The sequence below is a fragment of the Lissotriton helveticus genome, chromosome 5_1, assembly GCF_964261635.1.
Source record: "Lissotriton helveticus chromosome 5_1, aLisHel1.1, whole genome shotgun sequence".
Taxonomy (NCBI): Eukaryota; Metazoa; Chordata; class Amphibia; order Caudata; family Salamandridae; genus Lissotriton; species Lissotriton helveticus.
Genome location: NC_136065.1, coordinates 1528605660 through 1528749838, shown reverse-complemented (window position 1 = coordinate 1528749838; position 144179 = coordinate 1528605660).

The window sequence follows — 144179 nt, the reverse complement described above, 5'->3', positions numbered from 1 at the left end:
CATTCCGAACTACCAAGCCATGTCTTTCCCAGACCGGAATCAAGCGTCCAAGGACCGGTTTCTGGCTATCAGCCTTCATCAGCCTGGATAGCTTGACTCCAGTGGTGTGGAGAGCCTGGGACTCACGTCTGAGCATACCCAGCCCACTCGGGGTGAAAATTGCAAAAAACACAGTTGATGGACAGAATGTAGAAAAATGTCATACACTCACCCCAGTACAAGGATCTGGGCCTAAATCCATCGTTTTTTTGCACTCCACACCACCCTGGGTTAGACACTGGCTATATGCAAATCAGCTCTGACCCTGTACCTCATGGGAACAGTCCATTCCGAACTACCAAGCCATGTGTTTCCCAGACCGGAATCAAGCGTCCAAGGACCGGTTTCTGGCTATCGCACAATACGTAAGCTCAAGTGTCTGTCCCCTTTAAAAACGCCAGCCCAGCCGGAGTTACGAACTTCCGGGGGCAGAGTCAGCACTAGACGAGTTTGCAAGCACACGCGGGTAATGGCGGAGTTTCGTTACATTAACAACTGAATCCCGGTAAGGCGATCATGCGTATTATTTACTAACACGATACGTTTTAAATACAGCTCTGTGTCCTGAGGGCCCCCCCGATGCAAGCGAGTACTTCCCGGCCACAAGGTATGACAACGCGCTGCGTTTTTAAATAACCCGCCTACCTTTCTTCGGAGGTTTGTTTACGCGTGCACCCAGAAAAGCCAGCGCGTAACAGTAAATACTTACCCCCGCTTAGTGTGCGTTTTACAGTCCCCTTCAATGATAGTCTCCATAACTATGTCTATAGCGTTAAACTCTACCCTGGTACGTAGTACCCCCCTTCCCAGTATTGATATTCTGGAATGAATGAATAATAATTATTATTCTACCCAATGCATTAGCCTAAAATAGGATGTTTGCAACGAGTGTGTTTTTCTCTTGTCCTCTCGCTATTTCTTTTCAGAAACCGGAGGAGTCAATATCCTTGAAAATTTCACAGGTTATTAACATAATACAGCACAAAAGGTGTGAGTAATACGTACAATTTTCGTTCAATTTTTGTTTTGTTGTGAGTCCTGACGAATGCTCTATAGACCCCTGTGGGCCGACAGAGCAGAAACATGTCGACGTTTGTGTAATAAGTGTTTCTAACTACTTTGATCTAGTAACTCGATCAATTGAGTAGTACCAGATTATTTTTAACAATCTGAAAATCACATTAATAAATAAAATCAATCAAGGTGATTTTTCAGTTTTTAAACCTTCTTTCCTTTTTTTGAGATTCTAATTTGACACACTCCTTTTTTCTTTCTCTGGACACTGCACAAACAGGCCAGAGGTGCCTCGGGTTGAGGCTGGCAACATCACTAACTTGGAGTAACCAATGATAACGGCCAACTACCCATATGCGGGGCGGACGAATCAAATATACCGCACCTACCACATTTGCATTGGGTTCTTGAGGTTACTCTAAACTTATATAACCCATGGCCTGAGTGTTACAAGTGTCTGTTTCCTCTTTGATAAATAACCTATATGCAAATCAGCTCTGACCATGTACCTCATAGGAACAGTCCATTCCGAACTACCAAGCCATGTCTTTCCCAGACCGGAGTCAAGCGTCCAAGGACCGGTTTCTGGCTATCAGCCTTCATCAGCCTGGATAGCTTGACTCCAGTGGTGTGGAGAGCCTGGGACTCACGTCTGAGCATACCCAGCCCACTCGGGGTGAAAATTGCAAAAAACACAGTTGATGGACAGAATGTAGAAAAATGTCATACACTCACCCCAGTACAAGGATCTGGGCCTAAATCCATCGTTTTTTTGCACTCCACACCACCCTGGGTTAGACACTGGCTATATGCAAATCAGCTCTGACCCTGTACCTCATGGGAACAGTCCATTCCGAACTACCAAGCCATGTGTTTCCCAGACCGGAATCAAGCGTCCAAGGACCGGTTTCTGGCTATCAGCCTTCATCAGCCTGGATAGCTTGACTCCAGTGGTGCGGAGAACCTGGGACTCACGTCTGAGCATACCCAGCCCACTCGGGGTGAAAATTGCAAAAAACACAGTTGATGGACAGAATGTAGAACAATGTCATACACTCACCCCAGTACAAGGATCTGGGCCTAAATCCATCGTTTTTTTGCACTCCACACCACCCTGGGTTAGACACTGGCTATATGCAAATCAGCTCTGACCCTGTACCTCATGGGAACAGTCCATTCCGAACTACCAAGCCATGTGTTTCCCAGACCGGAATCAAGCGTCCAAGGACCGGTTACTGGCTATCAGCCTTCATCAGCCTGGATAGCGTGACTACAGTGGTGTGGAGAGCCTGGGACTCACGTCTGAGCATACCCAGCCCACTCGGGGTGAAAATTGCAAAAAACACCGTTGATGGACAGAATGTAGAACAATGTCATACACTCACCCCAGTACAAGGATCTGGGCCTAAATCCATCGTTTTTTTGCACTCCACACCACCCTGGGTTAGGCATTGGCTATATGCAAATCAGCTCTGACCCTGTAAATCATGGGAACAGTCCATTCCGAACTACCAAGCCATGTCTTTCTCAGACCGGAATCAAGCGTCCAAGGACCGGTTTCTGGCTATCAGCCTTCATCAGCCTGGATAGCTTGACTCCAGTGGTGTGGAGAGCCTGGGACTCACGTCTGAACATACCCAGCCCACTCGGGGTGAAAATTGCAAAAAACACAGTTAATGGACAGAATGTAGAACAATGTCATACACTCACCCCAGTACAAGGATCTGGGCCTAAATCCATCTTTTTTTGCACTCCACACCACCCTGGGTTAGACACTGGCTATATGCAAATCAGCTCTGACCCTGTACCTCATGGGAACAGTCCATTCCGAGCTACCAAGCCCTGTCTTTCCCAGACCGGAATCAATCGTCCAAGGACCGGTTTCTGGCTATCAGCCTTCATCAGCCTGGATAGCTTGACTCCAGTGGTGTGGAGAGCCTGGGACTCACGTCTGAGCATACCCAGCCCACTTGGGGTGAAAATTGCAAAAAACACAGTTGATGGACAGAATGTAGAACAATGTCATACACTCACCCCAGTACAAGGATCTGGTCCTAAATCCATCGTTTTTTTGCACTCCACACCACCCTGGGTTAGACACTGGCTATATGCAAATCAGCTCTGACCATGTACCTCATGGGAACAGTCCATTCCGAACTCTTGTAAGTCCAAATTCAGCCTTTCAGTGGTCTGCCCTGATTGGTCAGAGTTAAGTGTTTTAGCCAGGCTGCTGGGAGGGCAGTTATCTGTTCTATAGGAATGCCAGGCCAGGAGGTGGCGTCGTAAACTACGCTCTTCAAAGGCAAGAGGGAAGGCCTGGGTTTTAGTCCACTATGACAGTCGTGACCCATAGTCAGGACTAGGCTTAAGACAGGTATTTGCAGATGGTACGGGGATGGTCCATGGAAATGAGATATCCCAGGGGGTGTGTTTAGCCAGCTCTTACCTCCTTGCTGGAAAATCAGTCATTATGGATTTGGAAGGATGATGCACCCTGGGACAAACTAATGCCACACTCCACAGGATGTGGTCATAACTATGAGGAGTTGCCCTGCTCTCATTGGTCAGCAGTGACCTGGTGCCTGACCCAGAGAATATTGAATAAGTATCTGAGAGGGGCAGAGCCCTCCAGATCTGCTGCTTGAAACTGAATGAAGCAAGAAGTGCCCTGCTGAAGATTTTGCTGTGTGCAAGGAACTCTAAGGCCTGACCTATGAAGACTGCACCATGTGATACTACAGCCCTGTGGATTACCTTGCTGCCAAAAGACTCAAGAGTGGAAACTCCCTGCAAGCTACAGGTTAACAGAGCTCACCTGAACAGCCCCGCAAAGAATTCAAAGCCTGGAGTACCAGTGGATTTGTAAGGGTTTTGTTCATGTGGATTGCGGAATTGAAGTTTCACACTTTCAAGGACCCTCTTGGAGATTCCAGAACCTTGGATTGCGTGTTGGATACTTTGGGACCCGCAAGCAGAACGCCAGGAAGGTGTTCTAACTGGACCCCGCTTGCTGAAGAAGGCGGGCCACTACAGTGGTGAGAATTCTTCAGAACAATTTATAAAGGCGTGTCCCTGACAGAGAAAACAAAATGACTTAAGGGGCACTGTTGGTTTCTAAGCACTAGAAAGTGACTAATCTTTAAAAATTCATATCTCTGGTTCCCTACAGTGGATTATTTTCGTTTTGGTGTCATTTAAAAGTAAAAAATATTACCTATTTTTATAAATTGGTGTTGGATTTTTATTTTGTGTTGTGTCTTAATTATTTACTGAAATGGTGTTTTTGAATGCTTTACATACCGGTCTTTGAAGTTAAGCCTGTCTGCTCGCAACCACGTTACCACGGGTTGAGCAAAGGAATCATTTTCTAAGACCTATGCTGAGTTCTATCATGTGTTAGTGGCCGTATTGCCAGTGGCAGACCTACATTTGCCCCAACCAATATCCCACTTTCCAACACATAATTACCCACCTTAAGTGCCCATAATGCCTCTGCCGTGTAGGTAAACACCCGAGCAGGGGTTCTGGCCCCTTGTCCCGGCCGGGCGTGGACGGGCGCCGACGGGCTTGCCTCTGGCGCACCTCCGGCGCTCCATCTGTGCGCCTGCTGCATGTGTGCGCTGCACGCTTGCATCCCTTGTCTTAAATAGGCATACAGCATCTTTTGCCTCAAGCACTAGTACGCGACCCAAGATGGCGTCTTGGGAGCGTGCAAGAAGCCCCTGTTCCCTCACCCAAGATGTCAGCCGGGGGCAAGGAGGCCAAGGATTCTCGCTAAAGCAGCGAGATGTATGTGCAATCAAATTTTAAATGCTAGTATGCGGAGCTAGCCAGGTGAAAGCAATTAATCAGCAGATTTATCACCATTTTAAAATGCGCAACAAAGCACAAACTAAATTTCCCCTTTAAGAAACAATGCCGGGAAAATGGTGAAGAGCGTGAAGGGACCTTCCCCCTCCAAACGCAATGGTCAGCAAGTGATTGTTCTCAGACTAGGTAGCTGCACGCTAGCAATCCCCGTCTTAAGTAGACCTGCAGCACCTATTGCCTCAAGGACTAGTACGCGACCCAAGATGGCGTCTTGGGAGCATGCAAGAAGCCCCTGTTCCCTCACCCAAGATATCAGCTGGGGGCGAGGAGGCCAAGGATTCTCGCTAAAGCAGCGAGATGTATGTGCAATCATATTTTAAATGTGAGTATGCGGAGCTAGCCAGGTGAAAGCAATTAATCAGCAGATTTATCACCGTTTTAAAATGCGCAACAAAGCACAAACTAAATTTCCCCTTTAAAAAACAATGCCGCGAAAATGGTGAAGAGCGTGAAGGGACCTTCCCCCTCCAAACGCAATGGTCAGCAAGTGATAGTTCTCAGACTATCACTTGCTGACCATATACATATACATATATTCCTGCCACGCTGGGGGCAAAGACGCTGCCCATTGAAGTGCCATTCGCTTCGAGATAGAATTTCTCTTCAAATTCAAAATAGTTCTCCTTTAGGGCAAGCATGGCGCACTGCAGAAGGAATTCTCTGGCGGTAGATTATTCCCAGGGAGTCTCCTTTAGCATGTTGTTGAGAATTTTCAAAATGGCGTCTTGGGGAAGGCTCGTGTAAAGACTTTTAATGTCTAGACCCACGAGAAGTTGTGTCCTGGGGTCAACACTTGTATCCTTGATCAGGGACAGTAGGTGTTTCGTGTCTCTGATGTAGGTGGAAGCCTTCTGGACCAGTGGGTTTAGGAAGAAGTCACAGTACCTAGACAGAGGTTTTAGAAGAGAGTTAATGCCAGAGACAATAGGATGTCCAGGTGGTGGTCTTGTATCTTTGTGGATTTTTGGCACTCTATTTGTATTTTGTATTTGTATTTGTATTGTGTATTTGTAAAGCGCAGCTATCGCTCCGAAAGGAGCATCCTGGCGATAGATAAACAGTATGCAAGAGTTATGATTAGGAAACTAGATAACAGCCATTACATAATCATCTGAGAGGGTGTATTAGAGTAAAGACTCTAATACAACCTGTTGTGTTCTCTCCACAGTCCAATAGGACAGATGACTGGGATCGACAAGGTGGTGGGAAATCCTTTTGTATTAATACAATTTTTCCTCGAAGAAGTCCGCAATCTGGTTGCAGAACTCTGAGGAATGGTGAGATTTCCGGCTGTAAGGCTCTTGGATGTATAAAGGCCTTGACAATGGAGAACACCGTTTTTTGTTTTTGCTTTGCTTTATTGATGGCGTTAATGTAAAAGTCCTTCTTAGCGATTTTGATGGCGTGAAGGTAGAGTTTCGTCTGCTGAATGTAGAGGCTTCTATCTGTAGGATCATAAGTTTTACGCCAGCTATGTTCTCTTTTTTTACATAATAGATGGGCTTTAGCTAGCTCTGGTGTGAACCACGGGGCGTTTAGCTTCCCACTTTTCCCCTTTCCCTGGGGACGTTTAGGTGGACCCCGAGCTTTAATCTCCTGTTGCATCCAAGTGTGGAAACATTTAGAGTCCTGTACTACATCTCCAGACATGTTAGGGATCTGTGCCTGAGCGATCGGATTGAGCTTAAAGTTCTCCTCTACTAGTGTCCAATTGACATGGTTCGCTGGATATTGACTAGATTTTACTGTGCAGAAGTAAGGGACTCTAGGGTTGTTCGTACCTAGGTAGTCTGCCTCCTGTTTTGAGATGTACTGGTTGTTCTCTGCTGATTCTACCATTGAGATGATGGTTGTCTGTAGGGTGTTTGTTGGATCATCTCTCACGCGTCTGTAGTTGCGTTCATCGCTGAGTAATCTGGGCATTCAGCAGTATAATCCTGTTTGCTCTGGATCACTAGCCATCCCCTTTGTACGCAGGCTTTATAGTTAATTGGGGTTTGTTTGTAGTCTTCATACCGCCTCACTTTCTTTCTGTGAGAGATATCTTTTACAGTTAGATGGAACCAGTTCCTTAGTCGACATAGCAGTGCTTGCACCAGAGACAGGACAAGAGGAAGCCCAGGGGTCAGACAAAGTGGGTTGTGGTCGCTGTCAATAGTGGAGATTATTTCCATGTCAATCATGCTTCTCCTGAGTCTTACATCTATTAGGATGTAGTCGATGGGGGAAGGGCAACTAACTCTATTAAATGTGTACGCCCCTACCGCATCAGACCTTGTTTTGTCATTGGCAGCCCTCTGCCCAAATTCCAAAGTAGGTGCGTTCAGCTGGAATGCAACCCGAGACCATATTTTGAGAGGGAATACACTTAAAGGTGGGACGCCCCACCTTGCATCATCTTCCTGTAGTCTCAACATGTCCTCCAGGCTAAGAGGCTCAAACCTACAGTTAAAGTCTCCCGCAACAACAAGATGTGAGCCGGCAGGGCAACTAGATAGTTCCTGCTCCAGGGATGACACAATAGATGAGGACACTCCCCCTCTTGTCCCCCTAACATATACATTAAACAGCTACAGAATTACACCACCTCTGTATCCACTAATAGTGACCCTCATTATGTCTGGCCTCTCACAACGGCGTTCCACGATTCTGCAAATCAGAGCAATACTGACCCAAATAATAAGGCCCCCCGAAGGGCACCCTTTCCCCATGGTTACAACTGGTGCCAAAAAATAAGTATAACCCGACTTGTAGAGAGGGGCTAAACATAAACTCCAGGTTTCCTGGAAAAGACAAATGTCTTGACCTTCTATTAGTTTATTCCAAGCGAGCAGTAACAAGATGAAGACTGGCTCACATAAAAGGGTTTCTTAGGTCTGGGACAATAAAGCAGGGGAGTTACTAGAAATATGTATATATGTAGCTGCCCTCTGACCCCTCTGCTTGTTGGCATGGTAGCTTCTATGATCAGTGGAACTCAACCTAATAAATAGTGGGTCAGGAAGATTTGGTTGCTATGTGCACGGAGGGGAGTTTGAGTTACTAGTAAAAGAGATAGGTTGCAACTTGTGGTGTGAAATGGGATCAGTTCTCAATCAATGGCTTCCAGTTAGGTCCCCCCTTCTGCTTGCAAATCTAATATGCTATCCTGTGCCCTAGCAGCAGTAAGTGTTGGGAAGCGTCTAAACAGGATAGTCGAAGAACCCAGAGGGCAGCTCCAGTATTTTAATGCCAAGAGATTTTCAGCCAGATCTGGCGTAGCCAGCGTAAGTTCGATGCAGTCCAGGGGTTGAGTATAGGCAGTCCATCTCTGTGCCCTGTCTATATCGCCCCGTATCAGTGATTGACAACCCCTGAAATGGCGAATCCAATGTATGGACTTGTTTTTAAGGGAGTCTTCATTTTTGTGGCTGCCAAGCAAAACAAGCTTGGGGACGTTAACCATGAAGATTGTTCGCGTTTGTACAGGGGAGAAGATAGATGGATTACTTGGTTGGCAAAATTCTTTGGGGCACAGGCATGAAATTACTGATATGTGTTTGGGTCTAATGTGTTTTGCACAAACTTGAAGGGGAGGTTGTTTTGGCTGATTTTTAAGTGCAGTAGCTTAAGAGAGACCCACCTGTCTACGATAGGGGGCCTTGCATGTCTGGTGGGCGGGTGCAGAGGGAGGAGAAAGTGGACCTTTATGTGTAGTAACTCCCTCTTTATGTCTATTTGTGAGTGTCGATTGCGAGTAGGTGTTAGGCGACAAACTAACTGCTAATTTATGCAATGTATTGTCCGGGGCTATTAGATTAACGGTGGCCACTAACTCTTCCATCCTCAGCTTCAGCGCACCTATTTCCATCCTAAGTGAATTAACAACCTGCATAGGGTCTAGAGGTAAAGAGACACAAGTTTCGGCTATCTCGGTGGAATGCTCTGCAAGATTTGGTGTTAGACAATGAGGTGCTAATTCCCCAAAGCAATCAGACGCATCAGCCAATGCTGTAAAACGATTGGAGCAGATGATAGCAGTAGGCTCGAGATGACCTGCGGCATCGTGGGCTGCTGCATTAGGATGCTGAGGGGAAATATCTACCTGCTGCCTTGCCTTACGATGGGTAACCTCGCTACTGCTTGGGGCGTATTTATGGAGGGGTTTCTGGAACATGGAAGGTATTGTGGCTGAGCGGAGAGGGCTGCTGCTCTTCGCAAGCAAGGGGTTGACAACACCAACAGACGCAGGCAACTCAGCTTCTAGTATCCTTTCGCATTCTGTGATTAGAGACTCAATTCTATCAATCACACAATTGTTGACAGCATTTTTAAGGGTTTTCCTCACCTTTTTCTCCTTGCCCGCCCCACCCGGAGTGCCATTTGTCCCCCATTCTTTCCATGGCTTTCCTTTTTCCCATTGTTACACCATCAACGTTTGCTTCAACACAGTTTTTCCTCTAAGTCGACTAAAACAAAAGCCAAGGGCAATGGCACAAACACAAGCTTTTCCCCAAAATAGCAAGTATTAAGCATCTTTAGTTTATGAGGATTTCTCACAGTGAAAAGAGGGTTATCACAACCCAACACAGTACCTTGTTCAGCAATAAGCAGCTCCTCTCTTTGGTCAAATAACAAATGAAAGGGGGGCGGCCCTGCCCTGCCTCTTTCTGGCGAGGACAGGCGCAGACTGGCCCGCCCTGGGCCTGGACTTGGCCCGGGCGTGGCCCGGGCATGCCTGCATGCGCCCCACGCTGCTGGAGTTCCAGAGTCCCTTTATGCGCCTCCCGGCGTGTTTGGCCGGTGTGCACGCCGCAGTGGCTGCTGGGGATGGTAGTTTCTGGTCCCCTCTCCCTAGAACAGGGAGACCAGCAGAGCACCCCAGATGACTCCAATGGCGGTGGCGGCAAGACGGCAAATGCAGGCAAGGTAATTAAGGGGTCCAGCGCTGCGGGAGTTCCAGAGTACCCTTATGCACCTCCCGGTGCTTCCTCTCGTGTTTGGCGGCGTGCGTGTCGCAGTGGCTGCTGGGGATGGTAGTTCCTGGTATCCTCTCCTTAGACCAGGGAGACCAGCAGAGCACCCCCGATGACTCCAATGGCGGTGGCAGCAAGATGGCAAATGCAGGCGAGGTAATTTGGCAGCTGTTATTAGTGTCGGTGTTGACAATTAAGTGCTGGTGCCGAGCACCGGAAACATCCAGCTCAAAATAAGCACTGATTTAAGATGAGCAGAAGCGCACCCAGGGCTTTAAGTGGGCCGGATCTTGCCGGTTCTCAGCACTGGCAGTTCTTAAAAAGAGGTGAGGAGACGTGTCCCTTTCAGGCTCTCAATGTTTTCCCTCAAAACCCCCCAAAAATAAAACCTTAACTCTGCAATAGTAGCACTGGTCACTGCTTTTGATGTAACTTAAAAGAGACTTGTTTTTCAGGTTTATATAGCGCAAACTTGGAGCGCTTCACATGAGCACCAGTTACATTACACTTGCACATATTCATTTTTTGATCACCGGACGTTGAGCCGACGTCAGGCTTGAACCTGCTTTCTCAGCTCGAAAGCCAACAGCTCTAGCCTTATGCCACATCCTCGCTCACAAAAGCTGAAACCTTTTCAGTATTATATACAACAAAAACATAGTTGGTTCCTATTTATCTTATGCATCTTACAACCATTGGCAAAACCATTAGTCCTGGCTTGTTGTTGGTGTAATGTCACTTGTATTATATATCTGGAGGCAATGACAATAGAAGCACAATACCAGTGGGGCAGCACACTTGCTAAGTACAGATATTTTTCTTAAGTGTTTTAAGCCATGCCCTTAATTACACTGGCCACACCCCAATGAGAGACTCAGTGTTTTTTTCATCCCACTTAAAGCCCTGAGCACACCTCACAAGCTGTGTGTATTGTTAGGCAGTTTGCATGCATGGATTCTAGTCCCTTCCCTGCTCTCGCGACTGTCTGGCCGGGGCAAGGGAGACGGGTGTAGATGCCTGACTCAGAAACCCAATACTTCTCGTGGGAAGGGGCCTGAAAGGGTGGCGTCACATCTGCTGTCACAATAAACTTCAGGGCCATTTTGTTCTTCCCCTCTTTGGTGATCATCGCGGCGACGGGAAAAGACTCCACACCACACTTTAAAGAAAGGAGGCTGTTGCAAATTTGAAAGTGTTGGAGCTTGTATGCCCTTTCTGACCTCAGCCCTTCACTTGTAGGGGTGGGGTGGGGGATATAAAGCTCTAGAATTGGGACTGAGTGCCTAAGGGAGATTGAAAGAGAAAGAAACATATGGCCATAGTGGGTTTTGAGGGTTAGGGAAGCAAAATGGGAAAAAAGATTTTGATGAGACATATGGACTAAGTTAGGTGATAGGTTTCAGGTAAGATATATTTAGGAATTAATTAGCATTTGAAAAACCTTAGAAATTCACTGAAACAAACACAGGTTTCAGGGATAGATGGGCATTTCCCTCGTACAAAACCAGAGAAATTTGGTCGTTATAGTTAGTTAAGCTAACCAAAAGTCACGCCCCCGCAATGCACTGCTGAAGACATCACATGTTACATTGCTCATAACAAGGTCAGTGACATCACTGATGACATCACAGATGACATCTCAAATGACATCACTCAAGACATCACTGATGACATCATCCATTTTATGCACCTCCTCACACTCTAATATAACCTTTGATACACCCTCTCTAAAATAGAGACTATCATTTTTGAAACCATAGACACATCAATACCAGTTACTACATACCCATTCACTGATACATAGATCTACAGTCACATCTACTCTTTCACCCATACAGTCACTCATACATGCAGTCATTCATCAATACAGCACTATCATATACACTGAAACAGCTATACAGACATTCACACACTGTCACTCACCCCTAGAGGTACTCAAACACCTTCTCAGTCACCCAAAGAATCAATCATACAGTTACTAACACTTACTTACTTTCTTATACAATCACTGACACAAGCACACACTCATTCATACAGCCACTGTCACAATCACTCACTCTCACATATGGTCATTTATATAGTCAAACACTCAAATATACTGCCTTTCAGATATGTAGTTACTCACACATGTACCACTGAGGCATCTAGACACTCACTGACACACCTATACACACACTCACCCACCAATACTGCCCTTCGGAGTAGCACTCTTGAACCCATACACTCAGTGAATCAGCCACTTACACATCTATGCACATCTATGCATGGAGTCACACACCCTCTGCCTACCCATACAGACACTCAAACACTCATACAGACTCATACATACTCAGACAAGAAATCAAAAATCCAAATAGACACTCATGTAGCTACTCAGCAACCCATGTTACCGCTTACACAACAACTGACAGACTGATACAAACATTCACACAGTTTATTCACTAACTGATGCATTCACTAAAAGACGTTAATCACTCACTTATACGGTCAGTCATGCACCTACTAATCAGATCACTTACTCATATTCATACTTTTAACACGCATTTGCATGCATGCTTGTATGGATAATGTTCCATGAAATAACTTTGCTTACATTTACACATGTACACATCTTTTGAACAGCCTGTACGAAAGCTAAAGTTCACTGTGCAAAATGTTGTTGTTTGCTATTGTTCACTCTGCAACAGCTTTGTCAGGATAGAATCTATAATGACTGTCGACTGGGACTTCGGCATGGCAACTTGGGTGAAGTTTATTATATAAGCAACATCATTCCTTTGTGAAGTTAGAGGAACATGTTGCTGACAATGTTGAGGGCACCCATGCCGGATTTCCAGCCCATCCGAATCCTGTTTACCTACTTAGAAGGATGGTGCCCAGCTGTACACCAAGAAGGGCTTCCAGATGAAACATATCCACAGGTAACTGGGGAGTTAGACCACCCCACAGGGATTCTGGCAGCTTCACCCACCCCAGGCACAGTAGGATATGGAGTGTTCACTATTTAGGAGCACAAATATAATTGAACTTAAAGGAAATTATATAGTCTATGTAACAACACAATGGTTGAATTGTTATTTTTCTTTTCCATTCTTGTGCCTTTGTTTTCTTATATTGATTATTGTAGCGCACATTTCTTACACAAGACTCTTACTACTTCAATAAATATTTGAAATGTCGATTCCAGTATTCCTTGTGTCTCCTTTGGGTATGCATGAGTTACCAAATGAAAGGGGTTTAGATCAGTTTCCATGATTTCCTTGGGAAGTCAAGGCTGTCATGTTGTGAGCTTGCGCATATTACTGGTTAGGGGTACAGATGTTGCACTCAGCAGCGGTTTCTTTATTTGAGCGTGAGGTTACCACCCTCCTGTTTGTTTTGTTGTCCCAAATGGTTTCGCCTACTTTGGATTCACATTTTTTTCTAGCTGCAGAGCACCATCACCCAGGCAAAGTTACAAGTAACTGAAGGTGGAGGGGGGCGAGGGGAGCCTCTGAGTTTGCCTAATGACTGACAGCTGCTAGGCCTCCTTGAGCTGAAGTGTCAATGTTGGGTTGGACCAGGTGCCTTTCACTGACCAGCCCGACATGAGCACCAGAACCCTCACCTACCTCTACAATATAGGAGCCCAGGGGATTGCTGCTACAGCCTGCATGTCTCCAAATGAGCATTGGCAGCGCCTGACTGAGCTAATCCTCACATTCTCTCTTTCAGTTTCCTAACATAAACAGCAAGGGACCTGCATCTAGATTGGCTCACGAGTCACGGGGTGGGACAGGGACTGGAGGAAGCTGAAGTAATGTCACAAATTCCATGCTCGTGGCACACCTGGAAGCAAAGCCACAACTCAGGATAGATGTTCGGTGCTGAGAGGGACCGGACAGTGAGTGTTTGAACTTTTTGTTAGTCTAAGATTAACCACTCGAGGGCACTGCCCGAAGCTAGGGTGCCGGCTTGTCTCATGCGTGAGCTGTATCCGAGGGACCAGCTGGCATCAGGCTGAGAATCTCCTAGAGTGGGGCATGAGCTATCCCTTATATAGGTTGAGAGCATGCTATCACAAGTGGTCAGCTGACCCTGCACACTCTTCCATGGGCAGGAACTGTGCCGTTAGTATGGTGCCAGCTTGCCACCTTGAGAGTCCAGCAGGCATCAGGCAGAGTCTCCCAGAGGAAGGAGTTGTCCCCTCTGTAGTGTGCAAGTATACCATATGGGAAACAACCTTTACAACGCAACTTTTACAACGCACTACCATTACAACGAAACTTTTACAAAGCAAAAACCATTACAACGTATGTATTTACAACGCATGTTTTTACAACGTAGGTTCCTTTACAACGCATACCATTACAACGTAAGTATTGGTAAGTATATAATTATATTTAAAATATATGTTTGGGTTTTTTAAGGGGTATGTTTAGGGTACAGGGTCAGTTTTGGGTTTTTGGGTAAAGGGATATTTTTAGGGTTCAGGGTCAGTTTTGGGTTTTTGGGTAAAGGGGTATTTTTAGGGTTCAGGGTCAGTTTTGGGTTTTTGGGTAAAGGGGTATTTTAAGGGTTCAGGGTCAGTTTTGGGTTTTTGGGTAAAGGGGTTATTTTTAGGGTTCAGGGTCAGTTTTGGGTTTTTGGGTAAATGGGTATTTTTAGGGTTCAGGGTCAGTTTTGGGTTTTTGGGCAAAGGGGTATTTTTAGGGTTCAGGGTCAGTTTTGGGTTTTTGGGTAAAGGGGTATTTTTAGGGTTCAGGGTCAGTTTTGGGTTTTTGGGCAAAGGGGTATTTTTAGGGTTCAGGGTCAGTTTTGGGTTTTTGGGTAAATGGGTATTTTTAGGGTTCAGGGTCAGTTTTGGGTTTTTGGGTAAAGGGGTATTTTAAGGGTTCAGGGTCAGTTTTGGGTTTTTGGGTAAAGGGGTATTTTTAGGGTTCAGGGTCAGTTTTGGGTTTTTGGGTAAATGGGTATTTTTAGGGTTCAGGGTCAGTTTTGGGTTTTTGGGTAAAGGGGTATTTTTAGGGTTCAGGGTCAGTTTTGGGTTTTTGGGTAAAGGGATATTTTTAGGGTTCAGGGTCAGTTTTGGGTTTTTGGGGTACAGGGGTACAGGGTAAAAATAAAGTAAAATTAAATTTAAATTAAATTAATTAAATGAAATGAAATGAAATGAAATTAAATTAAATTATATTAATTTCAATTAATTTACATTAAAAAAATTAATATATACTTACCAATACTTACGTTGTAATGGTATGCGTTGTAAAAGTACCTGCGTTGTAAAAACATGCATTGTAAATACATGCGTTGTAATGGTTTTTGCGTTGTAAAAATTTCGTTGTAAAGGTATGCGTTGTAAAAGTATGCGTTGTAACGTCATACATCCATACCATATACTTAATCGAAAGGGCATAGCTGTCATAGGACCAAGAGATTCTTAGGGACACAAGCTATGGCCTCTGTGAGGTGCAAGCATGTCTCCTCTAGCTGCTCCTTTGGGATTCCGAGCTGACATCAGACACAGACTCCCATGGGCCAGCTGCCCTGTCTCTGGCAGCTTCTGAGTGCATTCAGCTGCCCCATCATAATTATGGTCTATTAACCTATTGGTGCCTGCTGCTGATCAGTGTGCTGACCCACATGACCCTGGGTGCCTTCATCTGGACCTGTCTTTTGATTTATGATCAGAACTCTTGACTGAGTTAATGGAAACTGGGTGCAGGAGCTGAGATAAGCGGTCTACTCACTGCAGTCCAGCCCATTCCTAGCTTCATGCCTGCCTCTGCTCTGCTCCCCTCATCACTCATGGTGCCAGTGGTGCTCTGTGCTCTGAGGGGTTCAGGGAGTGACACCGCCTTTGTGCCCAGCCCTTTCTGAGCTCCACATTCCCCCATGTCTCCTTACGCGCAGTGCACCGCATCACTCATGGTACCACTATTACCATGTGCTGTGAGGTGCTCAGGGAGTGGCCCCACCTCTGTGCCTAGCATGTCCAGAGCTCCTCAAGCCCCCATGCCTATATCAGCTCTGTGCCCTGCATTCCTTGTGATGCTAGTGGTTCTCTGTGCTGTGAGGGGTTCAGGGAGTGACACCGCCTCTGTGCCCAGCCTGTTGCGAGCTCCAAATGCCTCCATGCCTGCCTCTGCGCAGAGTCCCTGCATCTCTCACAGTTCCAATGGTACCCTGTTTTGTGAGGGGGTCTGGGAGCTGTTCCTGGGCACCCTGTACGAGTGGTGCTAGGGGCTCTGCACCACCCTCACAGGGACCCCACCAGCAGTGCCAGGGGTTCATCAAAAGGCCAAGGGACATGGGGCATCTGGCCAGCATTAACCTTCTTCCCCTGAGGACAACAAACCTCACACAAGCACAAACCGAGGAAAGGTTTACACCTCAGTTTTGTGCAAACATGCTCTACTTAACACACACCATCTATTGAGAAAGAAAATGTATATTGTTGTTCTTATAGAACACAGCCATCTAACTATGCAATTACATTTAATACATACAGAAGCTCGCATTCCTAAATGTACATGATACTTTTTCTGAACAGCAAGGAAGGAGTTAAATAGCACTTAGGTGCATGCGTGCTTCATATTAAGGCTGGGCGGAGTTCGCGGAGTAATGCACAACTCCTCGGAGTGGCAAAAATACTCTGCCGCGTTATGCGGTGCTCCGCAAGCAGCGGAGTTCCATAGAAAAATTCTGTTTGTGGTTATTGCACAGTGCGAATGTTTGTACGCACTGTGCAATCATCGCAAACGGCACCTTGCACAGTGCAAGCGGTCCCTTCTTTCCCTATTCTGCCTCTCAAGTAGATTTTTACTCGAGCGACAGCTTTCTCAACGCGAACAAGCAGTTTTTCACCGCGAGCGGTCTCAAGCATACGCTACCACTCGCAATGAGAAAACTGAAGACGCCGCGTTGAGAAATCTCACCGGGATGTTTATTTTCCATGCTCGAGCTCGCCAACTTGATGTTGACGACTGTGAACGAGGAAAAATCTCACCGGGAGGTTGATTTTCCTCAATCACGGTCGCCAACTTGACGTTGACGATTGCGAGCGAGGAAAAAACTCTGCTCCGCTATACGAAGCAGAGTTTTTTGGACCTTCGCGAGCTCCGCTTAATGCGGAGAGCGGGAAACTCTGCAAACTGCCCGAGCGGAGTGTAGCTCACTGCCCAGGGTTACTTCATATAGCACCCCAGTTCCAGTGCTTCATTTGTAAAACAATACATGGCAGGGCCCACGGCAGGGGCCACTGCAGCTTGCACCATCCATTGAACCTGTCGGTGCTGCCAATGTTCAGTACCAACACAACTCATAACTATCATTAACTAAGACGCATGCCAGTTGCCGGCTCAGCAAAATGTCAAAGGTGTCGTTATTTCAACAAAAGTGTTACAGCTGGGATTCTGGCAACCCATTCAGGGTGTTATTATGAAGGAGGGCCAAACTAGCCATATATACACCATACATGAATGGGCACTGTGACTTTCCATTTTATTTCCAATTATGGCAGAATAACATATTGTGGCATTGTCCCTTTATTATGGTAATGCACTGGTGCTGCTTGGAAGCATAAGGAACAAACATCATACAATATGGCAGCCTAACTGAGACAATATCAGTAACAGTATCAGGATGGCAGTCCTCTTTTGTTACCACTTAAGGAACCCTCTAATTAAAGCATGAATTGGGATGCTTTAAATCGATTTTGTAAAAAAGGCTTCTTGATTCTATACAAGCGTTGAGTAAGGACTAAACATGTTTTCCCCATGTTAATTTCCATAGGAACTTTAGACAAAGCTACAGCCCGAACTGCTGAATGGAATTACACTAAATTTGACAAAAAAGTAGGTCTTGGTCCAGAAAGCGTACTTAAAAGAAAAATGATGTAAATCCATTCTGTAGTTGCTGAGAAATTCAAAATATGAAAAAGTGTATATCTGAGCACCGAGGAGGATTCGCGAACCCTCCCGAGTACGAGCTTCATTCTGATTGTCTGCCAACACTCCAAACCTTTCAGTGTTGGCAGCCATCTTGTGACTCGGGTAACCGAGTCAGAAGAGAAAAGGAGAGAAAAAGGTCAAATACAAGAAAAGGGGGCAGGGTAGAAACACCCTGGACCCCTAGGCCTGCTCAGGGGGTCCCAAAGGGACTCCCAGGGCCAAACAAAGCATTTAAAAAATCTAAAAGTTGGCCGAATTTGTGATGGGTGCGTGTATCCGGCTGAAAAAACCCCCAAATGAAGCATTGGCTCCTGCGCTTTGTTTTAATGAGCCCCTGGGTGGGCCATGTCCTGGGGGCAATATGTAAATATATGCAGGGGCTGCCCAGGCCCCTGCAGCCCATGGACTGCACCCTCCCCAGGGCTTTCTTTAATTCTGTGCGGGGTACCCGTGGCCCCCCCAAAGCACAGGGGACTGCTACCTCCCGGGGGCTTTGTTTAATTGTGGGTGGGGGGCTACACACCCCCCCAAGGCCTGGGGATGACACCTCCCCAGGGCTATTGTAAAAATTAAGTGTGGAGGGGCTCCTGGTCCCCCACCACACTGCCCCAGGGACCACCACCTCCTTGGGGAATTCAATAAATGACATGGTCAATGACATCACTAATGACATTATTTGATGATTTCTCAAATTACATCAATGATGACTTTAGAACACGCTCTCTGGCCTAAGCAACAGATGACAAGAAAGAATTCACTTGTCACAGACACTACATGAGATATTGTACTCGAAAAAAACAAGGATAAAAACACCTCCATTACGGATTACAGATAACTTTTTATGGTGGAATGCAGGGAAAACACACTAGCTTTGCCCTGGCCATGCGCACAATTTTAGGCTAATTAATACTTTACACCATTATCCTATAAGGAATGGAGCCTGCACCCCCCTTCCTGTGCCAATTTTGACCCTGGGGGCCTCATCCCCCAGGGCCCAGCCATGTTTCTGTGGGTGCCATGGAGCCTTTCCAGGGCACCCAGTGTGCAATTGGACAGCAGGGAGAGCCTGAAGGCAATAGTGGCCCCAGCCGGCTGCCCCCTCTTCCAGGAGCCAGCACTGCTCTTGGACGCTGGGAGCTGCTACAAACGGAGCTCCATATGCGCAGAGGCAACGTTTTAATGCATGCATATTTGCCCCCCCCACTCTATTTTAATAAATTGCCCCAGAACAGCGGGGATGCCCTAAGGGCCCCACGCATGAATACTAAATGTTTTGCACTGGGGAGGTGGTGCTCTCTTGTGCTGCGGGGGTGGCACATAGCCCCCCCTCCCACATTTATTGATACACATTTTCCCAGGAAGGTAGTGGTTCCCAGGGCTTTCACAAGCTCTAAGATGGGGGACTCATGTGCCCCCCTCCTATTTTTATGGTATGCCATCAGGAACTGGCACACCCCGGGCGTTATTTAAAAGCAAGCGCGGGAGGCCATGCTTGTTCTTTTAATGTTTTTTCCCCTGAATATCGTGATCTAGCAGCAAATACTTTTTTGAAAAAATGCTTTCTTGGCCAGGTGGGGTGCCAGGGGACCCCAGGAGGAAGGTTTGGGGGTCAGGGTATTCCTACTCTTTTCCCCTTTTCATTTATTTTAATTTATTTTGGAGGGACTAGGCTGAGGTTCCAGCATGGCTGCCAACAAAAAGCACAATCTGCGGACAAAAAGCTAGCTTTCTGCAAAAATTGGTGTCATTCCATACAGCAGTTTGAGTGTAGTCATGTTTTTTTCTTGGCCCACGCTTAACGGACCACCCTGAAATTTCCATGCAGGTCAAGATTTACCGGTCCACTTTTTGGGAACATTTCTTGAAGATTCTTCAAACTCCGCCAAATATATAGGCAAGACAAAAAATGCTTTCCCTTTGGAAACCTGATCCTAACTAAAACTACCTACTGGTGACCGTCAGTAGGTTATATGTATGTATATACACACACTATTTGAGTCTGGGTTTTCCTCTATAATAAATAAACATCACTTATTTCTATCTTGACCCCTCCATGACCACTTAACACCCTACTTGCTCAGCCTTCAGCCCCTAACAGCAAAGTTTGACTGAAAGGGTCTATTGTTCGATAATGTTCAGTGGCCAGTACCCTGCAAGTGACCTACATCCACGGCACCCATCCTTTGGATGGGTACAAGGAAATAAGACAGTAGCATTCATCAAAAGTGCTTCACATCTGAAATACCCAATTTCTTTTGCATCTCTCAAAACCTTACAGACAAGCTTATACAGGTTCAAACATTGAGTTAGGTTGTTTTATTATTCCTCATTCCCAAAGCCAATAACACACTGTCAAACTCATTGGCTGATTTAATTTGTAATTTCAACAATGTGGCTATTTAAATATAATCAGCAATGTCATCAATGATGTCAATTAACATGTCCTTAGGGATGTGATATGTGAGGTCATAAGCAGTGCACGAGGAGGGTGCACAATACTGCAAATGGTGTAATTCAATGTTTTTCTTAACATTAGCTCATGTCTCAAACACCTATAATATCACTGTATCCTCTGCAGGACTGTTTTTTCTGTGCGGTGGCTGTGCAGTGCCTCGACAGCACTTGCTTTGCTGTGGGTGGCTGTGCAGCGCCTCAGCAGGACTAGTTTTACTGTGCAGCTCTTCTGCAAGACTTGCCTTGTTGTGGGGTGGCAGTGCAACGCCTCAGCAGGACTAGGTTAGTTGTATAGCGCCTCAGCAGGACTAGGTTAGTTGTATAGCACCTCGGAAGGACTACCTCTGCTTTAGGATAGCTGTGCAGCACCTTGGCAGGACTGGTTTGCTGAAGGATGGCAGTGCAGGGCCTCACCAGGATTGGTTTTGCTGTATAATGGCTGTGCAGCGCCCCACCAGGACTAGCTTCCAAGTGTGTCTAATTAGTGAGTGCCTCGGCTCCGAGCCCTGCACTCCCTGTAAGATTACTTCCATGTGTGAGAGGAGCCGGGCCTGGCAGAGGAGGCCTGAATAAAGCGAAGCCTCGTGCAAAAGGTTGGGCTTGTGATCTCACCTGAAGCTCATTCATTCTTCCAGACTTCACGTCGCCCCAAGATCACGACCTTGCAAACGAAGAGGCAACCATGGAAAGTTCAACAGCAGCTCCCTCTCCTTTCCACCTCATCTGTGAGCTGTGTTACTCCCCCCCACCCCCTCCTTTCGGGAGTGTCTTGTCACACTGAGCCCACGGAAGTGCTGCTTTCCACCAACAGCGCTGCAGAAAAGGTCTGTAAAATACACATTTATCAGGCTACTGTCTCAGTGGGAGGTTCTTCAGCCTTCAAAGCATCACACCTTACAACACATTTAGGATTTTCCTACATTTTGATTGGGTCTAACAGAACAGTCTCTTGGAAATAATTGCGGATTGGAGGCAGTGCCTACGATACAAAACAAGTACGCGCGCCTCGCGTGGCAGCAGGGGGGGTGGTGCGCAGGGCAGCAGGGGGAGGAGGGGGCAATTCTCGCGATTCCCTTGTGGGAGCAATAATTGGTACCATATGGCACCGCTCGCTCCCGCAAGTGCATTGCCACACGTGCACGCGTTGCCATTGAAGGCAATGGAACGCTTGCACGTTTTTGGCTGAAAAGCCGAAGCAATTCCAAAAGGTCTTTTTGCCTATGCAGCACATGCGCGCTGCGTAGGCGTGACGTAAACATCAGTTCCTGAAAAGGAATACAATCTAAACAGAAACAAGAATTGAGTGTTAGCGAGGTTTTACAAAAATAGCAAAGTAAATTGTTCCTAAGCTTGATATTGCAAGCCCAGGAATTCCAATTAAGTGATTCCAAATATACGAACCACAGAGATATATTTCGTAGATGTAGTCTAGAGCCTTTCCTCATTTTTCTTGTATCAGCTGGCTCATTAATAATTATTCGGTATTTCCAAATATATAGATGTTAGTTCGCGCAGCCAGTATGCTTGCTGTAATAATCAGAGAAGAGAACATATGCTTAATAATTTCGAGATGGTAACGCATTGTTTGCCAGCGATAACTGCTTAATAATTTCGAGATGGTAACGCATTGTTTGCTAGCGATGACTCAATATGCATGCTACCCGGGCCTGCTGTAATAATCAGAAAAGAGGTGCAAAAGGGGGTGGTAATGGACGGAGCATCTGAACCAATCAAACACTCACACCCAGTCAAAAGATCTGGGTTTAATCCATCAACGTTCTTTAGCCCACTCTGCCACCCCAGTTCAGACATGGCTATATGCAAATCAGTCTGACCCTGTGCCTCAGAAAAGAGAAAATAATTACGAGATGGTAACGCATTGTTTGCTAGCCATAACTGCTTAATAATTTTGAGACGGTAAAAATTACTCGATATGCATGCTACCCGGGCCCATTAATGTGACAAGTCACCTATTACGCTACATATGAGTGTCTTCTACTTTGACATACCTCCTATTCCCAAAACATAACCCAGTGTGACGGCTTCAAGATTAACATACCCTCAACTGCCTCATCAAAGTAGTGAGATGCGGTGTTAAAAAAGCCCTTTGCCCAGTTATAGCAATGTGGCAACTTAATTTCATCTCCCTCTCTTGCGCGGACATAATAAGTTCAATAGAAGTCCACGCAGAATAATAATTGTAAAACGAGCACTGCACCAAAAAAGGTTCCGCTTCCATAATATATTTATCTGGCATTAAAGTTTCAATCTTCCTCACCGGGACGCTCCACGTTTACCAAGCGAACACGCGTTGGTCAAACATATCCCAGACCTATAAATAGCTGGTGTTTAATTAGGCAAAACGACGCGAAGACTGACGTTGTAAGATTACGGCAGCGCATCTAAATCAGAGCCATAGAAATAGGACTACCCCGATTCCAAATGATCGGCACCATCTTTGAATAGAAAATACATATGGGGGATTCAATTCCTGGGGGGCAAGATGGCCGCTGACGGACCGTAGGGAGAAGTCGCACTCCCTCCTCTCCCTTCACCTCTTGGAGGAAAGTTGTGTTTGGTGTGGTGCATCGAAGATATTCAGTCCGGACGAATGGATCTAGTAGCAAAGAATTCGAGGGATGTAAAAAAACGGCTGAAAAGGCATGAAAAGGCATGATTCGAGTTTTTGAGACATTGCATACTCCCTCCTCTGCTATCGCAGGCATATCACTTGGTACACCCCGGCGTCCAGTCTCGGTGGAAGGGAGCTTGATCGGAATTTTCCGATTCCTGGAGGAGATCGCCTGCGTAAGTAGACGCTGTTGGTGTAAGCTGAGGAGCATAATGGCTCCGAAAATACAAAAAGTAAAAGATGGTAAAGATCAGAAGGAAGATAAAGAAAAGATTGTCATGAGTGATTTGGGAGCCCCGGCAGCCAACCTGAGGACGAAAGTACATTTGCGCAGGGTCAAGGAGCGGACCACGCTGAGAGATATTTCAAGAGATACGGAGGTTTCGAAATGTATGGACAGCGCTGGAAAACAGAAAGAAAAAGAAAAGAAAGAAAAACTGAAGGAGAAAACCGAACTTGGCAGGAAAAACACTGTAACTTTAAAGAGTTCTGAGCAGGCAGCTCTGAGACAGCCTACTGTGTTAGAGGCGTTCTCCCCGGCGATGGCGGCGAGCGTCAAGGCTAAGGCGAATACAGCTTCCTTTCCGGCTCCACCTCAGGCTCTGGACCCGGTTCAGGCTCCAGGGTCAGCGGATGACCAACAGTGGAGAGACGACGACAGCGTGGTTTATCCAGGGGGCGCAGCACAGGTTACAGGAGCCACCGAAGAACAGAGGACAGACGTGGGCATGGAGCAGATATCGATGCACATTACGGCAAATGCAGGAGCCGCAGAGGCAAGTAGAATGCTTACACTGCCTCAAGGTGAGATTCAGTGCCCTATTTCTGACATCGTAGATCTCCATATTTTGCAGGATATGCAGTTAGCACACCCACTGCAGCAATCGCCTATGGTTAATGGGGCACCGCAGACCTCAGTAATAGCAGTACCATCGGTGTTGACCGATAAGGTGGATGGTCAGACAAGGGCCGATGGGGTGAGTGTGAGCGAGATGACCCTAGCAGAGCAGAGTGACATTAATGTTCTGATTATTCCCCTGGTAGAGGATCAGGCTGCGGGGGGAGAAGCACCACCTTCAATAATTGAGACATTGCTTGATCTTGAACTTGAAACACAAATTGATGGCAGTATTCCAATCCCTGCCTCACCCAGTGATGACTGCTTCTACTCCCTCAATGAGGGCGAGGGGGAGGAAGAAGGTGAGGAGGGTTCTGAGACAGGCTCTGAATCGGGCTCAAGATCTACAGGAGTTGATAGTGATTTGCAAACGCCCGGATCAAACTCAGATACCTCAGAGGTAGAAGGGGATACAGTGCAAAAACCCTCTCCCCGCCGTAAAACAAAAAGTACTATGAATAAGAGGCGGGATAGATCGAAAGCCGCTATAAGCCCCCCTCAGCCAGAAGTGGTAAAAAGACTGGAGTGGGACTATTCGGCGACTTCGCAGTTATACCAAGAGGGGGCAGGGATAACTTTAGCACAGGACCGCTCACAGAGTCAAGGGCAGGCCTGGGGGTTCGACCTAATGTTCTCAACTTTAAAGCAGATGCAGGGTGAGGCCAGAGCTGAGAGCCGTAGAGCAAGGCAAGAAAGCAAGAAGATACAGGGGTCCTTACAGAAAATCAATAAGTTGTATGCAGAGCTAGCAGGAAGGGTTACAGAGGTGGAGGAGAGAACTGGCAACTTGGAGGATGAAGTTGGTAAATGGCAGGAGTTTAAGCAGGACCAAGAAAAAACGACAACAGATGTACTATGGAAACTCGAGGACTACGAGAACAGACAACGGAGGAACAATATTAGACTCTTGGGTGTGGCAGAGGGGAAGGAAGGGCAGGATGTGCGGGCATACGTAATTGAATTACTTAAGGGAGCACTACCAGAGATAACAGGCTGGAACTGGGAGGCTGAAGTACAGCGGGCACATAGATTCCCGTTTGTCCAAAATAAGGGCAACACGAGAGCTAAACCACGGGCAATCTTGATATATGTGGGAAATTATCTTTTGAGGGAAGAGATTATGGCAAAAGCAAAGCCTCAGGCCAAATGTCACTACAAAGATGTGGAATTCTTTGCAAGGCCTGACTTCTGCCACACAACAGTGGAAAGGAGATGGAGAATAAGGGAGCTGATCGCTCCATTTCAAAATATAGGATGTGAGGCATATTTAATGTTCCCCAGTCGCCTCAAAGTGGTTAGAAATGGCCAGTTTAAAGTTTTTTATTCTGAGATTAAGGCCAAAGAATATCTGGCATGGCTAAAAGAGAGTAGAGCACAGGCTGGTACGGTTGCCTTGGCAAGGCAAGGTAATGGTAAGTAGTTGTCCTGGAAGACTGGATTAATCTTTGGCTTTCAAAGGGGGGGGGGAGGAAAAGGAAGGGATGGGAATGGGAAATGTAAAAAGGATGGTAAAATGATGTATCAGCACTATTTTCAAAGAAAAAAAAAAGAAAATTGAACAGGGGTAGGGGGAGGAGTGGGGGTGGCAATTCCAGGGGTCACAGCTGTCACATATAGGTCCTACGGACCTATTTGCCAGTAGGAGGGAGGGCTCGCCAGGGGGGGCACCCAGAGGAGGGGGAAGGGCAATGGGCTAGGTAGGGGGCACAACACAAGTCACGACATTGGTGAAATACAAAGAAGGCAATGGCTGGGTAGGAGTAAGCAATCTTGGAGTATACAATTTCTGAACAAAATGTGTGGGTGGAAGTGGCTAGGTCAATCACCTGATGTATTTTAATGGGTACTCGGATAATGTCCTGGAATGTGCATGGCTTGAATGCTAGGCAGAAGAGACAGGAGGTCTCTATTTTGTTAAAGAATATGAGGGTTGATCTCCTACTCCTCCAGGAGACACATATTATGGAAACTGAAATATATCTTTTGGAACAGTTGGGTTTCTCAGTTTTAGCTTTTTCAAAACAAGGGTCTAGAAATAGAGGTGTGGCCATACTTTCAAGACAGAGAGATATTCCCACTAGGAAAAAATTGGAAGATGCATGGGGGAGGTGGGCTTTGGTTGAATGTTTAGTGAGTGGGGAATGGATAACCCTTGGCTCAGTTTATGGCTCCACGGGGGATGACCCGGAAATTTTTGAATTTTTGTATGTTGAGTTAGCTACCTGGGCCCCCCGTATTATCCTTGCAGGCGACTTTAATATTAATGGAGTCGGGGGGCTTGGGTTGGGGGTAGGATCTTGTATTTCTTACCAAGGGAGGAAAAGGAGGGTTTTCCAAGCGGTTCGTTCTCTGGCAAGAAATAATGCTTTAATAGATGCTTGGGACAGTTTAAAACCAGAAGAAAAGGGGTTTGCATATTATTCAGCGCCCCATAGGGTGAGTGTGCGACTCAATTATTTCTTGGTCTCTAGTACTTGCTTGTCTAAATCTCAGATTGAGAGACTACCGCGTTTATTATCTGACCATAACCCCCTAATTTTAAGTCTACCTCTGTCAGTAAATAATGGTGGGATGAGGGCATGGACCTTTCAGAGAAGTCTTTTGGAGGATGACAACTATATTCAACATATGACGCAGTGGATTTAGGGATTTCTTGCGATAAATAGGGATAGCGCAGCAGCAGGTATGGTCTGGGACAGCTTCAAGGCAGGGGTGTGGGGGGAGACCTTGAGTTATAATGCAAACAAACGTAAGCAAGAACAGGAGAGGAATTTGGCACTAAAAAGAGCGATACTTGAAGCAGAGGGGGAACTGAGTGAATGTACCATCGATGGTAGACCAGTTGAGCAGGCACTTATTAAATTAGCGAAGTTAAGAATGGATGCAGAAACGGATATTGCAACTAGGGCGGCGAAAATATATATGGCAAATAGACAAAAATGTCATGAGGTTAGTGAAACAGTGGGGCGAACTTTAGCGGCACTGGCAAGGCAAAAGGCCGCTGTAGGAGAGGTAAGGGAGATCAAAGACAGCTTAGGCAATTTAGTTACGGATACACAGGGGGTAAGGGATGTCTTTAGACAATTCTATACAGAGCTATATGACGAGCGGCAAGAAAAGGACCTAGGGGAGATAGTGGAGTATTTGCAGAATATTCCAATGATGCTTTTAGAAGACCAAGAACGGCAGAGATTGGACACCCCCTTAGACTCAGAGGAGATAAAGATTGCACTAATGAGTCTCCCACCCGGAAAGGCAGCGGGGCGAGATCAGATACTGCTAGAACTTTTCAAGATATTCTGGAACGTGCTGGGGAAGGATCTTGTAGATACAATACAACAAGCACAGGCTGGGCTGGGGCATCGGTGCCAGGCACTTGGTCCGGCGCAGACATTGTCATCATACTAAAAAAAGGGAAGCCACCTAATGATCCCGGGTCTTACAGGCCTATAACCCTGATGAATGCTGATACAAAGATATATTTAAAGGCACTTGCAATAAGATTCGTAAGTGTTATAGGGACACTAGTTACCGGTAATCAGCACGGCTTCATACCAGGGCGGGGAACTACTCACCACACTCGGAAGCTTATTACTTTATACGACACCATGGAAGTCACAGGGGACCCGATGGCGGCAATGCTTCTAGATGCTGAGAAAGCATTTGATCGGGTCTCCTGGGACTATTGATGGTGTGTTTTAACTGGGCAGGGTTTGGGGGGAACTTTGTTAAAGCAATAAGAGCACTCTACAGGGATCCGGTAGCAGGTGTTAGGGTAAACGCAGGTGTAACTCGGCCAGTCCAAATTAAGAGGGGAACAAGGCAGGGGTGCCCGTGCTCCCCCCTCCTGTTCGCTATGTATCTGGACACTTTGGTACGCAGGATGGCAATGAATGACAATATTGCCCCATTAATAACACATGGGGGGAGTGTAAGATACTGGCATATGCCGATGATGTGGCAGTTATTACACCAAACCCCACGGAGGCTATTGTACATGTGGAATTGGAGGCTAAAAATTTTGGCAGAGTGTCAGGTTACTCTTTAAATACCACTAAAACACAGATTGTAATGAATAAAAGTACAGTATGCCAGGATCAACGGGTGGTCCAGACAGGTACATATCTTGGTATTATAATTACTTCAGAGTTGGAAAAAGTAGTGGAATTAAATATAACACCTATTATAGCTAAAGTCAGAAGGGATTTGGATAGGCTTCATAATCTGCACCTATCGATAGTTGGCCGAACCAATATTATTAATATGCTGATCCTACCAAAATTTTAGTATATCTTCAGGGCAATCCCGCTGTTTTTTAATAATACCTGGTTTAAGACTATAGAAGTAATGATTAATAGATTCATATGGACCAAAGGTAAGACTAGGAGAGCATTAAGGTTCATGGCGCTCCCGAGAGAACGAGGGGGGTGGGCACTACCAGACTTAAAATTTTATTATTGGGCCGCTGCCTTACAATATATGGTGGGCCTGATAGGTGGAGCAGAGGCAGAAGGGGAGGATGAACTGGTAATACTGTCAATATATGGTTTGTTGTTGGGCGAAGAGGCTAAAAACGTGTTGCTTAGACATTCAGATTCAAGCTACTATAAGAGAACCCGCTTTAAGACAATTATGGCAGCATATAATATTTGGAAGGCATTTAGTAAGAGATATGGCTTAGGTAAAAATAATAGATATACAAGAATGTCCAATAACCCAGTTTTCCCTCAAGACATTTTCTCAGATACGGTTTTTAATATATGGGTGAGAAAGGGAATCACGAAGATTGGTGACCTTATGGGGCCCCAGGGCCTGTTGCCGTTTTCCGAGATCCAGGCAAAATACGGTGTAGATACAAGGCACTTTTTCAAGTACATGCAAGTTAGAAGCTTTTTAATAAATAAAACGGGGGGGTCCGCGGGATTTGATAAAAATGCTATAATGGAGGTGGTACAGGAGGGAGTAAGCTGCACTATTAAGAGGTTTTATTATGAGTTAACAGAAACAAGAGAGGACGATTTGGAAAAATGGGGTGGGAGCTGGGCAGAGAAGTTGGGGACAGAAAGAGAATGTTTTAAATTGTCATTAGAGTTGGGTCAGAATGTTCTTTGTTCCGCAGCCCTCCAGGCGCAGCAATATAAAACATTATATCGGCTATATTACACTCTGGCAAAAAATAGCGCAATGGGGGGGAGCAACGGGTATTAACTGCCCAAGATTTGGAAGCTTGCAGGCGGATATTATACATGTATTTGCAACTTGTCCCCACTTATCTCCCATACTGAAAGGGATTGAGGCATTTTTACAAAATTCGCTAGGAATACTTGTTAATCTGACAACCTCAATAATACTGTTAGGTGTGAATGCGGATGGAACCCAGAGGGAAGGGGTGTATTTTATCTTTGTCGCAATGGCCGTATTAAGATTATGCATTGCCTCAGCGTGGCTTGATTCATTACCACCAACATATCAACAGTGGTTAGCCAGGATACTCAGGATATATAACCTTGAAAAGGAAATCTATGCAAGAAAAGGGAAAAAGGGAAGGAAATTGGGACTAGAAATCTGGAAACCAATAACTAGGTGAAAGGATGAGAATAACAATACTTAATTCTTCTCCTGTCTGGCTTGGTAGTTTAAGGAGAAATAATGGAAACTTGAACTACATTAGGGGTAGCTAGAATGTATATCGAGATGTCTGATATACTGTTATGTTCTTTCTTTTGTTTTATCTTCTTTGTCTTCTTTTTTTTTTTCTCTTTCTGATTACTGATGCTCTTCTTTTCTTTATGATTGTAAATTTAACTTATGATGTGTTGTGCCCTTTACCCTCAATAGGGGGAGTTAATTTAAAAAATATCTGAATAAACAAACTTTAAAAAAAAAAGAAAATACATATGGGTGAAGCAACTTATTACAAGTTTTCCACACAAGTTAATTAAAGAACAAGCTTGGATAATCCCAAACAGAAAAATTAGTGCAGGAAGTTGGTGAGGTTATCCTAACATTTAATCATTCAATTGTGCTGATCTCTTTTAGTTGTGCGCTAAAACTAGTAGTGTACACTAATTACTGTAGGTCAAGTGCAAATACAAGTTCAAATCCTCATCGCTGACCACCAATGTTAGGAATGGGGGTCTCTAGTTGGCAGAGGTGGGTACCTTTGACCAAATAGGGACCCTCAATTCTAGTCAGGATAAAGGGGTACGCACTGATGATAACCGCTGCTCACCCCCTTGGTAGCTTGATACGAGCAGACAGGCTTTTTCCCCAAGGCAATGTGTAAAGAAGTTGCACCAACACCCACAATAATACTGTGACACACCACAGGGACACCACACAGTTATCAAAAGTAGATTCTTTATCTAGCAATTAGGCAAGACCAAAGATCAACAAGCAAGGCCAACATACATAATAAACTTCTGTTGCAAATGAAAAGAAAAGGGTTCTCTTGCAACCAAACAAAACAATGTCTAGTAGTGTTTTCTTAACTTATAGTTCACTTGTCTTGCAAAAAAAAAAGAACACAATCCCAGCAAGGGGGTGGGGGGAGGGGCTTAAATGATAAGGCAGTCTCTGTGTCCCGGTACTGCAGCGAGTATAGTAATGCTGCCTGTGACTTTTAAAACGAGACTCCCAACTTTGCTTAGGCCCCCACTACCCCCAACGATCAAACACCGCTGCCTGTCAAACTCCCAACAACCAGCGCCTCACCCAGTCCACCGGCAGTGCACTCGGCGAGCACTGCGGTAGACGTGAACTCCTGAGGCGGATCAGAGCCAGTTACCTGCGAGGCGTGTGCGGGGCAGTCCAGCGGCTCAATGGGGCGCTCCTTCTCGCTAGCACTTCCCGGCCTCCAGTGCTGATCTGTTTTTTTCGGTGGACGCAGCTCCTTCGAGGGTGGCGGATGAGCGTTGGGCCTTCACGAGCGCTGGGCCAATTCCAGCATGGCACTGCAGGTGAGCCACCGACCACGTGGCACTGCTTCCCTCGGCCGGGCCCAATCGTAGCGCAGCTCCTTAGTCGTGCCTCCTGCAGCGGGCCAATCACAGTGCGGCTCCTCAGTCAAGCCTCCAGCGGTGGGCCAATCACAGGACGGCCTCTCCGGTGACGCCAGCGGACCCGGGGCCGATGGCGGTAGGTTTCTCCGGCTGTTCTTTGTCCCGGGCAGCGGCGGTGGTTTGCAAACCTGGCGATTGGGGGCGCGGCAGTCCCCCTCACAGGGGATAGGTCGCAGTCAGGCCGCCCATGCTGTTATTAAGTCACTCTGGGGAATTACTAACGAGGGAGGCCCAGCAGTCCCACGTCCGGCGTCAGTTGCGTGCCGATGAGCACACCGATCCTCCCACACGGCAGGCAGTTAGTAATAAAGCGCAGATGGCGAATAAAATACATTTCTTACAGCGTCTTGGTTCTTCTTGGAACTTTTTTTAACCCTGTGTTCCAGGAACAGGAGGCCAGCTCTTCTCAGGCCCTTGGAGACTCTAAGTAGACACAGCACACAGCAAAGTCTTGGTTGCAAGCAGGTGGGGAAGCACAGCACACAGCAAAGTTCCCTTCTTCTCTCCTTTAGTTGAATCAGCAAAACAGCAGGTCAGCCCCAGAGAACACAGCAAGGGCAGTCTTCCTTAGTTTGTCCAGCTGTTCTTCTTCCGACAGAGGTTCCTCTTGAGTGTAGAAGTCTTATTATCAAGGGGTCTCTGTCCTACTTTTATACCCCTAAAGTCTTTGCTCTTCATGTGTTGGGGGTTCAGGACCCAGTTCAAACCAGTCCTGGGGGCAGTCTGCCAGTGCACAACTTCTTCCTTTGAGAAAGGGGGCCAGGGTTCCCAGACGCCCAGCGTGAGGTGGAGCCAGTCCTTTGTGGAGGCAGGCACAGCCCAACTCAGCTACAGGGATTTCCCCACCCACCTCTCTAAATGCAGATGGGCCTATTCAGCCTAGGGCTACACACGCAGACTACTGGAGCCAAGACACCTCACCAGCCCCTGTCCCTCCCCAAAGCCAGACAGTCAATCCACAACCAGGCAGAGGCACACAGGAAGGTTTAAACAGAAAAAAAGCAGCTTTCTAAAAGTGCCATTTCTAAACGCAGGATTTAAAAACCATCTTCACAAAAAGATGTGTTATTAAATTCTGAATTCAAGGGTACAAGACTCCAAGTCTCTATCTTGTTCCTATGGGAAGATAGGCTGGTATAATGGTACACAGCCTTCCCCATTCTGTCCTATGGGTAAGATGGCCTTTCAATAGTGAAAAAACTAAATTGGCTGTATTTCACTATTAGGACATGTTACATACATCAGTACATGTCCTACCTTTCACATACACTGCACCCTGCCCAGGGGGTACCTTTGGCCTACTATAGGGGTGTCCTATGTGCACAGGAAGAGAAGGGTAGGGCCTGGCAAGTGTGGGCACTTGCCAGGACAACATGGCAGTTCACAGACTGCGCACAGGCACTGCGGTGGCAGGCCTCAGATACAATTTTAGGGCTACTCATGTGGGTGGCACAATCTGTCCTGCAGGAACACTAGTAGCATTTGAATTACCAGCCCTGGCACACTCAGTGCACACTACTAGGTAAAGCAAATATGCCAATCATGGAGGATCAATGATGTTTAATAATTTATACAGGGAGCACTTGCCCCTGGCCACCGATTAGTAGTGGCCAAAGGGCCCAAAGTATCTAAACCAGCAAAAGTGAAATCCAGCATAGCATCAAAAACACAGGAGGCAGAGGCAAAAAGTTAGGGGTAACCATGCCAAGGATGGCAGGACTAACAGTGCTGATCTCTTTTAGTCATGCTTCCCACAAACTAATTATTTCAATATCCTGTCTGGTCAATCTCTTCCACCAATTTGCATGAAGATCCACCCAGAGCATCCACTTCTGGTTTGAACTTACAATGTTCCTTTACACATTTCTAACCTACTTTTCTCTCTTGGTCCGACGATCTCATCACATGCTCTAAATGGCTTCAAACTCAACTTTCACCAAGTGCCAAGTCACTTGGATTCACCCTGGACACCAACCTCACCTGAAAGAAGCAGACTGGCAAAATAAACAACAGCCCGCTATCAGTTCTCTCTTCTAAAGAAAATAAAACCATTTCTTCTTGAAAGCACTTTAAGAACTCATGTTCCGGTCCCTATACTGCAGCATCTGGATGGTGATAACAGCCTTGCTCCAGGGTCATGAGGCTCCATTTTCACTTCTCCTTCAGGGCATCCTACTAACTTAGGCACGTATCATTCAGAGTCTGACCCCCATTGGCTCCTCCAGCCTGCCTGAACCATCTTCAGAACCAGCTGCATCATGTGCAAAGCTGTCACCAACAACACAGATGCTAATCATGCGGACAAGTTCACTGTCTCCAGTGGCACACCCGCAGCCAGGACACCTTCAGAATGGAGCCTGAGAGGTGTTAACAAGCATTGGAAATGCAATAGGTCTCGCAGCATTAGAGTTAGTGCTTTTAGAATTGTTTATGGTTTTTTTTGTAAATCTTTAGCATTTTTGTTTCCTGTAGCCAATGCTAAAGAATTAAAAAAAAAAGCCATAAACATTTCTAAAAGCTCTAACTCAAATGCTCCGAGACCTATTGCACCGTGTGAGGGTGAGGGGTTGAGGGTGAGTGAGGGTGAGTGAGGGTGAGTGAGGGTGAGGGTGGGTGAGGGTGAGTGAGGGTGAGTGAGGGGTTGAGGGTGAGTGAGGGTGAGGGGTTGAGGGTGAGTGAGAGTGAGGGTGAGTGAGGGTGAGTGTGAGGGTGAGTGAGGGTGAGGGTGCTAGTAATTACAGGAAATTAGAACAGGAAATAGCGTAGATGGAAAGCGTTTAACAAAGTGAAAATTAGCACATGAGGTTCTGCAAACATCCTCATCGGGGTAGCACAGATCGGCAACTCTAAAAACACATTACTTGAACAGCGAATGAGACGTGAAATGTATTAGGTCACCTGCCTTATAAAGGATTTAAAGGTTAATAACTAATTAGAAATAATGGTCTCACTCCGAAGATCTATTAATAAACCTCTCAGCTCATTAAATACATTCTATACGCCGTCACAGCAGGCGTTTTTAAATATCCGATAAAGGGAAACCCTACTGAAAGGATTCGTGCTGTTGCAGGGAAAATTGGTTCCATTTGAAACCCCACACGTCACGGGGTTCAACTCACAGTGACAGAACTCCAATGCACCGCTCAGAGTGAGATGACATGCCCTGAATGTTAACTCCTCTTTACTTACACGCACCGCCGGCGGTGTAGATGTTAAAAAGTGGGCTGGGTGACGTACAGTAGGCCAATGCCACTGAAAATAAAGTCTGATCAGCTAGCGGCCAAGAAAGTCGCAAAGTCACATACATAATAAAGCATCTAGGTTTCATAAAAGGTTAATGCTCCCTAAAAGCACGTTTCTTCTTCGTGCTGAGGAAAACGAAAAAACCGAAAGAAGCGCTTAACTCTAGTATGCTTGCAACGTATCCTTTTGAATGAGCACCACTAGACATGCGCAGTATTTAACGCTTTCAGTGAGGTTCGCGGCACCATGCCAACAGCTGCACGGTGCCTCCCTTGCGGGTGGCGACATTACGCTGCCAGTGCAGGAGGCCCAGGACCAGTGACGTCAGCTGCGCGCACACACACACCGCACGTCGATGCAACCAAGACCGACGCGGCATTACAACACTGGCAGGTCCAGGCGGATCTCGGGAGCCCATCATGGGAACACAGAACAAGAATGAGCCCTCAGGAAAAGTTAAAAGGCTGCATGCGCTTGCTAAAGCCGACTGCCTAATTTAACCAGCATGCAAAGCAGAAAACACACGCTCATGAAAGTGTCTTGTTGTGACCCACACAGGACACGTTTGGAGCGACTTTGACGGTGTTCAGTAGCAAACGGCAATCGTTATAACACGTCAGCCCGCCTATGCCATAAGTAAAAGTAGCAGTGCCTCCGTGTAGAAGCATGAAACAAATCGTACTCACCTCACGGTAGAAGTAGGAGAAATGCGACACGGCGGGAAGGGGAGGGGGCGGAGCGGGTAAAATAACAAACAAGACGGAGGGAAGAGAGGGGAGGGGGGAGGAGAAATGCGACACGGCGGGAAGGGGAGGGGGCGGAGCGGGTAAAATAACAAACAAGACGGAGGGAAGAGAGGGGAGGGGGGAGGAGAAATGCGACACGGCGGGAAGGGGAGGGGGCGGAGCGGGTAAACCAAGACGGACGTGCACGCGCTTTTAAGCTCAATGCGCATGCGCATTGAGCTTAAAAGTCACGGGCACTGCAAGGAATCGCCACGATTCCTTGCAGTGGATAAAGAGTGGATAAGTCCCAATACTCTTGCTTGCTCGATGCGCATGCGCATCGACAGGCGAGACTTAAAAAGAAAAAACTACGGTGAAATCCTTTTCATTCAATGCACCTAGGATATGTAAAAAAAATCATGTATCCATCAGGGCCGCCTCAATGTTGCACCAATTTAGGATAGAGCTGAAGGCACAACTCTTTAAATACCAATAGATCACAATGCAGAAACAGGAGCTTCTGCTCCCAAATCCCAGCTACCTCTCCTATAACTAGAGAACTGCATGCTTGTATTTGATCCTGTACAGCACTTGGCTTCCTTTTGGTTAGACTTGTGCTAAACAAATACCACATGCATACATTTCTGATTAACACAAATATTACCAATTATTACCAATGAGTTGTGGGGGGTAAATGTGGTGAAATAGAGTTCCCCATTACATGAGCTATTGCCTCTGTGAATAAATGTAGTGAAAGGCGATCCTCAAATGATTAAAGCACCATTGACTGTCATTGGCCCGTGCAGTAAAGGCGCCATAGATACTTAATACATACAATGAATATTATTATTTACGTTTCAAAGTATCAGTCATGATGCCAAAAAGACCAACATTTGCATGACTAAACAACACGTGCCTCTAGGAAATAACTGATTCAGGAGTACATCTATTCAAGGTTGAATTTCGTGGAAAGGAAGGACTTTTATGTCTTGAGAAGAGTTTTCTATTTTCGTTCAGTTCTTTAGAATCCTTTCTATTTACTAGAACTTGGACAGAGAAAAGAGGAAATGCTCAATCCCGTGCTTTCAGGGTGGCTCGCTGTGCAGATAAGGTGTTCTCACTGTGAAAGTTTTACCCTAAACGGAACACGTCCTGAATGTACACAACTTTAGCGCCCTGAGTGGACTGCCAAGTCTTACACGGAAAGCTCATTGGAATTAGTTCTACTCCGTGACATCCTGAAGGATTTCCAGGGTGCAACAGAGGTCAGAACTTCTAGTAATGGGATTTCCTGCAGGAATTTCTTAGAAACTGGCAACACATTGGGCAAGTGCACATCTTACTAAGTGATGTTCTTCTGAATTTCCAGAATGCCTCGTGGGACAGATCGAAGGCTAGGGTCTCTAGCATAGTAACAAACGGCAGGAATTGCCAGGATTCATTTTCTATACACAACACCCAATTATCTGAGTTGTAGTCACAAAATACATGCGGTATCACGTATGCGGCGAGTGTTTTCACTATATTGCTAGAAAATTAAATACACACCTTAAATTAACACACCCAACCACAACAACTTGTTTGGTATACAGAGCTCAGTGCAGAAAAACGGTGTCGCATGCTCAAATATAAATTATTTTACCTACTGAAGTACGCACTGCGTGTAATCTTATTTTTATTACTGTAGTGCTTGAGGCTTTTTAAGCTATTTAAAGAAACTGTAGGAATAAACCCAAGTTCACACATGTATTACTACCAAGCAAAGTTCAAATTCGAGTTATCATTCTCAGTCCCATTCTCAGTGAATGCATTGATATCGCCTTTCTGACTGAAACATGGCTCAATCACCTCTCCACACCTAACCTTGACTTGCTCTTGCCGCCTGGTTATTCCATCCTCAGGAAAGACAGGCCTATCAAAATAGGAGGTGGCCTTGCCATTATTTACAAATCTGAGCTTCAACTTTCTCCTTCTAACCTTCAAGACCCGACCACCTATGAATACCTTAGCGCTGAATTCACGGTCCCGGGCTCACCTTCCATCTTTCTACATAATATCTATCACCCTCCTGGCGATCCTCTTCCCCTTTGTTGAAGAACTTTCCGATCTTCTTATACAGTCTTCTATCTCCAAATCGAGAAACATTTTCCTCGGGGATTTCAACCTCCACTTTACCAAAATCAATGACCCCTCGGTTACTCTCATCAACAACTTACTCGATATCAATGATTTTAAACAAGTCTGTGATTCCCCAACTCACTCCAAAGGAGCCACTCTTGACTTTATTATCACTAGCAGGGATCTGGCGTCTCTCTCCCACATTCACCCCATTGATTGGTCTGATCACCACCTCATCCTCTTCACAATCGATAATTTTGTGCCCACCCCTCCCTCCAACTTAACAAAACAAAAGAAGTTATCCAGAAACCTTCACAATATACCTCCTGGCGTCCTCAAGACAAAAATAAAAGACTTTCTACAGCTCTCTCCTCCATCTCAAAGTTCTTCCGATCTTACCGAACACTTCAATAACTCAATTAGGAAAGCACTTGATCTAATAGCCCCAGCTAAATTAAAACTGCAAAAAAATAAACCCTCCAGATCCTGGTTCAACATTGACCTTAATAAAGAAAGACGTGCGCTCAGACAGATTGAACGTACTTGGAGACAACAGCCCTCCCCTCAAATCTTATCCTCCTTAGAACAGCAAGGGCTAACTACAAAAATCATATCTTTAATGAGAAAGCTTCCTTCTTCCGTGCACAACTTGACCAGGCCAGAAACCGCCCCAGAGAACTATTTAACATCATCAAATCCCAGACGTCCTCAGCCCCCCCAATACACTGGCTACGGTCGAAAGATGAGAGGAAATTGCTAGCTACTTTTCGGATAAAATCACCAAAATTGAACAAACCTTCGCCCTCACACCCCCTATAATCTACCAAACTCTACTCTCGAACACCCCCTCCTTCCCAGCTTCCTCTCTCACAAATCTCACTGTTCCTGATCAACCCCCCCCTGTTGGCACCCCAATTGAACCCTACCATTCAGGTCCCCAACTTAAAAACAAGGCTTCATGGAATTACTTTAGCCCAATGTCTGAACCTGAGGTCCTCAACATCATCACCAAGCTCAAACCTCCCTCACATTCCAATGATCCCCTCCCGGCCCATTTGGTCAAAGAACTAAAAAACACCATCGCCCCTTATTGGACATCTATAATTAACTCCTCACTTGCTAATGCTTGTGTCCCTGCTTCCCTTCACTCAGGCCAAATTACCCCCATCATAAAAAACGTCATGGCCGATCCTAATGAGTTAAACAATCTACGTCCGATCTCCAACCTTCCTTTCTTATCTAAGGCCCTGGAAAAATGTGTCCTGCTTCAATTGAACAAACATATTGACTCTTTCAATCTCTTGGACGCTTTACAATCTGGCTTTAGAAAAGGCTGCAGCACGGAAACTGCAATGATCAACATCATTGACGACATCCATAGTTCCCTTGATAAGGGTCAATCTTCCCTTCTCATTCTTCTTGATCTTTCTGCTGCCTTTGATACCGTTAACCATGTAACTTTACTAAATACTCTCAAAGAACGATTTGGTTTGGGTGGTGACGTACTTAAGTGGTTCACCTCATACTTCCAACACAGAACCCAACAAATCAAAGTCGGTAATTGCCTTTCGGAACCACAGTCAATCACCTTGGGTGTCCCACAGGGCTCTATTCTCTCTCTTACTCTATTCAACCTTTTCCTGGAACCTCTTACTCTTATTCTTAAACAAACGGGACTCAGCTATCACCTCTATGCTGATGATACACAACTTTATTACAGAATCAAATCTCATGATGACATCTTACATCTAAATGACACTCTAACTAAGATACAATTATGGTTTCATTACAACCACCTTAAACTTAACCCAAAAAAACCTGAAATCATTGTTTTCTCTCCAAATAACAACCCGCTCCCTATCCAAAACTGGGTCTCTGACATTAATGCGCTTAACTGCTCTCTCACCATTGCAAACTCTGTTAAATCTCTCGGCATCAGCATCGACCAGAACCTCAGTCTCACCCCCACATAAAAAACTCAGCCAAAGGTGCTCTCTTCACACTGCACCATCTTAAAAAAATCAAACCCTTTGTTCCTGCTGATGACTTTAAGTCAGTTGCTCAAGCTTTGGTCCTGTCCAAAATTGATTACGGTAATGCCATGCTCATTGGAACTCCTAAAATCCACCTAGCCCCTCTTAAATCGATCCTTAACCATGCCGCCAGGTTAATCTCTGATTGCAAACACTTTGATCACATCTCCCCCATTCTCAAAACCCTAAAATGGCTTCCGATCGAAGGCAGATCTACCTACAAGACTGCTTGCATCACTCACAAAGCCCTCCACCAAAATACCCCTTCCTACCTCTCTGACAAACTCCACAAAGCAGGCTGCTCCAGAACTTTGAGGAGCACTAATGCACTTGTACTGGTCCCTCCTTTATGCAAAAAGAAATCAACAAAATCTCGCTCTTTCTCTGGTAATGCGCCGTCCATCTGGAATGCCCTTCCCAAAGATTTACGTTGCAATCCCTCCATCGACTGCTTCAAAAAAGAACTCAAGTTGCTCCTTCTAAACAAATACTGGGGCACTTAATGTACTATTTCATTGTTCTTTTCATGTGTCTCTCTCCCTCATGATCATTATCTACTCCCTTGCTCTTCCCTTGTTTCTCTTTCCCAGCGTGTCTCTGTAATTCATCTCTCTCCCGCTCCCCTCTTTCCGCTCTTACTCTAATAATTGATTCTCCCATCCATTTCCCCTTACCTTAATCTGCTATTTCTTTTCTACCTTTATTGTACCCTCCCCCAAATGTTTCCCAAAGATCCCTGCTAATTGATAAGTGTATCATTATTCTGTTTTAAACTCCTCTGTGTCCAATATGTTGTAAAGTGCTCTGATACTCTTGGGTCCAGCCAGCGCTATATAAAACCCTTTAAATAAATAAATAAATAAAATAAATATCATCGTAAAACAGCTAAAGTTACTAGCTCCTTGCATCACTTTACCCATGTTAAACTTGACTCAAAAGTGGTGTAATAAGGTTGATGATCTGTTTGTCAGACTGTTGTAACCTATCTGTTGTCACTGCTCTGAGGTAATTATGCATTTTACAGAGAAGCTGCTGTACACTACACACTCTGGGCCATAATATCAAGCTTGGACGACAAAAATTATTGCCACTTTATCGGCAGGGAAGTGTCGCTAAAGTGCCGATAATGAGTTTGATAATATGCTCTATGGAATTCCAATCGAAGCTCATGTCAGATGTCCTTCTCATCTAACATTGTCCCTAATTGGAATTCCATACAGTATATTTTCAAACTCATTATCGTCACTTTCCTGCCGATAAAGTGGCGATAATTCTGTTGCCAAGGTTTGATAATATGGCCCTCTCCCCTTTCATAAATAAAAGTTACACTACAGTTTTACGAGTGCAGTGTACCTGGTACATTTTACTTGTTATAGTGCCGCGTTCAAGTGGTGTCTATATGGAAGGGCCTACTGCGTTACTGATGCCCGTTATGGAGACTTATTTCTAATGCATTGCTATGAATGCTTTGTAGATCTAGGCTGCTGTGCTTACCTTGTATAAAGAGTGCGGCCACCGGAGTTCATCACTCGACTTGAACTCTGCTTCTATACGTCAAAGTATTTTCAATAAGTTGCAGAGAATTCCATTGCTGTTGTTCGATAGGCCGTGGTTGCTTCTGAAGGATGTTTGCTGAAGGAAACAAAAGGACGTTTTGATTAGTCATTGTAAACTGAGTTGCGTAACTACTATCAAAATTGAATTTTAATGTGGGTTCTTAATATTCTGTAGTTAAGATTGTTGCAGCTCCAGCAAACAAAGGAAGATCAATAAGTTAATAAAGGCCTGGGATGGCCTCGTGACGCAGAAAAAAAAATACTATCATGGACGCACAATTAATAATAATAGAGGCCTAAGCACGTGGCGTAGTACAGAAATACGACACAGACATTTAGGCACGCACAATTTTTAAGATTAGAGGTGTATAGGACCTCGTGACTTATAAAGAAATATTTCAATTATGTAAGTACAATTTAAAACCATTGAGGGGTAGGAAAGCCATATGAAGGATAAAAAAATAGTATTATGCATATACAATTTACAGTGGAGGCTGATGTTGTGACGTCTTCTCTAACCTTTGTTTCTGTCGTCTTTTGTCGTATCTTGAAAGGTTGCGGTTTTGCTGAGTTTGGGGTGTTTTCGACAGTCTGTCTGTCATCGCACCAGAGGCAGGCAAAAGAGAGCATGCTCACGTCAGTGCCCGCATTATATGGGAACCGCGGGGCTGACCAAACCAAGCCCAGGGCCGTCATTGGTAGAGTTTTCGCGGTCTATAAGAATGATTGCCCTGGGAGACATCACATTGGCTAATGTATTGATTTCCAGGCTAAATGATAGCAAGCATGCTTGGTGGTGGGATGTGGGTAGTGTGGGCAGGCGTGCATCACGAATGTGCAAGTATGAGTGTGTGCACCAACAATTAACAACCGAGAGAGATCGGGCGGTGTTATAATGTACGCAGAGGCAGGCCCAGAATCGGATCTGCAATGAGTCAGCACTTCTAATCATTCTTCTTAGCGCGCCCTGAGCTCTGATTTGTCACTGAGAGGGTGATCGCACCATAGTTTGTACTGCTTATCATACTCAGTGTGTACCCGCACATACGGTCCGAATATGCTTTGACGTTACGCATCGCATTAAAGCTTCGGTGTGACGTCATGTACGGCGTTCTGTACCCAAAAGGGGGCAATGTTTCTACTTGGTTTAAAACATGTATGAATTTAATGTAGATACTAAGGCTAGACATTTGGGATAACTATGATTTTTTTAAAATACTTTTAATAATCCTATATTACTTTTAAAAAGAATTACACAAATCGCGGTAGAAGATCATGTGTGACTTTAAAAGTAGAGATTTGATTGGTTCGTAACTTTTCCTATTACGAGTGTTGAAAGTTCCGTCCCATTATAATTATTCGACTTTGACTTTCTAAGAAGAAGCATTTGTTGCATGAATCTTCTCAATTAGAAGGAAGATCACCATAGTAAGAGCAATGGAGTCATCTTCCAGCAGTTCTTCAGAGGGAGATTTCATTCCTGAAGAAGCTCCAAAGAAGAGGAAAGAAGCTCTAATTTGGAAGTTTTTAACTTTTCCAGAAGGTCAAAAAAAGGTTAATGCTGCAAAAGTAACCTGTAAAATTTGCCAAACAACACTTTCAAGGGGTGATCCATGTAAAAAATACTCCTTTGGCACAGCAAATATGGTGCGACACGTGAAGAACTTGCACCCCAAAAACTTTGCTCGAGCTGAAAGACGGAGGTTGCATGAGAACCCACCTGCTGCTACACCAAGCACATCATCTGCGGCAGTATTTTCAGCAAGCAGTCCACACCCACATATTGATTCTGACTTTGCTAAAGTTAAATTTCTTTGCATTTATTGCGATAAACTTTTGTGTTATGGGGAACAGTCTATCGACCTGATAAAACGCAGGATACAGGATCATTGCTGTCCTCGACATTAGTTGTTTTTTTTTTCATTCTTTTGTTCCGGTTGGAATTTGTTGAGAAAACACAAAAAAATACAAAACAAAAAAAACAGTTATTTTTAGAACTACCTTCACTGGTCAAAGAAAGAACTATATTTCTATGTTAGTGTGTAAAAGTTTGTCAGAATGAATGTGTAATTCATAAATGAATGAATGAATATATTACTAGTGTATGGAGAATGTGAAAGTGCAGAGCTATAAGGAAGTGCTACAGCATATATCTTTAAGGTGTTTACCTATAGTATACTGCAGTATGTGCGAAGCACTCGAATGTAACATATGTACATAAATATGTTAGAAGTCTATGCTTCAATTTGCGCTGCTGGTGAAACTGCCTGGGTGAATTTGTATGTGATAGGGGCGGATTTACAATCCCCTTGTGCCTCTTTTACACAGCCGTTGTGTCATTTTTGTGACACAGCAGTGGTGCAAAAGATGTGCCATGGTGTGTGCTATTAACAATGTGACACATTTGGAGGGTGCAATAAATTGTAAAGCCCTGCGCCAGAAGAGGCTTTCCTGTGCAGAAGGGGGTGCAGCAACGCCTCCTAAAAGTGACTGAGTGAAATGTATAACATTTCATTCAGTCACTTTTGAGCTTATGCTGCGTCAAAACCTTGCACATGTTTGAAGCAGGTGTAAGGATTGATACAGCTTTGTGAGCATAGGGCCCCAGAGCATTGCTGGAGTTGTGTTATACTTGCAACCGAAGTCAAGCAATAATTAATCCAAAAATTACTTTGCAATTTAGTTTTGTTATTATTTTATAATAAGAATATGAAATATAATCTAAAAAATTAAATACATATAAATATTTATATTAAAAATATAAGAAATTAGTGTAAACAGAAAGACATAATAATTAATACATTCATAACTTATCATTTACAAAACCTTTGAAATTCACTGAAAAAAACCATAAGTTTCACACACGTTATAGTTAGGAATTAGCATTTAAAAAACCATGCAAATTCATTGAAAAAAACCCTAGTTTTCACACGTTATAGTTAGCTGAACATTTCTCTCATACAAAACCTTTGAAATTCCTCCGTTATAGTTAGCTCAGCTAACTATAACTTGCTCGCCCGCAATGCACTGCTGATGACGTCACATATAACATCACTCATGACATGGTCAGTGACATCACTCATGACATCAATGATGCCATCTCAAATGACATCACTGATGACATCACTGATGATATCATCCTTGTGAAAGAATGGCAGAACTCTTTTTGGCGTAATAAAACCTTTGATACACACCTTCAGAAATAGAAAGTAAAAAATAAAAATGGAGATACCAATACCACTTACCAACAACCTATTCAGTAATTCCGCCATCTACATACCCATGCACTCATTCACCAACAGTTCTATATATAGTCACTTATACATGTACTCACTCATCATATGTACTCATATACTTATAAATACTGTTACAAACCAACACTCTTTCATACAGTTACTCACACTCATACTCACATATGCAAATAAACTATCAAACATCCATTTGTTTGCATATACAGCTATACACACACCACTACACTTACTTTTACAGAAACGTACACATACTTGCTCTCTTAAACAATCAGTGATAGAAACACATACTTATTTATACAGGAACTTTTTGAATTTGTCACTGTCATATATCCTTACTTATATACATCGATACTCACACATGTTTAAAACATATGTACTTAGTCATAAAGACACTATTAAGGCAGTCATTCACTCACTAGCACACCCATACACACATTCATCCACCCGTGCAGTCCTGCACACATGCTGTCTTCAAAACACATACAAACAGTGAGTCAGTCATTCATGCATCTGTGCCCTAAGTAATACCCGCCACCAAACCATACAGACACTCATTCTGATACTCAAAAAACCAACTAATAACCCATAATGACACTCGTGTAGCTACTCACCAACCCATGCAGCCACTTATACACAAAGTGAGACACTGATACAGATATTTACATATTTAAACATTACTCGCTAATACATGTATTCACTAAGATATACTTAATAAGTCAGTTATAGAATGAAATTTACAAAGAAAACATCCATTTAGACACTTATTTACCCATTTATTCTTCCATCGACCTTTAGATATACATATATAAAAATATTTATTTTTCTGAAAGACACACATTCAGTGGATGATGTATTCAGTGATGTCATCAGTGATGTCATTTGAGATGTCATCAGTGATGTCACTCATGAGTGACATCACTAACCATGTCATGAGTGATGTTATATGTGACGTCATCAGCAGTGCATTGCGGGTGCGCAAGTTATAGTTAGCTGAGCTAACTATAACAGAGGAATTTCAAAGGTTTTGTATGACAGAAATGTTCAGCTAACTATAACGTGTGAAAACTAGGGTTTTTTCAATGAATTTGCATGGTTTTTTAAATGCTAATTCCTAACTATAACTTGTGTGAAACCTAAGGTTTTTTCAATGAATATATATATATATATATATATATATATATATAAACACCATATTCTATCGAAGTAGACTACGTCTCTCCATGTAGTCATGGACTGTCGGATGACAGCAGAGCCTCTGCTTCCTTGGGATGAGCGGTGGTCCAGGTTAAAGCCACTGAATCCAGAACTCTTTTTGGAAGGGTTTCCCTGCGTGTCACTGGCTGCACGCTAAACATCAAAACACAATCTTTTTCTATCGAAGTAGACAAGGGGACACAGCGGGGCTTCATGAAACCATTCATTCAGACTTCTGGCATGACGCGTTTTGGCGGTGGCCTTTCTCAAATGCCTCGGGTGCTTGGGGTTTCCTTTTTTTGTCTTTATATTCTGCCCCTCCTTCTAACGAAGCGTGGTGCACACCTGAACCACGTTTCATCAGAGAATACTCCAGCAGTTCAATGTTTAAAGACTGCAAATCCCATCATGCTGTTTGTTCGGGGCACGAATGAATGTCTCTTTCAGCTGGATTTTTATATCACTCAAAGTGAGAGGCTGATTTTGAACGTGTTTAGGTTGAAACCGTAGCACTGTGCTGGGAAATAAACAGTTTCTGAGCCCTCACTTCCAGCCACACTTTCCTGCTAGTAGCATTGTTACGTACCGGGTACTCCGACCACTGTCCACTCCCCTGAGGTGACGCAGCAAGGGGACTTCTGGAGGCGGATCGCAGTGGTTTTCCAAAGGCTGAGGGCGAGCTGGTAAAGATAACCCGGCTGATGCAAAGCACCGCCTAGCACACAAACTACACCTCTCATGAGTCTGTGCGGTGTGTGGTGCGCTCACAGGAAACAACGCGGTGAACCTCCCAACAGGCTATGTAAGCCGCAAAGGAAGGAGGAAACGCCGCAGATTATCCTGTTTGAAACCTGCTGTGCCTGCACGAAGTATTCCTGAAGTTTGCCATCCCCGGTGGGGTAAGGGTGTCACAGACAACACTATTCCGATTTCGTTGTTTTCCTACTTGAGTGGCTGTGGCCGCTTTCAAAGCAGTCCAGTTCCAAGCCTCTGTTACCAGATAGGGTGCAAAAATCTCTCCTTGTTGCAGACCGCTCAACAGATACGTGAGACATTTTGTTCTTCTAATATATCAGGTGGTATATAAACCTTCCCTATAAATCCTCAACTTCTATGATTTGCATGTTGCGACACCAGTGGACACGTGGTGTTACTTACTAACATTTACATTGGGACAATCGACCCAGGTTATGCCAAGAACAGTTATATATTACGTTACATGTTGTGTGTTTTCTTGTTCGTCTTCTAGCAGGGGGTACAGTGAGAGGTTGCTGACTAAGCCAATCCTTCCTCCCTTGCGAAGCTCAGACACACTACAGTATTGGTGGGTATAGGATTGGTAACCAAGAGTGTTTCTGTGTTAGAGGTATTAAGTAAAATGTTGTATAATCGTATGTTTCTATTTTCACAGTTCCTATGACTGAGTTATGAGAGAAAGCTAATTTTAAGCACTAGAAGATGCGATAGCCTAAGGAAGGTCTTTGATGATTACAATCATCCTTCTGAGAGTTATCCAAAATAAAGAGAGAGGGGTCCCACTCGCCAAATGGACAGGACACCAAGAAAATACACTTCTGTCAATAGCAAGATCCCTTTGGGCACCTTCTATTCAAAGCAAACAGGTACTTCTCAATAGTCATGCATGTAAAACTTTCACACTCATCATCAACCGCACAAAACCAAAAAGGTAATAAAAAAAGGGATTTTTATTTTGTTGTATGTAGTTCTCTTAAGATACACAATATATATATAAAATAAATGTTAAAAACACCACATCATTTATGGACATTTAATGTTCACAATTCAAATGGTTAAAAAGACTCAATCCCAAGAACTCAAGCAATTGTTGGAGACATAAAACTTAATCACAAATTGGCACACCCAAGTCTTACACATGTATAACCACAAGGGCAATATATGAGTTCATTATTCTCCTTCTTAATGACCCTTGGAGATGCTTGGGTGCACAATCAACACAAAGCAAAGTGACACGCCACCTTCTTCAGGCTTAAATGTTATAAATCAGTGTCTCCCAGACAATCTGTTACGAAAGAAAGGAGTACTGTTTCTTCCTCTGGTACGATTGTTAATCACTTCCAGATTACATCAACCCAATCTTTGGTGATGTGAGGTATTTGTCCTCCCTGAATTAACGTTCCTTATGGGTTGCTTAAAGGTCGGGTCAGGAATGTGCACGAGGTGTTAACCTTCGTTTATTTTCTCGAGTAACCGCTTTCACGCACCGCCGGTGGAGCTGTGGCATAACATATCCTTCAATTGGGAGGGATTTATAATTGGTATCAGATTCTACCTCCGCGGAAAAAAAGCACAGTCAGGACGTAAAAGTCTCCTAGCTTGCTCCAACTCCTTTCAGTATCAGATAGCGATTTTTTTTTTATATTACCTCTTTGGTTTTGTGCTGTTGATGACGAGTGTAAGAGTGTTACATGCATGACTATTGAGAAGAATCTATTTGCTTTGAATAGAAGGTGCCCAAAGGGATCTTGCTATTGACAGAAGTGTCTTCTTCTGAGAGTTATTGCAGAAGCTTGTTATTTAATTTTCCTTTACAGGTATGCAGGGTAGAGCAACTTAGTATGTTTCTTACGTAAAGTACTAACTATGTTTAGAGCAGTGTTTCTATAACAAGCCATTTTCTCCGTAGGTCTCCCTCCCCGCTGTTCCCTTCCTTTCCTTCCCCAAATTGACCCCCTTAATCTTCCGTGCTTTAATAGCAAGTTGGAATTGAGGATGTCAATAGGTGGACCCATTTGAGCAACAAACCGATCCTGAGAGGCCTCAGAGAAACGTGTGAAAGAATAATCTGCCTAATTTATAATATACCTCTCCCGTTCGGTTTGTTGTAAACATGGCCACCCTAGAGGATGTGATAGCTACGCTAATGACTTTACAACAGGAAGTTGCTGCTTCTAGGGTGGAGACCGCAGCGTTACAGACACCGTAGATAGGCTTCAGAGAAACCCCTTTGATGCCCAACCAGGACGAAGCATAGTATTGGGCCCATGGCACTATGCAAGCCCCTCACTTCCTACGCCTCTTACTGTGGAAGTCCCCACACCTATACCCTTGGCTGCCCTTGAACAATTTCATGGAGAAGCCTCCAAGGTGCAGGTGTTCATGACCCAGATACTGCTGCATTTTTCCTGTTTACCTAAAGCTTTTCCAACTAACCAGGCGAGGGTAGCCTTTATGATTTCATACCTAGGGGGATGCTGCTCAGTGGGCGGTACCCTATGTGCGCAGAGATGACCGCCTTTTGTATGATTGGGATGAGTTTAAAAAAGAATTCAAAATGGTGTTCGATCGTAAAGCAGCATCCTTTTCTGTTGACAGAGAATTATTGGAACTCAAGCAGGGTACAAAGGATTTGGTAGCGTACATTAATACATTCCAACAGTTAGTTGCAGAAACCCTGTGCCGGAAGAGAAAAAGGCTGCTTTGTTTTATTAAGGGTTGAAAGAAGAGATAAAGAACGTCTTAGCTCAAATTGACCCCCAACCATCTACCTGTACCGATCTTATCAATCTCATCTTAAGGTTGGATTACCCTATGGGTGAATGCAAGGGAGACAATAGGAGAGCCGAAAGACCATCCCCTCGGTTTGACAAAAATAGGAGTATAGGGGGATCTGAGAGAGATACAAGTAGGAAGAATGGCCTCTGCATGTATTGCGGTACAAAAGCCCATCTCGTTAGGGAATGCTTAGCTAAACCACAAAACAGGTTTCCAGAAAACACAAGGGGCTAGCACTGATGGTTCTCAGGGAAACAAACAAACTCAAAGTATCTAGGAGGGAGATCTTTGGGTGGTGTCCATATCCCTTCCATTAAACCTAAAGCAGGATTTTCCTCAGAACATTTTTTTCTTCCCATAAGTTTAAGGACCTAGAGGGGATGACAGAACATAGAAGCCATGCTTGATTCCGGAGCCACAGGTCTCTTTATGGACAGTTCTGTGGCTCAGAAACTGTGTTTGGTATTACATGCCAAGGAAAGTCCCGAAGAGGTATTGGCTGTCGATGGGAGATAATTGAGCACTGGTCCTATAAGGTTCCAAACAAATAGTTTGGAAATGTGTTGTGGGAAGGGACATAATGAATGGTTGAGTTTTAACATTATCCAGGCTCCGCAATATTGTATCATTCTGGGTCTTCCTTGGTTGATGGTATATAACCCCACAATCGATTGGAAAAACAAAGCGGTGGACTTTAACAGTTCATGGTGTACGGAGCATTGCTTTTCCAATGCGGTAAATCCAGTGGCCAGCCTAGTCACAATACACAGCATTGCACCAGCGGCGGAAACTGATGTTACCCTACCCCCTTGGTACCAAGACTACCAGGACGTGTTTTGTGAGAAACACGCAGACACATTGCCTCTTCATTACAACTGTCGGATCGACTTATTACCTGGAGCCGTGATACCATGTGGGAGATTGTATGCTTTGATTGAACCCGAAAATGCTCATCTGAGGATCTACCTAAATAAGTATTTAGAGAACGGGTTTATATGCCCCTCGAGGTCGCCTGCAGCCTCTCTGCTTTTCTTTATACCAAAGGCCAATTGAGAAAAAAGAGCCTGCATCGACTTTAGAGAGTTGAATAACACCACCATAAAAAACAGGTACCCATTACCTTTGACACCTGTTCTGCTTGAACAGGTCAAAACCGCCACCATCTACACAAGACTGGACTCAAAAGGGGCTTACCACATGGTACGCGTAAAGGAAGGCAATGAGTGGAAGACTGCCTTCCGTATGAGATACGGGCGGTATGAGTATACAGTGATGCCCTTTGGCCTCTGCAATGCCCCTGCAGCATTTCAGTACTTCGTGAATGAAGTGTTGCAGGAGTTTCTGGACAGGTTTGTGGTGGCATACATTGATGATATTTTAATCTACTCCTCCACACTACAAGAACACTTTACACATGTTCGCCAAGTGTTTGAGGCTCTTCGTTTGAACGGACTGTACTGTAAACTCAGTAAATGTGAGTTTCACGTACAAAAGGTAGAGTTCTTGGGAGTTGTGCTGTCCCCCACAGGCCAGGAAATGTCAGAGCAAAAGATACAGGCTGTTAAGGAATGGCCAAGACCTACCACAGTACGAGACATACAATCATTTTTTGGGTTTGCACATTTTTATCGCAGATTTATAAGTCACTTTTCAAACACAGTAGCTCCTATCACTAAATTGCTAAGGAAGAACGTACCCTTCCTTTGGTCGAAAGAAGCTAAGAGTTCCTTTCAGACTCTGAAACAAGCCTTTGTTACAGCCCCTATTTTAGCTCATTCTGGTCCAGAAAGCCCCTATGTGGTGGAGGCTGATGCATCCGAGGTAGCCATAGTAGGCATAATTTCACAAAGGAACAAAACCACGGGCCAATTTCACCTTATAGCCTACATGTCACAAAAAATGGAACAATGCGGAGCTACGGTACACCATAGCTGAAAAAGAGCTACTGGCCATTAAGGCCATTCAGTGATTGGAGACATCTATTAATGGGAGACAAACATGTAGTGACGGTGTATATGGAACACCGCAACCTCCAGTTTATGCGGTCCACCAGAATGTTATCTCCGAGACAACTAAGATGGATGCTTTTTTCTCAGAATTCCATTATGTTGTTACATATAGACCAGGAGGCGAAAACAATAAGGTTGATGCCTTGTCCGGGCAGAAACTATCCCCGAAAACCAGACAGAACAAAAACATTCTATTTTGAACCCGAAACAAGTAGTGGGGCTACTGCAAACAGATACCTTCCTTCAGGATGAAAGAATGGCTAAAGCAACATACCCAATGGACTCAGATCAACAGATTACCTATGAAAGGTACACAACTATTAGTGCCGAACAAGGCCTTACGCCAAGAAGTGTTTCAGTGGTGTCACAATGCTCATAGTGCAGGACATAACGGCATTGAGAAAACCCTGGACAGAATCTACAGGCAATTCTGGTGGCCTACCATGGTAAAAGATACAAAAGGCAAGTTACTTAGATGTGAAAAATGTGTACAAGCCAAAAATGACCATGGAAAACCCCAAGGTTTGTTGCAACCATTGCCTACTCCGTTGATTCCATGGGAAACCATTTCCTTAGACTTTATAGTGGGATTACCACAAGACAAGGGCTGTACGGCCATCCTAGTGGTTGTTGACAGTCTTACAAAGATGGGTCATTTTGTAGCTTGCCTAAAAAAAACTAGCTCAGGACAACTAGTTCAGTTACTACTGCAGCACGTGATAAGATTGCATGGTCTTCCAACTTATATCGTTTCTGATAGGGTCCCCAATTTAAAGCCCGATTTTGGAAGGCCTGGTGTACAGTGTTGTATATGAAGCCTTCAAAATCAACTAGCTTTCCCCCACAAACAGATGGACAGACCCAGAGGCTAAATCAGATGCTCAAGCAGTATCTAAGGTGTTACATTGTAGAGAACTCCGATGCATTGGTCGACTTGCTGTGTTTGGCTAAAATCTCTTACAACAGTGCCAAACATCAATCCACGCAAGTAGCTCCTTTTTATAGCAGTTACGGATTTCATCCCCGGTTCATACCCTTGATACATCCTGCAACCAAGCAAGAGGTACCAGAAGTACAAAACAGAATTACCCACATACAGCAAACCTTGAAGAAAACCCAATATAAAAACCTGAAAAATGCTAAAGTAGTCTATAAAACAAGGATTGACACACACCGTAGACCCAATCCTGATTACAAAGAGGGTGATATTGTATGGTTATCGAACAAAAACATTTGGTTCCGCAGATATAGTGTGTTTTATCCAAAATTCATCGCACCTTATAAGATAACGAAGGTAATCTCGCCTCTGGCTCTGCGACTAGCACTTCCGAATTCCATGAAAATACACCCAGTGTTCCATGTTTCACTTCTTAAACCCTCGTACAAACCCATGAAAAAAAGCCTTCACCTATATGGATAGATAATGAACCCAAGTATGAGGTTCGGGAAATCCTGGACTCCAAAATGAGTGGCTCACGACTCTGGTATCTCATGTCATGAAAAAGATACGGAGTAAGCATGGGCGTAAAATCCGTTCCGCTCGCGGATTTTGCGGATTTTTGGCGAATTCGCAATCCGCAAACTCTCGCGAATTTGCCGAAAATCCGTGAATTCGCACGCGGCGGATTTTTTGCTTGGTGATACAATATTGCGGCGCGCGGCGTGGTGCACGGCGTTCACTTTCCGTCATTCAGCGTTTGCCGAGTTGTTTTTCTCGATCATATTTTGCGAGTGCTGCGCCATTTTGGATCTTGCTGCGGGATCCCGCGGGAGTTTGGCGCCCACGAATACGTAATCGCGGCTTGCCACCTTGCAGAGCACGCCTCGCGAGAGTTCGCAATTGCGAACACGTAGTTGCGGCGGACAGGAACAATCTCACACTCGCGAAATAGAGGTTTTGCAATTCTGCACAAGAAATCCACCAGCAAACAGCATAAACCTTCAGAAAATGATGATTTTTATCAGAATCACTCCTCAGGTTGACATTTGCATGCCCTTTTTTTTGCAAGGAGTCCATTTTTGGGGTGGGGGAAGGAAGTGCCCCACAGTCTCCAACTTCCTGTTCCTGTCCAGCAGGCTCCTCCCAGTGCTTTCTTCATGTCCTGGTCACTTTCATTTGGACCTTGACCTGGAAGGATTACTTTTTGTGGGTGCTGCTGGATATTTGGATTTGAGGCCTTTTTGACTTTCTTTGGATCACTTTTGGATTAGAAATCAACTTTCACAAGTAAGTTTGTTTGGGGCATTACAGTTGCTGCAACTACAATTTTGGAACTTTTTCAGAACATTAAATAAAATATATTGTGGGTAGCCACAGTATCCAGTAGGACCAGGGTTGGTTATGGGTGCATGATACAACTGTTTTGTTGAATTTACACACCATTGAGGCCATGGATGGGCTGGGATTGTGCTGAATTTTGTGGTTTTTGTCGTTTTTTTGGGGCTGCTGGTGGGGCCCTTTGCCCAGGGGTGGTGGTGCATGGACTGAGTCTGCCTGTGGGGTCTCACTCTCTTTAACCCCTTCAGTGCTAATGACAAGGGTAACTCGTCATGGAGTTTCCATTGATTTCAATGGAAATTACATTGAGGGGCCAGAGGTGCCTTAGCAGCCAAGTGGTTAATGTAAACATCCTGGATGGCATTGGATTGTGGTGACTTTTGTGTGTTTTTCGTTTTATTTTGGGGTGTACTGTTGATGTGGACTGGCCATGTGGTTGGTGGTGGTGGCCATCTTGAGTGCTGGTACAGGCAACATGTGCTTGGGGTGCAAGGGGCCATTTTGAAGAGAGGCAGTGTCTGAGGCCTGCACTTATTTTGCCTACTTTTCATCCATTATGCCCAGGGGTGGTGAGTGTTGCATGGGCCTAGTCTTTCTGTGGGGTGTCTTCTTGAATTTAAACACCATTCAGGCCATGGATGGGCTGGGATTGTGCTGAATTTTGTGTTTTTTGTCGTTTTTTGGGGGCTGCTGGTGGGGCCCTTTGCCCAGGGGTGGTGAGTGTTGCATGGGCCTAGTCTTTCTGTGGGGTGTCTTCTTGAATTTAAACACCATTGAGGCCATGGATGGGCTGGGATTGTGCTGAATTTTGTGGTTTTTGTCGTTTTTTTGGGGCTGCTGGCTGGGCCCTTTGCCCAGGGGTGGTGGTGCATGGACTGAGTCTGCTTGTGGGGTCTCACTCTCTTTAATGTAAACATCCTGGATGGCATTGGATTGTGGTGATTTTTGTGTGTTTTTCGTTTTATTTTGGGGTGTACTGTTGATGTGGACTGGCCATGGGGTTGGTGGTGGTGGCCATTTTGAGTGCTGCTGGTACAGGCAACATGTGCTTGGGGTGCAAGGGGCCATTTTGAAGAGAGGCAGTGTCTGAGGCCTGCACCTATTTTGCCTACTTTTCATCCATTATGCCCAGGGGTGGTGAGTGTTGCATGGGCCTAGTCTTTATGTGGGGTGTCTTCTTGAATTTAAACACCATTCAGGCCATGGATGGGCTGGGATTGTGCTGAATTTTGTGTTTTTTGTCGTTTTTTTGGGGCTGCTGGCTGGGCCCTTTGCCCAGGGGTGGAGGTGCATGGACTGAGTCTGCTTGTGGGGTCTCACTCTCTTTAATGTAAACATCCTGGATGGCATTGGATTGTGGTGATTTTTGTGTGTTTTTCGTTTTATTTTGGGGTGTACTGTTGATGTGGACTGGCCATGTGGTTGGTGGTGGTGGCCATCTTGAGTGCTGCTGGTACAGGCAACATGTGCTTGGGGTGCAAGGGGCCATTTTGAAGAGAGGCAGTGTCTGAGGCCTGCACCTATTTTGCCTACTTTTCATCCATTATGCCCAGGGGTGGTGAGTGTTGCATGGGCCTAGTCTTTCTGTGGGGTGTCTTCTTGAATTTAAACACCATTCAGGCCATGGATGGGCTGGTATTGTGCTGAATTTTGTGTTTTTGTCGTTTTTTGGGGGCTACTGGTGGGGCCCTTTGCCCAGGGGTGGTGAGTGTTGCATGGGCCTAGTCTTTCTGTGGGGTGTCTTCTTGAATTTAAACACCATTGAGGCCATGGATGGGCTGGGATTGTGCTGAATTTTGTGGTTTTTGTCGGTTTTTTGGGGCGTATAACTGATGTTCCTCTGTCTTCCATTGCTTGTAGGTGCACAAGAAAACCACCAGTGCCAGGAAGAAGTCCTGCTGCGGTGTGTGCAGCACAACGCCACGTGTGGCCACAGACAACTCTGCAACTTGTGCAACTGCGGCCTGCTGTTCAGAGTGACATCTGAAGAAGATGGCCCCAAAAAAAGTTGCCCGTAGCTCCTCTAGCAAGAAAGTTGCCAGTAAGGAGCAGAAGAAGGAAGTGGCGCCACTTACCAAGGAGACTGGTGTGATGACGACCACCACATTTTTTGGGATAAAAAAAAGTACGCCTGCAGCAGCAGCGGGATCTTCTGGGTACCAAGCTGGGAGCAGCACCTCCGCTCCATTGGGCTCAGTGCCACCACCACCACGGCAACTTAGGTCCAAGCCCTTGAGTGCTTCAGAGGCAGCCAGTATAGTTCTTCAATCACCATCGACCAGTGATGTTGGCTCATCGCAAGAAAGCAGCAGCAATGTCCCTCAATCAACACAGGTTGTTGTAGCTCATCTGACGAGTGTTGAACAACCACAGCCGCAACAACAATCACATGTGCAAGTACAAGCCCAAGTACATGTGGAAGGAGAGGCGGCGCAAGGAGAGGAGCAAGCAGAGGTGCATGGAGGGGCACAACAAGTGGCCACAATAGTTGTTCCTCCAGAAGCGGGGGCACATCTGGAAATCGACAATCAAGCCGAGGTATCATTCGAGGAAGCCACTCCTCCTGATGATCATTCATTGTCGTCCACATCCCGAGCAAGGAAAAGATCAAGGGTGTTGGTGTCTACATCTTCTTCAAGCCCACCTCCTTCTGATGATATGGATCTTACTTGGGAACCAGCACCACTGCCGTCTGAGAGTGAGGTTGAGGAGGCACACCATGATCTGACAAAGGTAGCTAAGCGTAAAAGGAAGGTCATCGAAACTCTCAAAGTTATGGAGTGTGATGACGCTCAACAAGAAGTGGCGTATACTCCTGCTGCTGAAGACTCTCACGACGACGACGCAGTCATCATCACTAACGTCACTGAAGCCCCAGCGGGCATGCAGCAAACAGACATTTTGACCCTAGCCCGACAAGCTGCTGAGCGTGATGATGAAGTCGACGAGGAGGCAATGGGAACACCAGAATCATTGATGTTAACTAGTACACCACAACGTACCGCTTCCATATTTCTTACTCGCCAGAAGGGACCTCCATCCACCTCGACCTCAATTAGTGGTGGTGAAAGTGCACAACATAGTAAAGTTCAGCAATACACATCCTCCACTTCATCTGGCATTAGCAGCACGACCACCACCAGTATCGCCTCCTCCGGCCCCCACAGACATTTCAAGTCCGCAGTTTGGGACTTCTTTAGTGTTAGCACAAAAAGTGAAAACATAGCCATTTGTAGCATTTGTAAGCTTGCAGTTAGTCGTGGTAAGCTTGGTACCAACTATGGGACTGGAGGCCAGAGAGGTCATCTTAAGAGACAGCACACTGTCCAATGGTTGGCGCACCTAAAGCAGATCAAGGAAGCCCGAATTGCAAGTCGAGAAAACGTTGATGTTCCATCTGATGATGATGACGAGGAGGAAGACACTTCACTTACACCCAGTACCCCTGGGACCCACACTAAGAGTGTGGGACAGAGTGAGACAACAATGCGAAAAAGTTCATCAGCGAGCGTAACTGGGTCGAAGAAGTCATCATCATCATCCCGTAAAATGGTCCAGGGCAACATTAAAACAATGTTTTTTTCAGACACGCCATATGACCGCAACCACCCAATTGTGCGTCTGTATAACACTAAGCTGGCTAAAATGCTAGCGCTGAATCTTCTACCTTTTTCCTTTGTAGAAGGGGTTGGTTTTCTCGAATTAGTGGTAGCGCTCTGCCCTAAATGGAAGGTTCCTAGCCGGTACTATTTTGCCCGAGTTGCGGTTCCAGCACTACATGAAGATGTGCTGGACGTGATTGGGGCAGCTTTGCAGAAGAGTGCTGTTCACACTACACATCTCACAACAGACATGTGGACCAGTGGCGCAGGCACTGATTACATGTGCATCACTGCACACTGGGTCTCTTTTTCAGGGGTTAAAGCAAAGCTAAACGCAGGTGCTGACCTGGACCAAGTTTTTAAAGCTGCTCGGAAACATGCAACACTAGCCATGTTTGGCTTGGAGAAACGTCATACAGCAGAAAACATTTTGAATGAGTTCAACACAAAGGTCTTTCACTGGCTGTCTCCAAAAAAACGCGGCATTGGTTATGTTTCCACTGATAATGGCGCCAATGTAGTTAAGGCCATGGAACTGGGTGACTATTTCAGAGTGCCGTGTTTGGCGCACTGTATAAACCTGGTTGTTAAAAAATTCTTGGAGAAAGAAAGTCCAGCATGCCTGTTAGTGGTCACCTGTCGAAAAATGTGCAACCATTTCAGCCATTCTTTTAAGGCCCGGAAGCATCTGAGGAGCCCGCTACATGAACGTCGAATGCCAGTGAAAGCACTCATCCAGGAGGTGCCAACACGTTGGAACTCAACCTTCTACATGCTTGAGCGTCTGTATGAGCAGTTTGTTGTACTCAATCAGTATTTCTTAACAATGGGTACAGCTGTGAAGGAGGACCTGAGGTTAAATGCGGCGCAATGGGAGCTAGTTAAAAGCCTGACAGACATGCTTCGTCCTTTTGACGTCTTCACGCGTGCAGGCAGCAGGGAGGACTGTAATTTGGGAAAAGCTATCCCATTGTTGCGCATGCTGGAGCACAAACTGAAGGCGGTGTCTTCAAAGTTTCAAAACAATGAAGAAAAGAAAGAAGCTTTTGTTTTGGCGGAGAAATTATTAGAGCGCCTACTTGGCGATGAACGTCTTCAAAAGATCCACTCAGAACAGCATTACATTTGTGCTACTATTCTGCATCCACGCTACAAAAAGGCGCTGGCAGGCTGTGCATTATTTCCTTTTGGTGATGAAGATGTTAAAAAGTACAAACGTTGGATAGCCTGGTCAGCCATCAGGTTTGAAAAAGAACGGAAGGAAATTGAAGCAAAAGGCAGTACATCAGCATCAGCAGGCCATCGCCAGTCCAAAGACTCCACTTCTGCACCTGTGGCTGTGGCAGAAGTGACCTCTCAGCCGTTAAACACACTGGCAACCGCATCATCTGCACCAGACACAACAGAAATATCGGGTGATGAAGAGGACTGGCTAGCTGAGATTGGTTATGGTTCTCAAAAGGTTAGAGCAAAAATTCAGCAAAGTGGAGGAAATGTGGAGAACTTTGAGTCGAGGGTGCAGGACTATCTGAATGACTCAACAGAGGTCTATGTTAATGCTGACCCATTGGCGTATTGGCATGGGAAAAAAGAATTGTGGCCAGAGATCCCTCGCCTGGCTATACATTACTTGTCTTGCCCACTCGCAAGCGTGTCTTCTGAACGTGTTTTCAGTGCTGCTGGTGGCATTGTAACTTGCAAACGGACCCGCCTCTCGCCCAAAAATGTGGAGATATTGACAATGATCAAGATGAATGACCACCTCATACCACCAGATTTCAAAGTACCAGATCGCACGACGAGGAGGACAGCAACTTAGATGAGGGAATTTCTTCTGTGTTAGGTGACACTGACCTACTCCTGCCTGAATTCGCAGAGTATGAGGACGAACTCTTCTTCCCTGACACCGAGGCCTGAAAATGAGACAATGAATTCAGAAATTTTCTTTTTCGTACTTATTCACTTTTATTCCTGTGTTTCTGTTTTTCTTTGTTTTGCACAAGTTAATATAATTAAAACTTTAACCACATTTTTGTACTTTTGCTTTTTGGCAGTTTGGGGGTCTTCTACTTGTTTTCGCCTGGGTTGACCGCTCTGGGGCCATTGCTGGGAAGGTCTAATACCGGATAAAACTGCTTTTAACAACATCCATGATGGAAAAAGGTTTTGCATTTTCTGACATTTCGCTCAATGTAGTGTTTTTGGGGGCCTGTTTGGGGGCCTTCCAGGTGTTTGTGGGTGGGTTTCGGGGTCTGGGAGCACTACTGGGTATGGATAGTTTAGATAGCAAGAGGTTTGAAGGAAATCCATGGAGGCAGAGGGGAGTTAGGGCCTAGCTGCAGAGCGCGCGCTGAGTGATTTGGCAAATTTTCAGAAAAGTGACTAAGTCCACATTTTTGTACTTTTGCTTTTTGGCAGTTTGGGGGTCTTCTACTTGTTTTCGCCTGGGTTGACGGCTCTGGGGCCATTGCTGGGAAGGTCTAATACCTGATAAAACTGCTTTTAACAACATCCATGATGGAAAAAGGTTTTGCATTTTCTGACATTTCGCTCAATGTAGCGTTTTCGGGGGCCTGTTTGGGGGCCTTCCTGATGTTTTTGGGTGGGTTTCGGGGTCTGGGAGCACTACTGGGTATGGATAGTTTAGATAGCAAGAGGTTTGAAGGAAATCCATGGAGGCAGAGGGGAGTTAGGGCCTAGCTGCAGAGTGCGCGCTGAGTGATTTGGCAAATTTTCAGAAAAGTGACCAAGTCCACATTTTTGTACTTGTGCTTTTTGGCAGTTTGGGGGTCTTCTACTTGTTTTCGCCTGGGTTGACGGCTCTGGGGCCATTGCTGGGAAGGTCTAATACCGGATAAAACTGCTTTTAACAACATCCATGATGAAAAAGGTTTTGCATTTTCTGACAGTTCGCTCAATGTAGCGTTTTCGGGGGCCTGTTTGGGGGCCTTCCTGGTGTTTGTGGGTGGGTTTCGGGGTCTGGGAGCACTACTGGGTATGGATAGTTTAGATAGCAAGAGGTTTGAAGGAAATCCATGGAGGCAGAGGGGAGTTAGGGCCTAGCTGCAGAGCGCGCGCTGAATGATTTGGCAAATTTTCAGAAAAGTGACTAAGTCCACATTTTTGTACTTTTGCTTTTTGGCAGTTTGGGGGTCTTCTACTTGTTTTCGCCTGGGTTGACGGCTCTGGGGCCATTGCTGGGAAGGTCTAAAACCGGATAAAACTGCTTTTAACAACATCCATGATGAAAAAGGTTTTGGTACTTTTTGTAACTTAGGGTTCGTTAGGGTTAGCCCTAGCAGCAGGATTGCATGTGTTTCGGGGTGTTCTTGGTTTTTGCAACTGAGTTCTGGGGTTTTAGAGCACTCGTGGGAATGTGTAATTTTTGTTGCAAGCGACTTGAAGAAAATCCATGGTGGGAAAGGGGGGATCACTTACTCTGTGAGAGGCACTTAGTGTTGAAAATTTTTAGCTTAAACTTAAAGGAAGAAAATGACACAGACTTAAGTTTCAGGGAAACAAACTTACTGTTAAACCACCACCCACCAGATTCAAAAGCAGTAGCATGGTGGGAAAGGGGGGATTTAGCATAGTTAAAGAAAGCCTTTGCCACTATTCTTAACTTAGGGCTCGTTAGGCCGGGTTTCAGTCTGTGCAATGGGGAAAAAAGGATGGAGTCAGGCTTCACATTAGCGAGCCGCAATTCAGCATCCGCCATGCAGGCAGTGGACAGGGTGTCTTCTGGTCAACAACATTGCTGGACGAAGCGTCAGCTGGAATGGAGGAGTGGCGCTAATAAGAGGAATTGTTTGCTGCATGCAACTTACTTACCAAATTCAACAGGACAACTACAACAACATACAGATACAGTATCCATTGATTTCTTCTATGAGTGTGACTGCATTATTTTCTTGGATCTCTCTCTGCTTCTAAATTGATCCCTACAGCCATTCTATAGGTTTTACTTCGGCTCATTTTTAAACCTCATTTAATGTAAGAAGTGTTTCTCTGAGTGCAGAGATCGGCAAGTGAAAACGCTGCAGCCCTGTACTGTCGCATTCTAGTACTACTTACTTTTCAGTAACAATGCATGCAGTAGGGCATGCACTACTTCCTTTATGTCACTTAAAAGATTTATGGTTAGCCTTGTACCCAAAGATTTCTTTATCTTCAATTCTTGTTTGTCAATGCTGTGCTTTTTTTTTTTCTCTCAACAAAACCTACCCAAAAAGAAACCCTCATTCCCATCCATTTTCCAAACCCTAACCCTCCCCCCCCGGGCTGTGTGGTTTTGCTTGATGTGTGACTAAATGACATCAATAATTCCACACACTTGCTGGGGAGGATAAGGTCATAGCAACAGGCTGGTGAAGGAATCCGAGGATATATTCTAGACTTACTCAGCTAGCTTCAGTACTATTTCTTGTTGTAGTAGGTAGCCAATGTCAAAGAAATTCAACACAAGTACTAGTTATACTTTCTACTTTACCATTTGTTAGGCTCTGTGTGGCACTTTTCTAGTGTACTGTCACCTGCTATATTCTCTATCGTACCGTTGTAATGCTATAGTAAGGACAAACCAGGTTTCATTTTCTTTTTTTCCATATGCATGCAACTGCCACTGTGTCACACCACTAGTACCACCGCAATGAGGACATTTCATCCGCCCAGGATTGCCAACCTTAATCGCCATTTCCCGTGGAGCCAGCCCAGGGCCTAGCCCTACTGTCAAACACAAATTACAGGTAAGATAAGCGTTTGGTGCGAGGTAGTATAATGGAGTATTAGGAATAGACGAGAGATTGAGGGTAGTACTACTAAAGTCCTAGGACTCTTCAGGAAAACAAACTTACTGTTAAACCCCCACCCACCAGACTCAAAAGCAGTACAAAACAGGTATGGTCAGATATAGTTTCAAAAAGTATATTTTTGTAGCCCTAACAACATAATCTCCTGCAAGACCCTCCCTAACCCCAACGATTGTCCTTCAAAAGTCCCAAAAACAACCCAACTCCCAATTCCCACCCCCCAAAAGTCTCTAAAAAAGGGGCAAGGGACACTACACTACGGGAGGGTGCTGTTGACTTTAGCGGCCAGGGCATCATACTCCTTGCGGAGGGTGGCATGGTCGAAGCGGAGGCCCTCCACCAAGTTCTTATAGTTAAGGACCTCCTGCTCCAGGTAGGACACTCTGAGGCCTAAGCGGCGCTGGCGTGCCTTGCAACTCCTGTGGGGGGCAGCTGGTGTCTTTGCTGCTTGGCGGTGGCGGTTGGCTTTGGTAGCCCGGCTCCGTACCGCTGGAGCACTGCGCTGGCTGGCAGCCCGTGTGGGCACGGAGGAGGATGCAGCTGTCCCAGTGGATGTTGTTGTTGTTGTACTGGTTGACTGCGTGTCCTCCTCCTCCAGGGCCACCAGCCGCCGATATTCGGCGACAGTGGCATCCAGCCTCCGTTGCCGGGCCATTCGAGCCTGCTCCCTCCGTGATGGTCTATTTGATTTGGAAGGAGCAACTATATGAAGAAAGAAAGACATAGTCTGTAACCAATGCTCCTTAAGAAAAATAACACAAAGTGATTGAGCAGAAAGTTGTGTCACAGTACAAGTAGCAAATTGAAAGCACAGTACATAACTATTGAGGACAGTATCTATCTAACCTCCCACTTCTCCATCCTTGCTCTAACATTAGTGGGAGTTTAAGGAACAAATTCTACGAGCACTATGGACTTCCATTACAGTCGACTATGACAGTACACCAGTCTTATTCTTCATCTTCTCTCTTGTTTAGGAAAATTGGTACGCTATCTTATGCAAGCCGGCATAATGCCAGCGCAGTGAACTTGCACCGGAGAAAAACAGACGCACACCATGATGAGTGAGACAGACTTGCGTTACTGTACCGGTCCAGTACATGCAGGTGGTGAAGCTCTTACTTTTCTATTACGGGTGGCACTGAGAATACTCTGTTACTTACAAGGGCTACTGCTTAATTAATTTAGCTTTCACCCTACAGTGCAAATGAGTACTAGAAAAGGAAAATGAAGAAGCTAAATAATTTGATTAGCTATCACTTCACATGGGATGTATTTGATGACATATGGGATGACTTTAGGTGCTTTGCCTATTATTGAGTGAACAGTGATACACCCACACATGAATGATGTACTACTACTAAACTAAAGTTATTAAGAGAGGTAGGGAGTGTCCACCGTAATAACCGGATATATGCTGTGCTTGCAGTTGCAATACAAACTACTGCTACTATTCATGGTAGTATTTGGACAAAATTACAACTTCTTTTCCTTGCCTTTCCTACACTGGAACGGACGTGCGGGTGCGGTGTTACATGCTCTTCAAGGTAACACTTAGTTCATCCAGTGACCGTCTACTCTCTCTAGATACACATATGCTATCTAAGAGTCAGATAATACCATGATCCAGGCATCCATCCATTCAAAGTACATGCACACATACAGTTTCTGTTTCACCCACCCAGGCTGTTCTCCTTCCACCTGACCTATCCTTGCTTCATCATTCACCCAGCCATGCACCATACCATATTCTTTCCTTCCCAAGTTCCCAGCCACCTCGGGGACCAAGCAAACACATATCATTCTTCTTTGCCAGCCATCATTAAATTTCTCGTCCTTCCACACTTACTTACACCCTTCTTTCGCTTTTCGTTCATCCCATCCATCAAGTTCATCTCAGATCTTATTGGGATTCTTCTCGCCAAAAACTTCAGAGCTAAGTCGAAGTACATTTAGAGGCTACTACCTGGTTGATTTATAATACACCCGTGCAGAAAGCACACTATGCAGTCTTCAATCTCAATAAGTAAGGAATATATAGCTTACCTCTTCCCGCCACCAGCGTGTGAACCCTCACAGGAACGTCCGGCACTTGCACCGCCTCCTCCCCAGAGTTGTCCCCCTCGTCCAATACCACCACCTCCGCGCTGGCCCCACCACCAGATGTTCCACCTACAAAGTACATTTAAGAATGTTAGAATACACCACTCACTACTATATAATATTTGGTCTAGGAGGAATAAAGAAATGTGAAAAAAACTGAATACAATGTAATAATTTGTAACTGTCTACTCTAAAGTAAAAATGTCCCTTTTTCCAGGGAAGGCTGTTGTCTTGCTGCACTTTTTGGCACAACTGATGAATGCTTGCTTTTTACTTTTAACACGCACCACTTTTTCTCCTAACAGAAGCTTGACTTCTAAGAACACGAGCAGGGTCAAGCTCAAGTTCAAACGAGGTGAGAGCTCAGCTCGAACACAAGAAATGTGTCCAATTAATCATTAGCACTAAGCACTTTTCCATTTTCAGTTAAACGTTTAGTTTTATGACAAAGTTGATTTTAATAAATGTGTTTACTTTTAATAAAGCTTTTGAACTTAAATAGACTCTGTGGTTTTCGGTCCTCCAGACTAGAGTGGATGAGCTAAAGGTTTTGGAATTTTTGCAAGCATGAGTGCCTCTGACACTTCTTGACTCTGACTCCGTACTCTTGTCCTGCGTTGGATAATCTAATCATCATTGGGGATCAATCATCGGTGACTTTGGGAGCTAAATGACTCTGCCACACTATCTAGTCAGTAAGGAGATTGGGGGTTCAACTACAAAGTCTGTAATCACTGAGGTATGTGGAAAGTCTAACAGCACCTATTATAATTGATAAGCTAAGCAATGCATTATTTAGTGTCCATAGTTCTGTTTGTGCAGATTTGTCCCTGCAACAGTAGTAGAATGGATTGTCCTACTATCCAAACCAAAAGTAAAGTAGTATCTTTTTCTTTCTTTGTGGTCATTCACCTTTTTATTGTTGGCAATTGTCAAAGCATAAACATTTAGAAGACTTGAAAAGACATTATGGACAATCCCAGAGGACTGCACTCAGTGCATAGAGCTATTGCTGACTAGAATGGGAGTCCAATGGAATTGCCAAATGTGCAATCTTAGTTAGCTACACAGACAGACTAATAAGAATAATCTAGTAATACCACAGGGAGTCATAGTCGAGGCAGGATAAGAATTTAGATCCAGTCTACAAGAAGATCAAAGACGATTTAGAAAAAATCGAATGAGGAACGCTAGGAAAAAATAGGTACTCTATATTAAAATTAAAACTTACTGGGGCCAGCAAAGGAGCCCTCGCCTGCCCGATCCTGGCCTGCATCCTGAACAGCAACCTCCTCCTCCTCCTGTGTCCTCTTGCCCTTGGGGGGAGCTGATGAACAACATGAAAGAAAGAAAGACCAGAAAACATGGATGATATTTGTCAACCAAATCAAACATTTCAAAAGAACAATACCAAAATATTTTGGCGAAATAGCAAATAGATAGACAACTATTCCACGGGATATATTGACCGATCTCATGTGGTATACTACGTTATTAGTATTGCTTGATTTGCGGACCGTTGACTTTGAAAGTTCCTATGTAAATCACTAAACAGAATACTAAAACGGTTTGCCTAGGCCTGGCAGGCAGCAGTCCGCAGCAAGCGAAGTGACAGACAAAGTCCATCGTGCTTGCAGATCAGTGAATACTCAAACTCTCAATCCACCGACCACCACCACTATTTCTTCTTATAGCCATGTGTCTAAAGGAAGGACTGGACTTGAGTCTGTAGGGGCTGATTTAGAAGCCCCTTGCGGCTCTTTTGCTCCATTGTTGCGTGACTTTTGTGACGCAGCGGCAGAACAAAAGAGGCGCCATGGTGCGGCGTATATTAACAAAGTGACGCATATGGGAGATGCATCACGTTGTAAAGCCCTGCGCCATCAGGGGGCGTTCCGGCGCAAGGGAGGGCGTTCCTGCGCAGGAACAAATCCTAAAAGTGGCTGAGGGAAATCTACAAGATGTCAATCAGTCACTTTTAGGACAATGATGCGTGACTCAAACCCTGCGCCTGCTTGAAGCCGACGTACGGCTTGATGCAACATTGGGGAGATAGGGCACCCCAGAGCATTGCTGGAGCTGCGCCATCGTTGGCACGCAACTCCAGCAATGCGCCGCCTTTACGGCACAGATGTGTAAGGCTTCTGTGACGTTTTGGGCCCATGGGTGGTGGTGGCATGGCGCACAATTACTGGCGCATCCCTGCTACTTTGCAGGGATGCGCCGGTAATTGAAAATATGACCCTTAGTGTCTAGCATTACGCAGTTCTTTACACTACACTCATACATAATTTCTCAGGCCAATGAAATGAACACAAAATACAAAACAAATAAGCATAGTAGCAAGGCTACTGAGAAGGAGAGCAGTGCACCTGAAATGCATAGAAGATTTTGAAATATAATTTACCTACAATGTAATCGGCAGCATTATTGCTCTTGGTAAAAAACAAAAATTTGCAAATAACAGAGCGGGATAAAACAGAGTAGTGATGAAATAGCTAGAAATAGCTACTACTACTCACCAAGCCTGGGACCTCTACGCCGAGCGCGTCCAGCAAGTCGCGTTCCCGGTCCATGACATCCGTCCAGCGGTGGGTGGCCTGGTTATAGGTGCGCCGGACCCCAGAGTGTTTAAACATGGCCCGGCACACCTTCTCCCACCGCTTCCGGCGCTCCCGGATGCCGTAGCCGGTAGCGATCTTGCCGCCTCCCATGATTGTCTTGGGGAGGCGGCGCTGGACGTGAAATACTAGTGCGGCCACCTCCTCCGCACTAAAAATCTCCCGAGCTACAACTGTCTCCCCCCTCAAACGCCCGCACAGGAGCCGGGCACGGGGTGCGGGACCATTCCCCTTTGCGGGCTTCTTCCCGGCTCCCTTTGCCATGGTCTGGGCAGAAAGGAAGCAAAATAAGAAAGAAGAAATAGAACAGGGAAGAAGAAAAGAAAAGCGTTTAAAAAAGTAGTTTAAAATTAACAAAAAGTAGCAGAAAACACAAAAATATAGAGCTAGAAAAATAGAGGGATAGATAATAAGTAAAATAGATTAAAAAAAACTTCAAACAAGCAAAGGATGGCAGAGATTAAGAAAGGATACAGAGAGCATGCCGAGAACCATAGCAATGAATGAGAAACAAGATGGCCCGCCCGTTCACGACCGCGTGGGTAAGTTCGCGCGAGATTTTCCTCGCGATCACATGCGAAATTGTACTAGCGAGCCGCACACTTTGCGAGATTACACATAGCGGCCGGAAACGGAATTACGTCACGCAAACAAGATGGCCGCGCCCATGTACGACCGCTAGGGTAACTTCGCAAACGTAGCGCTACAAGCGGCTTGCGAACACGCAAAAAATCACGCGAACAAACACGCCGCAAAAAAAACAAATCGTGTATTCGCACAAATTCGCGGCTTCCGAAATCGATCTCGCACGGATTCGCGCCCCGCAAATCGCACGAAATTGCAGAAAAACGATTTTTGCAGAACTGAAAGCAATCAGCAGGTGCAAAAGTTCAATCTTAACATTAGTAACCATTCACTCTAGTGCTTCCTGAGGGGCCCCTCCAGAGTTCAGTTGCCTATTTGCAACTATTCTATGACCCTGCTCTGACCCAAACAGCAGGCTCATAAAATAGCTACAAGTAGGCCAGAAAGGTCCTGTGAAAAAAAATTGCACTGCAACAGAAAGCAAATTACAGATAAGGAAGGAAGCAGGTGCCAGCCAGACTGGAAGTTTCAAAATCACTGACACAATAATCAACCCCAAATTAATTCATGGCAGTTGAAGCAGGGCAGGTGTGCTTGCTTTTTTTCACCCCCATAATCTTCAGTGATAAACCAACCAGAGGGTGGCAGTGAGGATGTACCAGAGGGTGGCATGGGTGTACCAGAGGGTGGCAGTGGTGAAACAGAGGGTGCTGTGAACCTGTGATGATGAACCAGACGTAGAAACAACATAGTCGCGACCGTTGCGAGCCGACAAGTAAGTTCGCAATTGCGAACTGGTACACAAATCCTCGCGAACCCTTGCGAACACAAAAAACAAAAAAATCCGCAAGTTCGCGAGAGTTCGCGGATTTTGCGGATTGCGAATCCGTAAATACGCAAGTTCGCGTACGCCAGATTCGCTAAATCCGCCCATGCTTAATACGGAGTGGAAGAAAAGTCATGGGAGCCTGCGGCAGGGATGCATGCTCCAAAACGTATTAAGTCTTTCCATACAAAACATCCCAACAAATGTGGTTAGTGTAAGCGGTCTTCGAAAGAGGGATGTGCTGTTACGTACCAGGTCCTCCTGACCGCTGTCCACTCCCCTGAGGCGACGCAACAAGGGGACTTCTAGAGGTGGTCTTCCAAAGGCTGAGGGTGAGCTGGTAAAGATAACCCAGCCGATGCAAAGCCCTGCCGAGCACACAAACTACACCTCCCATGAGTCTGTGCGGCACGTGGTGCGCGCACAGGAAATGATTCGGTGAACCTCTCGACAGGCTATGTAAGCCGGAGAGTTAGGAGGAAACGTCGCAGATTATCCTGTTTGAAACCTGCTGTGCCTGCATAAAGGATCCCTGAAGTTTGCCATCCCCAGTGGGTTAAGGGTGTCACAGACACCGCTGTTCCGATTTAGTTGTTTTTATACTGAGTGGCTGTGGCCGCTTTCAAAGCATTCCAGTTCCAAGTCTCTGTTACCAGATAGGGTGCAGAAATCTCTCCTTGGTGCAGGTTCTTGTAAGGGTTCCGCTCAACAGATACGCAAGACATTCTGTTCTTCCGATATACCAGGTGGTATATAAACCTCCCCTATAAATCCTCTACTTCTATGATTTGCATGTTGTGACATCAGTGGACATGTGGTGTTAATTACTAACATTTACATTGGGACAAGCAACCGAGGTTATACCAAGAACAGCCATATATATGTTACATGTTGCATGTTTACTTGTTCGTCTTCTAGCAGGGGGAACAGTGAGAGGTTGCTGACTAAGCCAATTCTTCCTCCCTTGGATTGGTAACCAAGAGTGTTTCTGTTTGAGGGGTATTAAGTAAAACGTTGTATAATCGTATGTTGCCCTGTGGCACGTTTTAAGAGGTAGTTTTAATCCCCCTGCCCTATTATGTACTAGGGTCTTACAGAGGAGGCCCGGATAATCAGATGGGTACCCCAAAGCATAGTGTTCCCTAGTGTATGTAGGTGTTTTCACTGTATTCTAAGTGTCTTTTAGCATAGCAATGGCTCTAGAACTGGTTAGTCAGAGTCAGTTACCACCAATACCTATCTGAAAAAGTTGAGGGTACAGGATGCTTTTGCAACAAGGCCTCTTTCTGCTCCTCTCTTTGTTACTGCACGTCTTCCTTCTTCCTGCACTTTTCTTCGTCTTTGAGGACTTCTGTTGCTTCATTCTGCATTTCTTTTTCTTCTTTATGTGCGTTTTTTCTTCTTTCTTCACATGTCCTACCTCTGTAGGCATAGTTAGAAACTAGCATTTAAAAAACCTTAGAACTTCACTTAAAAAAACATAGGTTTCAGGGATGTTACAGTTAGAAATTAGCATTTAAAAAACCTTTGAAATTTACTGAAAAAACCATAGGTTTCAGTCACTTTATAGTTAGGAATTAGCATTTAAAAAACCTTAGAAATTCAATGAAAAAAACCATAGGTTTCAGTGGCATTATGGTTAGCTGGAAATTGCACTCGTACAAAACCATAGAAATAACTATAACTCACGCTCCCACAATGCACTACTGATGACGTCACATATTACATCACTCATGACATTGTCAGTGACATCACTCATTACATCACTGATGACATCTCAAATGTCGGAAGATTAAGGGGGTCAATCGGGGGAAGAAAAGGATGGGAACAGCGGGGAGGGAGACCTGCGGTGAAAAAGGCTTGTTATAGAAACACTGCTCTAAACATAATTGGTACGTAAGAAATATACTAAGTTGCTCTACTCAGCATACCTGTAAAGGAAAATAACAAGCTTCTGCAATCACTCTCAGAAGGACGATTGTAATCATCAAAAACCTCCTTAGGCTATCGCATCTTCTAGTGCTTAAAATTAGCTTTCTCTCATAATTCAGTCATAGGAACTGCGAAAATAGAAACATACGATTATGCAATAACTCTCAGAAGGACAATTGTAATCATAATGACCTTCCTTAGGCTATCGCGTCTTCTAGTGCTTAAAATTAGCTTTCTCTCATAATTCAGTCATAGGAACTGCGAAAATAGAAACATACGATTATACAACGTTTTACTTAATACCCCTCACACAGAAACACTCTTGGTTACCAATCCAAGGGAGGAAGAATTGGCTTAGTCAGCAACCTCTCACTGTTCCCCCTGCTAGAAGACGAACAAGTAAACATACAACATGTAACATATATATGGCTGTTCTTGGTATAACCTCGGTTGCTTGTCCCAATGTAAATGTTAGTAATTAACACCACATGTCCACTGATGTCACAACATGCAAATCATAGAAGTAGAGGATTTATAGGGGAGGTTTATATACCACCTGGTATATCGGAAGAACAGAATGTCTTGCGTATCTGTTGAGCGGAACCCTTACAAGAACCTGCACCAAGGAGAGATTTCTGCACCCTATCTGGTAACAGAGACTTGGAACTGGAATGCTTTGAAAGCGGCCACAGCCACTCAGTATAAAAACAACTAAATCGGAACAGCGGTGTCTGTGACACCCTTAACCCACTGGGGATGGCAAACTTCAGGGATCCTTTATGCAGGCACAGCAGGTTTCAAACAGGATAATCTGCGACGTTTCCTCCTAACTCTCCGGCTTACATAGCCTGTCGAGAGGTTCACCGAATCATTTCCTGTGCGCGCACCACGTGCCGCACAGACTCATGGGAGGTGTAGTTTGTGTGCTCGGCAGGGCTTTGCATCGGCTGGGTTATCTTTACCAGCTCGCCCTCAGCCTTTGGAAGACCACCTCTAGAAGTCCCCTTGTTGCGTCGCCTCAGGGGAGTGGACAGCGGTCAGGAGGACCTGGTACGTAACAGCACATCCCTCTTTCGAAGACCGCTTACACTAACCACATTTGTTGGGATGTTTTGTATGGAAAGACTTAATACGTTTTGGAGCATGCATCCCTGCCGCAGGCTCCCATGACTTTTCTTCCACTCCGTATTAAGCATGGGCGGATTTAGCGAATCTGGCGTACGCGAACTTCCGTATTTACGGATTCGCAATCCGCAAAATCCGAGAACTCTCGCGAACTTGCGGATTTTTTTGTTTTTTGTGTTCGCAAGGGTTCGCGAGGATTTGTGTACCAGTTCGCAATTGCGAACTTACTTGTCGGCTCGCAACGGCCGCGACTATGTTGTTTCTACGTCTGGTTCATCATCACAGGTTCACAGCACCCTCTGTTTCACCACTGCCACCCTCTGGTACACCCATGCCACCCTCTGGTACATCCTCACTGCCACCCTCTGGTTGGTTTATCACTGTAGATTATGGGGGTGAAAAAAAGCAAGCACACCTGCCCTGCTTCAACTGCCATGAATTAATTTGGGGTTGATTAATGTGTCAGTGATTTTGAAACTTCCAGTCTGGCTGGCACCTGCTTCCTTCCTTATCTGTAATTTGCTTTCTGTTGCAGTGCAATTTTTTTTCACAGGACCTTTATGGCCTACTTGTAGCTATTCTATGAGCCTGCTGTTTGGGTCAGAGCAGGGTCATGGAATAGTTGCAAATAGGCAACTGAACTCTGGAGGGGCCCCTCAGGAAGCACTAGAGTGAATGGTTACTAATGTTAAGATTGAACTTTTGCACCTGCTGATTGCTTTCAGTTCTGCAAAAATCGTTTTTCTACAATTTCGCGCGATTTGCGGGGCGCGAATCCGTGCGAGATCGATTTCGGAAGCCGCAAATTTGTGCGAATACACAATTTTTTTTTTGCGGCGTGTTTGTTCGCTTGATTTTTTGCGTGTTCGCAAGCCGCTTGTAGCGCTACGTTTGCGAAGTTACCCTAGCGGTCGTACACGGGCGCGGCCATCTTGTTTGCGTGACGTAATTCCGTTTCCGGCCGCTATGTGTAATCTCGCAAAGTGTGCGGCTCACTAGTACAATTTCGCATGTGATCGCGAGGAAAATCTCGCGCGAACTTACCCACGCGGTCGTGAACGGGCGCGGCCAACTTGTTTCTCATTCATTACTATGGTTCTGGGCATGCTCTCTGTATCCTTTCTTAATCTCTGCCATCCTTTGCTTGTTTGAAGTTTTTTTTTATCTATTTTACTTATTATCTATCCCTCTATTTTTCTAGCTCTATATTTTTGTGTTTTCTGCTACTTTTTGTTCATTTTAAACTACTTTTTTAAACGCTTTTCTTTTCTTCTTCCCTGTTCTATTTCTTCTTTCTTATTTTGCTTCCTTTCTGCCCAGACCATGGCAAAGGGAGCCGGGAAGAAGCCCGCAAAGGGGAATGGTCCCGCACCCCGTGCCCGGCTCCCGTGCGGGCATTTGAGGGGGGAGACAGTTGTAGCTCGGGAGATTTTTAGTGCGGAGGAGGTGGCCGCACTAGTATTTCACGTCCAGCGCCGCCTCCCCAAGACCATCATGGGAGGCGGCAAGATCGCTACCGGCTACGGCATCCGGGAGCACCGGAAGCGGTGGGAGAAGGTGTGCCGGGCCATGTTTAAACACTCTGGGGTCCGGCGCACCTATAACCAGGCCACCCACCGCTGGACGGATGTCATGGACCGGGAATGCGACTTGCTGGACGCGCTCGGCGTAGAGGTCCCCGGGCTTGGTGAGTAGTAGTAGCTAATTCTAGCTATTTCATCACTACTCTGTTTTATCCCGCTCTGTTATTTGCAAATTTTTGTTTTTTACCAAGAGCAATAATGCTGCGGATTACATTGTAGGTAAATTATATTTCAAAATCTTCTATGCATTTCAGGTGCACTGCTCTCCTTCTCAGTAGCCTTGCTACTATGCCTATTTGTTTTGTATTTTGTGTTCATTTCATTGGCCTGGGAAATTATGTATGAGTGTAGTGTAAAGAACTGCGTAATGCTAGACACTAAGGGTCATATTTTCAATTACCGGCGCATCCCTGCAAAGTAGCAGGGATGCGCCAGTAATTGTGCGCCATGCCACCACCACCCATGGGCCCAAAACGTCACAGAAGCCTTACGCATCTGTGCCGTAAAGGCGGCGCATTGCTGGAGTTGCGTGCCAACGATGGCGCAGCTCCAGCAATGCTCTGGGGTGCCCTATCTCCCCAATGTTGCATCAAGCCGTACGTCGGCTTCAAGCAGGCGCAGGGTTTGAGTCGCGCATCATTGTCCTAAAAGTGACTGATTGACATCTTGTAGATTTCCCTCAGCCACTTTTAGGATTCGTTCCTGCGCAGGAACGCCCTCCCTTGCGCCGGAACGCCCCCTGATGGCGCAGGGCTTTACAACGTGATGCATCTCCCATATGATCAACTGGTCTGTATAACTACACATTCAACATTGAATGAACGTGTACGCCAGATAATTAATTCAAACTGGCATGTCCTAAACTGTAATCCTACGTCCCATAGCAAGCTACCTAAACCAATGTTTGCTTATAAAAGAAACAGAAACCTGAAAGATAAGATTGTTCACTCCAGATTCAATTCTAAATCTTCAAATGGAACTTTGAATCAAAGATCTCTGCTGACCAACATTCCAGTACGAGGAACTGTGAAGTGCTCCTCCTGTAAGTCCTGTACTAATATTATCAGTGGGGAATCTTTCACGCACAATGGATATACAGCAAGAGCAAACGACATTTGGAACTGTAAAACTACAAATGTAGTTTATTTTCTGAAATGTACGTGTGGCCTAGGCTATGTTGGAGAGACTAGCAGATCTATCCAAACACGCTTGACAGAGCATAGATCTGCCGTGAGAACCCAGAAACTCACAGCTCCTCTAGTGAAACATTTTTTAGAGAGCAATCATAAACCTGAGGACTTCCAATGGCGCATCCTCGAAAAGATAAGAACACCTGACAGTAAAGGAGGATGCGCCATTAGGAAGAAAAGGGAAGTCTTCTGGATATTTGTTTTCAACACTTTCAAGATAGGGTTGAATTGTGACATCCCTTGGGAAAATGCCATCACATAAGGATATAGTATAAATTTAGTATCTGTATCTGCTGGCTTTTTAATAAGTTACATTTTGTGTAGTTTTTAATATAATTTAAAAGCGTTGCACAATCTAGGGTGGAAAGGTATTTCACCAATACCTTCCTTCATTTAGGGTAATTATTATTAATAGATGTCGTGACAATTCGTCTTGGTTCAGTTAGATCCGTAAATAATTCCCGCGGTAGATTTTGTTTTGGTTTAGTTAGATCCTTAAATAATTTTCGCAATAGATTGCAACATTCTAATACTATCATTGGTCCCTTAAATGATGACGGAAGGATAAAGAGACCGATAGATAGTTAAAGACAGCTCTAGTCATTAAGAAATTAGATATAGGAAAATATGGCTCAACACGATAATTATTAGTGTTTACGGTTGATGGCGCTCTGTTTGATTCCCGTACATAGGGGTTCCACACTGCGGCGACCATCTAGTAAGTATTGCCGCTTTAAAACAAATCGACCGCAATCGCCCATTGTTTAAATCCCTTACATACGGGTGCTAGAGCCCTGCGAATATTCAGAGGCCACTACCGCTTTAAAATACATTGACGAAAACTATCAATGGGCTATTGGTTGTATTTGTCACATGGCCCGTTTTTGACTTTTTGCGCGCGAAAGAGCCCCATAAGAGGAACCTTCCTGTGGTGCGCAGTTAGTATCAGTTTTAACGGTCGGGAGACGCCGTCTCAGAATATCTGGCAGCCCCGCCAAGCCCGTGACTATCGTTTTTCAGGTAAGAAGATCGAAGCGGATACTTAGTATCGTGTAGAATAGATGTAGGTAGTCCCTAAATAGTTAAACCGGAATGAATACTAAACGAGATTGTCGTATATGTGCTTTTCTAGGGATTAGAGGTGCATATCCATATCCAAGGATCCACCCGACAGGAAAGCCAAGTGCAAGAATCCATGACTGCACGCTTCCGCATTTTATCACGAAGGTCCCTGGCAACCATTTCAATTGTAATTGAGAACCGGAGGGCGGTTCAACAAAATTAGACATTGTAAGTATAAGCAGCACCTTTAGAAAGTGTAAAACGCTTTGAAAACGAGATAGGCTTTTCGAACGAGTGAGAACGGGTTTTTTTATTATTTTGTTTCGTTTTTTTAGCGGAGAGGACATTGTATCCTAAAACGTCCCTGAAATCGACTAAATATCTACAAATAGCGAAACAACGTTGCAGTAAACCGAACAAGAGTAAGTGTAATCAACATCATCGTAAAGCCTAGGTTACATGTCTAAATAGATAGATTTCACGAAACAACTAAAATGGTATTTGTTTTATTAACAGCTAGAATACTTGGTTATATAATATTAACGAGAGACGAACCACAGATTCAAGGAAATCTCTCCTAATACCTTGGAACGTTTAACTTAGGTAAGCACTTCTTTACAAAATGTGGGCCAAGACGGCAACGAACATTGGAATAAAACAAAATGAAAAGATAGTGTTTTACCAGAGTTTAGAGCGTGTCTCTATTTGGATCAATATACTATGCTAAATCAGTAGCCACTGGATATTTTTGTATGAAGTTCGTCCTGCACTAGCGAAACGTAAATGAGTGCCAGTGCAGTATAATGATTCGAAGCAACAGCTAATATGTTTGAATATATAGAATGAATAAGGGGATTCACCGTTTTTATGACACATGGTAATTAGAAACTTAATCAAGAGCAGGGTGTACCTGTGTTCCCCTTAAAAATCAGTTCTTAATTCCACGACCCCGCTGGTTGTGGTTGAATTTAACATCTATCTAAACCCCTCTGGTAGCAAACCGTTTAGCAGCTGCTCAAAAATTAACTTTGTAACTAGGAATTTGTGTGTAAGTATATCGTTTGTATAAGTTGTCAGTTAGAGATGGCTACACCCGAAAGAGGACATGTAACTTTGTGTATAAAAATAATATTGCTCTAATGTCGATATGTTTGAACATAATTATAAGTGCTAAAGATTTTTGGTTCTTGGATGTTAAGTAAGATAAGAGTACACAAGAATAACAACTTTACAATTTGAAAAAAGTCTAGAACAATTTGCGGAATAGGTTGAGAGTTTTGTTGAAATATGTGCTTATATATGCTTTTTCTTTTTTATGTAGATTTTAGTGTACTTGTGTGGCTCCTGAGGAAGGCGTTTGTTGGAACGCCGAAACGCGCGTCGAGAGACTATATGATGTCATGCCACTTAGTTTGAGATGTTTTAAAAACATTTAATTGTTGAGTTTTTAATATAACATGATTTAGGAAATAGAGTTTTTTTAGCTGTGTGTCTATACATATATTAAGTTTTTCTTGTGAACAGCATTCTTTCTTATGATTGTATATGAATTGTGTCTTAGTTAATTGTCCTTGTGTACAGGTTATTATGATTTTAAATGGCTGTATTTTTTAATTAATAAATGTTGAACTGTTGACAAAAAACAAAAAAAAAAAAAAAAAATTTCTCTAAAAATTCGTTTTTAACTAATGCCTATCTTGAAAGTTATTATTTGCTTTTCATGAATTTCCTCTGTAGCCATTATATGATGACCTAAGAATTACAATATATCTATTGTCCCTGTCGTTGGAGCTGACAACGCCAAATCAGGGGGTCCTTGTTTGTATGACATTAATAATTCCCACAGCTTGTCTGTGCAGGGCTGTACGTCTTTATTACTGGGCATTATCCCATCCATCATAGATTCTCCATCTATTCTTGAATTGTACTCCTGTTGGTGTCTTTTTGAGCAGTTGGTAACGCATAAATTTCCCTGTTCTAAAGTAAAATTACTTAGATAAAAGTTTCTCTAGATATCATTATAAATGGCAAACCTCAAAACGTTTGGATTTACAGACGCGGAATTTGCCACTCTAGTCGGGATTTCAGATCCTACGAGTAATATCAATCCTATTATTAGAGCTAACGATGATAGCAAAAAATTAATAGAACTTAAAAAGAAGCTAATTCGCATGGAAGCGCATGGCGAATTCATGTTGGCTTACTTAAGAACAGGTATAATTCCCAATGGTTTAAAAGTACGCATCACTCCTGGTCTATTCGTGCATCATAGACCATTTTTAGAAAAATGGAGTCTTATTGCAAATAGGTGCTCACGCGATCTAATGATCTTGATCGTGGAAACATCTAAACACCTAGCATTAGAGATCAAAACAGAAATAGAGGAGTTAGAGAACAAACTTAGACAGGATGAAGGGGTAGATGATGCAATGAAGAAAATAGCTGAATGCAATAAAGAGCTTGAATCCTTCATTACCTACCTTAATAAACGGAAAACTGATAAGTTGAATAAAGACAAAAGATACTATACTGAAGAAACCACATACCCCTATCTAGGCAAGGATTTTTATCAACAAAATCATTATAGGGACGAAGCAAGGAATACACAACAAAGGGTAAATAACTTTACTGACACATCTGATTCCGACAATGAAAGTACTAGTGGTAATTACTATGAACCTGATGGTGGGTTCAATTCCTATCCTGGATCTCGACCATTCCAGCGCCCTTTTTTGTCCAACAGGGGGCCTCGTCGAGGCCGCCCCAGAGTGAGATTTCAGGGGCAGGCACAAAACAGGGGGAATTTTCACAACCCCCAACAACAACCAATACAACACCAGCAACAACATCAGCAGCACCAACAACATCTGCAGCAGGAACCACAGTTCATAAGAGAAACCAGGAACAGACAGTACTGGGGCCAGTAGATGTAATACCCATTTTTAATTTGTCTTGTATGGAATTGGATCAGGATAGTGTTTCTTTGCTATCTAGAGGACTCTCCTTTGTGCCACAGGCATATGCTAATACTTTTGAGTTGTATAAAGATATTATATCTTTCTTTAGGAAGATTAGGCTTAGGAAGTTTTTTGAAGATAATAATATGAATAAAGAGGAAGAAATCAAGCGTAGAGAGATAATGCTACCCTCCACATTTAGTCCAGGACTAGAACAGCTAGGTCCCGAAGTGGCAGCGTTTGAATTAATAGTTCTACAGAAATTAGAAAGATCTCTCAAGTTTATCCCTAAACCTAAGTACAACTTGAGTAAAGAGGAATCAATAGCACTGAAAAGAATAACAGAGAGTAATGATTTGACCATAAAGGCATGTGACAAAGGGGGAGGAATTGTCGTCCTCGATTCGAAGAACTATGAGAATAGTATGATTACTATGCTAAATGACCAATCTACCTACGAGAAGATTAACATAAATCCCCTTAATAAGATTGTGAAAAAGATCAAGCTCCTTACAAATGAGGCTTTAGTGAGTGGAGACATTAATATTAAAGAACATGAATTTTTAAATGCAAATAAGAACAAAACTGCGTGTATCTATGGGCTTCCCAAGATGCATAAAAATCTAGTGGACCCACCCTATAGGCCTATTGTATCAACTATAGGTACACCAACTGAGGCTCTCTCTAAATATGTGGATCATTTTTTGAGACCCCATATTAGTAAGATTAAATCATATGTCAAAGATACAGGGCATATGATTAATATAGTTGAAAATCTGGAATTCTTTCCCCATAGGGACATACTGGTAACAATGGATATTACATCCCTCTATAGCAATATCCCCATAGATGAGGCAATCAGAGCTACAGATCAGTTTATAGATAAGCATAATATAATTTGCCCAAAACAATTTTTGATTGATTGTTTGTATATAGTTTTAACAGAAAACATAATGGAATTTGGTGAACTTCTTTATCGCCAACTTAGAGGAGTAAGCATGGGTGCCTCAGTCGCACCTTCTATAGCGAACATATATATGTCCGTTTTTGAGGACAAGTTTGTGGACAACGAGGTGGCCCCATTCTTTGAGTCTGTATCCCATTGGTCCAGATATATAGATGATATTTTCTTTATCTGGACCAATGGGATTGACTCACTGCTGGAATTTTTAGAATGGATTAATTTGACAGACAAGAACTTGCATTTCACTGCCCAATACAGTACCAGTCAAGTGGAATTTTTGGACTTACTAATTCGTGAAAACAATAGTAAACTGGAAGTAGATCTTTTTGTAAAAAGTACAGCTCGTAACACGCTGTTACATTTTGACAGTTTTCACCCGAAAAACCAGCGTGAGAGTATTCCATTCTCTCAATTTTTAAGAGTGCGTAGAAACTGCACCAACCTCTCAGACTTTGACAAACAGGCAGCAGTGATGCGCAAGAAGTTCTTAGAACGGGGCTATCCCCACAGATTAGTTAGGAGCTCCTATAAGAGAGCACGGTTCTTTGACCGAGATTCATTATTAATTGCCAAAGACAAAAAGGCAAAGGATCAACTGGTCTGTATAACTACACATTCAACATTGAATGAACGTGTACGCCAGATAATTAATTCAAACTGGCATGTCCTAAACTGTAATCCTACGTCCCATAGCAAGCTACCTAAACCAATGTTTGCTTATAAAAGAAACAGAAACCTGAAAGATAAGATTGTTCACTCCAGATTCAATTCTAAATCTTCAAATGGAACTTTGAATCAAAGATCTCTGCTGACCAACATTCCAGTACGAGGAACTGTGAAGTGCTCCTCCTGTAAGTCCTGTACTAATATTATCAGTGGGGAATCTTTCACGCACAATGGATATACAGCAAGAGCAAACGACATTTGGAACTGTAAAACTACAAATGTAGTTTATTTTCTGAAATGTACGTGTGGCCTAGGCTATGTTGGAGAGACTAGCAGATCTATCCAAACACGCTTGACAGAGCATAGATCTGCCGTGAGAACCCAGAAACTCACAGCTCCTCTAGTGAAACATTTTTTAGAGAGCAATCATAAACCTGAGGACTTCCAATGGCGCATCCTCGAAAAGATAAGAACACCTGACAGTAAAGGAGGATGCGCCATTAGGAAGAAAAGGGAAGTCTTCTGGATATTTGTTTTCAACACTTTCAAGATAGGGTTGAATTGTGACATCCCTTGGGAAAATGCCATCACATAAGGATATAGTATAAATTTAGTATCTGTATCTGCTGGCTTTTTAATAAGTTACATTTTGTGTAGTTTTTAATATAATTTAAAAGCGTTGCACAATCTAGGGTGGAAAGGTATTTCACCAATACCTTCCTTCATTTAGGGTAATTATTATTAATAGATGTCGTGACAATTCGTCTTGGTTCAGTTAGATCCGTAAATAATTCCCGCGGTAGATTTTGTTTTGGTTTAGTTAGATCCTTAAATAATTTTCGCAATAGATTGCAACATTCTAATACTATCATTGGTCCCTTAAATGATGACGGAAGGATAAAGAGACCGATAGATAGTTAAAGACAGCTCTAGTCATTAAGAAATTAGATATAGGAAAATATGGCTCAACACGATAATTATTAGTGTTTACGGTTGATGGCGCTCTGTTTGATTCCCGTACATAGGGGTTCCACACTGCGGCGACCATCTAGTAAGTATTGCCGCTTTAAAACAAATCGACCGCAATCGCCCATTGTTTAAATCCCTTACATACGGGTGCTAGAGCCCTGCGAATATTCAGAGGCCACTACCGCTTTAAAATACATTGACGAAAACTATCAATGGGCTATTGGTTGTATTTGTCACATGGCCCGTTTTTGACTTTTTGCGCGCGAAAGAGCCCCATAAGAGGAACCTTCCTGTGGTGCGCAGTTAGTATCAGTTTTAACGGTCGGGAGACGCCGTCTCAGAATATCTGGCAGCCCCGCCAAGCCCGTGACTATCGTTTTTCAGGTAAGAAGATCGAAGCGGATACTTAGTATCGTGTAGAATAGATGTAGGTAGTCCCTAAATAGTTAAACCGGAATGAATACTAAACGAGATTGTCGTATATGTGCTTTTCTAGGGATTAGAGGTGCATATCCATATCCAAGGATCCACCCGACAGGAAAGCCAAGTGCAAGAATCCATGACTGCACGCTTCCGCATTTTATCACGAAGGTCCCTGGCAACCATTTCAATTGTAATTGAGAACCGGAGGGCGGTTCAACAAAATTAGACATTGTAAGTATAAGCAGCACCTTTAGAAAGTGTAAAACGCTTTGAAAACGAGATAGGCTTTTCGAACGAGTGAGAACGGGTTTTTTTATTATTTTGTTTCGTTTTTTTAGCGGAGAGGACATTGTATCCTAAAACGTCCCTGAAATCGACTAAATATCTACAAATAGCGAAACAACGTTGCAGTAAACCGAACAAGAGTAAGTGTAATCAACATCATCGTAAAGCCTAGGTTACATGTCTAAATAGATAGATTTCACGAAACAACTAAAATGGTATTTGTTTTATTAACAGCTAGAATACTTGGTTATATAATATTAACGAGAGACGAACCACAGATTCAAGGAAATCTCTCCTAATACCTTGGAACGTTTAACTTAGGTAAGCACTTCTTTACAAAATGTGGGCCAAGACGGCAACGAACATTGGAATAAAACAAAATGAAAAGATAGTGTTTTACCAGAGTTTAGAGCGTGTCTCTATTTGGATCAATATACTATGCTAAATCAGTAGCCACTGGATATTTTTGTATGAAGTTCGTCCTGCACTAGCGAAACGTAAATGAGTGCCAGTGCAGTATAATGATTCGAAGCAACAGCTAATATGTTTGAATATATAGAATGAATAAGGGGATTCACCGTTTTTATGACACATGGTAATTAGAAACTTAATCAAGAGCAGGGTGTACCTGTGTTCCCCTTAAAAATCAGTTCTTAATTCCACGACCCCGCTGGTTGTGGTTGAATTTAACATCTATCTAAACCCCTCTGGTAGCAAACCGTTTAGCAGCTGCTCAAAAATTAACTTTGTAACTAGGAATTTGTGTGTAAGTATATCGTTTGTATAAGTTGTCAGTTAGAGATGGCTACACCCGAAAGAGGACATGTAACTTTGTGTATAAAAATAATATTGCTCTAATGTCGATATGTTTGAACATAATTATAAGTGCTAAAGATTTTTGGTTCTTGGATGTTAAGTAAGATAAGAGTACACAAGAATAACAACTTTACAATTTGAAAAAAGTCTAGAACAATTTGCGGAATAGGTTGAGAGTTTTGTTGAAATATGTGCTTATATATGCTTTTTCTTTTTTATGTAGATTTTAGTGTACTTGTGTGGCTCCTGAGGAAGGCGTTTGTTGGAACGCCGAAACGCGCGTCGAGAGACTATATGATGTCATGCCACTTAGTTTGAGATGTTTTAAAAACATTTAATTGTTGAGTTTTTAATATAACATGATTTAGGAAATAGAGTTTTTTTAGCTGTGTGTCTATACATATATTAAGTTTTTCTTGTGAACAGCATTCTTTCTTATGATTGTATATGAATTGTGTCTTAGTTAATTGTCCTTGTGTACAGGTTATTATGATTTTAAATGGCTGTATTTTTTAATTAATAAATGTTGAACTGTTGACAAAAAACAAAAAAAAAAATTTTCTCTAAAAATTCGTTTTTAACTAATGCCTATCTTGAAAGTTATTATTTGCTTTTCATGAATTTCCTCTGTAGCCATTATATGATGACCTAAGAATTACAATATATGCATCTCCCATATGCGTCACTTTGTTAATATACGCCGCACCATGGCGCCTCTTTTGTTCTGCCGCTGCGTCACAAAAGTCACGCAACAATGGAGCAAAAGAGCCGCAAGGGGCTTCTAAATCAGCCCCTACAGACTCAAGTCCAGTCCTTCCTTTAGACACATGGCTATAAGAAGAAATAGTGGTGGTGGTCGGTGGATTGATAGTTTGAGTATTCACTGATCTGCAAGTACGATGGACTTTGTCTGTCACTTCGCGTGCTGCGGACTGCTGCCTGCCAGGCCTAGGCAAACCTTTTTAGTATTCTGTTTAGTGATTTACATAGGAACTTTCAAAGTCAACGGTCCGCAAATCAAGCAATACTAATAACGTAGTATACCACATGAGATCGGTCAATATATCCCGTGGAATAGTTGTCTATCTATTTGCTATTTCGCCAAAATATTTTGTTATTGTTCTTTTGAAATGTTTGATTTGGTTGACAAATATCATCCATGCTTTCTGGTCTTTCTTTCTTTCATGTTGTACATCAGCTCCCCGAAAGGGCAAGAGGACACAGGAGGAGGGTGCTGTTCAGGATGCAGGCCAGGATCGGGCAGGCGAGGGCTCCTTTGCTGGCCCCAGTAAGTTTTAATTTTAATATAGAGTACCTATTTTTTCCTAGCGTTCCTCATTCGATTTTTTCTAAATCGTCTTTGATCTTCTTGTAGACTGGATCTAAATTCTTATCCTGCCTCGACTATGACTCCCTGTGGTATTACTAGATTATTCTTATTAGTCTGTCTGTGTAGCTAACTAAGATTGCACATTTGGCAATTCCATTGGACTCCCATTCTAGTCAGCAATAGCTCTATGCACTGAGTGCAGTCCTCTGGGATTGTCCATAATGTCTTTTCATGTCTTCTAAATGTTTATGCTTTGACAATTGCCAACAATAAAAAGGTGAATGACCACAAAGAAAATAATTTTGTCCACCCTAAGCGTGGAAGGGTATACTCAGATGTGAGTCCCTTGCTCATTGCACCATCAGGATTCAAGCAAGCCGGGCCGAAGACGCCTGAAATGGCAGAAACCGGTCCCCGGAAGCTTGTTTCCTTCCCAGTGTAAGAATTGGCTTTTGTAGTCTGGTCTGCCCTGTTCCCATGATGCACTGGGCCAGGGACAGACTAATTTGCATACAGCCAGGTTCTGAAACTGGGATGGTGCAATGAGCTAAAAAACGGTGTTGGATCTAGCCCTGATCTCTTGACTGGGTGAGAGTACTCTGCTTAATTCAGAGACTCTGTCCATCACCACCCCTTGTTGTAAATAATTTTGTCCACCCTAAGCGTGGAAGGGTATACTCAGATGTGAGTCCCTTGCTCATTGCACCATCAGGATTCAAGCAAGCCGGGCCGAAGACGCCTGAAATGGCAGAAACCGGTCCCCGGAAGCTTGTTTCCTTCCCAGTGTAAGAATTGGCTTTTGTAGTCTGGTCTGCCCTGTTCCCATGATGCACTGGGCCAGGGACAGACTAATTTGCATACAGCCAGGTTCTGAAACTGGGATGGTGCAATGAGCTAAAAAACGGTGTTGGATCTAGCCCTGATCTCTTGACTGGGTGAGAGTACTCTGCTTAATTCAGAGACTCTGTCCATCACCACCCCTTGTTGTAAATAATTTTGTCCACCCTAAGCGTGGAAGGGTATACTCAGATGTGAGTCCCTTGCTCATTGCACCATCAGGATTCAAGCAAGCCGGGCCGAAGACGCCTGAAATGGCAGAAACCGGTCCCCGGAAGCTTGTTTCCTTCCCAGTGTAAGAATTGGCTTTTGTAGTCTGGTCTGCCCTGTTCCCATGATGCACTGGGCCAGGGACAGACTAATTTGCATACAGCCAGGTTCTGAAACTGGGATGGTGCAATGAGCTAAAAAACGGTGTTGGATCTAGCCCTGATCTCTTGACTGGGTGAGAGTACTCTGCTTAATTCAGAGACTCTGTCCATCACCACCCCTTGTTGTAAATAATTTTGTCCACCCTAAGCGTGGAAGGGTATACTCAGATGTGAGTCCCTTGCTCATTGCACCATCAGGATTCAAGCAAGCCGGGCCGAAGACGCCTGAAATGGCAGAAACCGGTCCCCGGAAGCTTGTTTCCTTCCCAGTGTAAGAATTGGCTTTTGTAGTCTGGTCTGCCCTGTTCCCATGATGCACTGGGCCAGGGACAGACTAATTTGCATACAGCCAGGTTCTGAAACTGGGATGGTGCAATGAGCTAAAAAACGGTGTTGGATCTAGCCCTGATCTCTTGACTGGGTGAGAGTACTCTGCTTAATTCAGAGACTCTGTCCATCACCACCCCTTGTTGTACATAATTTTGTCCACCCTAAGCGTGGAAGGGTATACTCAGATGTGAGTCCCTTGCTCATTGCACCATCAGGATTCAAGCAAGCCGGGCCGAAGACGCCTGAAATGGCAGAAACCGGTCCCCGGAAGCTTGTTTCCTTCCCAGTGTAAGAATTGGCTTTTGTAGTCTGGTCTGCCCTGTTCCCATGATGCACTGGGCCAGGGACAGACTAATTTGCATACAGCCAGGTTCTGAAACTGGGATGGTGCAATGAGCTAAAAAACGGTGTTGGATCTAGCCCTGATCTCTTGACTGGGTGAGAGTACTCTGCTTAATTCAGAGACTCTGTCCATCACCACCCCTTGTTGTAAATAACAATAAAAAGGTGAATGACCACCAAGAAAGAATAAGATACTACTTTACTTTTGGTTTGGATAGTAGGACAATCCATTCTACCACTGTTGCAGGGACAAATCTGCACAAACAGAACTATGGACACTAAATAATGCATTGCTTAGCTTATCAATTATAATAGGTGCTGTTAGACTTTCCACATACCTCAGTGATTACAGACTTTGTAGTTGAACCTCCAATCTCCTTACTGACTAGATAGTGTGGCAGAGTCATTTAGCTCCCAAAGTCACCGATGATTGATCCCCAATGATGATTAGATTATCCAACGCAGGACAAGAGTACGGAGTCAGAGTCAAGAAGTGTCAGAGGCACTCATGCTTGCAAAAATTCCAAAACCTTTAGCTCATCCACTCTAGTCTGGAGGACCGAAAACCACAGAGTCTATTTAAGTTCAAAAGCTTTATTAAAAGTAAACACATTTATTAAAATCAACTTTGTCATAAAACTAAACGTTTAACTGAAAATGGAAAAGTTTTAGTGCTAACGATTAATTGGACACATTTCTTGTGGTCGAGCTGAGCTCTCACCTGATTTGAACTTGAGCTTGACCCTGCTCGTGTTCTTAGAAGTCAAGCTTCTGTTAGGAGAAAAAGTGGTGCGTGTTAAAAATAAAAAGCAAGCATTCATCAGTTGTGCCAAAAAGTTCAGCAAGACAACAGCCTTCCCTGGAAAAAGGGACATTTTTACTTTAGAGTAGACAGTTACAAATTATTACATTGTATTCAGTTTTTTTCACATTTCTTTATTCCTCCTAGACCAAATATTATATAGTAGTGAGTGGTGTATTCTAACATTCTTAAATGTACTTTGTAGGTGGAACATCTGGTGGCGGGGCCAGCGCGGAGGTGGTGGTATTGGACGAGGGGGACAACTCTGGGGAGGAGGCGGTGCAAGTGCCGGACGTTCCTGTGAGGGTTCACACGGTGGTGGCGGGAAGAGGTAAGCTATATATTCCTTACTTATTGAGATTGAAGACTGCATAGTGTGCTTTCTGCACGGGTGTATTATAAATCAACCAGGTAGTAGCCTCTAAATGTACTTCGACTTAGCTCTGAAGTTTTTGGCGAGAAGAATCCCAATAAGATCTGAGATGAACTTGATGGATGGGATGAACGAAAAGCGAAAGAAGGGTGTAAGTAAGTGTGGAAGGACGAGAAATTTAATGATGGCTGGCAAAGAAGAATGATATGTGTTTGCTTGGTCCCCGAGGTGGCTGGGAACTTGGGAAGGAAAGAATATGGTATGGTGCATGGCTGGGTGAATGATGAAGCAAGGATAGGTCAGGTGGAAGGAGAACAGCCTGGGTGGGTGAAACAGAAACTGTATGTGTGCATATACTTTGAATGGATGGATGCCTGGATCATGGTATTATCTGACTCTTAGATAGCATATGTGTATCTAGAGAGAGTAGACGGTCACTGGATGAACTAAGTGTTACCTTGAAGAGCATGTAACACCGCACCCGCACGTCCGTTCCAGTGTAGGAAAGGCAAGGAAAAGAAGTTGTAATTTTGTCCAAATACTACCATGAATAGTAGCAGTAGTTTGTATTGCAACTGCAAGCACAGCATATATCCGGTTATTACGGTGGACACTCCCTACCTCTCTTAATAACTTTAGTTTAGTAGTAGTACGTCATTCATGTGTGGGTGTATCACTGTTCACTCAATAATAAGCAAAGCACCTAAAGTCATCCCATATGTCATCAAATACATCCCATGTGAAGTGATAGCTAATCAAATTATTTAGCTTCTTCATTTTCCTTTTCTAGTACTCATTTGCACTGTAGGGTGAAAGCTAAATTAATTAAGCAGTAGCCCTTGTAAGTAACAGAGTATTCTCAGTGCCACCCGTAATAGAAAAGTAAGAGCTTCACCACCTGCATGTACTGGACCGGTACAGTAACGCAAGTCTGTCTCACTCATCATGGTGTGCGTCTGTTTTTCTCCGGTGCAAGTTCACTGCGCTGGCATTATGCCGGCTTGCATAAGATAGCGTACCAATTTTCCTAAACAAGAGAGAAGAAGAAGAATAAGACTGGTGTACTGTCATAGTCGACTGTAATGGAAGTCCATAGTGCTCGTAGAATTTGTTCCTTAAACTCCCACTAATGTTAGAGCAAGGATGAAGAAGTGGGAGGTTAGATAGATACTGTCCTCAATAGTTATGTACTGTGCTTTCAATTTGCTACTTGTTCTGTGACACAACTTTCTGCTCAATCACTTTGTGTTATTAATCTTAAGGAGCATTGGTTACAGACTATGTCTTTCTTTCTTCATATAGTTGCTCCTTCCAAATCAAATAGACCATCACGGAGGGAGCAGGCTCGAATGGCCCGGCAACGGAGGCTGGATGCCACTGTCGCCGAATATCGGCGGCTGGTGGCCCTGGAGGAGGAGGACACGCAGTCAACCAGTACAACAACAACAACATCCACTGGGACAGCTGCATCCTCCTCCGTGCACCCACGGGCTGCCAGCCAGCGCAGTGCTCCGGCGGTACGGAGTCGGGCTACCAAAGCCAACCGCCACCGCCGAGCAGCAAAGACACCAGCTGCCCCCCACAGGAGTTGCAAGGCACGCCAGCGCCGCTTAGGCCTCAGAGTGTCCTACCTGGAGCAGGAGGTCCTTAGCTATAAGAACTTGGTGGAGGGCCTCCGCTTCGACCATGCCACCCTCCGCAAGGAGTATGATGCCCCGGCCGCTAAAGTCAACAGCACCCTCCCGTAGTGTAGTGTCCCTTGCCCCTTTTTTAGAGACTTTGGGGGGTGGGAATTGGGAGTTGGGTTGTTTTTGGGACTTTTGAAGGACAATCGTTGGGGTTAGGGCGGGTCTTGCGTGAGATTATTTTGTTAGGGCTACAAAAATATACTTTTTGAAACTTTATCTGACCATACCTGTTTTGTACTGCTTTTGAGTCTGGTGGGTGGGGGTTTAACAGTAAGTTTGTTTTCCTGAAGAGTCCTAGGACTTTAGTAGTACTACCGTGAATCTCTCGTCTATTCCTAATACTCCATTATACTACCTCCCACCAAACGCTTATCTTACCTGTAATTTGTGTTTGAAAGTAGGGCTAGGCCCAGGGCTGGCTCCACGGGAAATGGCGATTAAGGTTGGCAATCCTGGGCGAATGAAATGTCCTCATTGCGGTGGTACTAGTGGTGTGACACAGTGGCAGTTGCATGCATATGGAAAAAAAGAAAATGAAACCTGGTTTGTCCTTACTATAGCATTACAACGGTACGATAGAGAATATAGCAGGTGACAGTACACTAGAACAGTGCCACACAGAGCCTAACAAATCGTAAAGTAGAAAGTATAACTAGTACTTGTGTTGAATTTCTTTGACATTGGCTACCTACTACAACAAGAAATAGTACTGAAGCTAGCTGAGTAAGTCTAGAATATATCCTCGGATTCCTTCACCAGCCTGTTGCTATGACCTTATCCTCCCCAGCAAGTGTGTGGAATTATTGATGTCATTTAGTCACACATCAAGCAAAACCACACAGCCCGGGGGGAGAGTGTTAGGGTTTGGAAAATGGATGGGAATGGGGGTTTCTTTTTGGGTAGGTTTTGTTGAGAGAAAAAAAAAAGCACTGCATTGACAAACAAGAATTGAAGATAAAGAAATCTTTGGGTACAAAGCTAACCATCAATCTTTTAAGTGACATAAAGGAAGTAGTGCATGCCCTACTGCATGCATTGTTACTGAAAAGTAAGTAGTACTAGAATGCGACAGTACAGGGCTGCAGCGTTTTCACTTGCCTATCTCTGCACTCAGAGAAACACTTCTTACATTAAATGAGGTTTAAAAATTAGCCGAAGTAAAACCTATAGAATGGCTGTAGGGATCAATTTAGAAGCAGAGAGAGATCCAAGAAAATAATGCAGTCACACTCATAGAAGAAAACAATGGATACTGTATCTGTATGTTGTTGTAGTTGTCCTGTTGAATTTGGTAAGTAAGTTGCATGCAGCAAACAATTCCTCTTATTAGCGCCACTCCTCCATTCCAGCTGACGCTTCGTCCAGCAATGTTGGTGACCAGAAGACACCCTGTCCACTGCCTGCATGGCGGATGCTGAATTGCGGCTCGCTAATGTGAAGCCTGACTCCATACTTTTTTACCGATTGCACAGACAGAACCCCGGCCTAACGAGCCCTAAGTTAAGAATAGTGGCAAAGGCTTTCTTTAACTATGCCAAATCCCCCCTTTCCCACCATACTACTGCTTTTGAATCTGGTGGGTGGTGGTTTAACAGTAAGTTTGTTTCCCTGAAACTTAAGTCTGTGTCATTTTCTTCATTTAAGTGTAAATGGCTAAATCTTTTCAACACTAAGTGCCTCTCACAGAGTAAGTGATCCCCCCTTTCCCACCATGGGTTTTCTTCAAGTCGCTTGCAACAAAAATTACACATTCCCACGAGTGCTCTAAAACCCCAGAACTCAGTTGCAAAAACCAAGAACACCCCGAAACACATGCAATCCTGCTGCTAGGGCTAACCCTAACGAACCCTAAGTTACAAAAAGTACCAAAACCTTTTTCATCATGGATGTTGTTAAAAGCAGTTTTACCAGGTATTAGACCTTCCCAGCAATGGCCCCAGAGCCGTCAACCCAGGCGAAAACAAGTAGAAGACCCCCAAACTGGCAAAAAGCAAAAGTACAAAAATGTGGACTTAGTCACTTTTCTGAAAATTTGCCAAATCACTCAGCGCGCGCTCTGCAGCTAGGCCCTAACTTCCCTCTGCCTCCATGGATTTCCTTCAAATCTCTTGCTATCTAAACTATCCATACCCAGTCGTGCTCCCAGACCCCGAAACCCACCCACAAACACCAGGAAGTCCCCCAAACAGGCCCCCGAAAACGCTACATTGAGCGAAATGTCAGAAAATGCAAAACCTTTTTCATCATGGATGTTGTTAAAAGCAGTTTTATCCGGTATTAGACCTTCCCAGCAATGGCCCCAGAGCCGTCAACCCAGGCGAAAACAAGTAGAAGACCCCCAAACTGCCAAAAAGCAAAAGTACAAAAATGTGGACTTAGTCACTTTTCTGAAAATTTGCCAAATCACTCAGCGCGCGCTCTGCAGCTAGGCCCTAACTCCCCTCTGCCTCCATGGATTTCCTTCAAACCTCTTGCTATCTAAACTATCCATACCCAGTCCCTTCACCACTGTGTAAACGTGCCCTGTAGCCGTTTTAAGTTGGGAGATTAAGTTCCCTTCAATCAAGATGGTCCCTAGGGTCCAAATTGCCCACTAGGTACCTCCAGTAAGTGCCACAGAGCTGCATTGCAGAGAGGTGTAAAAAGGGACGTGGCCTCTGAACATCTGTGTGCAACTCAGCTCCCTGGCGCATACTGGAGGTACCGGGGGGCTAATTGGCCCTCAGGAACCCTCAGTATTGAAGGGTTAATTAATTCCCCAACTTACAACTCACCAGGGGGCGCATTTGCACAATGGTGATGGAAGGGGGAGGGGCCTGAAGTGACATGTCTGCAAACACGCCATGTGGCGTATTTTAAGTTGGGGAATTAATTCCTCTTCAATCTGAGGGACCCTGGGGGCCAACTAGCCCATCAGGTACCTCCAGTATGCGCCAGAGAGCTGCGTTGCAGTGAGGTGTTCAGAAGCCACGCCCCTTTTTACAACACTCTGCAACGCAGCTCCATGGCGCTTACTGGAGGTACCTGGCGGGCTAGTTGAACCCCATGGACCCTCAGGATTGAAGAGGAATTAATTCCCCAACTTAAAACGCACCGGAGGGCATTTTTGCATACATGTCACCTCAGGCCCCGCCCTCTCCCTTCACCACTGCGCAAACGCGCCCGTGGTGCATTTTAATTTGGGGGATTAACTCCCCTTAAATCCTTAGGGTCCCTTGGGTGCACCTAGCCCACCAGGTACTTTCATTAGGCGCCACAGAGCTACATAGCAGAGAGGTGTAAAAAGGGGCGTGGCCTCAGAACAACTCTCTGCAACGCAGCTCCCTGGCATATAGTGGAGGTTCCTGGTGGGTTAGTTGGCCCCCAGGGACCCCCAGTATTTAAGGGGAATTAGTTCCCCATCTGCAAACCAGCCAGGGGGCTCGTTTGCAGAGTGCTGCAGGGAGGGGGCGGGGCCTCCGGCGCGATGCCAGTCTTTAAAAAAAACAAATTTAAGAAGGGGGCTGTGTGGCCTTCCTTCTTTTCCTAATTTATTGACCCTGGGGACCCCATCCCCCAGGGCTTGACTCCAATTTTTATGTATTTAAAAAAAAAAAATTGGAAGGGGGCCGCGTGGACCCCCTCCCGAGGCTATAATAGGCCCCGGGGAACCCATCCCCCGGGCATGGCCATTTTTAAAATTTGATTTAAATATTGGAGGTGGGCTGCGTGGCCTCCCTCTTCAGGCCATTTATAGCCCCAGGGACCCCATCCCCAGGGCCGGCCTTTCCTTTAAAAAAAAAGAAATGTATAATGCGGAGGGGGGGCCGCGTGACCCCCTCCTGGGCCACTTATGGCCCTGGGGACCCCAGGGGCATTCCCCAGGGCTTGGGGGGGCTTAGAGCCCCCCCACACATTTAATTCAGAAGCCCCAGGGGTGCAGGTCCCCGGGGCTTGGGGCACAAGATGGCTGCCAACACTTCCTGGTTTGGAGTGTTGACTGCCAATTAGCATGCAGCTTGTGATCGGGAGGGTGCGCGGATCCTGCGCGCCTCTAGATATATATATTTTTTTCAATTTTGATTTTCTCAGCAACTACTGAATGATACACCATTTAACAAAAAGGTCTCTTTCTGAACCAAGGGCTACCTGTTTGCCAAAGTTGGTGTAATTCCGTTCAGCAGTTTGGGCTGTAGCCGTATCTATAGTTTCCTATGGAAAATTGCATGGGAAAACACGTTTTGGGCTCCCCTCTTTTTTCTTGGCCCCTGCTTGCCGAATCACCCCAAAGCTTTCAAGATAGGAGCGGACCAAAGCGCCTCACGAGTTTTGAAAATTTAGCGAAGATTCGTCAATCGGCGCCAAAGTTATTGGGAATAGAATGTTGCGATTTTCCTATGGTAATTAGGTCCTAACTATAACTACCTACTGGCGACCGCCAGTAGGTAATATATATATATATATGATATATATATATCAGCGCTCCAAAAACAAATCACCAGCACTCACAAGGGGTATATTATCCTCCTTTGGATTTTAAATAAAGAAACAAACATGTTTCAGTGGTATGCCTTCCTCAGTGTTGGTTGCCACCGCATTCACACCCCATTATTTACCGTCATAGCAATTAAATTCAAAACTAATTGGAAGTCAGGCAGAAACATTTCACAAGTCAGGCAAGGAATAAATAAATCACTCCATGTTGGAGTGGTGCATTAATGCATATATATGTACAGAGGAATTACCTTGGGGACCCACTCAGAGTGTATAATCACCCTTGTATACCTCATATCTCGCAAGCACATATTTGCCGGTTTTCTTTTGCCTTATTCCCGGCACTTACAAATCATTATCCAAACAAATGACATTGATAATTCCTCAATGGGTTGGTGCAACGGGATGCTGCATTATATATATACCATAATAGTGACCTGTTAGGGCCCATGGGTCCCCAACCTCGTTCGCGCTGCAAATAGTGCCTGCGCATATGTCACATTTTAGCCCTGAATGGGCTACGTCTTTTGCGCTACCACTCCATAAACTATCTAATGACAAGAACATCAACTTCACAGTCTGCCTGATGCCCAAGACCATATATAGAAATTTACAAATGCACCCCAAGCTCCTCTCCCAAGTTCAGGCCTTTCGGTGACCTTGTCACCATATCCAAAATATAACGCAACTCTAGTCTTCGCAATCGCTTCTCTCTATCTCCCCCTCTCATATCACGCAATACATAATCAATGCATAAACATTTTACTAGGTGCCTGTTGCTGTTGTGGTGTGCCTGAAAGTGCCTTGCGACAGGGTAATTGTAATCTCTGTTCAGGATCGCCCGCTGGTGCTCTAAAATGCGGACCTTGGCTGGATGGATTGTGCTGCCCACATACTTCAGGCCACACAGGCAAGTTAGGCAGTATACCTCATAAGGTATATTACAATTCTTACATTTTGTATTATGTCTGGATCTTTAAGACCTACAACTTTATACGTGGTCACCTTATTACTGTTAGCGCAGGCTTTGCCCCTACCACAAGGAAAAAAATCTGTTACGCCTTGTATCCCTCTCTGCACCATAGGTGGTGGTAGTTAGCGGTCTACCAGTTGGTCTCTGATGGAACTGTTTCTTCTGAAAGCTAGTGAGGGGTGTGTTGGTAGGTCCTGTCCTATGACTGTATCGGACTTCAATATACACCAGTTGGCCTGCAGTATTTTTCTTACACCTTTGGCCACACTGGAGAAGTTCGTTATGAGCCTTAAACTGTTATTCGCATCAGATTTCATCTTTTAGGTTCCTCCTTTAATAAATCAGTCCCAGGCTTGCCTGACACTCTCTTTATTGCTTCCTTCAGGATGCCCTTACAGTACCCTCTCACTTCAAATCTCCTGATACTTTCAGATGCATCTCTCTGGAACTCATCTCCCCTTGTAATATTCCTTTTAATTCATAATATTTCCCCATACAGGATACTATTCTTCAAATTAATAGGATGACTGATTCTGGCAGGCAACACTGAATACCCTGCCGTGAATTACCTAAAAAGTGCTGTTGGAATTTTATCCTTTGCTACAAATACTCTCAGGTCCAGGAAAGTAACCTCCGTCGAGCGTATCTCACTTGTGAATCTGACGTTAAGTTTCTTAGAATTGAGGTAGTCGATGTATTGTATGGCTGATTCCTTTGTGCCACGCCAGATAAGAAAGAGATCGCCAATATAACGTCTCTAACTGACCGTGCTCTCTACCCATATGTTGCATGCGTCAGACCATGCCACCTACTTCTCCCACCAGCCTATGAACACGTTTGCATAGCTGAGGGTGAAGCAGGCTCCCATGGCCATCTCTTTCAACTGTAGTGTGTTTATCTAGGTACCTGTATCGATATTCCTATTCTTGGCCCTTGTCCGGTTATAAATCGATAATATCCCTACAACGGCACAGAAACCCGTTTCATAAATTAGTCATAGCGCATGCTGTCACATTAAGCAAGCACTATTCCTCCAGCCCCCTAGAAAGCACACCGAGTTCTTAAACAAATCCAAACCTCCAGTAACCTGGGAAATCCCCGCCTGCGATTGTTTTGATTCCGTTCAAGAACTCCTGTAGAGCACTGTAAGAACGACCAGTTCTTAGTGACATCTTTATTGACTTCTTATGTCCATCCTTATGTCAAACCCGGCACCTTTTAGGCATAAATAGACCAACGCTGCCTTAAGCAAACACACGGTGGTGATGAACCGGGAGCAGCGACTACTTGCCGGAGAGCCCAGCTGATGCGAGAGCCAACGGACGCTGCCCCTCCCTTTTTGACGCACTGAGAGAGACGCTGTCTTTCTCTTGCCGAGAAATCCAGCCTCCGGCGTTTCCAGCCCACCTCTGCGGGTGACTGGGATACCGAGTCCTGAGAAAGAGATACCAGCCCTCCTGCCTTCTATTACCCAGGTACTGAACTGACTAAACCCTTACAGAGAATTCTTGAGTCAGATTCTTGGCAAAACAAACTTAACTAAACTGCTACTTACTTACTCCCTCCCACGTATTAGGCTTAGGTCAGGTACACCGGGGTAGGCGTAGTTAGAAGCACCAGTTGAGTACGATTAGTCAATGTGTATATGTATGTATCTAATTTATCCATTTTAAAGTATTATATGGCTAAGAAACCATATCCATGCTTTTACAGTATTATTTCATAATCCTGCTTTTACTATATGCATTCTACTTAACCCTAAGTATTGCAATTGTAGCGATTCATTTCTCTTGTATGAGAAAAGAGACTGCTCATTAAATAACACCTTTTATTGAAAACGCCCGTCTCTTCTTTTCTCTACAAACTGGTGAAACTAAGTACGCACGTATTGACTGAGTGAAATAGCTGTCTTTTGTTTTCACACGACTCTAGAGATACACTCTTAATCAGGGAGAGCAAAGTTGTCATGTTCTATGGTTGTCAGAAACTAAATCCCTTCTTGTCTATCCAGGGAGGTTAAACTCCTCCTCGCCTATTCGAGAAAGTTTCTATTGAACTCTGAGCTAGCTGGCACACAAAACTTAAGTCTAATATAGTCAGTAGAAGACCTAGTTAACCTCTGTCCTACGTCTATACTACTGAAGATATTATTCCAATGCGTAGAGCCTATTGGGAATATAGGAACTACACTACATGGCGCCCAACGTTTTAGTAAGGCGATAAATCTAACGCAAGGCATTAGAGTAACTCATTCGTGCTTTTTCACACAGACCCTTTTTTTCCCGTAAATACTCCAAAGACGTCTGGAGTGGGTAAAAGGTTAAAATCCGCCGGAACTTAGTAGGAAGAGATTCCTATGTAAAGTTTTTGGTTTATTCAACGTTGAAGGATACAGTGTTCCAAAATATTGTGCACCTAATCTTTGTTTCCTTGGAAACCTGATCTGCAACAAAAAACCTTCCTGTCAGTAAAATGTCAGACAGCGAAGGAGAAAGGGAGGCAGCTAGAATAGCAGCTCAACTCCTAGCGGATGACACAAGTCTCCTGCAGACTGACCCGGATGCAATACTCATCCCGGTCAACATAAGAAAAACTATAACTCTTAAACTCATAGAAAATGGACTGAAATCGAGAGGTGGTACAGTCATATTCGTAATTGAGGCACATGAATATCGGCAGACAGAGGTATTCTATTCATGGATAAACTTTCCAGCAGCAAACGCTGTCACAAAAGAGTTCCACTATTATAAAATAGAGGAACCTCCGGATGACTACACTCCTTTCGAGGAGGTGGAAATCCCATTAAAATACCAAGAGCACCTGCTCTGGTTTAAAGGCGCCCTAAAACATAATAATCACATCACCAGGCTCGGTCCACTAGGTAGACCAGGAGCAACATGGCCGGTACTAGCCAGCTACACACCACATCCAGACATTGAAAAAATGTCTATACCAGAACTTCTAGTGCAACTAAAAGTACTAATAAAATACATAGACAATTAGTCCAATTTGTAATGCGGACTTCAACAGTCCAACCAGCTATTAACATTCCACAGCTGACCCCGCATCAGGGGAACACAAATAAAATTACACCACAGAACATACAGTCATGTCTAGGTAAAGTACCCATAAAACGGAACAAATTCCATTCTGGCTAGCACAAAAAATCACTCAAATAGAGGCAGTATTTCCAGATACTACCCCTGTTGAAAAACACAGAATTCTGACTATCTGTCTTCCGATGGGGATCGCACCACATGTGGAGGACTGTGACACTTGGGGCACAGTCTTTGCTTCCATTTACACGAAAACACATGGTGTTCCGTTCATGGTGGTAATACCAGATGTGCTAAGACAGAGTCAAAATGAATACGGTCCAGAACCGGCTTTAACTCTGGGTATGAAATTACTGAAAGACTTCAAGCAGGTCTCGGCTATATTACTAGCCAACATAAAAGGGGAAGCGGCATCTGTGGCGATCCGCCAGAAACTGAAAGAAACAGATGTAGCAGAACAACCATTTGAACTTGCCAGAATCATAGAAAAATCCTATGAAGAACTAGGAAGAGATAGTTTGGGTGGGAAACCAGTAAAACCCCAACTAACTGAAAATCCTGAAAAGGTATTAATTAAAAATAATCTAAACACTCCAAAAAAGAGCTGGGATGGAAATAAACAATCCACTCCCAAAGAAAAAAGATTCCAGTCCAGAGGAAGGTCTCCTCGGCATAGAGAAAGATCTCCGGACCAAAGACACAAGTCTCCCCAGAGGGAGCCCTCTGAGAAAAGATACAACCTTAGAAATAGGGATAATTTGAAGAAACCTGATAGATATCAAGATATTGATACACGTCCCTCTCGATCTTTTCAGACTTCCTCGCAGAAATCGGAAAGAAGAGGACGGTCAGAACAAAGGGAAGAGCACGTCAAGTCCAAAGACAAGGAACCTGCTCATCAAAATAAAAAATTACAATTTCCAAAAAAGAAGGTAGCCAGTATTAAAGTAATCAAACATGCCGAGGATACTGAGGACACAGCTGAAAAACGGAGAGTGGGCTCAGACAATGCTAGACAGTGCAGCAGAAGTGAGCATAGCTCGCAAGATCCTGATGAATCATCTGGAGACAGTGGACACGAATGAATACATTCAGGTGGAAACTGCAGATACCAGAGTTAGCAAACCTCATAAAATTTACGAAATAACATTACGTATAGAGGGAGATAAGACTAGGAAAATAAGGGGGCTACTTTGGGATAACCTTTCCAAAGGCTATGACATCCTTTTAGCTGAAAAACACTGGCCACCGGAGTTTGTCAGGGAGTGCCCTCATGGCGAAGAAATGAATATGCCTGCCTTCTCAAATCACATTCCAATTCATAAATGCACAATGCACCCAACTACCTCGCTCAAAAGTTGTCTATATCAGGAGGTTCGAGATCCAATAGAAGCTCAAAAAATCTACTCCTGAAACCCCGTAGATTCCGGAAAGAGAAGACTTACAAGCGCTCCTTCTCAGGAATGGCACCCAGGATCTGGAATGCGCTCCCTCCTGAAACCAGGCGTATCTCCTCCACTGCACTCTTCAAGAAAGAGGTGAAAACAATCCTTCTGGCCAAGATCTCCTGAACGTTATAGGTGCTGGATCAGGGACTCTGCATTGCCTTGTGTCAATGCTCACCTTGTCCTTTGGCACTATACCTCTACTTGATGGAGACACTACTACTCTATTTTCTTACTACCGACCAATATATGATGCCCCCACTCAGTGCTCTCTCTATACTAATACACTGGTATATGCCTTCCACACACCCAAGGTGTACCTGAACACCTCTGTAGTGGGATCAATGACTTGTGCCGTCCTATATTACTTGTTTACCGTACTGTATATTGATATGTTTTATTCATGTTATTATTTTCCTCTCATGTTAGTGACTACTACATTGCTCCCATTACCTCTGTTCATTCCAACTGCCCCTACCCTGTCATTGTGAAGCGCTCTGATATCTGTAAGGATCTTGTTCGCGCTATATAAAACTTTGAATAAATAAATAAATAAATACAAAATATACACTTGCAAGAAAGTGGGCAGTAGCCCAAGCTCCTGCATTATATAAAAACCATGTTGGATGGGATGAGGACTCTCCTCCTCACAAAATCCAGTTAAAATCACAACCAACTGCACAGAGGCAGTACCCAATTAAGCAAGAAGCTAAAAAACAGGTCAGGGAGATCTTAGATCAACTTGAATACCAGGGGGTGATTGAAAGATGCACCTCACAAATGAACAATCCTTTGTTTCCTGTCTCCAAGCCAGACGATTCATATCGTCTATTTTGGACTACAGACATCTAAACTCATGTTGCAAAACTTTTGCAGTACAAAACTCACACAGTGCAGCACTTATGAATAACATCGTGCGCAAAAAATACAAAACAACATTAGACATCTCTAATGGATTCTTTTGTCAAAATATAGCAGCTGAAAGCAGATATTTGACCGCTTTCTCAATAAATGGCTCGCAGAAAATTTCTGTCGACTGCCACAGGGGTTCAAGAACAGCCCAGGATTACTCTCAGCAAGAGTAACAGAGTTACTACAAATGTATGATGATGAGGCATTATCTTATGTCGATGACATCTATCTAACAGATGATGACTTGGATACTCACTTGAAAGGAACACCATAATACTTGGGTTCCCAGCAGAGGGTTACAAATTCAACTTTAAAACGTCAAGAATTGCCCATCTAACTGTCCTGTTTTTAGGATATGAATTATCAAGTGAAGGCAAAAGCCTGGCTGACAATTTCTTAGTGAAATGTGCTGTACTCCAAGCACCAAAAATGCTGAAGAATTTACAATCAATACTAGGTTTCCTGAATTTCGGAAGAACTTACATTCTAAATTATGCAGAGAGGGTTAAACCTCTCTATGAACTAATAAAACCAGATTTAAAAAAAATCAATTGGACTCAAAAACACACAGAAATTTTGAGATAATTGCAAACAGACATGTTAGCTAAAACAAAACTGCAAACACGCGATAACACACGCAACCTTGTGATTCGAGTCATCCCAGGAAGATGCGGATTCACATACCTAACCTCTAATGAGGGAGAAACGGTACCAATAGCATACAAATCACATTTGTACACAAAAGCTGAAATGAAATTTAGCTCAACTGAAAAGATTCTAACCGCGGTTCAGACTGCGGTAGCAAAAGAAAGAGCCCTAGCACAAGGTAAACGAATAATTATCGTTACACCGGTACCAGCACTAGAAGCGGTAACGAAGGCAAGCATTCCGAATGCTAAAGCACTACATCCGAGATGGATACAATGGGTTAATTCTCTTGCTGCAACAGACGTGGTCTACGAATTTGATCCTAATTTAAAAACACAAGAATTTCTCCAATATGAATTTGAATGTCCTCTGCCGACCGAAATCCTGCCTCTAGAACACTACGGCTGTATAATATATACATACGGATCAGCACAGCCCGCAGTTGGGGGTAAACAAGCATACAGTGCTGCGTGCGCGATTGTTAAAGGTCGTTGGCACGAAGGAAAATTTAGACCACTGGTCACTAAAACACAATCTCTAGGAGATTGTACAGCTCAGCGAGCTGAACTACTAGCATTTAAGATGGCGCTTGAAAATACCGATCGCGAATTCCCCACACTCATAGTGTGCGATTCATATTATTGAGTTCAGTCTTACAATGAATACTTGCAGAACTGGATTCAAAACGGTTTCAAAGATGCAAAAGGTGGCACAATCAAGCATAAAACGCTTTGGGAACAAGTAGTTCTTTTACAAAAAGAACTACAAAAGACTCACGTGATACACACACTGAGTCATCAACGTGATGGCGTTCACGTTGCAGGGAATTCATTGGCTGATGAGGCCGCGAAGGCAGCTGTGCAAACGGCTTCCGTAGCTGCCATCACCCGGTCAAAAACAAAAATAGACAGCAAAATATTACAAGCTGTCAGCGCTACAGTAAAAGATGCGATAGAAACACTCCCGAAAGGCTTTCCAGTAAAGTACTCATACATAACTGATGCGAATAACGTTCCATTTGCTCGAATCCCTGGAGTGGGGGATAGGGCAATTTCAAACATGGAATATAGGTTAGGACTAATTATAGCGGCACATGAAGGGCTCGCTTCTGCACACGCTGGTGTTTCAGCCACAGTATTAAAACAGAGATACTGGTGGCCACACATGAGAAGACAAACTAGGAACCATGTTCTAGAATGTGAAATATGCCAAAGAATGAAGGTATCAACCGTGAAACGACCAGCACAGATGCCCCTTCTAATCTCAGATAAACCATTAGCGTGTGTTTACCTTGACCACTGCGGTCCCTTACAAAGGGATGGCAACTATAAATATATCATGGTCGCAGTGGATTCCTGCACGAGATTCATTTGGATGTGGCCCCAGCGCTCGGCTGACGCCAGAACTGTTATAAAAGATTTGCGAGTCTTTATCGGCACATACGCAATTGGCATGCTACATTCTGACCAGGGTCCTGCTTTTAGCTCTCGAGCTTATAAGGAGGCCATGACCAGCATGGGCATTGCATTGCGGTATTCTTGTCCCTTCCATCCTGAGGGAAACAGGATTGTGGAAAGAAAAAACCGAGACATAAAGCAATCTATAACGGCAAAGGTATTAGGTTCGGGGGCTGGGTGGGTCAAACATTTAATAAGTGTCCAACGTAGTCTTAATAATCTGCCAAGAAATTCTCTAAACGGTCTCAGTCTGTACGAACTATTGTTCGGGACTAGAATGCGAATCCAGGACCTCGATAGTCAAACTTCAGTGGTAGAAGGAAAATGCTTTGATATCAAAGATCGTTTGGCTATTTTACAGGACTTAAACAAAAAAAGAAAAAGCCTGAGCAACAGAAAGTTGAAACAACAGCCAACAGCCACTGAAGAGAAACCACCTGTCCCAGCAAGGCCAGTCTGGATTCCAAAGATCGGGGATCTGGTCAGAGAGAAGATCGCGGTGAAGAAGGAAATTGGGCCTTCTTATAGAAAAGCAGTACCTGTCTTGGCTATCAACGGGACAAGATCAGTTGTACTACCGCCCCTTGCTGGTAAAAAGGAGAACCGAGTATCCATCGACTTGGTTAAACCACAATCATGTGGCCAATAATAAGTAGTAGGCCAAGTGGACTCCCAAAAAATAGCAGAACACCAAAGTTTGCTACAAATCAAGAGGTTCAAACTGAGAGACTAATCACATTTGATAAACCTACAGTGAATCAACAAGGACTATTCAACAAAGCCATGGAACTTAAGCCTCTTGAAACCCAAATCGCAATAATGCATAAAGAAACACCAGTCTACAATGATGTAGCCACAGACTATGCTAATGAAACAAAGAAAATTCCAAAAGCAAAAATAAATCCAGAAGCAATTGAAACAATTGACAGAACTGCATCAGGGTACTTCATCAACTTCAATGACTTTTCTGAGGATCCGAGCGAACCTGAGGAACAGCCGACAACATCAAAGACTTTTAAAGACAAGGCAAAGAAACTCTTTCATCAACTACAAGAAACCTATCTGATTTCTCCATGGATTGAATTATGGGTGGTGCTAGGTGTACTTTTCCTCCTACTTTGGCTCATCATGGTAATATGCTTGGGACACTATATTGAAGGAAAATATGTTACAATGGACACAGCAAGTCAGAATATCAACTTGGTCCTAAAACCACACAAGTCTTGACACATCGAGAAAAAAGAACTTTCTTCAGTAAACTTCACAGCCAATCCTATACCCGGTGGGGTAGTGATGGAGCGGGATAGAAAACAGAAATCTGTTTAAACCCGTGAAGTCACACTTCCATAAATAAATTAATAATGCTAACAATTTGTGCTGTGTGTATGCTAATACAATCTAGTTTAAAGTTGCATTTTCACAGAACACGCGGGAAACTAATATGTGTGCTCATAAATGTGCATTATGTTGCATTCTCATGTATGTAGAAAATAATAAATTAATCTTGTCTATTGTCATGTCATAACTAATAGCAGCTGTTTTTAAAATAATGGCATGTGCTTATTTTGCTTCCCTTGTCTATGTGATGTCATTTCTACTATTCTAGGTGCACATAAGGTTTTATGGATTCATGAAGACAGGTAGATATAAAATGCTGCTTTATTTGTGCTTTACTGCTAGGTAATTTAGACTAATGGGTTAATTATTAGCAATGATGGGAGGCAACAGAACAAATTGTATTTCTTGCATTAATTATTCTTTGTGTTTGTTTATATAATAGTTTTACAAGTGAAGCTTAGAGATGGCTGCAGAAAATTAGTACCCTTTTAAAAGTGACGCAGGGACAGTGGCGCAGAAAATTGACGCTTTCTGAAAGAGGCCTAATGATGAAAATGGCTCAAGTGAAAATAATTCTGAGAAGGATGGAAAAGGCCTCTGAGCTTTTATTTTGAAAGGTTTTGGATTGAACTGCTAAAAAGATGACTTTTTGGAGAAATTTGCTAACGTTTGCTAACGTGCCACGGGAGTTCAGAGCTGACTAAGCTCAAGGTTAAAAAGGAAGCTGTCGCTACAAAATGTAGCAGTCTAAGGAGAGCTGCCAAGACTTCTAAATGAACAATGAACTAGTGAATTTGCCCGGGCATGTAAGAAGGAGGTGTCACAGTTTACTGTGGTACGAGGTGGCTCAGCCAATGGAGAACTAGAATTCGTCTGCTGGAATGTGAAAAATAGTTAGCTCAGCTCAATTTAGGGTATAAGAATAGGTTCAGAGAACACATAGTTGGCTTACGCTCGAGAATTCTGGAGGACGATGTTATGCTGATGGACTTTACACGTGAGGACAGGAGTTTTTATTAATTACTTTATTACTAGGTGATGAGGGTAGAGACAGAGATATAGTTAGGATTTTGGAAAATGCTTAATTTTACTTATTCCTGCTAATGAATAATAATTCTTGATTTATGCTCTTTTTATTAATTCTGAATAAATCTTTCTTTATGACATTTTCTAATGCTTGTTTAATAAAATACCAAAACCTAAGTTTTTCTAGATGTGTTAAAATAAACTTTCTAAAATGACAAGCTGGTCTTGATTATTGCAGATGGTTTAAACAACTATATTTAGATCTTATCGCCTCATGATTCAAGCGCTCTATTGTTGTTATGGGCCTAGTGTTGTAATGTAAGTTTTGTGGTAGTAAATAGTGTTATTTGTGCAATATTTTGGTGAGAGTGCTGGATCAATTTCTGGTAGCCATCGGACGGTTTATATATGTTGTTTTTGACATACATGTTACATGCATGATATATATATGTTGGTAAATTCATAGGATTAAGTTTTAACACATGTTGAGTTTGTTTATTTTGTGCTATGTGTGTACCGGTACAAAAACTGTGTGATGAGAAGGTAGTCATGCAGAATATCTGATCTGTTTCTGTGATATCGCCGAGTATCACTGTTGGTATCGCCGTGTACCAGAAGTATTGTCGCCGTGCAATACAGTGTTGTCGCCGTGCAACACAGTTTTAGGGCTAGGTGTGAATCTTGTAATAGTGAGGGTTTTCTAAGAAATTAGAGCAGCATGAGAATAGGGACAAAGCGCCTTCCATAAAACTCACTGTGATAAGAGTATTAGTTATATTCGAGCTTGAGTGAAGGGTAGGGTAATGTCGGTGCATGATTATCTATAAACAGGTGAGAGTCCTGTACGGGTACATGTTTTATATCTATAAACAGGTGAGAGCCCTGTACGGATAACGGTGTTATTTTGCTAACGGTGCATGATTTCTATAAACAGGTGAGAGTCCTGTACGGATTTCATGTGTGTCTGAAGTTAGGGAATTTTCAGTGTGAAAGTGCGTGATTGTTTTGTAAGGTATGTTCAAGTGGAACTCTTAGAACTTTCACTTCGCGGTGGGTTCAGAGCAAAATGAGTTCATATTCTTACGTGTTAGAAGGGTAGGGTAAGAGTTGCTCTACTGGCAAATGGAAATTATCCTTAGTGTGAATAGCGCCGTCTATTCCGAAGTGTGGATACTTGAATGTATGTAAACTATCCTAATTAGAGAAGCAGACAGATGTGTTTCGTTTTATATATTCACTAAAATGTACCAAAAGTAATTTTAAGGTACTTAGGAAAGTTCAGGATAAAGTCTGTACCATTCTAAGACTTTTATGATGATGTGCAGTGTTTAAATACATTTAAAAGCTCTGCACGCTAATAAAATTCGATTCAAAAGTGTTCAGCATAGTTGAAAAGTATAAAAAGGTGAACTGTGCTATTTTAAAACATTCAGGAACATTTTAGAATGTTCTGTGTTAATTAGGCTATAATTAAGGTATTCCACGTTGTTAAACATTATTAAAGTAAATAAAAAGCGATCAGTATTAATTTTATAAACATTCCTCGCTTTAAATATAGTATTATATTGTTCTCTGTAGTTTAAAACCATTAAAATGTGCCCCGATCGAAAATTGTAAGGGAGGGGCTGGTTTTGCGAGTGAAACAGCGTGTAGGGAGAGACAGAAGCTGCAGCAGCTGCCTACGTCAGAATTGCCGCGCTCGGATTGGCTAGAGCGTCAGCATTGATAATAAAAAGCTGCCCCCTGATTGGTTGAGGCGTTGTTATGGAGTAACTAACTAAGCCTCCACTGATGTTCCCTTTGTTTTATTAATTCTGCTAAATTAAAAACTGATGCGTGTAGTAAGTGTACTGCTTGAAGAATAAAATTCGCCCAAAGTGTCATAATAAAATATCACTCCGTTAAATTGAAGTGTCTGGAGTGTCTTCTGCTGAAAATTGTTATCTAAATAAACATCCTCGAAATAAATGACTGTTTAAATTAAACATAATTCTTCCCAAACACTGATATTTAAAAAAAGAAACTTAGCGCGCTCTATTGAAATAAGATTTGTAAGGGAGGGGCTGTTTGTGAGTGAGAGCGCGAAGAGGGAGAGCCTGCAACCGCAGCTTCTACATACGTCAGAGCTTGCCGCGCTCTGATTGGTTGATGTGCCCTGGAGTGTCTGAGCAAAGCAGCACTCTTATTGACTGAGGCGCGATTAATGTTTGAAATCGTTTGCTTTATAAATGTTCTCGTTGTTTTAACTAATCTGTGTGCTGAGCATTTTACTAATTGAGCATTCTGTAAACGAGTGAGAACGAACGGGAGAGCTGCCAACTGCAGCGGCTGCTTGCGTCAGCCGCCGCGCTCCCATTCGTTAAGACACCGTCGCGTCATAGCCAAAGCGGCGCTGCTATTGGCTGGGGTGCCGACGCGTCATACAACGAACCGCGCTCTGATTGGGCAGAGCTCCGTGTGTTATTTGATAATTAGGCATCTAGTGTGGATTGTATAGGAGAGCCGCGCTATCATGAAGCGGGGTTCTTGCGAGGCCTGTGCGTATAGATACGCTGTGTCTCCTTAAACGTGCTGGCCTCCCTCGAGCTTGAAAAGATAACGAAGGGGCCGCGTTTTGATTCGTTGAAGTCCCGTCGTGTCAGAGGAAAGGCCGCGCACCCATTGGCTGATGACGCGCAGCGTCATAAGGGAGCCGCGACCTGATTGGTTGAGGCTCGAGTGTGAGATCTGGGACTGTTGCCTACCAAGAAAGTAATTTATAATATGATTTAGAGTGGGATCACCGCTTTGGCCCCTTAGTGTTTGGAGAGAGAAGCATACCATGGCTGGTGCAGACGAGTGAGCGCCCACAAGGATAGAAGTGTTTGCGCTGTATTAGATTTCCATATTGTAGCGAGGGGCTAAGTGCAAGAGAAGATTAGTTGTAACGGCAAGATACATTGCTAGCGGAGGCTGTGCTGAGAGTGTGACTATCTTTGGAGCAGCGCTCTGATTGGCTGAGGAGTTCTGTGGGACAGCGTGATAATTGGGTAGCAGTGTTTTGTTGTTTTGTTTGAAGGAAGTTGCTCGAGGGACAATAATCAGCTGACACCTTGATTTGTTGTGATAGTGTTGTTGCAAGAGAAGTATGTGATTGATTATATATATGGCGAGGGGGCTGCTTGAAATCAACTGATGAGTGTTGTGATAGCAGTCAGCCAGCGTTGTGTGTATTGCTAAGAGCTGCAGTAGTGTGGGCCACCTAGATGAGTGTTGTGTATATTGATAAATTGAACGTGAAAGTGCGGGGGAGGAAGGAAAGCATCAGTGACAGCAGTGATATTACAGTTGCAGTGGAGTTGAATTTGGCTGAAAGTCGTGGAAGCATTGCTCGGATTGGCTGGAGCACAGATAACTAGTGCATCTTGTTTGCTTTTGTTTTAACATTAGTGTCTAGAACTTTATTGAATTGGAAGTACAGTTATAGAATACACATGAAAAAGAATTAATGTGTAAATATTAGTAACATTGTATAAAATTTGGTGATTTTGTAATTTCAAAGTAAAATTAAAATATTATTTTAAAGAAATTATTAGAAGTCAAAGGTTATTTGCAAGCAGACATTCTATTTACAAATTAAGGCAAAATAGATTAGATTTTCTTTTTCCACAGGTGTTCTCGCAGAAGGTGTGTAAGTGAAAAATAAGTACATTTAAAACACACATGTGATTATATGTTGATATTATTGTTATAAATAAATATATTACGTTGCTACTGTTTTTCCAAATTCATGTTTCCTTTACAGGTTTATAAAAATTAGTGATACAGGTAAATTAGGAGATATATTAGATTAAACAAATTATAAAGTTTTCTACACCTGATAGTGTTAAATTAATTAATTAATTGATCAGCAAGCACTGCAAGGCAAATTTAAAGAGTACATTTACCAAATTAATTAAATAAAATGTCTTCCTTATATAAGAAAATGAAAAGGGTTGTAGCTAAATGTGAGAATAAATTAAAGATTCCAAAATTAGCGAAATTAAATAATAAAGGTGTCAGAGTAGAAAATGTTGATCAGTGTAAAATTGATGTTGTAAATATGAATCTGAACAGAAATCCAAGAAAAACGCCAGAACAAATTGATGTAACGCCAAAAGTCCAAGATCAGATTAAAAGAGTTCCAGTTCAGACTTCTTCTAAAATTGACGTGACAGAGAAGCATGATGAAAGACCTAGTACTTCTGGAATTAATATTCCTGGTTATGTAAATTCAACAAATAATTTAAAGGAGTCCATGAAAATTATGGAAACAGAGATAGTGCCTACACTGGGAAAAGATGAAATTAATTCTACAGTTTTAAAGGTCCCATTAACTGAAAAAGTTTATTCTATTGTACTTGAGATTGAACTAGTAGGGATTACAACTCAGCAAGATACAGAGATGACTTCAGTTCTGGTAAGTGAGAAGTCTGATACTGATCTGATTAAATTGATACAGCCTGATGAGTCAAAATTATGCTTAAATGAAAAGGAAACTGAGATAAATGAGCTGAATGAACAGTTACAAATACAGCGACAGGTAATAATTCAAGAGACTGAGATGGCTTCATTGCCATTGCAAAATTTTATTAATGAACAGTCAGAGAATACAGATACAGGATTAAATAAAGAACAGGAAAACAGTCCAAAAGGATTAAATGCACTTCCAGAATATTGGAATGAAAATGATGTTCTTTTGAGTGAAGACATAAAAGTAAAGGATGTAATTGATCAACAGATTGAAACATTGACTTTTGCAGGTTCGCTTTTCAGAAATGCAAATTTAATTAAAAGATTGATTGATGATATTCAATTGGCAGAAAGGTTTGCTGTCGTGATATGTGCAGTATACAAAATGAATGATGAACATGCTTTGAGTTCACTAATACTAACATCCATAGTTGAAACATGGCAAGTAGTCAAAGGCTTACAAGATGATGCAACTCATGAGGAGAAAAACACATGGTTGAGAACAGATTTAAGACAGCGAGATGAGGATGAGATTTTGTCACACAAAGATGGCAGATTAGTTTTACCAAATAGCATAATTACTGGCATGGACAGAATGTACCATAAAATTGTAGAATTTCTTTACCAGAGGTGTCTAACTTATCAGCAAGTGAACACAATTAAGAGAACAATTGTGAGTTTGAGAACAGAATTACAAGAGAGTGGTTCATTGACCAGATTACAAATGGATTTCTGTGAAATGTCACTACATGATAAACTGTGCTACATTTTTGTGATTTACTGTTTGATTACAAAATGGGTTGAAACATTTCAGATGAGACATGATGATGAAATTACTGTTGCAAAGTTATCAGATGGCAGAAAACATATCAAAAACAGATTGCTCCATTGTACAGATAGACTAGAAATTTCAGATGTTGAGGAGCATGAGAATGTTACTATAAAAGTCAGAGATGTAAAAATGTGCCAAGCTGCAGGTACAAAGTGGACAGATATCCTTCCACTTGTTTTGATGTTTCTGAGAAATACTACTGATAAAAAGACAGATTTAAGTCCACGTGAGATTATGATGGACAAGGTCATGAGACAGACATTTATACCAGAGAAGAGAATGATGCCTATCAATGATAGCATCAATTTGGAGAACTACAGGAATTTATCAGATGAAATGATTACTGTGTCTGATGAAGATGAAACTGAAGTGCAAACAAGAGAAAAAGAGCAAGTATTTGATCTATTACCAGGTAAAAGGATCAGGAAAAAGGTTCGTCTAAAAATAAATTCTCTAGTGCCAAGGTGGCAGAAAAGGAGGTCAGTCAGTCTTGTCACAATAAATGCAGAGAAGTGCAAAAGACTGAAGAGGTGGATTGACACTGGCCATACTTTTCGTGTAACTACACCTGAAAATCCTGATAAGGATAGTGTCACAATTGATGATTCAGATTCTGAAGAAGAGCCTGAAGAGAATCCAGATCTTGAAGATCGACAAGTTGGTCGACATCTGGAGAACATGAAGAGAAAACAAGCCTTGATTGAAGAAGACTTGAACGTTGTGACTGAAGACTCAGAAAATGATGGAAATCTGTCAGAAAAAGAAGCAGAAGAAGAATGTGATCAGATTGTGATTCAAGACCAGGAGAGTATTGAAAAGCAGAAAAGTAGCTCTGAAAGCAGGAACAAGAATTCTGAAACTGGGAAGTTGAAGGTAATTGAAGAAGAAAATGAATTGCCAAGTACCAGCTACAAAGATGATGTTCCTAACGGAGTGAAGTTGCTGAGTAAAGAAGTACCTGAGTCCAGAATGAAAATTTCTGACACTGAAACTGATGAGAGTGATGAAGATTCTGAAATAAGAAAATTCAGAAAAGGAGCTTGGAGAACAGAATGTAAAGTGACCAAGCAAAAGAAGAAATTACTAAGAAAAAGTGATAACTGGCAAGGAGAAAATGAAGGCCTAAAATTCAAATTGAGATACAGATCAAAGGAGCAGATTGATGAGATATCAAGTCAAAAAGATTCTGAAAAGAAAAGTGAGGCAGGAAAGAAAATAGAAGTGATACCTGTAGTGGAGGTAAATGATGAGAGTCAGAAAGAGATTGAAAACAAAAGTGACAATGATTGAAGTACATACCTGTTAAATTTTTAGGTTTTCTAATTTTGGCATAAGGCTGAAGAAATCTTGTTAGATGACACAAGGTTGAAGAAATTCTGTTAGCTGAAAAATTTGTGACATTAGGTCGAAGAAAAACTGTTAGAAGGTTTAAAGAGTATATAAAAAAAAAAAAAAAAAAAAAAAAAAAATTTTTGAAAAAGGGGGGTGTTAGAAATTTTTAGAAAATTTAGGTAAAATTTTTAAAATTTTTGTTTTATTTTTCTTTGCAAGCTTAATGAAAACATAATTCTGCTTTGGTTAATTTAGGTTATTGTTCTTTTTGAAATTAACAAGGAGGAGTTTAAGGTCAATATGACAAGCAAGATACTGACATTTTATTAGTTATAGTTTTTGCAACACTTTTGTTGAAGCTCAGTTATATGTTACACAAGAGAAAGAAATAGAACTAGAGGGGTTTCTTAAAACTCAAAATGAGAATTGTAGATAAACTGATGAGATAGGTCTTTAGAAATACTAACACAGGTGAAATTGAATCATGTTCATCTTAGATAAAAATCTTTGCTAAAATATTGGGTGGTGGTGTGGTGATTTGTTAATCACCAGATGAGGGAGTTGATGGAGCGGGATAGAAAACAGAAATCTGTTTAAACCCGTGAAGTCACACTTCCATAAATAAATTAATAATGCTAACAATTTGTGCTGTGTGTATGCTAATACAATCTAGTTTAAAGTTGCATTTTCACAGAACACGCGGGAAACTAATATGTGTGCTCATAAATGTGCATTATGTTGCATTCTCATGTATGTAGAAAATAATAAATTAATCTTGTCTATTGTCATGTCATAACTAATAGCAGCTGTTTTTAAAATAATGGCATGTGCTTATTTTGCTTCCCTTGTCTATGTGATGTCATTTCTACTATTCTAGGTGCACATAAGGTTTTATGGATTCATGAAGACAGGTAGATATAAAATGCTGCTTTATTTGTGCTTTACTGCTAGGTAATTTAGACTAATGGGTTAATTATTAGCAATGATGGGAGGCAACAGAACAAATTGTATTTCTTGCATTAATTATTCTTTGTGTTTGTTTATATAATAGTTTTACAAGTGAAGCTTAGAGATGGCTGCAGAAAATTAGTACCCTTTTAAAAGTGACGCAGGGACAGTGGCGCAGAAAATTGACGCTTTCTGAAAGAGGCCTAATGATGAAAATGGCTCAAGTGAAAATAATTCTGAGAAGGATGGAAAAGGCCTCTGAGCTTTTATTTTGAAAGGTTTTGGATTGAACTGCTAAAAAGATGACTTTTTGGAGAAATTTGCTAACGTTTGCTAACGTGCCACGGGAGTTCAGAGCTGACTAAGCTCAAGGTTAAAAAGGAAGCTGTCGCTACAAAATGTAGCAGTCTAAGGAGAGCTGCCAAGACTTCTAAATGAACAATGAACTAGTGAATTTGCCCGGGCATGTAAGAAGGAGGTGTCACAGTTTACTGTGGTACGAGGTGGCTCAGCCAATGGAGAACTAGAATTCGTCTGCTGGAATGTGAAAAATAGTTAGCTCAGCTCAATTTAGGGTATAAGAATAGGTTCAGAGAACACATAGTTGGCTTACGCTCGAGAATTCTGGAGGACGATGTTATGCTGATGGACTTTACACGTGAGGACAGGAGTTTTTATTAATTACTTTATTACTAGGTGATGAGGGTAGAGACAGAGATATAGTTAGGATTTTGGAAAATGCTTAATTTTACTTATTCCTGCTAATGAATAATAATTCTTGATTTATGCTCTTTTTATTAATTCTGAATAAATCTTTCTTTATGACATTTTCTAATGCTTGTTTAATAAAATACCAAAACCTAAGTTTTTCTAGATGTGTTAAAATAAACTTTCTAAAATGACAAGCTGGTCTTGATTATTGCAGATGGTTTAAACAACTATATTTAGATCTTATCGCCTCATGATTCAAGCGCTCTATTGTTGTTATGGGCCTAGTGTTGTAATGTAAGTTTTGTGGTAGTAAATAGTGTCATTTGTGCAATATTTTGGTGAGAGTGCTGGATCAGTAGCATGGGACAAAACTGATTACGATATATATGGCCCGGTCGAGCTCTTGAAGTATCCTCATCAATTTAAGGTTTCATTAAGTGACTTTGTAAAACCGAGCACATTCTCTGAAGATTGGGACTTTGAAAGTATTAATGATATGATGTCAGACCTAGTTATGTCAGCTAAATTTACAGAACATGATTATTTACAGGGTTCATCTAATTATGACCAGATGTACTGTTACAACCACTATGCTAACCATTATTTGCATAAATCTGCTCAACCTAGAAATGTTTTTAATTATAATCAATGGGAACATTGTGCAACTCCACCAAAAGGCAGTTCAAAAACATTTTATGAAAAATTTTCATACTTCTCAGGGTTTAACACAAGTGATGCAGAAACGTTTTATTTCAAACTGTTAAATAAGACAGGAATGAAAACCATGCTGACAAACACAAAATAATCTATTCGGAAACATTTATTGAAAAAATGAATACATTTGGTTTTGATTTCTGGAACAATAATATTGAAACAAAAACCATCTGGGGTACAAGAGATTGGCAGGTCCAAGGTATAGAATCATTATTCAGAGCCTGCATGATCCCAGAACAAATTATATTCTTGAATGACACAATTCAACAGACAAACTGTCTTGGCCTAGCCAAAATTAAAGACTTAAACAAACCGTCTATTCCAAAGCCAACACATGACAGTAATAGCACTACAGATGTTGAGATAGACGTATCCCATATTTTAAACCAAAACAGAACACATCCTGATTGGAAAAAATGGTTGATCTGGCCCACAGACACAAATAACTGTCAAGATAGATTCCTGAACAAAATACAAGGGTTCAAATTGACCAGGCCAGACCCTAGATACTCCCAGAGACAACATCCAGGGATTGTAACAACATACAGTGTAGGAAAACTCTGCCTCGAATGGCTACAGACATCCACACTGGCTGAAATTAAGCAACACTTGACTTTACTTAAAGAAGGTGCTGACTTGCGTGATTTCATTATGGGACCACGCAAACAGCGTCAAAAACGTTTCATAGCGGCCTCTATATATGCAGCTTACAACGAAGCTTGGAAAGAAACTCAAGACAGCAGAGAAAATACGGGAAATTGACCGTATTAATTTGGAAAAATCACTTTCTGTTGTGGACAATGGGTTAATGACTCTGTCTTCCAGAATATATTCACTGGACAGTATTGTATCATCTGCAATCGATATAATAGAACAGGACTTACTAATGCTACAACATGGTCAGTCTCAATTGCGTTCTATTGTACAGCTTGGCTGGACGTTACAAAATCTGCTTTCAGGCTACGTGCCTTGGCGTTTAATCAACACAACGTCATTATTCACTATCTTTAACCTTACTGATACACAAATCAGCTTGGCACAAAAGGGAGCAGAATATACAATTCTGAGCATTGAAAAACTCGAGAGATTACCATTGACAATGTCAGAACGACCTGTCATTGAATGGATAATACACGGAATCATAACTATTCCGATAACAACTTTCCAATTTCAATACTGCCAAAAGTATATACAGGCAGGCCAGTATGAAAGGTTGGGTAAAGGATACATTAAGTCAACATGGAAATTACCTTACACACACACATGTTATAGTGAAAAGGGACAGAGTGTATTTCTTAGTGGTAATAATTGTGAAAAATCATTAAGTGGTATACTCCTGTGTCAGGGTATAAATTTACATGGGGCCTGTGAGGGGACTTCAAATAACCTTTTATGTCACCAGCTTGGCACACCTGCAACTCGAATAGAGCCATTCTTTAGACGGCTTTCTAACAGGAGCTACATTCTAATTGTGGACCACAGATGTTGTGGCTTGGTGCCAGGAAAAGCTTATCTGGTAAGCGTGAGTTCCATGGTCACTTGTTGTATGCAAGTATTATATCCAAACGACACTCCAGACAGGGAGGGAAAAATTTGGCCCAGTTTGAAAATCTCTTCTATTCAAATTGATACTTTGAGCAGAATGAAGTCTGTGCTTCTACAGACGCCTGTGCCCTTGACGTCATCGAAAGAAACGTATGATCTCCAAGTTGCAAGCACAACGACAGAGATACATGCATTATTATCAACAAATTGCCCCCTACACTTCGCAGAAATGCTACACGAAATCTTAAACATTTCTGATACAAATGGTATCGCGAGTGTATTTAAGCCAATTTTTTCGGGACTATTGACACCATTCAAAGCAGTCCTGGGCATTTTTCCTAATTTTGTCCATTCGGTCTTTGGCGGCCTTCCACTCCTGTTGGGACTCGTAGCAGGCATTTTATTTTTGATACTCCTGCTTCGTTATGGCAAGCCATGTCACAGACAAGACTCCAGCAACAATGGAAGAAACGATCCTAGCTATACGCTATCGGGACCGCATAACTAAAGTCCTTGGATTAGCCCGGCTAAGAGATCTGAATATGACCAGGTTTCTTTCATTCAGACCCACCTGGCAGAATTGTATCTTACCTGTGTTAAGATGTATGCTATGCGGAGAAGAATGCGTGTTGGACACCTGTCTTTCACTACAATCAGAAGTACCATTGGATACAGATACTTTGCTAAGTCCAGTAAAGGCTCATGCATCGTGTTGTCCCCAGCGGTTACCTATCCTGATGACGGCATTCGTGGAAACTTCACCACTACGATTGAAGGGTAGTGAAGTACAAGATGAGAGCAGCATCAACCAGGTAGGACCTTCTGTAAGCAATGCTGATCAAAACATCATTGAAAGCGATCATGCTAATGACTGCATGGTAGCGGCATTCTCCAACTTGGTCGAACTTTCACCTGAGGCGGTAAACTGTTTTTTTGAAAGTCTGTCTGAAATGATGTTTTCCCCCGAACAAAAAGAATAACTTTAAGCAAACGAGCACACAGCGTTCCCTGAACTCTGAATTTGGCCTTCAGCTTTGAAAAACAAAGCTACTGGGACTATTTTGGAACTATTTTTTCTACTTCCCCTGAAAACGAAAACCTTTTTTCCCGATTCCAAAATATTTACTTTTTTTTTTTTGGGCACTCATCCTCTGCTTAAAGTAGAACTATTCTTAAAGAACAGAGCTTCTATTTTTAGGAACTCTAGAGACAAAATATTACCTCAGCCTCTAGCATATTTACAAATAACTGTATTTATATGTGATGAAGTGGTCTCGTACTTATTTTCTGTAATAAGAGCCATTTCATGTGTTATTTCGCAAAAAATCATTCCGCTGATATATGCATCCTATTTAATGAATGATTACTCTGCTTGAAATACTGTACCTATACTCATGTTTTGTGTATTTCGCATACGCCATTTTACAATGCAAAAAATGTATTTTGGGGTGATTCGGTATACACATGCACTATTCGATATGTTTACTATTGCTTAGTTTAGTAAATATGGACATGAATTCGTGGAGTGGGTGTAGTGTTTTATCTAGGTACCTGTATCGCTATTCCTATTCTTGGCCCTTGTCCGGTTATAAATCAATAATATCCCTACAACGGCACAGAAACCTGTTTCATAAATTAGTCATAGCGCATGCTGTCACATTAAGCAAGCACTATTCCTCCAGCCCCCTAGAAAGCACACCGAGTTCTTAAACAAATCCAAACCTCCAGTAACCTGGGAAATCCCCGCCTGCGATTGTTTTGATTCCGTTCAAGAACTCCTGTAGAGCACTGTAAGAACGACCAGTTCTTATTGACATCTTTATTGACATCTTATGTCCATCCTTACGTCAAACCCGGCACCTTTCAGGTATAAATATACCAACGCTGCCTTAAGCAAACACACGGTGGTGATGAACCGGGAGCAGCGACTACTTGCCGGAGTGCCCAGCTGATGCGAGAGCCCACAGACGCTGCCCCTCCCTTTTTGATGCGCTGAGAGGGACGCTGTCTTTTCTCTTGCCGAGAAATCCAGCCTCCGGCGTTTCCGGCCCACCTCTGCGGGTGACTGGGATACCGAGTCCTGAGAAAGAGATACCGGCCCTCCTGCCTTCTATTACCCTGGTACTGAACTGACTAAACCCTTACAGAGAATTCTTGAGTCAGATTCTTGGCTAAACAAACTTAACTAAACTGCTACTTACTTACTCCCTCCCATGTATTAGGCTTAGGTCAGGTACACCGGGGTAGGCGTAGTTAGAAGCACCAGTTGGGTACGATTAGTCAATGTATATATGTATGTATCTATTTTATCCATTTTAGAGTATCATATGGCTAAGAAACCATATCCATGCTTTTACAGTATTATTTCATAATCCTACTTTTACTATATGCATTCTACTTAACCCTAAGTATTGCAATTGTAGCGATTCATTTCTCTTGTATGAGAAAAGAGTCTGCTCAATAAATAACACCTTTTATTGAAAACGCCCGTCTCTTCTTTTCTCTACAAACTGGTGAAACTAAGTACGCACGTATTGACTGAGTGAAATAGCTGTCTTTTGTTTTCACACGACTCTAGAGATACACTCTTAATCAGGGAGAGCAAAGTTGTCATGTTCTATGGTTGTCAGAAACTAAATCCCTTCTTGTCTATCCAGGGAGGTTAAACTCCTCCTCGCCTATTCGAGAAAGTTTCTAGTGAACTTTGAGCTAGCTGGCACACAAAACTTAAGTCTAATATAGTCAGTAGAAGACCTAGTTAACCTCTGTCCTACGTCTATACTACTGAAGATATTATTCCAATGCGCAGAGCCTATTGGGAATATAGGAACTACACTACACAACTGCTTATATATCTGGTCCTCAAAGATAAACATGTTATTGTGCAAGCAGAAATGTAAAAACTCAAGCAGCATCTCACTATGTTCTAAATGCTTTAAGGGACGATTCTTCAGAAAATATCTATATATTTTCAGAAGAATTATCCCATAATAACATGTTTATCTTTCAGGACCAATTATATAACAAACAGTAATAAAGTGAAAATACAATACAAGAAAACTCCCAAATCTATTTCGAGAAATAGAGTATGATGTAATAAATTGTAGAAGACCAGAATTACAAAAATCCAATCTGTAGAACCAGAGATGTGCAATTTTAGAGATTTAAATGAAAATAGTGTCTAAAAGCACGAAGTGCCATCTGTGGCTATCTGGTTGCCCCGGGCTGGGACACTGTCATAAGTTCAGGGCTAGTGTGATAAAGCTCGGCCGTACATAGGGACCAAGTTAGGTCCACTAAACAAAGTACCTTAAATCCTGCTTTGTGAGATTCCTTGTTGAGGATGCAACACACAGCAGCAGCAGAGGAGCTGCAGGCAAGTAGTGAGGAGGCGACAAAGAGCTTCTGATGCGAAGTCTTGCGACGAAGATAAGTCGTGCTGTTGACTACGATGCGAGGTCCTGCGTCAGGGATGCATAGCGCTGTGGTGGTTATGAAGCGGCTGTGGGGAGATGCGTAACGCTGCATGGATTCTACTCACAGGATCACAAATAGGCAAGCAGAGCACCTTCAGGCCCACTTCCAGGGGGTCCTGGTCTGGGGTGGCACCACTTGGGGGGCAAATCTACCAGCTGACAGAGTCTAGGCGCTTGCTTCAAGGTGGTTTCTGTTCTGTCCCTGAGGCTCTGATCTAGAGGCCCACCAACTAGCCCTAGGTGTCCCTCGAGTGGTCCTGGGTTCAAGATATAGATACAGTCATTCTCTCTCTAGGCAGCACAGCATTAGAGTAACAGTCCTTCTGGCAGAGCAGCACAACAGTTCTTCCACAGGTGCAGAGGTGTACTGAAGAGTTGTGTTAGAGGGTTCAATATTTATACCTGGTGCCCACTCTAAAGTAGGAGAAGGGTCTAGAGGTTTCCACCCCAGAGGTGTTTGGAATTTTCTGCCTCCCTGCCCTGTCCCCAGCTTGTCTGTGGGCACAAAAGACCAGTGTCAAAATCTTTTGTGAGTGTGCTTGGCAGAGCCTTTTTGATGTGCAAATGTCGTTGGGGACAGCTCGTCCCCCTCCTCAAGTCAGAGATGGCCCATCCTGCCAATACCTATTTCCCCTTTATCTCACTTTCTGGGTGCAATACTCTAAGACCAACTACCAGCTTCACCTAGCCACGTGACACAGTATGCAGGCTACAAGCATCTAGTGCACAGCTTTCCAAACTTTTCATGTTGGTGACACACCTTTTTGTGAAAAAAAAATTCAGGGACACAGTAACATACCACCTACACACACCCCCACACACCCCCACACACGCCCAAGCACACACACACACCCACAGACACCCACACACAACCCCACACACAACCCCCACACACACAACCCCACACACACAACCCCACACACACACACAACCCCAAACACACACACAACCCCACACACACACACACAACCCCACACACACAACCCCACACACACAACCCCCCACACACACACAACCACACACATATACACAACCCCACACACACCACACACAACCCCACACAACCCCACACACACACACATCCCCACCACACCCCCCACACACACCCTCACACACACACACCCCCACACACACAACACCCCCACACACAACCCCCCCACACACACAACCCCATGATCACACACAACCCCACGGACACACAACCCCACACACTCAACCCCTCACACAGACACAACCCCACACACACACACAATCCCCCACACACAACCCCCACACACACAACTCCACACACACAAACCCACCCCCCCCCCACACACACACAACCCCACACACACAACCCCACACACACACAAAACCCCCCTACACACACAACCCCCCACACACACAGCCCCACACACAACTCCACACACACAAACCTCCACACCCCCCACACACACACACACTTTCAGGGGGAAAAACCAATATCACTGAGAGACACTCAACAGCAGTCTATAAAACCTTTGGACTGTGTGCTCAGGGCCGTGAGCAGGCCGTGAGCAGCGCCGTAGCACTCCCGGAGGGCACAAGAGGGTACCAGATTGCACCAAAATTGTGTCAAGAGACATTCTTGCTCAGAGCAAACCAGCGCTTGGACGGTAAATTATAATTTTGCCTGCTTTTCCTAAAACCCTTGAACTGGAGGGAGAAGCCAGAGAGAAAATCACTACTGCAGGCCTGATTTAGAGTTTGACGCACCGCGACGGATATCCCGTCTGCCGTGGACATGATGGACTGATAATATAGCGGACGGAATATCCGTCACATTTGTAACGGAGTAAACCGGTCCGCCAAACTCTAAATTAGGCCCAATATAAGTGTTGTATCAACGGAAGCAAGCGAGAAAGGTTAGTGCGAGGATTGAGAAAGGTGAAAACATATGCGAACCAATCATAACTGAGAAGACATGCTTTATTTCTGCGTATTTTTCCTTGTCGTTGAGAGATGACAGTCTGGGCAGTAGAGACCCGCCTACTGTGCTGTGCAAATATCATGCAAACACACCGTAACTAATAACAAAACGCATGTATTTCCATTTGTGAATGGTGCCAGCGGGACAGAGTGACGCAGAGGGGTGCCCCCTCGTCTGCCGCCGTTTAAAAGGGAGCCCCGGACATCAACGGAATATAAAGAAGGTCAATTTTAAATTATAAAGTGATTTGTGGGACCGGGTCACCACCTGCTGCATAATGAAATTACACTGTCACCATATGTGTCGCCCGGACTGCCAGGCCGCTTTGCAAGCATCGCGGGGCAGAGCTAATGTCCCCTTAAGCCGGTTATGGAAATCACCCGTCATGTCGCCCCTCCCCCCACGAGGGTCGTTTGTCAGCGCGCCCTCGCCCTCCCCTCGTCGGATCACCGGGTACTTATTTTGGGGGTGCTGTGAAGCCTCTGCCAGCGGTGCCCTCCCACCATTGTTTCTCTGTCTGTTGGGGGGACGTTCCTCACAAAGACGCAAAGTCAACAACAAGGTCCATGTGCAAAAGATGAAATCCTTCACTTTGTCCCAGCAAGGCCGCGTGCTCAGGGCCGTGAGCAGCACCATAGCACACTCTGCAGCTGCTCCGCCTTCCGCCTTGTACATCGCGTGCAAGTCACTATCACTGAGTGAGGGGGCTCGAGTCCATTCCCCTAATATCGTCAGACGTCATTGCGTCGCATCGCGCGACACACCTAAGTGTGGGTCGCGCCACAGTAACGTGTCGCCCACACAGTTTGGAAAGTTTTGATCTAGTGGTTGGGACCAAAAAATGGCAGTTGTCTAAAAGTGTTATTTTCAAAATTGTGACTTAAAATCTGACATTATCATTAAAGAATTTTTAAAATTACAGTTCTGTAGACACCAGACTTGTCATTCATAACTGCTGCCAAATGGAAATTATGACTTATTAAATGGAATAGGTTAACTCAATGTTATCCTACGGGAGAGGCAGGCCTTGCAGTAGTAAAAATCGAATTGAAGAGTTTTTTACTATCATGACATGTAAAAGTTAAAAGTAAATATCCTACTTTTAAAATACACTGTACCCTGCCCTTTGGGCTTTTTAGTTCATACACTATGAGTGACTTATACATATTTTAAAAGGAAGGTTTAGGCCTGGCAAAAGGTTTATTTTGACAGGTCAAAATTACGGTTTAAAAACTCCACACATAGGGTGCAATGGCAGGTCTGGGACATGTCTAAAAGGCTATTGAAGTGAGTGGCACAATAAGTGCTGCAGACCCACTATTAGGGGCAGATTTACCAGGAACTGAAGCATCTGCATAGATGCGTCAGTTTCCTTGCGTCACCTCCAAATGTCCTTGCGCCACCATGTATGCTCTGTATTTACAATACAGTGCACCATGTTGCAAGGAATTCAGATCTGTCAGAAATTCTGACACATCTGTTGGAGAAAAAGTGACGTATTGTTGGAGTTTGCCACAAAAGTAACATAACCCCAGCAATGCGCCCGAAAACATAGGTAGGTCCCAAGTAAAATCCCTGCCTCAATTCTTATGCCTGGTCCGAGCAGGCCTAGGGATTTTGATGCAGTAAAGGCATAGAGTGACGCAGAGAAATCTTGTAAATTTCACTGCGCCAGTTCTAAGTGGCTTTTTGCATGGGAACGCCTACCCTGCATACATTATACCTGGCGCAGGTAGAATGTGACACAGGGCTTTACAATGTGACGCATCTCCCTAGATGCATCATTTTGTAAATGGGTCGCAACAGTTATACCGCCACTGCGTCACAAAAGTGATGCAACCATGGGGCTTAAGTGACGCAAGGGGCTTGTAAATCTGCACCTAAGTATTTAGGGCCTCATTTATGAGGTTTTGCCGTAGGGAAGCGCAGTAGGCCTTCCTGCTGCGCTTCCCTACGGCAAAAGAAAAGGGCAAGTATGCGCCGTATCTATAAGATACGGCGCATTCCTGTCCTTTTCCCCTGCGCCGGCGCACAATGGGCTGCCAGCACCAATGAGGGCACCTTTGCACAATGGTGCAAGGGTACCTGCATTGCGGGGATGAATATTTTTGTACAGGAAGGGAAACCTTTCTGTACGAAGATAATCACAAGAGGCTTTTCCTCTTTATATGTGTGCTGCAGAATGCAGCACACATAGAAAAAGGAAAAACGAGGAGAAATAAAGATATTTCTCCCTGTTGCGCCTCCCTTAGCAGCTTCTCTGGGGAGGCATGAGGTTTTAGCACTGCCTCAGATTTACGATTTCTCGTAAATCTGGGGCAGTGTCAAAAGGCCATGGATGTTGCTGCGAACGCCCCCAGCAACACCCATTGCAGGCCCCTTTAATGCAGAACACTGCTTTAAAGGGACTGATATTGATCAGGCAGCATTAAGCCCAAAAAAGTGGCTTAGTGCTGCCTGATAAATATCACACAGGCTTCTGCGCCACAGAACGTCACAAAAAGTGACATTCCAAATGCACAAGGGGCCTCATAAATGAGGCCCTTAGTTTACAGGCCCGGGGTATAAGCAGTACAAATTTACTAGGGACTTTCAAGTAAATTACTTGTGCCAATTGGGTATAAGCCAATTTAACCATGTTTAACGGAGAGCACACACATACTTTAGCACTAGTTAGCAGTGTAAATGTGAGTCCTAAGACCAACCAAAACAATATTAGCGAAAATGGAAGAGTCAGAAAAAAAGTTGGATGGAAGACCACCTTGAGGTTGACAGGTCTTACACCAATATTAGATGTACTTTGAAGAAAACGGTTTTTAAAGTTAACTGCCTGTAATTGCCATCTCTGTGATCTGGTGATATTTAGAAACAACTTTGCATTCAGCTTGGTAGTCTATGTGACACCAGAACCCCCCAATAGCAATGTCGATAGTTACACATCATCATTCTTCCAGTGCACATCTATAGATACAACCCCTCATTATGGGCCCCACTACTGACCAGCAGCATGAATGCTGCATGCATAACTGACGTCGTCCCCGAATCATAGACCAGTCCAGAATAATCCCTATTCTTAAAAAGAGGGGCCAGACATACCCCAGTTGATATGGACTAAACTCTCATTTTTAGTTCATCTCTAAAGATTTTCGGGAGCATTTTGCTGCCTAGCTTTTGTATCTGGGCTGCTGAAATTAAAGTGATATCTAAAGTTCATTTGGAACAATGCATCAACTATAATTTGCTGATAGGGAAGTCTGTCAAAATCAAAAAGGGGTGTATTCACCTGGCCTTCAAGGATCTGTTAACAGCATTTGTTCTTCTTGATAGGTCAAAGTCGTGGGCTTTTATATTGGAAATGGGGGCCACCGTGGTATGGTGGTATTGATTCAAATATAACATTATAACCTCTGGTCCTTAGTGTGTTGTGGAAATATTAAAGAGTATACAAGACCTATCAAGCAATCATTTGAGGTGAGCAAGGGTGTGAATTGCATCTTCATTTGTTCTTCTTGCAGTTTTTACAATTCAAAAAAGAAACTAAAGGTTAGTCCCGGAATTGCTAAGCAAAGCTTTCCTTAATTCCTGTATGCAGTTTTGATGCGAAGGACAGTAAAACGTCTAGAATATCTTGTTGAAAAATACGTCTTATTTATGTAGGCTTTGGGGCTTAAGATTAACATACGTAAATTCAAGAAAATGCCCATGGGGCCAGAATGTAAGACAATGAAAAATGTATGTGTCTTGATGGAGAAGGTTCAGTCCTTCTTTTATTTAGGTGTCACATTTGAGGATAAATTAAAGTAGGGTCTCTTGTTCAAATTGTTCTTCATTGAATTTATATAATACTACATTTAGTGTGTTCCAAATCTATTTATGTACCCTACACACTTATGTGTTGCAACATCTTCCTGATGAGCATGATATATATCTTTTTTAGCAAACTTTGTTAAACATGTTCTTAACCAGATTGCTTTGCTTATGTCTAAATTTACAGATGCCACATTCTGCCCAGTGGATATTTTTCTGTCCAGTTGCAGATATTTGATGATATTAATGTAATATGTTGTTCTTTTCTGGCAAACACAAGGATGGATGGAGTGCTGAAACTTTTCAAACACTCACCCCCAGTCACAGATCTGGGTTGAACCCATCATCATTCTTTAGCTCAATTTACCACCCCAGTTCAGACAGAGCTATATACAAATCAGTCTTGACCCTGTGCCTCATGGGAGCAGTCCAGCCCGAACTGCCAAGCCATGTCTTCCTTGGATGGAAACAAATCACCCTGGGGCAGTTTCCGGGCTAACAGCCCTCTTCAGCCAGGCTAACTTGAATCCAGTGGCTAAGTGAGCAAGGGAACCAGGTCTGGGCATACCCTGCCAACTTAGGGCGAACAAAGCACACACAAGGAGATGATGAACGGAGTGCTGAAACTTTTCAAACACTCAACCCCAGTCACAGATCTGGGTTGAATCCATCATCATTCTTTAGCTCACTTTGCCACCCCAGTTCAGACACAGCTATATGCAAATCAGTCTTGACCCTGTGTGTCTCTGCTTATCATACTCACCATGATTGCAGTGGCTGCCTCACTGACAGACATGGTCCTGGGCTTAGGTTGGGGTGGGGCTGTTGATGCAGGAGTGCTGCTCCAAGCTTGCTTCCTAAGGCCGGTGTGGCAGGCACATGGCATTGTCTGAAATACCACTGTTGGAAAGCTGCTTCTTCTCACTGACCACTTTCTTTTGAGCAACTTTCTTTGGGGGCATCCTAAAGCTCTCAGCTGGGGAGTGGCACTGAGCTGTACAAGCAGAAGAGATTGGAGGACTGATGTGTGACATCACTGTACAGGCCTTCGGTTTGGCAGCACTGCAGGTGATGTCTCGTTTCTTGTGTACGTAAAAGCAAACAGGCAAGAAAAACATATAGTGAAACCTGAGATTGTCACAGTTTGAATTAGTACAGACAAAGGGAATATTAGTTATTTTTGGTAACTGTAATAAATATAAACCACTTTCAAACCAGAACAGAATACCATAAAATGTAATTCCCCTTCAGGAAAACACACAATAGAAAAAGCTATTTCCTTTATGTACATAAAGGAGGTACCTGTAGGCACTCAGGGAACTGCATGAGTAAATGGAAAAATATATTTCTTTTAAATGCAGGTAAGATTATGCACGTATGACGGGCAATGTGGTCACGGGAGAAATGGAATAATCACCAGAAAAATGGATGATGCTGCAGCCAGGGTGTCCAGTAGGAAATGGAGTTATACCTAAAAGAAATCCTGAATACTATTACACAACTGTGCGCCTATGATGGATAGATGGATGGATGGATGGATGGATGGATGGATGGATGGATGGATGGATAAATGGATCAAACGAGGCAAAATAAAAAAAATGTAAAATCTTTATAAAATAAAAAGATTAATTACAAAATTGAAAAACGAACTGAAAAAGAAAGAAGTTTTTTAACCCCTTGCATGCAGCCACGATTCTGCGCCTGTGCGGCAAAATCGCAAGTGGGCGGGTTCATGACGGCCCCCAGCCGTCATTAGCACACGAGCACCACGGCGCATGATGGATGTGGGCCGTCATCAGCATGCAAGGGGTTAAAGACACAATAAAAAAATAAAAATAAAAAAATAACTAAAAAAAATTATTTTTGTTAACTACAACAAATTAAAAAGATAAAATAAAATTTTTAATCAACAAAATATCAATATTTGTCAATGTATGTATAGGAGGGTGCGACAATAAGGTGCAAAATAAAACAAAATACAAAAAATGCATGTAATATATCAGCACTCTTCATCAAAATTATGAACTTAATACACATACAGCAATGATCCTCAAGCATATGATTAAACTGATATCACATCCATCTATGCAAGTCTATGATATAAACACACTGGCTGGATGCACAAAATGGCTGCCAGCCAGTGCCACATGGTCAAACAACAACACTAAGCAAGGAGGCATGGGGAACAAAGAACGCATGCAAGCCTATGGCAAAAGCCCACTGGCTGGATGCACAAAATTGCTGCCATCCAGCTAGAACTTTATTTGAGCTGGTGGTTTCTATTGCTCGGCACAGCACTAAATTGCCAACACTGGCACTTATGACAGGTGGCGCTGTTTATCCCTATCAGAGATGACTTAAACAACAATAGTTGATTAATTAAAGTTACATTAAAAATAACTAATTCCTCCTGCCAATGCCAATGTTATAGCTTTGAGGGCCTGGAATGGTCTAAACAGTCACATGTGTGTGATGACTATCTGTTGTGTTGATACTGTTATTGGCAACGCCGACAGATGCAAGCTTCAGTAGTATGCTGACGAGTGCCCTTTACAAATTAAGCACTGCATCTTGTGCCACATAGTCAAAAAATAACATTGAGCAAGGAGGTATGGGGAACAAAGAACATATGAAAACCTATGGCAAAAGCACACTGGCTGGATGCATTAAAGGGCTGCCAGTACGAAGGCGAACAAAAAGAACACATTCAGACCTATGAACACAGACTCCACAAAATGGCAATTGGCCACATGGCATGGAGAACAAAGACAAATCGATGGTGGCCTATGGCCAACACACATACACACTGGACAGACAAAAGATGCAAGGTAACACTGAAGAACACAATCAATCAATCAAGGCATTTGTATAGCGCGCTACTCACCCAGAGGGTCTCAAGGCGCTTGGGGAGGGGGGGTCCGCTACTGCTCGAACAGCCAGGTCTTGAGCTGCTTCCTGAATGCGAGGTGGTCTTGGGTCAGGCGGAGGTGGGTCGGGAGGGAGTTCCACGTCTTGGCGGCCAGGTAGGACAAGGACCTTCCTCCTGTGGTGGCTCTTCGGATGCGGGGAACGGCGACGAGGGCGTGGCTGGTCGATCGAAGCTGGCGTGTGGGAGTGTAGAAGTTGAGGCGGTTGTTGCGGTATCTTGGTCCTTGGTTGTGTAGGACTTTGTGTGCGTGGGTGAGGAGTCGGAACGTCATTCTTTTCTTGACCGGGAGCCAGTGCAGGTTTCTCAGGTGTCCGGAGATGGGGCTGTGTCGGGTGATGTCTAGGATGAGTCTTGCTGAGGCGTTCTGGATCCGCTGGAGTCTCTTCTGGAGTATGGCAGTGTTTCCGGCGTAGAGGGAGTTGCCGTAGTCCAGTCGGCTGGTGACGAGGGCCTGGGTGACCGTCTTCCTGGTCTCGGTGGGGATCCACCTGAAGATCTTGCGTAGCATGCGCAGGATGTTGAAGCATGATGAGGAGACGGCGTTGACTTGTCTGGTCATGGAGAGGGAGGAGTCCAGAATGAAGCCCAGGTTGCGTGCGTGGTTCGTTGGTTTGGGTGCGCTGCCCAGGGCAGGGGGCCACCAGGAGTCGTCCCAGGCGGATGGCGAAGATCCCAGGATGAGGACTTCCGTCTTGTCTGAGTTCAGTTTCAGGCGGCTGTTCATCATCCACTCGGCTACGTCTTTCATCCCTTCGTGTAGGTTGGCTCTGGCGGTGGCGGGGTCGTTGGTGAGGGAGAGGATCAGCTGGGTGTCGTCGGCATAAGAGATGATGCTGAGGTTGTGTTGGCGTGCGATGGTCGCAAGGGGGCTCATGTAGACATTGAAGAGGGTGGGGCTGAGCGAGGAGCCCTGAGGAACGCCGCAGATTACTTCGGTGGCTTCTGATCTGAACGGAGGGAGGCGGACTCTCTGTGTCCTTCCGGCGAGGAAGGAGATGATCCATTCTAGTGCCTTCTCTTGGATTCCGACGTTGTAGAGTCGCTGCACAAGGGTGCGGTGGCAGACAGTGTCGAATGCCGTGGAGAGGTCCAGGAGGATGAGGGCCGCTGTTTCCCCGTTGTCGAGCAGGGCTCGGATGTCGTCCGTGGCTGCAATGAGGGCGGTCTCGGTGCTGTGGTTGGCCCGGAAGCGAGACTGCGAGAGGTCGAGGGATCTGTTCGTCTCGAGGAAGGCGGCCAGCTGCTTGTTGACGGTCTTCTCGATGACTTTGGCCGGAAACGGGAGGAGCGAGATGGGGCGGTAGTTTTTTAGTTCGGTGGGGTCCGCGGATGGTTTTTTCAGTAGAGCGCTGAGTTCGGCGTGCTTCCAACTCTCCGGGAAGGTGGCGGTGTCGAAGGAGGTGTTGATGATGTCCCGTAGGTGGGGCGCGATGACAGCGTCGGCCTTGTTGAAGACGTGGTGAGGGCAGGGGTCGGTTGGAGACACACAACCATTAATTCAATCATGCCAAAACAAAATTAACTGAGCTATACAAATCTTTGCACCAACACACATCCTTCTTAAGGCATCAAATATTACCCCACATACCCACTTTTTGTACACAACAAAACGTGAAATACCAAACAAAATTACATTTTTAATCTAAACCAATGCCATCCCAGCCATAAATGATGTTTTAAAACGACATATCTGAAAACGGTGTACTGGGATGCACAGCAGTGTTTGTGCAAAGATTTCGTCGAGTTTATAGGTGCCACATAAGTAACGTCAGGTGTCCCTCGGCGTTAAGTAATCACAAGCGTAATGTGAGCTCTGAAAATAAGAGCGAAAATGTGCAAACTACAGTAGTAAATGATTACTGACTTATGAAACAAAAAAGTGAATAAAATACTACGAACCACTGATGAAAAAGTCTGGAATTCCTAAATATTTGGGAAAACATATTGTGTGCACAGAAGGATGAGATCAGTGGTTCACTGACCTCACATTACGCTTGTTAAAATGACATATACCACAGAAACAGTTGTTTCATGCACCCATGACTAGCACTGGCCTGGTCCTACTGGATGGCCCCAGGGCAGACTGGGCTACAGAGTAAAATACATAAATATTGCAAATTTAGCAAACATATAAAAGAATATACACTGTTCTACATTGTTTGTTATACAAAAGAAGAAAAATGTAATCCCAACATATAACTAGGCCCCCACTGAACCTGCAGGCCACCCACCACAACAAATAAAAATAAAAAAAATACAAATAAATACTGCTGCATGCCCTCTATCAAACAAACAACACCCTTATACAGGAGTTTTTGAAACTTACTTATGTAATCTCAAAAACAAAGTCCTTAAATCCAATGGTATATATTCAGCAGACACAGGGAATGATCCTTCCAGCTCCAAATGGAAATGAAAAGAGACCAGGAGATGAACAAAAAACTGGGAGGAGCCTGTTGGATAGGAACAGTTTGTTGGAGTCTCTGGGGCACTTCCTTCCTGTTGGAAAAAAAGTAAATAAAGAAAGGCTTCTTGCAAAAAAACACCAATTCCAACGGTCTGCCGGAGAAGATATTCCACTCGAAAGGCTCTTTAGCTGCTTCTCGGGCACAAAAATATGCAAGATGGATGCATTTGCAATTGGCACAACATTGGCGCCGTCACAATCAGAAGCTGTGTGAATGAGTGTGTAGTCTTTCTGAAGCTCGTTAACGGTGTGAGCATGCGCAAATTCTCAACTGTGCTCTCTTGCGGTCTGAGAGTATCGTGGTGCTTGTGATTGAGCTGCAAAACAAGTCTTGAGCATGATCAGAAATAAAATCTCCACTTCACGCCCGGAAGGTGGAATTCAGGAACGTCAGGCATGCAGTGCCCAAATTCTGCAATTTCATGAGTGGAGTTTTACACCCGGGCCTAGTCTTGACTCTTTGCCAATAGAATCAGTCCTGCCCAAACTGGCAGACCAGGACCTCCACAAACCAGAACACAAACAACCCAAGACAGGTTTGACTGTCATTGGAGCTCCTCAGTCAGGTGTAGCTTGGTTCCAGGGCAGAGTGGTCAAGAGGTCAAATTATTACACACTTTTTCCTGTGATCTATACATTCATGAATTTGACTAGATTAAAAACAATTATTATTTGGCACAAATACATTAATTTAATTAATAATAATGCAAGCCATTTCTCTTAGGTGTCTTTTATAACAATACTCTGTGTTCAAGAGTAATCCAAAATCAACATCGAAAAAACTCCAAGCAATGCTATATTAAATGACATCCATTTACAACATTTAAAATAGTTGTTCAGGTGTCTAGAGAAAATACAAATATGGGATTTGGTTCTAAGTATTTATTTTCCCAGTAGAAGTCATACAGTTTGTACGATATAAGTGTGTGAATATATGCAGAGAAAAGGGAGTTGTTCTATGAGTGAATTCACTTTGTGACCCTGTCCCTTTTCGAAAAGCAGGGCATCCCTCCCAATTTTGTGGAGAGTGGTCAAGAATAAGCCTGGGCGTAGTGAACGTGGTGGGGCAATGCAGAGCGCCACGGAGCTGAGAAAAAAATGTGTGGCACTCCGCATAGCCCTGTGTTTTTTAAAAGTTGAATTAAATGTAAATAGGGCGGATGGGAGGTGGGGGCTGGCTAGCTCCGCTTTGCTGCAGAGTAGGTAAATCTCTGCAAACTCCGTGGGCGTAGTGGAGCTCTCGGCCCACAGTTAGTCAAGAGGCCTTTCAAAATGTCCACGATTAAACCTATTTTGAGACACAGAACTTGGAAACAGTACTGCAACACCATGGCATGCGCTTGGTACCACAGACGGTTTGCAAATAATTGCCCAGCATGGAAAGATTTCATTGGTTCCTGTGACTTTATTATTCCACAGTCTATTAATTCCTGTAATCCTTACTACAGGAGACATCCCCAGCAAAGGAGGCTAGATAGGTTTTTGAGCTTTTGTTTTCTCTTCTAGGGATAAAACGCTTTAGCTATTACTTCTGGGCGGTATGACCAGTGCAGGAGATATCCTGGTAATCTGCACCAAATAATAGCAAAGATCAGGGTGAAGATTCCTGGTCTCCACTGAGTCTAATGTGTGGCAATTCTTCAGCATCCCAGCTTGAGAAAAAAGTTATCATAAAAATATGTCATGTACATTGTGTGGCTTGTACTGCCTGCATTAGACAGCAGATTGTGCAGGAGAAATCCCCTGAAATCTGTTCATTTTCTAGCCATGATTGTGAAATTTTGCAGCGGACCATAAAGTCTTGGCCCTCTGCTAGTCGGAAGCCAGTCCCATACACCTGTTGTGGGAGTAAAGCGGGGCGTGACTCCCATCCCTCCATAGCACAAGCAATGATGGATGGAGGGCAAAAGGCCTAGAGAGGCCAAGACCTGCTGTTTCAGCTGGTGTACCGAGGGTGCTGGATAGCAAAAGAGGGACCAGTTAACCCGCTCAACAAGTGGAGAGGTTCCTAGGCTACACAGACCAGCGAGCGATGGCCTGGCTCAGACACATAGATGAAAAGTGCAATGCCAGCCGAGCAGAGAGGACGGAAGCTTCACCAAGGGCTGTGGAGGTACTTAGTCTGACTGGTAGGTGATTGAGTAATTTCCCTCAAGATGGCCGATGGGTAAGGACCTCTGGCCGGGAGCTCCCGGGCCAGGAATCGCAATCTAGGCAAAAATCCTGGAAATGATCCTCCCATCTAAACATCTCCACCCCAGGGATTGAAGGCAACCATACAGCGATCTTCTGAACGAAAGTAATCCTTCCACAGTAACAAGAAATTCCACTGCCTACGGAATCCTAGTAAATGGCTGACTGCACGGTTGAGCTGCTCGATTGAGCTGAGAGGAGACGGGCTCGGGATCACCCTCTGGGTGTTACCCAAAGCCATGACCTACCTTCCGGATGCTGCCACTACTACTCTGCATCACATTTCTCTCCAACTCTCTCTGGAAAGAAAATGGTTTACCTTCGAGGAGATGGCTTTGCTCATTTCCTGTTACAGCTGCTTTGTTTCGCAAGATATTTTTCCCAGTCGGAGTGGGGAGATAACACTGGTTTTCTGCCTGCGGCCCTCTCTTCCCCTTGGCGGCCCCTCATGCGATCACGAGACGGAACTGCTTTCCTACACTGGTGAGTGGTGTGGGTTCTGAGAGGTCTCCTCTCTTCATCGTAACTGGATTAGGTTATCGGGATTAACAGCTACGGACGGAGTCCTCCATCCTCTGCAGTAGACCATCTTACCCCCCTCTGCTGGGCGTCTCGGTTTGTCTACTAGTCTCGGCTCTGGGAGTGAAGCTGTCCCGCTGAGCTGTGGGGCTGTGACCCCAACCCTTCTGCGGGATTTACTCCATAATCGATTGGGCTTGTCTTTGTTTCAGCCCTGTGTTGGTGGACTAGCCCCATCTGTTTCCCTAGTTGGTGCTGGTCTACAGGACATTTATTTAATACAATCAAACGTCTACCCAATCTCCTATCCCCCTCCACTCTTCATTATGTTTTACAGTGTTTATCCATTGTTCCACTGCATTTCTTTAGTTGATCTACATTGCTGTATGTTTTCTACTCATTTGTATCTTGTGCAACTTTCTCGTTTTCTCTACTATGTGAAGCATTCTGATACCTCCGGGTCTAGCCAGCGCCATATTAAAATAGTTGTTCAGGTGTCTAGAGAAAATACAAATATGGGATTTGGTTCTAAGTATTTATTTTCCCAGTAGAAGTCATACAGTTTGTACGATATAAGTGTGTGAATATATGCAGAGAAAAGGGAGTTGTTCTATGAGTGAATTCACTTTGTGACCCTGTCCCTTTTCGAAAAGCAGGGCATCCCTCCCAATTTTGTGGAGAGTGGTCAAGAATAAGCCTGGGCGTAGTGAACGTGGTGGGGCAATGCAGAGCGCCACGGAGCTGAGAAAAAAATGTGTGGCACTCCGCATAGCCCTGTGTTTTTTAAAAGTTGAATTAAATGTAAATAGGGCGGATGGGAGGTGGGGGCTGGCTAGCTCCGCTTTGCTGCAGAGTAGGTAAATCTCTGCAAACTCCGTGGGCGTAGTGGAGCTCTCGGCCCACAGTTAGTCAAGAGGCCTTTCAAAATGTCCACGATTAAACCTATTTTGAGACACAGAACTTGGAAACAGTACTGCAACACCATGGCATGCGCTTGGTACCACAGACGGTTTGCAAATAATTGCCCAGCATGGAAAGATTTCATTGGTTCCTGTGACTTTATTATTCCACAGTCTATTAATTCCTGTAATCCTTACTACAGGAGACATCCCCAGCAAAGGAGGCTAGATAGGTTTTTGAGCTTTTGTTTTCTCTTCTAGGGATAAAACGCTTTAGCTATTACTTCTGGGCGGTATGACCAGTGCAGGAGATATCCTGGTAATCTGCACCAAATAATAGCAAAGATCAGGGTGAAGATTCCTGGTCTCCACTGAGTCTAATGTGTGGCAATTCTTCAGCATCCCAGCTTGAGAAAAAAGTTATCATAAAAATATGTCATGTACATTGTGTGGCTTGTACTGCCTGCATTAGACAGCAGATTGTGCAGGAGAAATCCCCTGAAATCTGTTCATTTTCTAGCCATGATTGTGAAATTTTGCAGCGGACCATAAAGTCTTGGCCCTCTGCTAGTCGGAAGCCAGTCCCATACACCTGTTGTGGGAGTAAAGCGGGGCGTGACTCCCATCCCTCCATAGCACAAGCAATGATGGATGGAGGGCAAAAGGCCTAGAGAGGTCAAGACCTGCTGTTTCAGCTGGTGTACCGAGGGTGCTGGATAGCAAAAGAGGGACCAGTTAACCCGCTCAACAAGTGGAGAGGTTCCTAGGCTACACAGACCAGCGAGCGATGGCCTGGCTCAGACACATAGATGAAAAGTGCAATGCCAGCCGAGCAGAGAGGACGGAAGCTTCACCAAGGGCTGTGGAGGTACTTAGTCTGACTGGTAGGTGATTGAGTAATTTCCCTCAAGATGGCCGATGGGTAAGGACCTCTGGCCGGGAGCTCCCGGGCCAGGAATCGCAATCTAGGCAAAAATCCTGGAAATGATCCTCCCATCTAAACATCTCCACCCCAGGGATTGAAGGCAACCATACAGCGATCTTCTGAACGAAAGTAATCCTTCCACAGTAACAAGAAATTCCACTGCCTACGGAATCCTAGTAAATGGCTGACTGCACGGTTGAGCTGCTCGATTGAGCTGAGAGGAGACGGGCTCGGGATCACCCTCTGGGTGTTACCCAAAGCCATGACCTACCTTCCGGATGCTGCCACTACTACTCTGCATCACATTTCTCTCCAACTCTCTCTGGAAAGAAAATGGTTTACCTTCGAGGAGATGGCTTTGCTCATTTCCTGTTACAGCTGCTTTGTTTCGCAAGATATTTTTCCCAGTCGGAGTGGGGAGATAACACTGGTTTTCTGCCTGCGGCCCTCTCTTCCCCTTGGCGGCCCCTCATGCGATCACGAGACGGAACTGCTTTCCTACACTGGTGAGTGGTGTGGGTTCTGAGAGGTCTCCTCTCTTCATCGTAACTGGATTAGGTTATCGGGATTAACAGCTACGGACGGAGTCCTCCATCCTCTGCAGTAGACCATCTTACCCCCCTCTGCTGGGCGTCTCGGTTTGTCTACTAGTCTCGGCTCTGGGAGTGAAGCTGTCCCGCTGAGCTGTGGGGCTGTGACCCCAACCCTTCTGCGGGATTTACTCCATAATCGATTGGGCTTGTCTTTGTTTCAGCCCTGTGTTGGTGGACTAGCCCCATCTGTTTCCCTAGTTGGTGCTGGTCTACAGGACATTTATTTAATACAATCAAACGTCTACCCAATCTCCTATCCCCCTCCACTCTTCATTATGTTTTACAGTGTTTATCCATTGTTCCACTGCATTTCTTTAGTTGATCTACATTGCTGTATGTTTTCTACTCATTTGTATCTTGTGCAACTTTCTCGTTTTCTCTACTATGTGAAGCATTCTGATACCTCCGGGTCTAGCCAGCGCCATATAAAAATCCCAAAACAAAAAAAACAAAAAATGAATTGGGGGCACATAGATTTGCCTACATCGCCTGCATGCACTGAGGCATTGACAGCTGACAGTGGATGTCTGCTCTCTGGAGATGGCTGAACGCCATTGGAAGGGCCCCATCCTGGTCTGGGTTGCAGTGAGCCCATGCATCAGTGCAAAGATCAGATTAGACGGTTAGACGCTAGGGGGCGTGTATCCCCTGGCCTTCTGGGAGCGGGCTGTTGGGAGGACCAATGCAGATGGGCAGTGGAGCCCCAGGGCCTGGCAGCAGTGAATAGGCAGACTTGGTGGTGTAAATAGCAGTACCTGCGCAGCCCACCATTGGTAAAAGGACCTCCGGAATGGCCCATATGGTAGATTTGGCTAACCAGGTGCTGTTGGAGAACCGGGCCTTATGGGCCGAGCGGCGCAGGGCACGCCTAATATCTCTGGGTTCACCTGCCTTGTCGGACAGAGACACGAGACACTCTGTTAGGCGTAGAAAATCGAGTTTATTAGCTGCAGCTAAGCACAGTTGTCCAAGAAGTACCCTAATAGTATATTCTCAGGAGACTGCCCCTTAACTCCGTGGCTCACAGTCTCTTATAATACACATATTTACAATGGCTACTCCCAAAACATACAAAATTGACAAATAGGAAAAGTTCGAAAACAAGCTCTCAAGTATCTTAAACACGCCCTCCTTTCAGACCCCGTGTGCTCTCCTCCCCTCCAGTTAATCAACACTAGTGCCCGTAATTCAATTTGCAGGTGGTAGAACATGTTTGCGTGGTTCAAAGGATAGTTTGTGTAATAAGAGAATACACGAAGAGAATAGCGAAGGCCAGTCAAATAAGATAAAGGAAGAAAGAATCGTGGGACCCAAACAGTGGAGTAAGACAAGGATTAATCAGTCTAGACATGGATTAACGAACTCGGCCAGACCCTGACATCGGTTTCGTAAACAAGGACAAGGGGCTACTTTTTAACAGAAGAGCCATATAGCAGCTGAAAAAGCAAAAACACTGCGTTCGCCGTGCTGCCTGAGTGAGGCAACACAAAATGGCGACTGATCACAAAATGGCGGCTAGATACGAAGCGAAGTCAAAAACCACACAACCTCAGACCCTCCTTTTGCCATTACTCAGGCAAAGCACAAAGGACTCATGTTAGTCTGAGTCGATGACAATGGTCATGAGATCATTGAGCTGTTGCTGCAACATCATTTTAATGTTCTCTGTTTGCTGTGACACTGGCTTTAGGACACACAAGGTGGCACAAAGTCCACAGATGGCGGGGCCACACTGCAAACAGAGACAACAGGAAAAGATGATCGCTAGAATCGCTCCAAGGAAAGTTAACACTTTCCATCCCCGTGTGGACAGTAGTCCCCAAAACCATCCCATCACAGACCAATCTCCGGTGTCCTGATGAATAGACTCGGAAATTACATGTAACTTAGAGATGGCTTGGTATACTGTAGGGTCGTTATCAGGAACATAAACGAAGCAACTAGACCCAATTAATTTACAGACTCCTCCTCTATCTGCAAGGACAATGTCTAAAACCATTCGGTTTTGCAAAGTCATAAGGAGATCCACCTGAAGTTCAGCTGTCAGATTACTCAAGGCTCCAGAAGTCACATTTATCGTAGCCTCGACCACTCAAACTATGTGTCTAATGTTTCTGCTATTGACCATTGGACCCCAAAAAGGAAGAAACCCTTTTAGAAAGTCTCCTCCCTCTTGTCCAGCTGTGTATCCAGAAGCAATAACCCGTCTAACATATCTTTTTCTGTGATGATCTGAAGGAGCAGTATATGTCGGGGGAAGAAGGAAAGCCACATAACATGTTCCTGAAAAATAGGTGAGAAGCCATGTGTAGGCTCTATTGTGGCAGATAAAATATGTACCTTGAGATGGTACCAACGGTGAAGAAATCAGGGGTATATAGATGTATGTATGGGAGCAAACACTCTTTTCCTGTTTGTTCTTAGTGTTCTGACCATTTATTTGCAGACATAGGTTACCTTTATGAGATATTGTCCAAATTGGTGAAGCTCTTCTTTGTCTAGCCTTATCAGTGAGACTAGTAACGTAACGAGTCACATTCGAACCATCATATGCTCGTTTCTCATCGATGGGAATCTTACTAATGTCGGCAATTTTAGCCATTGTCACTATTCCCTTTATCAAAGGACTATGACTAAAGTCTGCTCCACCATTATATGGACCACCAGGAGGATATCGAAGTTGATTCTGGTATGCATTAGAAAACATAGCCAGATAAGCCCAAGCAGAACCTTCATATGAACACGGAAGGACTAAATACGGCATCCCTCTCTCTGTGTTATGGGGTATGAGCCCACAAACCCAACGGTCGGTAGTGTTGACTATCAGTTGATGCTGATGTAAAAACTGGATGAACGAATTGTTGAGATATTCTGTTCTCCTAATTTGCTCATGGTCTGGGAGTGCATAGAATACATGCGGGGAAACAGTAGTAGGAGAAGGCAAAGAAACAGAAGTAGGAACTGGTGCTTTGCTGCATAGTGTGGACAATCCATCCTACATAAGCTAATAAACTACATAGACATACTAGAATGCATAATGCTACGCCACATCGACTAAACAATAATTTCTTATACTTATTTCTTTTTACAATTGTAATATCATCCCCTTCCACTTGGTTATCCATTCTCTAAAGGCGTTGCTCACGGTAATCTTCCTGGATCACTTAGTTGTGGTTATTAGCCGTCCTATGAAACTGCAAGTCCTGTTGACCTAGTCACTATTCAGGTCACAGCCTAAGACTCATACCGTGACCCTGCAACTTGATGGATAGTGGAAAAAGGAATGTCTTTTAATACCAAAAAATTATGACCAACAAAAAGGAAAGAAAAACACAGAGTTCAATTGTTTTTAGTCAACCTAGGTCTTAGGTTTTACTGTGTCTTGCCAGGTATCGTTTGGTCTCGAAACAAAGGCTCTGGATTTGTCGTATTCAGGCGCAAATGTGGTGGTACAGCTTCTTGCAACACGTCGTCGTCTTCTTTCTCAGAACTTGTCCAGTACAGGCGTGCACTACTGAATGGCACAAATCGGGGTACTTTCTCATATTCACTATCACCGACACCTTCTCGGACCCACTGGTCATAAGGTAAAGGTAATGGTACCCTTTTACAGTGCACGTCGCGGACCCAATTTTTCTTCCCGACGACCTTCACAGCTGTACGTGTCGTCAAAAGCACTTGTTGCAGTGGCCCCCAACGAGGTTCCAAATTCTTTTTCCTCTGAAAGTTTTTTACACATACGAAGTCACCAGGTTGAATGGAATGACCTGGATCTGAGGAAGCCTCCGGCAAAGCGTTTTGGACCTGTTGATGAATAACACGCAATTTAGTGGTGAGGTCATGTAAGTAATCAACCAACAATGGGTATGGAATATTAGAATACTTTTTAGGTCGAGGGACTCCCCAAACATTGGCTGGGCATCCAAAAACGACCTCATAAGGACTAAGTCTTAAATGAGAGTGGACAGTCGCTCTTGTTGATAGAAGTGCCTAAGGCAAGGCATCAGGCCCAGAAAGGCCTGTGTTGGCCTGAATGTTTGCTAATTTGAGCTTGAAAGTGCCATTATAACACTGTACCAAACCCGCTGACTGAGGATGGGTTGCCGCATGGAATTACTGTCTAATACCAAGACCCATACACACCTTCTGCATAATTTGGCCTACGAATTCACTCCCATTGTCACTCCAGACAATGTGCAGCAAACCAAACCTAGGAAAGAATTCCTTCAAGAGGACTTTGGCAGTGGACAAAGCAGTATTGTCCTTTAGGGGGTAGGCCGTTATCCATCTGGAAAAGGCAAAAACAACCACCAGAACATACTTGAGGTTATTCGAACTTTCCATGTGAATGTAATCAATTTGTAATACCTCAAAAGGATACGTAGGGGGAGCAAAATGACCTGCTGGAGTTGGTGTTCCCTTTCCTGGATTGTGCATCAAACAAATGGTACAATGCTTCACCACATTCTCCGCACATTTGGGGATACCTTCATTCTGCCATACTGGAGCCAGAATCTTACATATTCCTTTTGCACTAATATGAACTGGACCATGCGCCATAGTAACTACAGGTAGTACATAGGCATCTGGTAACAGCCAATGTTGGTGCTCTGACAATTCCGTCCAACATCCTGTCGCGTCCAACATTCCCGTACTCTCTCTCTACTTACTCAATTCTTTCTCAGTTGCTTCTTCTTGGATCAATTTCACACTTTCTACTGTGTCCTCACACATACCTACTTCTCTGACCCATCTTGCAGGACCTGCAACATACATGTGACTCTTAACATCTCTCGCTGTTTCTTTCGCTACTTCGCCTGCAAAAGCATTCCCTCGACCCACATCATCGGTGATCCTTTTATGTGCACTACACTTTACAATCGCTACCTGAGTAGGCAAGGCAAGTGATTCAAGGAGGTCAGTTACCAACTGACCATGTTGTACTTTAGTGCCGTGGGAAGTAAAGAATCCTCTTTCCTTCCACAAACGACCGAAACTATGAGCTATGCCTAAGGCGTGTTGGCTATCAGTGTAAACAGTCACTCTTTTTCCTTTTGCCAACAAACATGCTCTCATTAATGCAATCAACTTTGCAGCTTGTGCTGAATTCTGTGTAATGCGTGCAGTTTCTACTACTGTATGCAAGGTAGTAACAGCGTAGGCTGCTGTCGTCTCGCCATTAGGAAGCTTAAAGCAAGACCCGTCTACCCACAGGATCCCATCCGGATCCATAAGTGGTGTGTCTTTCAAATCTATTCTGCCTTTAGTTTCTTCTTCTGTACGAAGAAAACAATCATGTTGTTCTTGTGTATCTTTCTCATCTAGAATAGGTAACAATGTTGCTGGATTTAAAACATTAAATCGCTTGATATGTATGTGACTGGCCAAAAGCGTCAACTCATACCCAGACAAACGAGCGCTCGTTAGATGTTGTGTTTTTGTTCTGTTCAAGAGAGTATCTACTGCATGTGGTACCATAACAACAGGAGTGTGATCCAACACCAATCCAGCAGATTGACGAATGGAGATCGCCGCTGCTGCTGTTGCTCTGAGACAACTAGGTAATGCCTTGGCTACTGGATCCAATGTAGCCGAAAAATAGGCAAATGGCCTTTGCTTGTCTCCAAATTGTTGTGTCAAGACTGACAATGCACAACCTTCTCTTTCATGGACATAGAGTGTTAAAGGCTTGCTATAATCTGGAGTACCCAACACAGGAGCAGAACACAAAGCAGTACGTAAATCAGAAAACTCTTCTGACATTCATCAGTCCAAGGAAGAGGTTGGGGCATGTCTTTCAGAGTAAGTGCCAACAGAGGTTTAGCCAACAAGGAAAAATTCGGAATCCTCTACAATAAGAGGCAATGCCTAGGAAAGCATGCACCTCTCTTTGTGTGGATGGTACAGACATACGTGCAGTTGCATGGATACGTTCTGGGGTCAATCGCCTTCCCTCCTTCGACAAGAGATGACCTAAATAGGTAACCTCTTGGCGGCAATATTGTAATTTAGAAGGTGACACCTTGTGGTGCAGATCAGACAAATGTCACAGAAGTGACACAGTCGCATTTTTACAAACATCCTCTGAATCGGCAGCCACTAACAAATCATCCACATACTGAATAAGAGTAGCACCTGGAGGCAAAGAAAAAGCGTCAAGCTGGGATTTCAAAGCCTGACTATAAATAGAGGGACTCTCACAATAGCCTTGAGGTGCACGTTGGAATCGAAAACTTCGGCCTTCGAGAGAGAAGCCAAAGAGATCCCTACTCTCCTCAGCAATAGGAATGCTAAAGAAAGCATTTTTGAGATCAATAACTGAAAACCAAGTAGCTGAAGCAGGTATCATTGTGAGCAAAGCAGTAATATCCGGGACAACAGGAAACTGAGGGACAACAATTTTGTTGACCTCTCGAAGATCAATCACAAAATGGTACACATGTGGTTTATAAGGATCAGTACGTTTAAGGACAGGCAAAACAGGACTGTTGCAAACATTTCCTCTTGTTTCTTCAACAACACCTTTCTGAACTAAATCATAAACAATAGCCAACAGAGCTCTTTCACCATCGTTGGAAATCTTATACTGAGGAATGCGTGGCAATTTAACATCGGGTTTGACAGTAATCACATAAGGTGGGATTTGGAGCAAGCCAACATCATTCGGACCCGTGGCCCAAAGAGTAGCAGGAAGTGAACGCAAGTCAAGTGGCAGTTGATCCTTAGACAAATACATTGGAGAAACCAATTTATCACCCAAAGTAAGATGTACACCAGAAGGGGAACAATACAACGTTGCATGTAGACGTTTCAGCAAATCCAAACCCAACAAATTCTCTCCGCAACCAGTCGTTAAAAGGAGCGGAGCTTCCAAATCGTAAGGACCAATGGAAAAAGGCAAAGGACAAGAAACAGGGTTGCGAACTGGGGCGCCAGAGAATCCTACAGAAACATTTGATAAGCCAGACAAAGGTGCCCCAGGGAGTTTGGAATGCATGATAGAACTTCTCATTGCACCAGTATCCAAAAGAAATGGTTCTGTAACACCCAATGCTACAACGTCAACATAAGGTCCATTCTGATCCACTAGAACTGATACGACTCCCTTGCTTTGTCTATGGCTGTCCTAGCTAGTGTGAAAATCAGGAGTTTCACTTTCTGTACAATAATCGTCATTGTAATATTGCGCAGACTGCGAATTCTGCTGATCAAAATAATTTGCAGTATTCTGAGGGGGAAAGGAACGCTGTCCCTGAGACAACGCACCTCGCCCTCTACCTCTAGGTGCTGACTGTAAACCACCACGACCTCGTGGCGCTGACGATCCACCATTACGCTGCAATAAAACCGGACAGCTATTCTTGAAATTACCTTCCTCTTTACAATAGGCACATTGATTAGGACCTAGCAAAGGTCGCAGAACAAAAGGTGCAGGCTTCTGTAACAACCTCTCAAACTGTGGAGGCTGTTGTAATGGGCGCTGAGCAGAACGAGGGGGATAAGCTTGTTGCAAAAGAACCTTCGTCTTTAATTCTTTAGTCTTTTTTTCTACTTTATCCTTTTCTTCCTTATCCCTATTCTCGGAATACTGAGCAGTAGCTAATATCTGAGCAGTCGATGAAACGGCCCACGAACTCTCTGAGTCTTTTAGTTTGTGTGATAATTCTGGAAGTAGATTAAATACAAATTTATCCACGAATAATCGTTGTCCACCTTCAGTACTCATATCTTGACCACTATGGTCGATGAAAGTTTCTTCGAAACGGGTAAAGAAATCGGAGACACTCTCATCTGTCTTCTGTTTACATGCAGCTAACTTATCCCAATTAACACGCACAGCAGGCATCATCGTTTTCATTAGAGCTATTATTCTACCAGGCAATTCTGTGATCAAATTATCTGGTTTAGCACCACCTATTTGTGCTCCATCTGCAGCTATTATAGCAGCCCAAGCACCACCTACAGCTTGATTGTGGTCTTCCTTACAAATCCGAGCCCTTAATGCTTGTGGGACTACATTTCCCATCAGCAAGTCAATATCTGCCAAATTCATGATACATGCATCAACAGTCTGGGACAACTCTTTATAATACCCAGCAGGATTCTTACGATGGTCCGGTAAAGACTGTTTAAGCGCCAAAACTTCCGGTCTTTTCCAAGGGTCATGTACCCATATACGCTGGAAATGAGCCAGGACAGCCGTATTAGCACCTGCTTGTGGAACTGAATCTCTCCACATCGGAGGAACCTCTAGCATAGGATAGTGTTTCGTTTTACGCTGAACCGCTGGATCAGTTTCGACTGAAGCTTGAGAGAAAAAGGAAGACCTAAAAGTGACAAGTGTTTGGACGGCATCTTCTACGTCGGAACCCACAATAAGTCCTTTTTCAAATGTATCCTGTATATCAAACAAACCCTAAGGAGGTAGATTCAAATCCACATCTCCCCATGTTTTAATAAGAACATTACACATAGAATTAAAAACATATCTTTTTGTAGGCGCATTCCACTGAAGAAAAGTATCCAGAATATCGCGTACACTATACTGTGGACCATTCATGATCCAATTATGAGCGAGACAGTCTAACCGAAGTTGCTCCTCGGAATCCGGAATCTGACTACGAGATTGTCGTCGAGACGATTCAGGAGTCAAATTAAGAGACCCAAAGAAAGGTGACAAGAGACCAGAAATGGTATCAACTAATCGTTGATGAGCCGTAGGAGAATCCAACACTAGAACAGTAGACAGTGTATTCAGTACAGTAGGAGAAGAGCTAGTTGCAAGAGAAACTGAAGGTAAAGGAGACTGAGGTACAGAAGACTGAGGTACAGAAGTCGGTGGCAAAGGAGGTGGCGGTGGAATCACTGGAAGAGGCAATTGTGGAAGAACCGGAACAACTGGTTGAGCAACAGGTTGTTGAACGAAAGTTATAACGGGGGTGTATTAGCACCTAATACATAAGGCGGAGGTAATCTCAGCAAATGGGACATGAAAGGATCTTCGTCAGGATGTTTACTCTGTGGGGAAGTAGGCAATACAGGGTAACACCTATCTATTGCCATACGATGCTGTCTTTCGGAAACTTCAATCATCTGATCAGTCTCATCATTTTTAAACTGTTGGGCAGCCTGTAAAATCATCATATTTTGTGCTTTCTTATCTCTTTTTGCTTGTTTAATTTCTTTTTGTTTGGCTTCCTTACGCCATAGGCCGAAAGAGTCAAACTTTGCCGGCCGGGCTTTTCTCTTAAACAAAATTGCTTCCAAATTATCTAATATGTCAGGCTCAAACTACCATTTTGTGGCCACTGCAAAACACCATCGTTCTTTGTATATCGAATCCATGTTTCATTAAAAATAATAGGGCCAAGACCATGTTTCGAATAGAGCTCATAAGTGGGAGTTCCAACCGGAGGAAATGGACAAGAGTCCTCTAGCCGGGAATCCCTATTACAGCCTAAACAACAAAACTTCTTAAACTTACTAAGTCCAGGCATTTCATAACAAACTGGACTATTCACAAACTTCAAGGGGTTTAAAACAATATAGTCACAGCACAAACGTACTTACCCCTCGGCTTCGATAAGTGCACTAATCGAATAACAAAAACAAAACAAAAGAGTGGGCGCTACCCAAAAATACTTAACTAAATGTTTTCTCACTCCAACAGATGTCTGTCTAACGTCTCGCGATACCAATCATCACCAGAGGGCCAAGGCAGAGCGACAGTCAGGGCACCAGCCGTCGGAAAGGAGTAGCCGCGCTGCAAAAGACCTTCGGTCCACTTCGACATACAGGGGTCGCTCACGTGGTTCTCGAATCCTCCAGAATTTTCTTGCGAAGCTCCTCACGACCCTCGGGCTGAACCACTACCACTGAAGTCGCCCCGCGTTGGGTGCCAGTTTGAGAACCGGGCCTTATGGGCCGAGCGGCGCAGGGCACGCCTAATATCTCCGGGTTCACCTGCCTTGTCGGACAGAGACACGAGACACTCTGTTAGGCGTAGAAAATCGAGTTTATTAGCTGCAGCTAAGCACGTTGTCCAAGAAGTACCCTAATAGTATATTCTCAGGAGACTGCTCCTTAACTCCGTGGCTCACAGTCTCTTATAATACACATATTTACAATGGCTACTCCCAAAACACACAAAACTGACAAATAGGAAAAGTTCGAAAACAAGCTCTCAAGTATCTTAAACACGCCATCCTTTCAGACCCCGTGTGATCTCCTCCCCTTAAGTTAATCAACACTAGTGCCCATAATTCAATTTGCAGGTGGTTGAACATGTTTGCGTGTTTAAAAGGATAGTTTGTGTAATAAGAGAATACACGAAGAGAATAGCGAAGGCCAGTCAAATAAGATAAAGTAAGAAAGAATGGTGGGACCCAAACAGTTGAGTAAGACAAGGATTAATCAGTCTAGACATGGATTAACGAACTCGACCAGACCCTGACATCGGTTTCGTAAACAAGGACAAGGGGCTACTTTTTAACAAAAGAGACATGTAGCAGCTGAAAAAGCAAAACACTGCGTTCGCCGTGATGCCTGAGTGAGGCAACACAAAATGGCGACTGACACAAAATGTCAGCTAGATACGAAGCGAAGTCAAAAACAACAGAACCTCACTATCTCGCCCTATGCTACAGGCTCTTGTGAAAGAATTTGGTCGATAGCGACCTCCTGCGCAAACTGAACCTCGGAGGGAGCGTGGAGCATACCCATTGGACGTTGAGTGGCTCCCTTAATAGGCACCAGAGAGGTAGCCTTTCCTAATAACGCAGGCGTATATGCACCAGATTGCCACAGGGTTATAAGCCCTCCTCATGGTGGCATGGTCTGGAAGTCATCTAAACAGTGGTAAAAAAAAGTCCTGTACACCTGCTGGAGAAAGATAAGGCTGCTGCGTGCCAACCCTGCTGTATTCAACGGCACTGATGATTCGAACGATGGCAACGGTGGGGTAAGAACAGGGTCTGGTTACCCCCCTGCTCTGCCTGCAGGGACAGAGCTTGACTGCTTGTATCTTGGCTCTGGTATTTATCAAATAGAACACTGCAGGATAAACTGCATGGGAATGCTGAACTGTGTTTAGTCAAAAACCAAGGGTCGGTCGCATTGGCACTCACCCATTTGGGAG